Below are 144,179 nucleotides of genomic sequence, written 5' to 3'. Positions count from 1 at the left end.
AGGCAAAAACACCAAATCTGGAACATATTCCACAGTATTTGGAATTCTATCTTAGAACATGTGAATTTCTCAAGATTGGTGACTGTATTAGGTCAGTCTAGACTGTGTTTACAGACCCCCAAATCTCAGAGGCTTTAAGAACAAGAATTTTATTTCTGCTTCACTTAGGTTAGATCAGCCAACCCAGATAATAGTTGCTCCGCTTCATGTAGGTTTTTCTGGGACCCAAGAGAGGTCAGGAGAGGCTTTGCTGTCTAACATGTGGCTTCTAAGGTGGTTATGGTCATTTTCATCCAACCAGTCTAAAGGGGAAAGAGCATGGAGGAGTGTTTCTGGGAGATCTTAAAGCCAGGCTGCCAGGAGGCACATACGCATTACTTTTCTCATTCCTGTGAGAAGACTTAGTCACGGGGTCACGCCTAATCGAAAGGGAGGCTAGGATGTGTCGCTTTGCCATGTGCTTAATAAAAAATGGAGATTAGAGAGCTGGCCTCTCTGCCACAGTGATGTCATTTTCCTACCTTTGCCACCTGAGCGTCTCACAAAGAGCAAGCCCATGTGAAATGTTAGTCACATGAACGCACTGGTGGCAGGAGAGGGAAGAATGCTTGTCTTCCTTCTGGACTTTGTTATATTTGATCTTCAAGATTTCAGACTTTTCAAACTGTGAATAGTGTGTTCTTAGAGAGTTTATATTTTATTTGGGAAGGTGGATATTAGTAAGCAGGAAAAGAATTACAATGTGAGTTTGTGAAAAAGGAACCCAATCTAGGTGAGAGTTTAGGTGGTACATGTGACCAGGAGGGCATGATCAGGGTTGCTGATGCAGAGATAGATTTGGGACCCCTCCAACATACACACATAATCTTTACACTGCACATGTGGAAAAATAGGACTAGCATTTATCTCAATGAGAGGTTCTTGGCTGAGCCATTGGGGTAGATTCTGGGCCTCCTTTTCCCTTTGTATAAGGGAGTGATAGAGAAACAGCTTGTTATTAATCTTTTCATGAGCTGTTTCTTCAACTTTGATATCTTTGATATCTAATCAGTAATTAATAAACTCCATAAATCTCCCTAAATGGAATTCTAGTTGATAGACATCTGGTTAAACGTGTTAACCTAAAAATGACACTATAGAAAGATTGATACTATCAGAATTCTTTGTGTTCTGTTGTTACTGGTGGGGCATATAATTTCTAAAATTACTTATTATAATTAGTTACTTTGGTAGAGCACATAGGATAGACCAAAAGCACATTTGTATCCCAAAGGGACAACCTGCAGGATTCACAAAATTACACAGCTGCCACTCCATGGGATTGTCTTCAAATTCTAGCTCTCTGTGCAATAAATTTTAAGCATGAGTCTCCATCTAATAGTATTAGAAGCCAGCAGGTTATGAGTTGGCCATTAGCTTTTAATTATTTTACTAACAGCAATTTTGTATAGAGTATTCTAAGACTTTTCATATCCTTGACTACTCCATAGTATGGCATCAAGTCACCCAGCCCTCCTTCAGAGCCTTTACTCTATTGATACTAAAAAAGGTAAGAACTACCTCCTAACAGAGAAAGTTGTCCCATTAAATTGCATAGAATAGGATGATTTCTTTTTTCTTCTTTTTAACACTTATGAATAGTATTGGTATTTGTTTTAAAATGACAGTTCTGCTCTCATGCTGTAGCAGAAAGATAGGCCCCCTTTTCCATGAGTACAATACAATCCTAGTGACAGGTTAAAGTAATGACCTTGAGAAACAGGCCCATCAGTACTCTAGAGCAGGGAGAACTGCTTCATTTATAATATGCAAACAGAATGGTGATTTAGGGGCAAACCCATCAAGAGAGATCTTAGTGTACATTGTTCCGAAAAGGGTTAAATTGTTGGCCTTTAACAGGCTAATGATGTGACTCCCCAAGGAGTTTAATCTAGCATTTCCAAGACTTTTTTGACAATGTTGTGGAACAGAAATTTGAAAATCCTCCCACTTTAAAAACTCAAAGTGTTGCCAAAATATAACTCCTCTTTTTAAAGGCAGAGCTAACTGCAAAAGAAAGAATTCACAGGGACCGAAAACCATGAGGTAAATAAACGTGATGTGGTTCTGGGGCTGCCTCAGTGGGTGATGGTTGTGGTGATGGTGGTGGTGATGGTGGTGGTGGTGGAGGTAGAGATCTGTGTCCTAGGTAACCACAGAACACATATTTTACTGGCCACATAGGTATAGATAAAAGGTCTTGACTATAGCAAGGTCAGAAGTTGGAACTGAAATTGCAGAAACTTCCTAGCTACATCCTCAGTGAAACAAAAAAATCTGCTCACTTGCACATGGAAACTACCATAAAGCTTCCTGTCTCAGCCTGGTCTGTGTGTTCAAAACTAGCTTCCCAGAGAAAGCGTGCATAGCCATGGGCCTAACCTTTACGTATCGAAGTTTGAATTTACACTAGTTTCATTGTCTCAACAGGCCCCAAACCAAGAAATTATTTTTTTTACGTTTTTATTTCATTTTTTGAGACAGAGAGAGAGCATGAATGGGGAGGGTCAGAGAGAGAGGGAGATGCAGAATCTGAAACAGGCTCCAGGCTCTGAGCTGTCAGCAGAGAGCTCGATGCGGGGCTCGAACTCACGGACTGCGAGATCATGACCTGAGCCGAAGTCAAACACCCAACCAACTGAGCCACCCAGGTGCCCCCAAACCAAGAAATTATAATAAAAAGGCTAATGGGGGGAGGGGACATACTAGCAGAAGGAACCACAAAACTAAGTGCTCTTGAAAACACCCTCAACCTGGCATTAAGATTTCCATAGATAAAGCCCCACTTAAGATAAACTCGCAATCCAAAATTACAAAGTGCACAAGGAAACCATTAATCAGCAGAATTAGATTTGCCCTAGTCCTTGAAATAATATCAGATAAAAACTTTAAACTTTTAAAAATGATTAAAAACATAGAAGAAGGAAAATAAAACACAAAAGAATAATGTCCTTTTTTCTTCAGAACACCATATTTTAGGTTTGTTTGTGCTGCATATATCATCAGTATTTCAATCCTTTTCACTAGTGTATAGTATCTCATTCTATGTGGTGTTTGCCCATGCAGAGTGTTTCCAGTTTTGGGATGGCCCTTTGAATCTTCTGATTATGAGGCATTCCCAGAACTACTTTATAATAAGCTTTGGTAGAAATACTGGAGTGAATGTTAAAAATATATTCCTCAGGATTTTCCAAGATTTGTTCTTATATCACCAGAAAGCAGTGTGCATCACCCTTGCAGGGAACAGATGCTTGAGAAAATAGATGCTGGTTCAGGTCTTCCTGGGTTGAATCCCAGGTCCACCATTTGCCTGTGGTATGAACTTGAGCAAGTTACCTAGCTTCTCTGTGCCTCATCTTTACAGTGGGGTAGTAAGGGATTTCCACATCTATTAATGAAGTTCTAGACAATTTTAACCAACCCTCCTAATTAAGGCAACTAGAAAACATACTCTAAAATATACATTTATATGTGTATGTTAAAATATTAATATAAATTTTAGACACACACACACAGTGCTTGAAGGCATCAGAGTTTACAAGACAGTGAAGGATTACCAGGCCAGGATCTAGGGGAGATGGAAAGGTCAGGAATGCCATGCTGGTGTGTTCTGAGCTGCTTTTCTGGGGGCATTTGGTGTTTCTAGGAGCAGGGATAGAGAGTGTGCCGTGGGGCTGAGTGTTACTTTTGACAACTTTGTCTGGTTGAGGGAACAGGGATTGGCTGAGGATGGGAGGGCCTATGAAGCTCCTTGTTTGGGTTGGGTCTCTTAAAGAACTCACACTAGGAATAAGGATGAACCAGAATTAGGCCCCACAGCTCAGCTACGATCTGCCCAGCAATGGAAAACAGGATGAGGTGACCCTGAAAGCAAGTGCAAATTCTAGGAAGAATGAATTTGGTAATGATTGAGTTCTTCTTAAGTTAACTGGTGGGTTCTCTTGCCTCTTTTACTTTGCTACAATGTAGGATACCAGGGTCTAAATAAATCCTGAGGCTTATCTAGCCTTGTCTTTGTGGGTCATTGTGTGCAACCCCCCCCCCATAATCTAGCAATCCAAAATAAACATTGATTTCTTTATATTATTTTCATTATCTGCCTCTTTTTGTCCCCAAGGCAAGCCCTTCCCCAAGCCAGCATTACTCCCTCCTTTTATATTTTATATATCCCTGAAAATTTCTCTATGGTATCCCCAAAATATGGTACTAATTGCTGTCTTTCCCCCTTCCATTTTCCTCTTGCCTACTACCTCTCCATTTTTACCCTTTCTGGAGAAAGACCTTTCCTCCACCGATCCTTTCTAATACAGATAACCCATCTTGGCTTACAAGTTTCTTTCACTGCACAATTAGACCACAGAGCTCTAGGAAAGTGGAAAATACCAAAATGACATTGCCAGAAATCTCCTTGATTGGGAGAAGAGGTGGGAGGGAGGTCATGAATGCCCATGCCTATGTGCGTATTAAACTTTCCATCTATTGCCCCTAACTTCTCTAGTTTATTCTGGGCAGATCAAAATCCCTGTCAGATATCTGTGACAGGAGGAACTGTCAGGTTCAGCTGCCTCTGCCAAAATTAATCATTGTCCTTTCCCAAACGTTGGAGGCAGAGAATGGGAAAACTCTCTAATGGCCAACATGTCAGATTTAGTATTTAATCCCTCCCCTCTGCCCCCGAGAATCTCCCCTCCCCTCCTCCAGTTCCCATTCCTCTTATAATGAAAGATTATTCATCTAATAGACACCTTGAGATAGAGGCTGCCACGAGAAGTTCCTCTTCTCCACAACAGAAGCAAATATTGACTATGCCCAGTACTCTAAGTTTGGCCAGGCCAAAAGGCCGAGAGTGATCCCTACTTACATGGACTTACCCATGCTGAGTTCTTTCAAATCTCCTTTCGTCATAGGATACCTACCTGCACTGGAGCAATTTGGTGCCCAATCTGCAAGAAGATCTGTCTCTCATCGTCCCTGATTGGGCTTTGGATCCTATTTATGATCACCTGGGAAAAATTCAATAGGATGGAGTATCCTTGCTATAACTTCTAGTTTCCTAAATCTGCTCAATGCCTCTGGTGCCAGCCCTGTTAGATGATCCTGAAGGTCATTAAAATTCATTCTTTATTCTCCTCAAACTGAGGTCTGCTTCACCAGTAGTGAGAATTTGTGAGGCTCTCTCTTTGGAATTAAAACCCAGCAAACCATGGCTCGCTCACCTAGTTGCTCCAACCAGTAGATTTGCCAAGCTTCATTCCATCCCTCCTGGCAGACAGTCTGCTTTAGGAATTCTTCCAGCCACTTACTTCTTATGGGCACATCCTCTCAAAACCATTCATAACATTAATGGCAGCTGTTTTAGCTTTGACTTCATAAATCACCCCTGGTGTAGGATGTTAGATGCTAGCATCTCTTTTTTGTGTGTGTCTGTGCATCTTTGTATCATTTTGGTGGATGATCAAATCACAACTCATAGCGTTTTATTTGGCCCTTTCTTAGCATGGTATTTCCCATAAACGTCTCCAGTTTCTGGGAGCTATTGTTCTGTTCCAATGGTTCCAAACCCTGCTTGAAGTTGACTTCCACAGCAGTAGCCAGATCCTTCTGGAATGAATCTATTCACCACCAGTGGAGCAGGGCAGCTTTCGACTGCTCCAAGCAGGATTGAAATAGGCCTTCTTTCTCTGTTGACAAAGGAATATAATTTCTTAAGAAGTTAGATAGCCATTGAAGCTGTCTTAAAGCTAATGTCCAGTTCATAATTTCACAAGGGAAGTTTTCTTTTTTAAAGACAATGTCGATTTAATTCATTATATGTGCTTCATAATCTGATTTCCAAGTTGGAGCTATTTTTCCTTCTTCCCCTCCCAATTGGAGTTCTCATTTCGGCAAAGCATGAACCACATTGCTCTGGCTCTCTGGAGTTATTTCGAAAGCCAATCTCCAGTTCCCACTTCTTCATTTCATTGTTCCAAGAGTCTGGCCTTCATACCAAAATGCACCATTGACTCAGGTGATCATTTAAATCAAGGTGCACTTGGATCACAAAATCCAAAGACTTGGAAATTCACTCCCAAAATGTAACCTGTCTACATTTAGTGACTCTAAATGGTTCAGTTTTCTAGCCAACACAACTCAGCCCAGAAGCTGGAAACATGAATAATCCTATCTCTGGAAAAATACTAAGGAGAGTCCAGTTCATTATCCATAATAGCATTTTTAAAAAGCCCATCCCATCTCTTTGTTTTGACTATCCTTTAATTCCCACCCCTCTGCTCATTCTTCATTCTCTGCCCTACAAACTTTTCCCTGGACTCTTTTTATATAAGCTCTCATTTTTTCCCCCTGTTTCCCTTTTCCTTCCATGTCTCCTTTTTTTTTCTTATTTTCACAAATCTCATTTTTTTCTGCTCCAAATCTTTTTATCTTCTATTTTCCTTTGGCCCCTCTCTTCACCTGGGTGCTTTGAATTTGTATAATAAGGTTTAGGGGGAAGGAGGAAGGCAAAGGAAGAAATAGGATATGGCTAAGCTGTTCCTCACTGGGCGGTGGTGGTTATCAAATACTCATAAATTAATATGTTGTCTCTATCACATTACAATGAAATAATAAATTATAGCTGATATAATTTGTTGCCTCTATGGACCATATTCTTACCCACCTCCTCCCCCCACCCTGCTCCCCCTTTTTGCTCTCTGGGTTTGACACTTTGAGTCTTTTTCTAAAACTAGAAATAAAACAATTGTTCTTTCTTTCTTCTGCAACATTTACTTATAGCAATTTTCACATTTGAGTGAAAGATGTTCTAACGAGTTCCCAAGTTAGCAGAATTAATTCAGTTCAGTTCTTTTCATTTGCTCAGGGTAAATTGGGGTGTAGAAAAAGAAAACTCTCACATTTGCTGCTCCAGCACAGGAAGAATTTTGTCTCTACCTCTCTGCTTCTCTCCCTGTTTCTGTCTTAAGCTCCCAGCAAAAAATGTGCAACTGCTAATGTTTGTGTGTTTGTTTTTCTGTATGCAATTTAATTTTATATGTAAAAACCTCTCCAGAGGGCTACATTCTTCACAGCATGACACCACTGTCAACTCAGGGAAACAGGCTCTCCATCAAAGGAAGCATCATTAATTAGTTTTCTTTCAGAAAAATAATGCCAACAGGAAATTAGAATTTATTGTAAAAGTTCGCAAAAAGTTCTCTAGTTTAGGTAAAATTCAACAGACTTCTATTATTGACCTAACTCGGTGAGCACAGAAAGAATGGGGATTTCTCATAAAAACTTCTAAACCACACATCACAGCCTCATATGAAAAAAAGAAAACAATTAGACTGAGCGACTGGATATGTTTCCATTTACAGTAACAGCCATGAAATACTAATGAACCCTTCTCAAATCTGATTCCTGAACCAACTCAGTATTCCCCAATACACACTTAACTAGAAGATTTTGAGATACTTTTCCTATGTGTGTGATAATTTCAAAATCCTCAAAATCATTCTTATAATTTACCGTTAGATTTGAAAACATTAGAAGTTAGTACTTTGAGATTTTCTGTTATAAAGCCTAATTGGAAGTTATTATTTCACAGTTTTCCTGGAAGTTTAATACCTAGTACAGCAGATACTGTCTTTGAAATACGTTTTGTGAGAATTCTGAGTGTAACTCGAGAGGTTTTAATTAAATGGTTGTACCTCCCATGTGTTCTATAGAATTGCTTCATTAAGCAAGTCTCTATTAAATATATCTATATCAGTTTTGTACTGCTGCTGTATGTAACAAATTACTAAAAATTTAGTGGCTTAACATAAGTTTATTGTCTTACAGTTCTGGAAGTCAGAAGTTCAAAATGGGTCTCAAGGGGCTAAAATCAAGGTGTCAGTGGGGATGATTCTTTCTGGAGGCTCCTGGAAAGAAGCCATTTCCCTCACTCTTCCAGCTTCCAGAAGCCACCGGCATTCTTTGTTTCCTGGCCACATCATTCCAATCTCTGCTTTTGTCATCACATCACCACCTTCTTCTCTATTGGCCTTATGACCTCTCTCTTGTAAAAACTCATGATTACATATAGGCCCACACAGATCGTCTAGAATAACCTTCCAATGTTAATGTCCTTAATTTAAACACATCTGTAAAATCCCTTTGCCATGGTAACATATTCACAGGTTTCAGGAACAAGGATGTGAACATCTTGCAGGGGATGAGAGGAGTCATTCAGCCTACCATAGCATCCTATATGGCACACTCCATTCAGGACACTGGAGATGCAACTGTGGAATAGAGAGATGAGCATATGACTTCAAGGAGTTTACATTCTAGTGGGGACACCAATACTAATAAATAGACAAATGGGAAATGACTTAAATTTCAGATTTTCCTAAGTGCTATGAAGAAAATAAAGCAGGATAAGGGGTGGGGTTAAGGAAGGAGGATGCAATTTTAAATAGTGTTCAAGGAAGTCCATTCTGAAAAGGCAACATTTAAATAATTTCTTGAATAAGGAGAAGGAGCCAACTCTAGAAAAATCTAGAAGATAACTGTTTCTTGGAAAATAAGAGCAATCACAAAGGCTCTGGAACTAGAATAAGTATATCTTCAAGTAAAAGTAAACAGAGGGTGAATGGTTGTTGATGAAGCATTCAGTGTGTGTGTGGCGGGAGGCGGCAAATCCTGTAACACATTGAAGGCCACTTGGCAACAAGTATGGATCTTATTCCAAGTGTGATGAAAAGTCATTGCAAGGTTGAAAGCAGAGGAGTGACATGATTTGACTTGTTTTCAAGTTCATCTTCAGGTCATCAGCTCCAGTGAGAGAAAATGGTAGCCTAGACCATAGTGATTGAAACACAAGTATTGATTAGTGATGGGAATTGAGGTATAATTTAATAAGAAGCCACTAGGACTTTGCCACTAGATTGGATGTGGAAGGTGAAAGGGAAAGAGAAGAATTAATAATGTTTCCTAGGTTTTTGGTCTGAGCACCTGAGTGAATGATTCATGAAAGATGGAATTATTGGATTAAGCTAAAATTATGGACTGAATGTTAGTGTCCCCCGCCCCAAACTCATATGCTGAAGCCCTAGCCCCTAGTGTGAATGTATTTGGAGATAGGTCTTGTAAGGAACTTATAAGGTTAGGTTAATTCATAAGGGCTGGGTCCTAATATGATAGAGCCAGTGTCCTTAGAAGAAGAGGAAAATATACCAGAGTGCTCCCACTTTCCTCTCTCTGCCATGTGAGGACACAGTACAGAGTCGGCTATTTGCAGGCCAGGAAAGCTCTCCCTGGAACCAAAGCAGCTAGCACCTTGATCTTGAAATCCCTAGCTTCCACAATTATGAGAAAATAAATTTCTGCTGTTTAGGCCACCAATCTGTGATATTTTTTTATAACACCCCAAGCTAACTAAGACTCCTCCCAATCATTAACAGTGAAGACAATTCCATCTCTTAATCCCAGAGTGCTTCCTACTGGCTTATATGTTAGCAGCAAATCTAAAGATATGAAGTGAATGCCTCTTACATTCATGAACTTGTAGAAAAATTCAGAGACCTTATTTTAGTAATTGCTTATGCTTTAATGTGTTGATCAACTGTTTGCATTATCAGTAAGGCTTCTGGTCAACAGTAGGATATTAGTTGTCAAGTTTTTAGGGAGTCAAATGTTATCCTCAGATTTTCAACTGTGCAGAGGGTTCAGCTCCCCTAACGCCGTTGTTGCTCAATGGTCAACTGTATTGTCATTTTATAAGACTTCTTGAAGTAGATCAATAGTGAAGGAGTGGCTCATTTTAGGAAAGCTGATACCCAAAAATGTATACAGACAAACACCTTAATGGGAGATGCTCATTCAAAATTGCTTACTACTCATTTTCTTGAAGTAGTAATTCATAGTGGTGCATTTGACCAAGGGTCTGATTTCTAAAATTTCAGACCAAGCTCAATATTTCTGAAGAGCGATATTTCATCAACATACAGACATCCCCCACCTTGCTCCCTTCTAGAAGTCCACCTTTTTGGAAGTCTGCTTTAAGCCACTTGGCTTTTACAAAAGACCTACATTAATACCTGTTTTCTCTAACCAAAAGAAATTCGAAGAGGATTGTTGGTTTTACCAAAAAAAAATGTGAAAATGTGAAAAGAGCAAATAGCTTCTAATGTTTGTTTTGCAGCAAGCCCTTACAGAGGCAGAGCACTCTCCAAGCACTGAGTGGCCCCACCAAACTCCTTCCATGGGCCTACACTCAGCATCTCAGCATCAAGCCTTTATAGCTTTGAACCGTGTCTGTGAGCATCTGTGTTTGATTGATTTTGTGCATCCCTCAGCCAAGTATGTCCTAAGGTCTCAGAAAAGCTCAAGAGAAGCTATTTTTTGGTTCTGAAAACAGTAAAAAAATTCTTGCATATAAAATGGTAATTGCTTCTTTGCTTTATGCTATTTTGGCTTTCAAAGTGTTCATAGGAACACTCTACTTTTGGATAGTGGAGGAAACCTGTACCCCTGAAAATGCACCTTCAAACAGTATAGTGGAGTTAAACATGTGTTAGATATTCGGTCTCTCTTTGCCAAAGAAATTTTGTTCAGGGGCAGAAGATGAATTGCCAAAAAGTTGCAATTTTTTAAAAATTTTTTTTAATGTTTATTTATTTTTGAGACAGAGAGGGACAGAGCATGAACAGGGGAGGGGCAGAGAGAGAGGGAGACACAGAATCCGAAACAGGCTCCAAGCTGTCAGCCCAGAGCCCGATGCGGGGCTCGAACTCATGAACTGTGAGATCATGACCTGAGCTGAAGTTGGATGCTTAACCGACCGAGCCACCCAGGTGCCCCCCTTTTTTTTTTAACGTTTATTTATTTTTGAGACAGAAAAGTTGCAATTTGAACTGAATATAACTGCATATGTGATGACTTAGAGGAATTTTTGTTAGATTTTTATGTAAGATAATGGTATTGTGGCTATGACTTTTTAAAAAGAAACTTTATCTTTTAGAGATAGACGAAATGGTATGATGTCTAGAATTTGCTTCAAAATAATCCCACGGCAAGCTGTGGGGAGAGAATGGAAGAGATAAGATTGGCCATGAATTGGCAACTGTGAAAGTTGGGTAGTGGTTAAGTGGAGAAAATGTCATTATACTGTTCTCTTTGCTCTCAAATCTGTTTGAAATTTTCCACAAGAGAAAGTTAAAAGGTGGCCATCCCATTGCTAATGGCAGTCTGGGTAGGGACTCAGGTCTCAGAGTCTCAGCTCAGTGCCCTGTCCTCATTACCAGCCTTTCCCAAACCTGTGGTATCTTTCCTAAAAAATATATACACATGTTAAAAGACAATTTCACCTGGGGGTAAAATGACTGACATAGAGATATAAAAATGAGTATATGTTAAAGATTTTATTTAACTCATAATCAGTGAAAGAACCAGACAGAAAAGGTTGACACATTTCTAGATCAGGAGCAGTAAGACAAATGTGCAAATGGAAGCAATACTGATGTTTCTATAAGACAGGCAGGGAAGTCTGTTGATCGTCTACAGCATGGGACTAAATCTGTTTGTTTCTAGACGAGAGTGATATTGCATTTCCATCAGATGTCTATGACTTACAGAGTCATACAATAGCTCAAAGACAATGAGGGACTAAAATCAGATAACCTGGAAGGTTGTCATCTAAACACTTATAATTTTCACTGAAACACATGTTTGTTCCTATGTGTATTTCTGTCAGGGATTATCTATTAGGGATAAACAGAACCCACTTTGGGAAATGACTTTAGAAGCTGCTGCCTTTCTGTGTGTCAATCACAGAAAATGGGAAAAGACACACACAAGATAGATTGTGTCTCATTAGTTGAACTTGAATTCCAGGTACTGCCCATTTTATATGTATCCAAACATTTTGAAAACTTAGGTATAATCTATGGGCAGGAATTACTTAACATTATCAGATATTGATTTTTGGAGCGGTAGGGAGTGACTCCAGATTGGAAAAAATAATAAAAATACATTTCATTTCTATTGAGAAACATTGGCCAAAAATAAATAACCTGCCGATATGACCGTAATTTTAAATCTGCTGTTTTATATTTCCTGCGCTTTTTGAACTTGAGAAATTGTTTCCTGCACATTGAACATGATGCCATCTCCTTTCTGGAAAATGTTGATTGTCTGTCAATACTGAAATCTCATTAACAGACACTTTCCTGATACTGAGAGCTGAAAAGGCAGAATAATGTGTATGATCCATATCCACATGACTTCTCGGAAATCCCATTAAGATAAAGAGCTGAGAATTATGGAGCTGGCCTGGTTCCCACTGTTGTCTCACTGAACTGTAGGGATGGGTGTGGATAGTAAGAGGAGAAAAAGGTAGACACAGGTCTGCTGAGGACTTGTGAGAAAATACCACAGGCTAATTTATCATCATTGTCTTCAGAAGTGACATAAGTGCTCATTGGGGACAACTTTGAAAGCCACTTCATAGAGAAAATATGAGATGGATTTTTCCAATTGTCATTCTGCTGTAAATTCACCATATTCTTTTCAACAATTCCTACCTCTTTTATTTTTAAAGTTTTTTTAATGTTTTTTGAGGAGAAGGAGAGGCAGAGAGAGAGGGAGTCAGAGAATCCCAAGCAGGCTCCACAGTCAGTGTGGAGCCCCAATGCAGGGCTTGATGTCAAACCCTGGGGTCATGACTTGAGCCAAATCAAGAGTCATACATTTAACCAACTGAGCCACCCAGGTGCCCCAACAATTCTTACCTTTTTTGTGATGTTTCTCTCAAATAAAGAGTAAGAATAGGATTCTTAACTACATATATATTTAACTTTCAAGAGATAGTCCTTCTGTCAGTAAAGCATGGCTCAGGAAAAAGAAAGAGAGAGCTGTAAGGTTTCATTATAATATTATCTCGTTCTAGGTCAGGAAGAAAGTCAGCCATAAAAAAACCCCTGTGATTTGTCTTTTTGCTCAAGGGACTGAACACCTTGGACACCTGAGAAATTGCTTTTACTTACTATGATGAGCTGACTGGTAGATTTCACTCAGGTGCTGCAAAGAAGTTGAAAATGGCCTTTGTTTTCCTGATTATGAGGCTGTTGGCACGAGGTAAGTTTCCAATAACCCAGAGAACCTTGGGAGCATCTGTTATTTATTGTTGAGGAGAGAGCTGAGATAGTAAAGGTCTCCTTCAACAGATTGAAAGAATCTCTGAGCTTGAGAACTGCTAGAAGGGTTCATTAAAAAACAAGAGCCATTACTCAGGACACAATACCATTAGAACTACCCTGCCTCAGTTATCAGGGTTAATGGGGGTGCTGAGGTTCAGGGTTAGAATATATGTCTTTTATCTATCTTCCTGTACAGAACAAAACATTTCTTCTGTTGGGATTTCTAAAAGCTGAGTGCCCTGGCTTGATGGTTGTTTAGATATTTTATCTGTTTCCATCTTAAGAAGAGGCCCTCCAGATTTGTGGCACAAAGCTTTTAAAAAGTAGTTTAAAAGGGCACTAGAGAGGAATCAATAATTCTACTCTTGTGGCATCAGAAGCTACAGTTGGGCACTATGATATTCTCATAGTTTCTGAATTCCCTCATTGATAGTATTTGATTATATTGGAAAATTTCAGTTGATAAGGTCTAAAACAGAATCCTCTAACCCAGATTTTTCTATTAATGTTGAGGGTCAAAATCACAACACACACACACACACACACACACACACACACACACACACACACACGCACACATAATTTTGCCCCTCCTAACAAGTTTGTAGAAAAGAAAATAACAACAACCAACATTTTATTGAGTGTTTCTGGGATTGCTCTCAGTAAAACTAATTGCAATGACTTCTAATATCTCAAGTTCTGTAGATTATGTATTAAGTTACTTTTAGGGGCGCCTGGGTGGCTCAGTTGGTTGAGCATCCGACTTTGGCTCAGGTCATGATCTTGTTGTTCATGAGTTAGAGCCCTGCATTGGGCTCTGTGCTGACAGCTCAGAGCCTGGAGCCTGCTTCAAATTCTGTGTGTCTCTCTCTCTCTGCTCCTCCCCCGCTCATGCTCTGTCTCTCTCTCTCCTTCAAAAATAAAAAAAAATTAAAAAAAATTTTTTAAAGTTACTTTTAATTCTCAGTTAACTATAAATTATAGCTAATCTTGCATGTATATAAGGTAAAGTACAATTTCATATATTTGTATATATACAAAATATTGTGTATATATATAATTTTATATATATATATATATATATAGTATATGTGTGTATATATTTGCATATATAAAAGTTATACATCTTATTTGTACCTTATTGCATCCTTTCCTGGGCATTCTGATGAACTGAGGTCCGGTCAGTAAAGAGCTGTGTTTTGATTCTAACAAAAGATACTCTGTGTATAAAGAACTTAACTAAGATAAAGAGTTATGTTCTCTTGTGTGAAGGAAATCGGGAGGCAGGTGGTTTGGAGTTGGTATGGTGGCTGTGTGGGCCTCAGGACCCAGGCTCCTGGTGTCTTTCCACCCTGCTACCTTTAGCTCTGGTCTTCAACCTTGGGTCACCTCATTGTCTCAAGATGACTGCTGGAGCATTCTAAGCAGAAAGAGGAGAAAAGGCGGGAACGGCAAATAGTGGACCCAGCAGCTGAGTTATCCTCCATAGAGGAGTATTTAAAAGGGAGGGCCATGGGGAATGTGAAAGTCAGTAGGTTTTTCTTTTAACACATAAAGCACATACCAGTTGGGCAGCATAGTGTATTGATATGAAATTTAACCATTGTTTCTGTTTCCTAGGACCTGACCATGTAAATCTTGATAAGAAAGACACAAACACTTGAAAGTTCCCTGTGGCACCTATATTTAACATTTATTTAAAAAATACTTCTTGATGATATACTAATACTGGAATTACACAGTGGAGGATGTTGCTGAACCACTCTACACAAAAATTGTGTAGTACCTCTGGTTTTGCACGACTGACAAAAGGAGGTCTCATTTATTTTGTCCATCCTCCTTCACACTTGGACCCAGTATTTCTAGAGAAATGACCACCACAAAGAAATTGCCTTTCATAAGTAATAATGTTTTCCAATTTTGCCTAGCCTAAGACTTGTAAAACTTTTGATAAAGTTTATAATAATATATTAAAATAATATAATATTAGGCATGCTAGTATAGCACATGATATATATAAAACGTATCAGGTAGCCAATATAATATTATGTTAAGCAAATATATTTACAGTGAAAAGCAAAGATACTATACTATTGTAGCTTATAAAAACAGGTAAATGCAGGACTTCCATTAGAGTTTGAAAAGCAGAGAATTAATTCTCACATAACTTAACCTATGTTGGCCTGAAACCTCACACTGAACTGTTCATTTCCACTGGCCCCAAAGCAGGTAAAAGAAACGCCATTCCTGCCAAGCTATTCCCTCACTGGTAATAATAAGTTAGTTAAACGTTCTTTGTTTCTATGCTATCCTTTGTGGATGGGCGACTACCTTGCCACAAGGGATATTGTGACAGTAGTGAGTTGAATATCATATTGAGTCGAAGTACCAAACATAAAAAAGCTTTTTATAACTCTTTTTAAAAAATGGACCATCATTATTTTTTTTAAAATATCTATTACCCTTACCACTATCAACAAAACCAAGGAGGAAGGATGAAAATTCATTCAGTCTGCTCCTTCCTCCAAGTCCATTTGCTTTTAATAAATTTGCACGGTTCCCACACACATTTCTCATAAAAATATTCTCTTATTTTAGCAATTTCCAAGACATTTTGGCCCCAACAATTTTCCAGTTTTCAAATATACTAACAGGAGTTTTTCATTTGACATGTACATGAATATGTGACTCGGCCTTTGGTGATTGGGAATGATTTATAAGAAGCGTGCTTAATTAATATTCATCTGTAACATCCTAGGAGTCATAGAGTTGAATATGTGCAGCAAGATGGCATGCATCTCTGTCTCCCCCTTTAAGGTGCCTACACATGAGATTATGCCAGGATGCATGTCCAAGAGCAGCAATTGCCTCTCAACATCAGCTTTTAGGTAGAGTTTTCTTTCCTAGCTAGTTTCCAATGATCTCCTTGAAGAAATTACATCTTGTTTTCAATATCCAGGGCTTTTCCTCTTAGAATGAGACTACAGCTTAAGCAAAACTGCACTGATGAAGGTCATTTCAGTTCTGATTCTTAATCTCTAAAATCAAAGAGTGTGAGAAGCACCTGGGTGGTGCAGTTGGTTAAGCCGCCAACTCTTGATCTCAGCTCAGGTCATGATCTCACAGTTTGTGAGATAAAGCCCCACATACAGCTCTGTGCTGATGGTGGGGAATCTGCTTGGGATTCTGTCTCTCCCTCTCTCTGTGTCCCTCCCCCACTTGTCTGCTTTCTCTCTCTCTCTGTCTCTCTCTGTCTTTCAAAAAGTAAAAATAAACATTAAAAAAATTAAAAAATAAAATAAAATCAGAGACCATGACATCTCATTATTAGCCAGTTGGCTCTCCCTCACGGGCCGCACATGCAGCTGTGTTTTAAGAACATTTTAAGAACAGTGCTCTCTGGAGATTGCCGGCTTACCTTTTCTCCACACTGCTTACCGAAAACATAATTTCTAACACATACTATCTATCTTGTTTCATCATTAACCTTGGGAATATCTTTATAGCTACATAGGAAAAATTGTGGCATAAGGTTAGTTTTTGGTTAATCAAAAGAACAAGTTCTAGATTCTAGTGGTTATATACATAGTACGACATATTCTACCTTATAGAATATTATTAAGTGAGTGGGGAAAGATGAGATATTTAGTAAGTGACAGTGAGACTATTGGGTAGTTATTTGAAAAATAAATTCATATATATATGTATGTATATATCAGTGAGATTGGGATGCAGTAAGTGACCAAAAACAACAAAGGTATAATTTGTGACCACATTATGTTCCCAGTATGTGCGGCCTGGGACTCTTCACTACCTTCAGTCCATGAGCCAGGTTGACCAGGCAACCACCGTTAGAACATAGCTGGCTGCTGTGACGAGGAAGAGGTAAGAAGGGTCTTACTGGTGATTCAGTGTTCCAAACCCAGATTGAAAATCATCACTTCCATGAACAATTCATTGACTGGAACCAATTGCATGGCCCAGAACTAGCAGGGCCTCATCCACAATGGAATCAAAACATGCACTATCACCATGTGCCATGAAGGCAGGAACTGGATATATTTGTTAAATCAGATATTTGGCCCACTGTGCCTCCTTCAAGTAAAATGAACTCATTTCCTCCCCATTAAAAAGGAACAGAAAATATCACTTAATAATGGCATTCAGCTCAGAGTCCAGGCTCTCCACCCTGTGATAGGTGGGAGTTCTGACATCAGAGTTGAGGTGTAGGAATCTGCATTGGGTTGGAATGTGGCTTCTCTTTATCTGGAGACTTATGACCTAAAAAAAAAAAAAATGTTTCCTAACTTCTATAGAAGAATTCTTCAATTGTGGACCAACATGATCAAATATTTGAAATGTAAATTCTCAGACCCCACCCCAGACCTGCTAAATCAGAAATGCTAGAGGTGAGCCTAGTTGCTTATGCTTAATCCCCAGGTGATCCTGATAAAAGGTTGCTAAGCACTGTCCTATATGGTGCACAGCTATAAAACAGGAATAGAATAACCACAATAAAGGTGAAAGAATGGGAGACTTCAGTGGGCATTTGTCTATGGCAATTCTGAAGTCCTCTCTTGCTTTTTAATAAAACACATTTTGGTTCTTAAGATTCACAATTAAAACATACATATAATTTCAATTGTTTGGACAATTTTAGAAGTCAAAATGTATATTTATGTCCACCAAATGCAACTGAACATTTTAAACAAAATTATGTGGGTAAAAGTCTTGCATTATGTTCTGATTACAATTTGTAAAAGGGCAGAAACACATGTAGATGTTTTGAAAAGTGTGCTGAGGGTCTTCAGGGATGTGACCTTGTTAGTGAGTACAAAGTAATTATATGTTAACCACGTTTTAAATTGATCATTAGAAAATGATGTGTCTTTTGTTTTGTTTTGAGACAGAGAGAAAGTGCGTGCGCGCAAACACAAGTGGAGAAGGAGCAGAGAAAGAGGGAGAGGAAGACAATCCCAAGCAGGCTGTATGCTGTCAGTGTGGACCCCTACATGGGGGGCTCGAACCAACAAACAGAGAGATCATGACCTGAGCCAAAAGCCAAGAGTGGGACGCTTAACCGACTGAGCCACCCAGGCACCACCATCAGGAAATGATGTTTTAAGTAAGCATTTTATATCCTGACATGTAGTTTAGACTTTCACGTAGATGTTCTACTTTATTTTGTCTCTGTTTTTAGGACATTGGTTGAGGATTGAATGTTGGCATTTAATGTATTATAATTTTCCCCATTTATATAATGAAGTAGGTTTCCAATTTTTATTTTCATGTAGAATTTCTGATTTTCAAGAATGGATACCTAAATAGTTAAAGGGAAGTATTTCTTTACTTTCTTCCCCTGCACTGTTCTGTCTCTCTTTTGACCTCACTTGGAATATGTTGGTTTTAAAATGTGACTACCAGTTCTTAGACACACAATTCATTAAGAGTTGGGGTTTCTGTCTTCTTCCCTTTGATCTGGGTGGACTTGAGACTGCTTTGACCAAAAGACGACTTCTGATGCCGGCTGATAAAAAGCCATGTAGCTTATGCATTGTTTGCTAGAACATTCACTCTTGGAGTGCTAAGCCATTGTCATGTAAGAAGTTCAAGCACCCTAGGCTATCATCATGTTGAGGAAGTTCTAGCAACCTGAAGAAGCTTAATGTAGTAGATGTTCTAGATGACAGTGTCAGCTGATCCTAGCCTTTGAAACATCCCAGCCACAGTGCTAGATATGTGAGTGATTGCCTTTTGATGATTCTAGCCTCTATCCATTCATGTCATACCATCTGAAGCCCCACATCACAGAACAGAGTAAAGCCATCCTTGCTTGCTTTGTCCAAATTCCTTACACTCAGAATACATGAGCATAACAAAATGGATCTTGCTTTATGTCATAATTTGGAATAGTTTGTCATACAGCATTGGCTATTTGGAACAGTATATCTTGGGTATATTAGCCACATGTTTTTATTCTTTTCCCCAAGCTGTCTTGTTCCTTTAAAAGGATTTATTGAGCATCATATTCTTGTTTGGGTCTTGCTTTGAAATGGCTTCACTTACTCAGTTGTGTTAACAAGGAGTGTGAGAACTGTGTCCTAGATTTGATCCTTGCACAAAACCAAATTTGAAATGGCCTTTATCACTCATACATCTTTTAAATTTTATATTTTATTGACAGGGTTTGGGAACCACTAGCCTCTTCAAGCTTTTCAAATCCCAACATCTCTGAGCTCTTTCTTTGAAGAATCTTTTGTGTTTCTCCATTGGAGAACCCGGCCAAGACTTTGTGAGCTGATTTATTTTTCTTGTAATAATTCACCCAATGAAGTCAATAGCAGCCAACTCATGACGCATATTTTGCTTCCCAATTCCTTCCCTTAATGGTACATGTTCATTAAGTACATAGTCTATCTCCAAGTTATTGCAAATGACATGAATAATAATGGTTTTGCCACTGCATGACATGCATTTTTACCTTTTTTTTCCCCTCAACAGTTATCCTTTTTTTTTTTTTTTTTCAATGTTTATTTATTTTTGGGACAGAGAGAGACAGAGCATGAACGGGGGAGGGGCAGAGAGAGAGGGAGACACAGAATCGGAAACAGGCTCCAGGCTCTGAGCCATCAGCCCAGAGCCCGATGCGGGGCTCGAACTCACGGACCGCGAGATCGTGACCTGGCTGAAGTCGGACGCTTAACCGACTGCGCCACCCAGGCGCCCCGACAGTTATCCTATCACATATCCCCTAACCAAATACTTAACATTTTTCCTTTTTTTGTTACTCCTTTTCTAATACTATGTTTTAAGTTTGTCAGAGTGTGTTGGATTCTACTGCAACAATAAAAATTCAAAATTTCAGGGTCTTAAAACAACAGAAGTTCATTCTTGCTCACACTACATAGCCATTTTGGTCTGGCTAGAGGTTATGTTCTATGATACTCACATTTGGAAACTCAGTCTGATGAAACAGCCACTATTTGGAATATTAGTAGTTATTGTGGCAGAGGAAAAAGTAGCCCCAGATGGTCTCAGTTGGCAATTAAATTCTCAGTTGACAAACTATACTTCCACCTGTGATTCCCTGGCCAGAATAGATCTTATGGCCCAACTGTACCACAAGCAATTCAGGACATGCAATCCCAAGATGGGCTTAGGAGACAAAGAGGCCTATTTGCCAAGGAGTAGTAATGACAGCTTCAGTGCACAAAGATCAGTTCCAGATGGAAGAAAATACAGGAAAATGCTTTTATGAACCTTAGAGAGCTTTCTAAATAAGACAAAGGAGCCCACAACTAATGAAAAATTTGATTACATTATAAAATTTAAATTTTTGTGCAATAAAAGATTCATAATTAAAGAAAAAAAACACAGACTCCAGCTTTTTGAAAATACTGTGCATTAGGTTTACTAAAAAGTCTTTCACAAAACACCTACAGATGTGAAAAAAATATTGAAAGCATATTTTACAATGTGTTGCTGAAATGGCAAAAAGGTAACGTATATTCTCAAGATGCCAAATAAGTAAATGAATAAACATATCAAAAAAACACAAAATAAAAAACTTAAAGCTAAGCAAAAGCCCAACAGACTGGTAAATGACACTGAACCTGAGGGTTGTCCAAAGGACATCTGTGAAACCCTGTCCACTGAGAGTCTGCGTGTGTGGGGTGAGGAGACAAAGCCATGGAGATTCCTGTATGAAGAAAGGAACTAAACAGGCCACCCCCTCAGTGAAGATAGTGGTGATGGGCATGAGCATGGGCGACATCCCTTCCTGCAAGGAGAAACCCAGAGGAAAATGATCTGTTTACACATCCTAGACCTGGGAAATTAGGAAAAACAAAACTGAAATTAATAATTCATGACTATCAGTTAGTAGTCAAGTGAGTTGTCACCCACATTCGTACTGAGTGATCTAAAACATGTCAATACAATTATCCTGCTGAAGATAATTTATAGCCATTTTAAATATAACACATATTTCTAAATGCATTAAAATGTTCATAAAATAGTAAGGAATAAACTGACTAAAAATTGGGTGAGAGCAAGAGCCCAGAGAAGAAAGCATAGAGACTTGTCCCCCAAGGGTATGTGTTGATCCCAGTATTGGATCTCTATTTTAAGGGCCTCGTGGACATTGGGAAACAGAGGACAAACCATACCACTTTAAATGTGGATGGGGTAGTGGAGAAATGCAAGTAAACTCTTCACACCCCTCATCTCCATTTTCAGAACACCCGTAGGTGACTACTTACAAAGTCAGCCCTACTGCACAGCATGAAAGAGGGAACCTTTCCAGAAGTTTGTAATGATTGCATACCCTTTCATCCCAGCTTAAAGCCAGGACCTCAAAGGGCAACACATTTAGTGGATGAACCAGAAAAAAAAATCCACCTAGCTCAAGGCAACTTGCCTGTCTAGGACTTGGCTCTAATTAGAACAAGGTGGGAAAAATAAAGACGGATAATAAGAGAAGGAGGAGAAGGAGGAAGAAGAGGAGGAAGAGAAAGAGGAGAGGGAGAATGGGAAGGAGAGGAAGGGGGGAGGGGAGGAGGAGGAGAATGGAGACAATGACAAAGGAAACTAAGTAAAAGGTGACACAGAGAAAGAGAAGAGAGGAAGGGTGTGGAGAGAGAGTAAAGAAGAAAAAGAAAAGGAATGGAGAATATCTAACCACATGCTATCACACAGCTTTGAGGCTGACATTAGCATTTTTCCTGTGTGAAAAAAGTCAAGAGCTTAGTAAAAATGTACCTCTATATGTATACTTACAAAGGATCTGTCTCCAAATTTTATAAAGAAATTCTGTCACTCGGTCACAATAACAAATCTAATATAAAAAATTGCCAAAGACACAAGCAAGCATTTCATAAAGTGGGAAAATAAAAGGTCAATAAATGAGCTCATAAAATATTATCAAACTCATTAGTAAGCAGGAGAATGCAAAGTACCACCACCATGAAATAGTTTTTACCCTTGTGAGAAGTACTCTCTCCAGCTGCCCTGATAGGTTGGCGTCTTGCTGGCATTGGTGCCTAGGACACTGTAAACACAGCCCCTCCTAGTGCCTAGAGAAAGGGGAGAGACTGAGATTCCACCAACCCTACACCTCATTGAAGATGAAAAGCCTCTAAAAGGGATAAAAACAGGAAATAAGGTATTTTCCAAGCAATAGTGTAAATGACACCTTAAGGCAGATGAGAGTGAAGACCAAGGTAAGGATATGGAGTTCTCTACCAGTTCAGGCTCGAACTGTCCTTGAGATGAAGACAGAACAGTTCCCCATGGGTTGGAAAGTATCTAAGTGTTGTGGAGATGGCGAGGCATTATTCTGCTGAACATTTTATTGGGGCATTAGGAAGGGCTGTAAGTGAATTAAGATTTCATTGAGTCTAGTATAGTATAAGAAAAAAAATCTCTATTCTTTGGCCACTGTGAAGGAGAGTGCTCAAATCCAGCAGGTGCCATCAAGCTGCAATTTACAGTTCTGATCCCAGACTGGGGGCTGAGGAGGGAGGTGTCATGTGGGCAAGTGCAGCCTGTAGAAGCTTGAACAAGGCTTGAACTTGTTTGGTCACCTTCCACTCTCAGCATCTCACTTCACAGAGGCCTAGAGAGGAGTGAGTGTCTCCAAAAGAATGTGAGGTATTTAAACAATGCAATTATCACAAATTAAGAAAAGCTTTCTAAGCTCCAACTGCTTCTTTCCCCCAAGAGATTAATTAAGCAACATGAGGACTATATTTTAATTTATTCATGAAGATGGTTCTCCAAAATGAGCTGTTGGCCTGCCATTTTGCAGGATGAGAGTAGATTTTTTTTCAACCCTAAAAAAAAATCTTCCTTTACTCTCCATCTTGCCAAAGTGGTGGTTATCAAACAATATTATTCCTAAGAATCACTTGGAAGGCTTGTTAAGGAACAATAGCTATAGAATTTCTGATTCAGCAGGACTGGAATGGGGCCTGAGAATTTGCATTTCTTTTTTTATGTTTGTGTATTTATTTATTGAGAGACAGGGAGAGAGAGAGTGCAAGCAGGGGAGGGGCAGAGAGAGAGAGAGGGAGAGAGAGAATGCCAAGCAGGCTCCATACTGTCAGCACAGAGCCAAATGTGGGACTCCATCCCACCAACCATGAGATCATGACCTGAGCCAAAACGGAGAGTCGGAAGCTGACTGAGCTGACTGAGCCATGCAGGCACCCTGAGAATTTGCATTTCTAACAAGTTCCCAGGGGGAGGCTAACACTGTTGGTCCTGCTGGTTCAGGGCTACACTTTGAGAAGGACCGGGTCTTCTCTTCCTTAGTTTCACCAGAACTTGGCCTGCTTAAGGTTCACTCTAGAATATTAAGTTGCCTATGCGCCAAAATTACATTAGTTGCAAGGTGCTTACAGTTTTACTCTTTAATTTATTTATTGTTTAATTTACATCCAAGTTAGCATATGGTGCAACAATGATTTCAGGAGTATATTCCTTAATACCCCTTACCCATTTAGACCATCCTCCCTCCCACAACCCCTCCAGCAACCCTCTGTTTGTTCTCTATGTTTTTTTCAATATATGAAGTTTATTGTCAAATTGGTTTCCATACAACACCCAGTGCTCATCCCAAAAGGTGCCTTCCTCAATACCCATCACCACCCTCCCCTCCCTCCCACCCCCCCATCAACCCTCAGTTTGTTCTCAGTTTTTAAGAGTCTCTTATGCTTTGGCTCTCTCTCACTCTAACCTCCTTTTTTTTTTCCTTCCCCTCCCCTGTGGGTTTCTGTTAAGTTTTTCAGGATCCACATAAGAGTGAAAACATATGGTATCTGTCTTTCTCTGTATGGCTTATTTCACTTAGCATAACACCCTCCAGTTCCATCCACGTTGCTACAAAAGGCCATATTTCATTCTTTCTCATTGCCACGTAGTACTCCATTGTGTACATAAACCACAATTTCTTTATCCATTCGTCAGTTGATGGACATTTAGGCTCTTTCCATAATTTGGCTATTGTTGAGAGTGCTGCTATAAACATTGGGGTACAAGTGCCCCTATGCATCAGTACTCCTGTATCCCTAGGGTAAATTCCTAGCAGTGCTATTGCTGGGTCATAGGGTAGGTCTATTTTTAATTTTTTGAGGAACCTCCACACTGTTTTCCAGAGTGGCTGCACCAATTTGCATTCCCACCAACAGTGCAAGAGGGTTCCCGTTTCTCCACATCCTCTCCAGCATCTATAGTCTCCTGATTTGTTCATTTTGGCCACTCTGACTGGTGTGAGGTGATATCTGAGTGTGGTTTTGATTTGTATTTCCCTGATGAGGAGCGACATTGAGCATCTTTTCATGTGCCTGTTGGCCATCCAGATGTCTTCTTTAGAGAAGTGTCTATTCATGTTTTCTGCCTATTTCTTCACTGGATTATTTGTTTTTCGGGTGTGGAGTTTGGTGAGCTCTTTATAGATTCTGGATACTAGCCCTTTGTCCGATATGTCATTTGCAAATATCTTTTCCCATTCCGTTGGTTGCCTTTTAGTTTTGTTGGTTGTTTCCTTTGCTGTGCAGAAGCTTTTTATCTTCATAAGGTGTTCTCTATGTTTAAGAGTGTTTTATGTTTTGTTCCCCTCCCTGTTTTTGTATTATTTTTGCTTCCTTTCCCTTATGTTCATCTGTTTTGTATCTTAAATTCCTCATGTGAGTGAAGTCATATGATATTTGTCTTTCTCTGACTAATTTCGCTTAGCATAGTACCCTCTAGTTCGATCCGCATAGTTGTAAATGGCAAGATGCAATCTTTTTGATTGCTGAGTATACTCCATTGTGTATATATATATATATATATATATATATATATATATATGTATATACACAACATCTTTATCCATTCATCCATCAATGGACATTTGGGCTTTTTCCATCCTTTGGTTATTGTTGATAGTGCTGCTATAAACATCGGGGTGCATGTGCCCTTTCAAAACAGCACACTTGTATCCCTTTGATAAATACCTGGTGGTGTAATTGTTGGGTCATAGGGTAGTTCTATTTTTAATTTTTTGAGGAACCTCCATACTGTTTTCCAGAAGGCTGCACCAATTTGCATTCCCACAAGCAGTGCAAAAGAGATCCTCTTTCTCCACATCCTCACCAACATCTGTTGTTGCCTGAGTTGTTCATTTTAGCCATCCTGGAAGCTGTGAGGTGGTATCTCATTGTTGTTTTGATTTTTATTTCCCTAATGATGAGTGATGTTGAGCATTTTTTCATGTGTTGGTTGTCCATCTGGATGTCTTCTTTGGAGAAGTGTCTATTCATGTCTTTTGCCCATTTCTTCACTAGATTATTTGTTTTTTGGTTGTTGAGTTTGAGAAGTTCTTTATAGATTTTGGATACTAACCCTTTATCTGATATGTCATTTGCAAATATCTTCTCCCATTCCATCGGTTGCCTTTTAGTTTTGTTGATTGTTTCCTTCGCTGTGCAGACGCTTTTTATTTTGATGAGGTCCGAATAGTTTATTTTTGCTTTTGTTTCCCTTGCCTTTGGAGACGTGTTGAGTAGGAAGTTGCTGCGGCCAAGGTCAAAGGGGTATTTGTCTGCTTTCTCCTCGAGGATTTTGATGACTTCCTGTCTTACGTTTAGGTCTTTCATCCATTTTGAGTTTATTTTTGTGTATGGTGTAAGAAATTGGTCCAGATTCATTTTTCTGCATGTTTCTGTCCAGTTTTCCCAGCACCATTTGCTGAAGAGACTGTCTTTATTCCATTGGATATTCTTTCCTGCTTTGTCAAAGATTAGTTGGCTGTACATTTGTGGGTCCATTTCTAATTTCTCTATTCTGTTCCATTGATCTGAGTGTCTGTTTTTGTGCCAGTACCATACTGTCTTGATGATTACAGCTTTGTGAGATGTCTTGAAGTCTGGGAGTGTGATGCCTCCAGCTTTGGTTTTCTTTTTCAAGATTGCTTTGGCTATTCAGGGTCTTTTCTGGTTCCAAACACATTTTAGATTTGTTTGTTCTACTCTGTGAAGAATGCTGGTGTTATTTTTATAGGGATTGCTTTGAATATGTAGATTGCTTTGGGTAGTATTGACATTTTAGCAATGTTTATTCTTCAAATCCAGGAGCATGGAATATTTTTACATTTTTTTGTGTCTTCTTCTATTTCTTTCATAAGTTTTCTATAGATTTCATTGTATAGATTTTTCACCTCTTTGGTTATATTTATTCCTAGGTATTTTATGGGTTTTGGTGCAGTTATAAATGGGATTAATTCCCTGATTTTTCTTTCTGTTGCTTCATTATTGCTGTATAGGAATGCAACCAATGTCTGTGCATTGATTTTGTATCCTGCAACTTTGCTGAATTCATGGATCAGTTCTAGCAGTTTTTTTGTGGAATCTTTTGGGTTTTCTGAGCATCATGTCATCTGCAAAGACTGAAAATTTGACTTCCTCCTGGCTGATTTGGATGCCTTTTATTCCTTTGTGATGTCTGATTGCTGAGGCTAAGACTTCCAATACTATGTTGAATAACAGTGGTGAGAGTTGACATCTCTGTTGTGTTTCTGGCCTTAGGGGGAAAGTTTTTTCCCATTGCGGATGATATTAGCAGTGGGTCTTTCATATGCGGCTTTTAGGATCTTGAGGTATGATCCTTCTATCCCTACTTTCTTGAGGGTTTTTATCAATAAAGGATGCTGTATTTTGCCAAATGTTTTCTCTGCATCTTTTGAGAGGATCACGTGGTTCTTGTCCTTTCTTTTATTGATGTGATGTATCACATTAATTGTTTTGCGGATATTGAATCAGCCCTGCATCCCAGGTATAAATCCCACTTGGTTGTGGTGAATAATTCTTTTAATGTATTGTTGGATCCACTTGGCTAGTACCTTGCTGATGATTTTTGCAACCATGTTCATAAGGGAAATTGGTCTATAGTTCTCCTTTTTAGTGGAGTCTTTGTCTGGTTTTGGAACCAAGGTAATACTGGCTTCATAGAAAGAGTTTGGTAGTTTTCCTTCCATTTCTATTTTTTGGAACAACTTCAAGAAAATAGGTGTTAACTCTTCCTTAAATGTTTGGTAGAATTCCCCTGGAAAGCCATCCAGCCCTCGACTCTTGTTTTTTTGGTAGATTTTTGATTATTAATTCTATTTCCTTACTGGTTATGGGTCTGTTCAAATTTTCTATTTCTTCCTGATTCAGTTTTGGTAGTCTATATGTTTCTAGGAATTTGTCCATTTCTTCCAGATTGCCCATTTTATTGGTATATAATTGCTCATAGTATTCTCATATCATTGTTTGTATTTCTGCTGTGTTGGTTGTGATCTCTCCTCTTTCATTCTTGATTTTATTTATTTGGGTCCTTACCTTTTTCTTTTTGATCAAACTGGCTAGGGGTTTATCAATTTTGTTAATTCTTTCAAAGGACCAGCTCCTGGATTCATTGATGTGTTCTACTGTTTTTTTTGGTTTCGATAGCATTGATTTCTGCTCTAATCTTTATTATTTCCTATCTTCTGCTTGTCTGGGGTTTTATTTGCTGTTCTTTTTCCCACTCTTTGAGACATAAGGTTAGGTTGTGTATCTGAGAACTTTCTTCCTTTTTTAGGAAGGCCTGGATTGCTATATACTTCTCTCTTATGACCGCCTTTGCTGCATCCCACAAATTTTGGGCTGTGGTGTTATCATTTTCATTGGCTTTCATGTACTTTTTAATTTCCTCTTTAATTTCTTGGTTACATTCTTTAGTAGGATGTTCTTTAGTCTCCAAGTATTTGTTATCTTTCCAAATTTTTTCTTGTGGTTGATTTCGAGTTTCATAGCGTTGTGGTCTGAAAATATGCACAGTATGATCATGATCTTTTTGTACTTGCTGAGGGCTGATTTGTGTCCCAGTATGTGATCTATTCTGGAGAACGTTCCATGTGCACTGGAGAAGAATGTGTATTCTGCTGCTTTAGGATGAAATGTTATGAATATATCTGTTAAGTACCTCCAGTCCAGTGTGTCATTCAACACCATTGTTTCCTTGTTGATTTTCTGTTTAGATGATCTGTCCATTGTTGTAAGTGGGGTGTTGAAATCCCCTACTATTATGGTATTATTATCAATGAGTGTCTTTATGTTTGTGGTTAATTAATTTACATATTTGGGTGCTTTCATGTTTAGAGCATAAATGTTTACAATTGTTAGGTCTTCTTGGTGGATAGACCCCTTAATTATGATATAATGCCCTTCTTCATCTCTTGTTACAGTCTTTATTTTAAAATCTAGATTTTCTGATATAAATATGGCTACTCTGGCTTTCTTTTGTGACTATTAACATGATAGATGGTTCTCCATGCCATTATTTTCAATCTGAGGGTGACTTCAGGTCTAAAATGGGTCTCTTGTAAACAGCATATAGAGGCATCTTGTTTTCTTATCCATTCTGTTACCCTGTGTCTTTTTATTGGAGTGTTCAGCTCGTTGATATTTAGAATGGGTACTGAAAGTTATGAATATATTGCCATTATGTCACCTGTAGAATTGGAGTTTCTGGTAGTGTTTTTTGGTTCTTTCTAGTCTTTGATGCTTTTGGATTTTTGGGGTTTTGGGGGTTTTGGGGTTTTTTTTTGTTTTTGCTTTTGTTTTTGTTTTTTCATCTTTTCTCCCCTCAGAGAGTCCCTCTTAAAATTTCTTGCAGGACTCGTTTAGTGGTCACAAAGTCCTTTAATTTTTGTTTGTCTGGGAAACTTTATCTCTCCTTCCATTTTAAATAACAGCTTTGCTGGATAAAGAATTCTGGGCAGCATATTTTTCTGATTCAGCACATTGAATATATCCTGCCATTCCTTTCTGGCCTGCCAAGTTTCTGTGGGTAAGTCTACTTCATACCTGATTTATCTTCCCTTGTAGGTTAAGGACTTCTTTTCCCTTGCTGCATTCATGATTCTTTCCTTGCCTGAGTATTTTGTGATTTTGACTATGATATGCCTTATTAATGGTCAGTTTTAGTTGAATCTAATGGGAATCATTTGTGCTGCCTAGATTTTGATGTCTGTGTGTTTCCCCAGATTAGGAAAGTTTTCTACTACGATTTGGTCACATAAATTTTCTACCATTTTTTCTCTCTCTTCATCTGGGACCCTTATGATTCTGATGTTGTTCCTTTTTAATGAGTCACTGAGTGCTCTAATTTTTATTTAATCTCTTTGCCTTATTCTCCCTCTTCTTTTCTGCTTCATTATTCTCCATAAGTTTGTCCTCTATATTGCTGATTTGCTGCTGTGCCTTATCCATCCTTGCCACTGTGGCATGCATTCGAGATTGCAGCTCAGTTATAGCAATTTTTATTTCATCCTGACTAGCTTTTACTTCTTTCATCTGTGCAGAAAGGGATTTTAATCTATTTTCAATCCCAGCTAGTATTCTTTTTATAGTGATTCTAAATTCAAGTTCAGACATCTGCTTATATCTGTGTTGATTACATCCCTGGCTGTCATTTCCTCCTGTTCTTTCTTTTGAGGTGAATTCTTTCATTTCATCATTTTGGAGGAATAAAAGGAATTAATAAGGTAAAAAAAAATAAAAACAACACAAAGAAATCAAATAAAGGGTACCAGATCCTAGGTGTGTTTTGGTCTGGTTGTTGAAAGAAGCTTGATAGATTAGAGAAAAAAGGGAAAGATAAGAAAGGAAATAAAAGATAAAAGAAAAAAGGGAAAAAAGGAAAATGTTTGAAAATTTGAAAAAATAGAATAAAATGAAATGATGAAAGTAAAATATAATTTTAAAAATTTACAAAAAAGTAAAAAATGTAGTAGAACAAAATTAAGGAAAAATCTTTTTAATAAAAATGGAAGATAATAGATTTTTCACTTTCTGTATTCAAGAATAAGAAAAGAAAAAGAAAAAAAATTGAATAAAAGGACCAGTGAACAGAATGAAGTACGATTGAAATTACATCTGTTTTCCCATAGATGTCAAGCTATGAAGCACTTTATAGTCCATAAACTAAGCAGGTGGAGAGACTTTGTCAGGAGCATTGTAGGCCCAGTTGGGTGGGGTTTAGTGCAATGGTTCCATTCTCCACTAGATGGTGCTGCTTAGCTTACTGGGGTGGATTGCTGGGGCACTTGCAGGCAAGTATGCGCATGCTCCGGAGGGGTGAAAATGGCATTACCCAGCTACCAAGCAGTGTTTCAGGGTTTATGGAAAATCACAGCACACATCTGGTGCCAGGTATCACCCTTGACATCCTTGTTCCAACACCAGCGAATGTGGTTGTTCCCTGGGGTGTGCTGGAACCTATGATTGTGGGGTGGCCACGCAGCCTCTACCAAATGTCCTCCCTGCAGGCGAACTGCCTCTCTCCGTATGGCCCAAGGACCACTTGGACCTCATTCTCTCCTCCTGTGGATTCACCCTTCCCACCAGAGCACCACCAGGTATGAGCTGTGGACTTTCAGACTTTGCACTCCCCCTGTTTATAGAGTCTTAATGGAATTTAAACCTCTACTTTCTCTTTTCTCTCTTTTTTTGTTCAGTCCTTGTAGCTGTTTCCACTTTTCCACTTTCTGCCCATCTGCTTTGGGTTGGGGGGTGCTTTTCCCATACTCTCCCCCACCCCCCACCCTGTCTCTGTTCTCTTTCTGCAAGCAAAAACAGCTCCCTGCCCTCTGCGGCTTCTCTTTCCCCCAGTTCACCTCTCCCCACTACATACCTGCCGAATTCTATGGTTCAGGTTGTGCAGATTGTTGTGTTAATCCTCAAATCAGTTTCCTAGGTGTGCAAGATGGTTTAGTGTTGATCTGGCTGCATTTCAGGGATGAGAGATGCAAAAAAAAAAAAAAAAAAAAAGCAAGGTGCTTACAGTTTTAACAATTATTAAAATTGTAATGAAAATGTATTTTAATCTGCAAAATATGAATTAATTCTTAGCAGAATTAAGATTCCTTAGTCAACTTTCTCAGTAACTTCAGTAACTATAAAATTGAGTTATGTTTTGTAGGACTCTCTTATCATATTAACAGATGTTTACATTCCAATAGCAATTAAAATTTTTTTTAATGTTTATTTTTGAGAGAGAGAGAGACAGAGCATAAGAGGGGAGGGATAGAGAGAGAGAGGGAAACACAGAATCTGAAACAGGCTCCAGGATCTGAGCTGTCAGCAAAGAGTCCAACGCAAGGTTCCAATTTGGGAGTAGCAAGATCATGACCTAGGCCAAAGACAGATGCTTAACCAACTGAGCCACCCAGGCATCCCGTTCCAATAACAATTTTAATGTCATTTTACCTATTGCCACACTGATGCAAAAAGTACTTTGGGAATGAACCTATGTTCAATTCAATGCCCAATCCTGACAGCTTAAAGCTTTTAATTACATTAAGGGGTAGGAAAGTGAGCCCACACGGTGGTTTAGCAACCAACTCATACTGTGGGCAACTGAAGGCTGCAACAGAGAATACACACAAAGGAGGGGTATTTATGGGTATTTATGTACCAGCTCCCTTGAGTCTTTGATTGAAGACTTGGTGGAGGGCTGTCCCTTAGAGCATTGACTCCGTAGCACTGTGGTATGACAAGTGGATAGAAAAGTAGGGTCCAAGTTGAAGAGAACATTCTTGTGCAGAGACAGGCAGTTGGAATGCAGCTGCTGAATGGCTGGTGAGCAGCTTAAATTGGAGACTCCTGGACTGAAACCCAGGTCTGACTGATGTCAAAGCCATTTTTTTTCTAATTCAAATCTTCCCCCAAGTATTCCATGATAGAGTGAAATTTTAGATGGAGACCACAAGGTCTTTGGAATGGCACCTCTCTACATATTCCCCAGAGTGAGACAAGACTCTTTAAAATTAGCTGTAGGGGTGCCTGGTGGCTCAGTTTATTGAGCATCCAGCTTTTGATTTTAGCTCGGTTGTAATCTCAAGGGTGATCTCAACGTTCATGGGATGAAGTCCCCTGTTGGGCTCTGTGCTGACAGTGTGGAGCCTGTTTGGGATTCTCTCTCTCCCTCTCTCTCTCTCTCTGCCCCTCCCCCACTCACACGTGCATACCCTTTCTCTCTCAAAAGAAATAAATAAACATTAAAGAATCAGCTGTCGGGGCGCCTGGGTGGCTCAGTCGGTTAAGCGTCCGACTTCGGCTCAGGTCACGATCTCGCGGTATGTGAGTTCGAGCCCCGCGTCGGGCTCTGTGCTGACTGCTCAGAGCCTGGAGCCTGTTTCAGATTCTGTGTCTCCCTCTCTCTCTGACCCTCCCCCGTTCATGCTCTGTCTCTCTCTGTCTCAAAAAAAAAAATAAACGTTAAAAAAAAAATTAAAAAAAAAAAAAAGAATCAGCTGTTAAATGTGGGCTTACTGTTCCTTGCTAAAGCCAAATTTTTGTAATCAGCTGAAATCGTATTACGTAGAGACCCTATTTTTACAGATCCTCCATTCTATAAGCTCTTTGTCACATGATATGTTCATGGTCCAAATGTGGAAGAAAACTGAGCCGGCAGCCCATTCTAGGTTCCAAGCAAAGTGCAAACATACATATCGTGTGAAAGAAGCAGCCTTAGTTAGAACTGAGCCAAGAGGGGTCATGCAAGTACTTCTCTATATCCTTCAGTTTTTTGTTTTTTTTTTTAATTTTTTTTTCAACGTTTATTCATTTTTGGGACAGAGAGAGACAGAGCATGAATGGGGGAGGGGCAGAGAGAGAGGGAGACACAGAATCGGAAACAGGCTCCAGGCTCTGAGCCGTCAGCCCAGAGCCTGACATATCCTTCAGTTTTGATATAACAGCTAATCCCCTTCTGCTCCTCCCCAGGCCCTCCTCATGGCTTAGATGTGGCTGTTCTTTGGCAGACAGCTGTTACATGAAATTGCAAAATCTAAGCACATATTTGCTCACTTAATGTAAGCAACAGAGAAATAAATCTGAACTTTGGAAAAAGTCTATTAATAATTAACAGATAGTGAAATTATCAAGATATAGAATGCTATGCAGGATAAAAAATCCCAAATCTTGGGTTTGGAATAAACTGTGAAAATGTTTACCCGGTTAGTTTGTATCAGTGATTATGAACAACATGCTAAATCAGTACTTCAGAAGTCTGTATATGACTATTACAGGTCTGGGGCAAATGATCAGGAAACATTGGCTGATAATGTTGCAGCATTTTCCAGGTAAGAAAATTTATTTATTTTTAGATCATGTTTTGCGTAATTACACAAAGACATTCTACCAAAATAAGACCTCAGGTTTTAATGTTGTTGATGTGAAATTATCCATCTAGATAGATGCTTAGTAGAGAAGGAACAATTCTTGGGGCTGTGAGAAATTTTGGGCTATCAAACTGTTTAAAAATATCCCAAGCCTGGGAATCTCAAACCATTGACTGAAAAAGCCAACCCTAATTGTCCTCACATGGAATTATGTGAATAATTAATTTGACTACGTATAAAAATAGTGATGCATTCTAAAGACTCTACTTTCTTTTTCTCTGAGTTGGACAGTGAGGGTCTATGAGCATGGTGTAGGAAGCGGTTAGCACTAGGTTCAAGATAGCCATCTTATCTGGTTGAACCAGATCGGATTGTTGCCTCAAATATTCCCATCCTGCTGGCTTTCCCTTATCATTCATTTTGATTATTGTTGTCTCAACTTTCACTTTAGATTTCAATTTGTCTATATAACATTAATCTTTCAACATTGCTGCTTCATCCATCATCCAAAGTGCTTCACCTACCTCTGTTTCCAAATTAGTTTTCCCTTGCCTTTCATATTTCAAAGCACAAGATGGTAGGTGTCACGGTTTATGTTTTCTGTTTGTAATAAAAACAATAAACAAAATAACTTTAAAGGAGTGTTTTTCTCTCAGCAGTTACAAAACGGTTTATTTGCTGGAGTAGGGGAGGAGAACCCTCCATACACTATACTCTCTCAAACTCATCCATCTTACATTATAGCCTTTAGTAAAGCTGGTGAATATTGTGGGTGTTCATTGATGGTGATAAATTAAAGAAAAAGGGTAGAAAATATCCAGAAGAAAGAATCTGCTTTCCTGCTTGGCTTCTTCTGTCTAGAGCAAAATCTGTCAAAAATCTTTTTTCTATGTGTAAATTAGGAAAAATGAGATGATTCTAACCAAGGTGGTCCCTGGCAAACAGCACCGATGTACTCTCAGGAGTCTGAGAATGGGGTGAAGGATGGGGCCTCCCCCAAACTTCTCTAAGCCTTGACTTTGTCTCAGTTCTTCCCTGGAACCCACATGAGCTCCACCAATGCTGGAAGAGTCACAGAAAGGGAAAATTTGGCTAAGAGTGGAGGGGCTTAAAATTCTGTATGATCTTTTTCAATCATTTAACATTCTGGGCCTCTCCAAACTTTTCTGTTCCTGGAAGATGTCCCTTCCTGGGCCCAATAGCAGCTCCGTTCACCGGGTAATATGGCTTACCTCCTTGTAATCTCCTGAAAACAACACTTTAACCCAAAAAGGTTATTTTAACCAAAGAAATTTCAGGCCCTTGACAGGTGTATGGAGTTGGTGTCTCCTTGCATTTCTTATGTCATAATGCTCAGGTGACCATCTATTTCCTCAAACCCCCTTTAACACCCTTCCGCTCATGCTACTTAATTAATGGACTCATGCTTATTAGGAATCTCTATAGGCTAGGTTCTATACTACATGCTGAGGATAGAGCAATGAGCCAGACAAAGCTCCTGTTCACAGGTGCTTACATTCCAATGGATGCACATTGACCTTTGACTTCCATAATGCTGGTGGGTTGAATTGATGCAAAATGTACCCCGAACAACTGGCCTAGTAGAGGCCTTAAAGAGAGAGCAAAGGGGTGCAGCACATACAGGCACCTCTGCAACCCTAGAAATTCTGGGAGCTTTGTCAGACATAGAAGGCATTGTTGAGTTCCAAGTTGTGGACTGGAAGAGTGCCTCATGTTTGTGTGGGTTTCATGGTACTCCAGTAAGTATTCCCACCCTGTGCATGTACTCAGTAACTTCAGGACAGAGCACAGATAATGAGAAAGAGTTTGCAATGCCATCCTTTCCATGAACCTTGATCTTTCCTTTTTGTTCAGCTTGAAAGGGAAAAAACATGGATTAATCAACTTTCTCTGGAGGTTGGCTGATGCTATTTTATGATCAACCACTTGAAGAGTTTTTATATTGCAACAAACGTTAGCGGCCATTGCTTATCTAACACCTCAATTCCTCTTTTCTTGTGTAACTTTCTGGGTGACCCTTCATTCCTCACCTTGTATCATTGAGCTGATCACATGGAACTAAGAATAGATTTTCTGCCAGAGTTGTGGTGGCTTTGGGTTGACGGGATGAAGGAAATCAATCTGAACTCTCTCATTCTGATTCAAATGAAGACTGCAAAACAACCAAACCTCAGATAACCTGTTGTAACACAGTGTCAGGGCATTTTAAAGACATTTATGAAATGTGTACACTTTCCCTCCCACAAGAACAACAAAAGGTCATTCACAGTGACAGCTGTTATCTCTCTGTGCTCAGCTCTGACAATCACATTTTGGAGTTTTGGGGATATAGCTCACTTATGTGACCTAGCAGTTGCTTGTAAACGTTTCTGGGGTAAGACTTGCGACTCTAATGTTATCATGGCTAAAAACTGATAACCTAAAATAAAATACAAAAAGACACATGAAGTCAAATAGATGGAACCATACTGAAGAACAATGTTACCTATTGTAAACATTTCAAGAACAGTAGGTGTCAGCTTGCAACATTTTGCATTATTGGAATCATCATGACCTGATTGGAGTTAACTTAAACACACACACACACACACACACACACACACACACACACACAGTATGTTGTTTCTCTTACACATTAACTCAGTGTATCCTTCTCAACCATGGTCTGCACTTTGTGGCTTCTGGTGAAGTCATCACTAGTGGAAACTTAATTCTATAATTTGGGTGTCTAGAAGTCCTGATGAAGTTAGAAAATGAAGCTCCTTTCTTTTCTGTTGTGTCACTTATTGACACTGAAAATGGGGTGATTTTCTTTTACATAACAGGTGATAAAGTGATGTCATTATTCCTTTATTGCAGTGCCTCACAGGTTGATAGTGATCCAATTAAATGTTTTAAAGATGTCACAATATTAAGAATGAAGGGTAAAAAATAAGATTACAGGGGCGCCAGGGTGGCTCAGTCGGATAAGCGTCGGACTCTCAATTTCGGCTTGGGTCATGATCTCAATGTTCGAGAGTTTGAGCCCCAAGTTGGGCTCTGCGCTGACTGTGAAGAGCCTGCTTGGGATCCTCTCTCTTTGCCCCTCCCCTGCTCTCCCTCTGTCTCTGTCTCTCTATAAAAAAACTTAAAAATGTTTTAAAAATAAGATTACAAAAATTGTGCTGTTTTGTATACGTATTTACATACATTTTATTTGCTTTAAATAGTTTACAGTAAACAATTAATGTGAAGAAATTGGACTGCAGTATGATCATCTTACAGGACTTATGAAACATTAATTCACTGTGTTCAGTTGATGGGATTCAGTAACAGCACTTGGCTTTACAGCTGGGTGATAAGTGTCTTCCTTCAAATACGGTATCCCATCTTGGGGAGTGTGTATATCACCAGATTTTTTTGTAAATTAAATGTGAGGCTTTTGTTGGATGTGAAGTGTGGGTCAAAAGTTCTGTGAAAAGATCCCCACCTTTACCCCCTACTTCCTTTACTCGGTCATCTTATTTTCCATCCTTCGAAAGAGGTTTATTATTTGATTGGTTCAATTGTTTTGTCCATCTTCATATCCTTTTTCCAAAGTGGAAGTCTCATAAGAGCACAGTCCAGGTTACATTCAGCTACTATTTGATGTAAGACTGTGAAAAAAAAAATCACTTCTATTGGGGGTGGAGTCAGGTGGGACTCGGAAAGCTATTGGAACTACTTGACAAGGTTAGTTGTAATTGTTCTTTGGAAAATATCAAAAAATGGAAAACTTTTTAGATAACATACACTTCCCACTCCATTGATCTTATATAATTTTGCCTGAAACTTGCATTTTGTGCATTGGTTGGTGAGTCTCCGTAATGTCACCGTCAGAACAGAAAATAATGTGTGTGGGAAAGCCAAGAACACAGTTATTAAAGGGACTGCGCCACCATGTGGACAATCATAAATAAAGCTACTGTCTGGAGATAGAAAGGTTGAGCCTTGCCTTCTACATAGGAATTAACATTTAACAATGTCCTTTCTGACATACACACACACACACACACACACACACACACGATGCCCAGCAGCTCTGTGTGTGCTCCTCATAAAAGCTTTCATTGTTTCCTCAGCTCTAAGTAAATATTAATGCCTTCCAAGGCCAACAGCTGCTATTAAAATCGTTTTCTCTCATTCTCATAATACACTTAGAGATGATTGGTAATAAAAACTCTCTTCAAGGCTTCTGCCTTTCCCCCTTCAAAATGGAGATCAAAGAAGCATGCTGTGAGGGTCAGTCCAAAAGAAAAGACTTCCAGCAGCAAAGCATGTGGTGTGACAGAAAATAATGACAATTATGATGTTCAAAGGAATTTCAGAGAAATCACACAGTAAAACTTCTTTATTATGCTTTTCAAGGGCTGGATGTTTTTACTTTATTATGTGGGGAAGGGTTAGATTACAGACCCAAAGCAACATGAAGGCAGAATTTCTTCTTCCACTACAGGAAGTAGGCTCCAGTTAAGACCTTGGAGGTTCAATTTATTTTGGTTACTACATTTCTAAATCACACTTCAGTATATTAACTAAAAATCTTGTTCTCTCTGGAAGCAAAGTAAAATCTAGGTAATAAAAGGTGAGGGCTGGTTAGGTATGTATGTATGTGTTACACACATGTTTGTTTCTTAGTGCTCATTAGAAAGACGGTTGTATTTTCTTCAGTTCTAATGAGTTACTAATGAGAAAAATAATCCTGAACAAATAGGACATATAAATTTCACTGAGAGGAAAGAGAACTTGTTCTCCTGTAAATTTTACTAGTAAAGTTTTTGGTTCTTGGTTTATTGATAGTTTTCATTACAACACAAAAGAATTGCAGGAAATGTCATTTAAGATCGTGTTCAGGAGTCAAAAATTCTTCAAGCCAAAAGTCCAGTGTCTGCCAAATACCCTTTTAGAAGAAAATGCACAATTAAACTAAAAAGAATTATCTTCCCTCATCACCATACTTCAGTGGATACTGACTTCCGTTTAAGAATTTTGAAGAAACCACATTATAATTTTATTTTTTTAAGTTTTTTTAATGTTTATTTAATTTGGAGAGAGAGAGAGAAAGAGAGACAGTGCGAGTGGGGGAGGGGCAGATGGAGAAGGAGACACAGAATCCAAAGCAGGCTCCAGGCTCTGAGCTGTCAGCACAGAGCCTGACCTGGGTCTCAAACTCAACCATGAGATCATGACCTGAGCCGGCATCAGATGCTTAACAGACTGAGGCACCCAGGCACTGCACCACATTAAAATTTTAAAAGTAATTACCTGAAGTTACTGTCTGTTATTTGAAAAGAAAAACAAAAAACAAAAAGGACAAACTGTACATAATATATCTTTTTTTTAATTTTTAATTTTTTTTTGAGAGAGAGCAAGTGCACAAGTTGGGGAGAGAGGCAGCAAGGGAGGGAGAGAGAAAGGGAGAGAGAGAGAGAGAGAGAGAGAGAGAGAGAGAGAGAGTGTGTGTGTGTGTGTGTGTGTGTGTGTGTGTGTGTGTGTGAATCCTAAGCAGGTTCCACTCTCAGTGAGGAGCCTGACTCAGGGCTCAATCCCACAACCTTGGGCTCATGACCTGAGCCAAAATCAAAAGTCAGATCCTCAACCAACTGAGCCACCGGGTATCCCTCTTCTTAAATTATAATCTAATCCATGTTTTTGTATACCATCTTCAAAATGACCTGGAGGAAGTGAAATGAAAGCTATGTTCACACAAAAACATTTACATAAATGTTTACAGCAGCTTTATTTAAAATTGCTTCAAACTGGAAATGTTCCAAACATTTCTTAGCTGGGGAATGGGCAGACTGTGGTACTTCTGTACAGAAGAATTCTGTTCATCAACCAAAAGGAACAAATTATAGATGCACATGGCAACATGGATGAATCTCAAATGCATTGTGCTAAGTGAAAGAAGGCAGACTCAAGAGGCTACATACTTTATGATTCCATTTATATGTTCTTGTGAAGTAAAACTATATGGACAGAAAAAATACCGGTGGTTGTGAGAGGGTTGGTGGGAGACAGAGTTTCACTGCTAAGGGAAATGGGGAAATTTTTAAAGATGGTGAACTGTTCTTGATAGTCTTGGCACTTATACCACTGCATGCATTTGACAAAGCTCCCCAAACTGGACACTCACGTGGGTGAATCCTACATATGTTAACTACACCTCACTAAGAAGGATAGCTTGTGAAATTCATTATTATCTTATTGCTAACATGCTATCTTAACAAGCATTGAAATTGCCCCTTTTCCTTCAATTTTGCTATTTGCTGGGTGGGAAAAATACAAGAATATTTTCTCTTTTTAAACTAAAATGTAATGTCAAAGCCTTGGTTATGATTTTAAAATTCTGAAGCTCTTTTTTAAAAATTCTAGATGGAAGCTGTATCCGCGGATGCTCCGGAATGTTGCTGAAATAGACCTGTCGACTTCTGTTTTGGGACAGAGGGTCAGCATGCCAATATGTGTTGGGGCTACTGCCATGCAGTGCATGGCTCACGTGGATGGGGAGCTTGCAACTGTGCGAGGTAGGAAGAAAGACCTCACTCAAAAGGACAGAAGAGTACTAACATTTAGTGACTCTTTTCTGTGTATGCATCAAGCAAACACTTCCCTATATATGTTTATACTCACAAAAGCTAAGCTCATTGACTCTGCCATTAATATACCTGTTTTTGCACCTTCTGCTCCTCTATTTTCTAGCTGTATGACTCTGGGCAAGATACTTGTGCCTCAGTTTTATCAGCTGCAAGATAGGGATAAAAATAGTACCCACCTCCTCAAGTTACTGTCAGGATTAAATGAGTTTGCACAAACAAAGCACTTAAAACAGTGCCTTGCACACAGTGGTGGTTCAATAGCTTTTAGTTATATTATGTGTATTAATACCCATATTTCAGAAAATGGAGGTCTGAGAAATTGACTTGGCTCACCCATGGTCATACAGCAACATAGTGGCAGAGATGGGATTCAACCTCATGGCTACCTTATTTCAAAGCCCTTCCTGCTTCCCCAAACCATGTGAGTCTCACAGGGAAACAGCAAATGCAGTGACCTGGTTGGTTGCATTTTCTGCCATGGCTTTGGACCATGATTCTGTTTTACGAATGGGTTAGATTCCCAATAGAGCATTTCTAACTGCCTTAGGAGAGAGAGATGAGAAATTCAAATATGATGTAAAGAAATTCCTTCTTAGGGCTAATTTATTAACGTTCAGTCCCCTAGCAACCATGAACATTTGAAAAGGTATGTACAGTGATAAATCTACCCCCCCCCCCATCTTCAAAACCTCCTATAAAACTCCTATCTGACTTCTTTTGATACTAAGCAGGGCAGGAAATTCAGGCCCAAGGAGCGGGAACTAAATACTATTTTAAAGCATTTCAGTTCTAAGTATTACCCATCTTATGGATTTACTTCCCTTCTTGAAATGTCTACCATAGAATTCTGCTAGGGACATCAGCATGACAGAGTGAGATTTTGCTGGACAGACTTAGGTTAGAGTCTAGAATTTTTTTTTTTTTTTTAATTCTAGGACCACACACAGAGAAGTGACTTTAGGACCCAGCCATTTGTCTATGAGAAACTTGAAATATGGGCAGGGAGAAGGAGAAGGGAGGAGGAGAAGAAAACCAGTATCTGTCTATTTATAGTTGGAATAAGAAAGGCCTTTCCTTTCTTATGGCTTTCAAAGGCCATAGACAACAACCATTAAAACAAAAGCCAACAAATCAACACAAAAACCCAGAAACTTCTATGCTGTCAAAGTTCTACAAAAATTGATAAAACAAGTGGCAAACAAAACAAATTGAAATTATGAGGCTGCAAAGCGTTAATGACCTTTCTGTGTGAAAAGCCCCTATACTTGAATAATGAAATAACATCTAACCCCAAATAGATGAAGAGATATAAGTGGAAAAGGACAAATAGGAGATTCATAAATGGACACATAAAAATGGCCAATAAACATATGAAAAGTATTCAATTTCTCCAATTATCAAATGCATATAAATTATAACTATATGTTTTATTTTCTGAATATCAAATTACCATTTTCAGGTTATACAGTGTGATGTGGTTGTTTTCAAATATTGATAAGAAGAGTGTAAGGTGGAATCATATTTCTAGAAAATTGTTTGACAATTGTTTATCAAAATTTTAAAGTATGAATTCCATGTGATGCTGTAAGTCCTCTTCTAGGCATTGCAAGGAAATAATTATGACTTTGAAGAATAACATCTCTGCATGGATTCTCCTGCCTTTGTTATTTTTAATAGGAGAAAAGTTAGAAAAAAGAAAAACCCAAATGTCCCCATATTTGGAGATTGGTTGTAAAACAAAATAGGGTGCATTAAAAATGGAATCAATTTTTTTAGTGATATGAGAGAAAGAGTGTGGTGGTGTGGAAAAATGTTGTGGCATGTTTTTTAAAAAGCAGTTACAAACAATAGTCAGAAAGATAAATATATGATTTCACTCATATGTGGAATTTTAGAAACAAAACAGATGAACAAATATTAAAGAATCCATCCTCAGAGTAGCCCAAAGAATAGTACTATATTAAGCCCATTTTACACCTGGGAAACTGAGGCATGCAGCAGATGAATAACTTGTCCAGAATCACACAACTCATAAATGGTAGAAACAGGATTCAGACCTAGACTGCCTGGCTGAAGAGTCGTGGCTCCTTACCTCCCTGTACTGCTTTTAATTTCCAGAAAATCCCATGAAATGTCATGAGAAGAAGCCCATTTATCTGTCAGTTACAATTCCCTAAAAATAACTGATTTATCACGTTATGCACATGCAAAGCAGCCCCCCCCCCCCCGGGGGAGTGAGATACATGATAAACATTGGGACAGGGTGGAACAGTAAGAACGAAGAGGATGTCGTGACACTGAGGACACAGAGGAACTGGCAATGACATGTTACACACAATGCCCTTGAGAATCTAAGACCCTGGATCAGGTTGTTGTGAGGGCAGTGATATCACAGTTTAGATCTAGATTTGTAGTAGAAATCTCCTGTAAGGATTTTGACATTCCTAAGGTTTTTTTCTATGGTCCAATTACCATCTATGGATTGATGATTTATTTAATATTTAAATTAACCCTGGGGGTGCCTAGGTAGCTCAGTCTGTTAAGTGTCCACCTATGGCTCAGGTCATGATCTCATGGTTGGTAAGTTTGAGCCCAGTGTAGGGCTCTGTGCTGACAGCTCAGAGCCTGGAGCCTGTTTCGGATTCTGTGTCTTCCTCTCTCTCTCTCTCTGCCCCTCCCCTGCTTATGCTCTCTCTTTCTCAGAAATATGCACATAAACTTTAAAAAGTGTAAAAAATTAAAAATAAAAATGTATCCTTAAATTAACCCTGAAAGACAATGGTGATCCCCCCATAATCAAGAATACTCCTTGGTTGGTATGTTTGGGTTGTGAGATGGATAGGTTACTTGGAAGGAAAGAAAGTATATGTACCTGGAGCAGATGCTGTTGGTGTTCAGGTTATATCCCCTTGTTACTTATCATTTCTATAAGAACTTGCAACTTTTTGACTGTATTTTCTCTGGCAACAGGAGCTGATAGATGGGTGGGTTGGGGGTTACCTTCCCATTAACACACCCTTCCTTGACTGCCTTCCCTTCCTTCTTTCACTTTCCTATTCTTCAACTCACCTTGTGATTATTCCCAAATAAAAGACTTGCACTCATATCTTTGCCTCATTGTTGGCTCCTGGAAGAATGCAAATCAAGGTGAGGACCATTCAAATCCCCAGGGAATGATCAGGCTTGAATAATTAGAATGGGCATCCAGAAAGTTCTCAAAGCTGCCACAGTACCACAATCTTGCCTTCTCAATTGGCTCTCTAGACTTCACAGCACCTTGCTTAAAGGGTCTTTTGGGCTTTCTTTTCACCACTGTGGAGCACATCCCCAGTATAACTGGGCCTGAGAATGGAGCTCTATTTTCTTATACAGCTTTGTGGTTGTAGAGTGACCAATGGAGCTACTCTTTCTTCGTTTTCAAAATGGCAGTGAATATAAGGTTACCAAATAAAATGCAGGGAACCAGTTGCATTTGAATTTCAGATAAACAGCAAGTCATTTGTAACTGGGTCATCCTATATGTTTATTTGCTGTATCTGACAACCTTAGTTGAATAAGAGCTCTTACTTCTAGGGGTCCTTTGAAAATTACCTGAGAATAATGCTAGGAAAAGCTTCCCAAAATGGGGTGCACTTTTTATTTGCCCCTCAGAGTCCCAAAAATGTCTTCCACATATTAAAAAACTTACTTTCAGAGAAGTGTACTCCCGGGGTGCCTGGGTGGCTCAGTCAGTTAAGCATCCAACTCCTGATTTGGGCTCAGGTCATGATCTCAGGATTTTTGAGTTTGAGCCCCACGTCGGACTCTGTGCTGACAGCGTGGAGCCTGGTTGGGATTCTGTCTCCCTCTCTCTCTGTGCCTCCCAAGCTTGCCCTCTCTCTCTCAAAATAAATAAAAATAAAAAAAAAAACTTAAATAAAAGTATACTCCATTTACACTTTAGTGGGAATGAAAGTTGCTCTTTTTACTTTGCTAAAGATATTTTTAATTTAAGCTTTATGCAGGGACCTCAAAAATGACTTTAAGGGTCAGATTGGTAACATAAACACCCAGAGAGGGATGAAGTTAGGAAAACAACAATGCAGGCTCGATGGTGGAGACTGTAGCAAACCTGAGATTGCAGGTCCCATAGAGGGGGGCAGCCACATTTTAGTGCTAGCTAACTACTGCCCCAAGGGATTGAGGATGTTGGGCTGCCAAATCTCCAAAAACTTTAAGAGAAGCCAAAACCCTTGATTTTTATGTGTAATCTCTTGGTTTTTAAATGTTGGCAAATAAATCAAAAATTCTCTAAAACACTGTTTGGGGCAGTAATGTGTGGGCCAAAGCAAATACTTTTGCGGGCTACAACTGTCCCCTGGGCTGTCAGTCTGGGACATCTGATTTATGTGGAATTCACCACTAACTAGTTTCACTTCTGTAGCAGGCCATTTTCACTCTCTAGGAGGATTACGTTTCCTCACTGATAAAGTCAGCTGCTTAAGCAAGATCAGCGGTTTGCTTATCATGTCCCAAAGAGGTTGGGATTGTTCCCAAGAGTCTTGGGGAAGTGAGGTGTGTCACCAACCACGGAGCTACTTGTGTTGCATGTTGGGGTTCAAAAAGACAGTTAAAAAAAAGAGTTCTGCTGTGAAGGCAAGAATGCAGACAAAATCTCTACAATGAGAAAACTCAAAAACCCAAACCAGAAAATTCCTAGCAGGAAGATGATTTTACCATTTTTTTTCAGGTTAGAAATGAATGGTTCTGTCCTTCTTTAAGATTTCATGAACTAGAGAAGCCATTCAAGGTAGAGAACTGTCCTTCTGAAATCCCACCCTTATCCTCTATCTCCTTCCTCCTGTGCCAGCCCTGGAGAGTGTAGACGGTGGAGTGAGCATTTATATGTGATTGCTTTTCATTTCTCATAGCTGCATTCTTGGGATAGAGGAAAGCAAGTAGACATATATATTTCCGGCTCTTGCTGAAAACACAAATAGATGTTTAATAAATGCCACAGAAGGGGCGCCTGGGTGGCGCAGTCGGTTGGGCGTCCGACTTCAGCCAGGTCGCGATCTCGCGGTCCGGGAGTTCGAGCCCCGCGTCAGGCTCTGGGCTGATGGCTCAGAGCCTGGAGACTGTTTCCGATTCTGTGTCTCCCTCTCTCTCTGCCCCTCCCCCGTTCATGCTCTGTCTCTCTCTGTCCCAAAAATAAATAAACGTTGAAAAAAAATTTTTTTTTTAAAAAATAAATGCCACAGAAATTAACTGTTGTGAAAAATGATGATAGCCAACATTTATTTGGCAATTCACGTATGCCAGGCAATTTGCATTTATTAACTTATCTATGTCTTACCCATCTTAAAACATGAGTGTAAAACTCTAAAGATCTTCTTTTTTTTAATGCTTATTTATTTATTTTGAGAGAGAGAAAAAGAGCGCGAGCAGGGGAGGGGCAGAGAGACAGGGCAGAACCCAAGTAGGCTCCACACCGTCAGCACAGAGACTGATTTGGGACTCAAACTCACCGACCACAAGATCATGACCAGAGCTGAAATCAAGAGTCAGACGCTTAACTGACTGAGCCATCCAGGAGTCCCAAAACTCTAAGGATCTTTTTCCAATTCCTGTGGTTGTGGAAACTGAGGCCTGCAGAGGTTAAATACCTTGTTCAGGGATATTAATCACTTTCTCAATGCTGTGTATCCTGATCAGTGACTGATATTTCCAAGTATCATTAACTACAGCAAGAAGCCTAAGGCAAACTCTATGTTATAGTCTCAGAATATTAACTGCAATTATGTTTTGCAAATATGTTAATTATGCAAATATTAACTGCATTCTATGTTTTTATAGTTTTATCCCTTTGATTTTGAGAGAATGGACTAAGCCACCGAATATGAAACTTATTAGGAAATATGAGCCTTGAGCAAAACTCAGGAGCATAAATAAAGGGGCTTGAATTTTAAGCAAAAATTAAAACTCCTAAAAATCTTTTAAGATGGAAGGAAACTAACCAAGAAACACTGAGTGGAGAGCAGTTTGTCATGCATTGTGTTATGAATAAGGGATTTATTGCAGTAGATGATTTAGTTAACATTTTAATAATTGACAATTGTTATAATATTTAAGGAGCCATATAAACACCTCTACTCATAAACAGCGCATCCATCTGAAACCCTATTAGATTGGTTTTTGATTTACGTTTTATTCCTCTTAGGAGCTTCAGGGATGATTACAGAATCATTTCTACAAATAGTTAAAGTAGTGAAGGAAATATCAATGATAAATATAAATGCTAGTGTAATATAAAACAGGTAGTCTCATTAGGTGAAATTTCCATCTTGCAAGAGAAGTAAAACATCTCTGACTTCTCACAGAGCAAACTAACAAAATGCTTACTATGCCACAGAGGCTTTTAGGACATTATCATAGAAATCTCTCTGGTTTTATGCACAGTGGCTGTAATGAAATTTTATTTCAGCCTCCATGGAACTACATTAGCTCCTTTGCTTCATTTAAACATGAGAAATCAAGAGGAAGGAGGAGATTGAGTTACTAATTCATCCCTTTGCTTCTGACTGTTATATGTCCACGCGCCACATGAGGGAGTGCCAGGACCTCAAATAGAGAGAAATTAAAACCACCTAAGGCGTTCTAGGAATGCTCAGCATATTAGCAAATTCTTAGTAAAGTGTCAAAAAAAAAAAAAAAAAAAAAAAAGAAAAGAAAAAGAAAAAGAAAGAAAAGAAAAGAAAAAAAGATTTTAAAAGAAATTCCTGCCCCTGGATGCAATTAGAGGCTACCACACAGGATTTGGTAGGCCATAAAACCATTAAACCTAAACACTTTCTTTTTGAGCCTAAAAGGCTAGAACATTCCAAAGTGAAGTTTTGGGACTTGGCTATGACTTGACCACCTATTACGACGCAGGTGGAAGAGATGGCAGAGTAGCACAAAGAGCCATACAGACCCCAAAGAACTGAATTAGGACATAGGTGAGAGCTTTAGCTGTTGAATTTTCTGGATTTTCCGAGATTAAGTGATCGATTTTGACATTGAGTGAAAGACCATTCAGCAAGAAAAATTGTCATTTCCTTTGCTCCAGACCCAAATGATATATTTTTGAAAGCTTTATTGATTTATATATTTATGTGTTGTACTAGGTGACCGAGCAGATATACATTTCAGCATACCTATGAGGAAAATATCCCATTATTCTTAATTTTACCTAAATACAGGAAAGCATGAGATTTCTTTATGAAGCTTTTTTTTTCCCCTGAAGTGAGTGAGTGCCTTTTATGCACCAGATACTGGACTTTACAGCCCCATCATTAATGCTCACAATAGACCTGTGATGTAATTATCATTTATCATTCCCCTCATTTGACAGTGGAGGAGAAGGATGCCCTTGACCAAAGTCTAGGGCTGGCCCATGATCAAGATGGGGCTTGAACAGCAATCTTCCCTCTAGAGTCTCATCCAGTTATTTGTCTTAATCCATTAACAAAACTAAGGAGGAATAAGAAGAAAGGACAGTTCACTAAAACTTTGTCCAAATTATATCATTAAACATTTGGAAAAGAATACCTCTTTGCTTCATTGTAGTAAAAATCAACCAGTTCTCACCTTTATTTTCAACCTATTTCAGCTCAATTTTATGTTTTGGACATTCTTTTCCCACAATCAAAATTCAGTGGACATGCTCATTCCGCACACACAACTCACACACAACACATAAGCATAGACACACACACACATATACATATATAAACATTCACACATATTAAAAGATTATGGACCTTTTATATATATATATATATACATAGGTATACAAAATATATAAAATATATATGTGCATAGATATATCAAAATTTTATATCTAAAAATTTTCCAAGAAATGGTAGATTCGGGATTGAAACCACTTTGCAGTAGGACAAACTTCAATCAAAAACAGCTAGTAAAAAATTAGCCTCTCACTACATTAAAGACCAACATCAAGTGGTATGATTTTTAGTATCTCGCACCAGAATTTAAGCTATCGGGCAGCTTTCTTGAGAGCATGAGATTGCTTCTTCTCAAATTATAAGTGTGCCTGATGACATTAAAGCATGATAATCCAGAAGTCAGAGGCTCATGTGTGTGTTTCAACACCGAGGTTGTTATACTGAGGGAGGTTAATTGAGGTCAAGTTCAGGCTTGATCTGCCTTGAAACCATCATAAAAGGCCTCTCACTATGGTGTGGTCTCCATGTGATCTGCCAGTTATATGCCAGGACCTGACAACTTAATAAAATGACAGAATAATAACCTGGGGATCATTACAGTAAAGTTAATGTTTTAGTCTAATGCAGAGTTCTACCCCAGAGACACAGTGGAAGCAAGAAAGGGAGGGCACAGATGTCATTGGGACTAGTTATTTCTTGAAAATCTTTCGATGCAGACAAAAAGGGCTCTCAAAGTTAGTGACAGTGTGATCACTCAAGGTTAAACTGCTCCGGATTTAGACAATGGACCATCTTGAAAGCACTGGAAAGATGAAATCTGGTTTTCTGGCCTTTCTTGGCAGTGTTGAAATTGCTTAAGTTCCCTAAATCATAAATTAAGATTTGTTTGACCACTTCTAAGTATTTCACACATAATTATAGTGGAAGTTTCAAAACATTATTTTTCTAAGTAATCTCAAATTGTAATTTTAGACGTGCAGACAATAAATAATTTTTACTCCATCTTTAACAACTCTGTAAATGGCAGTTCCTGTGTGAAGAAAGGTGGGCACACCCAGTGGATGTTAGGGTGCACATTTATGCAAACACCTTAGTGTGTCAGACCCTGAGTTTTGAGCCACACAACTGCTTGGTACTTTGTCATTGCATATTTTCCCCATTGCACAATGACTTCCTGTGCAGAGGACAGAATGCGTTTTCTCAACATTTTCAGCACAGCTGTCTTGGTGACTAAGTTTTGCAGGAGCTTTTTAATCAAATGCACCTAAAAATAACTTTAGTCACTTTAATCATGTTATCCTTTTTTCCTTTAAAAACACAATTTTGGACATAACTCACCTTTCCCATAAAAGAGAGCTATTTTCAAAGAAATAACTTGGACCCAAAGTAGCACATTGCTTAACCATTCTGCTCTAATCTGGAAATATGATTGACCCACATGAATTAATGTTTCAAATAATAGACGTTTACTGCCATTGGTAACTAATAGTTTACAATTTCCTCTGTGGTGGTGGTGGTGGTAGCTGTGGATGAACATCATCCTCAAATGTATTATAATTCCCCTCCCTGTCAAGCCTAGCATGATAAGCTTTAGTTTTACTTGGTGATTCAGCATCTTATCTATATGTGTAAGATTGTTGGACAATACATTAAACATTTGGAAGCTATTTTATAATTGGCGAACTATCTCATCTTTCAGTAACTTCCCTCTCTCTTATCTTCTGCAATTTTATTTTTATTTTGTTGTTAATATTTGTTTCTAACCCCAAATCTAGGAAGCTGGGCAAGTCCTAGATAAGCAAGGTTTTAAGATACGTCTGATGATGGGGCACCTGGTGGCTCAGCTGGTTGAGTATCCACTCTTGATTCTGGCTCAGGTCATGATCCCAGGGTCATGGGATGGAGCCCCTAGTTGGACTTCATGCTGAGCATGGAGCCTGCTTAAGATTCTCTCTCTCTCTTGGGACGCCTGGGTGGCGCAGTCGGTTAAGCGTCCGACTTCAGCCAGGTCACGATCTCGCAGTCCGTGAGTTCGAGCCCCGCGTCAGGCTCTGGGCTGATGGCTCGGAGCCTGGAGCCTGTTTCCGATTCTGTGTCCCCCTCTCTCTCTGCCCCTCCCCCGTTCATGCTCTGTCTCTCTCTGTCCCAAAAATAAATAAAAAACATTGAAAAAAAATTAAAAAAAAAAAAGATTCTCTCTCTCTCTCTCTCTCTCTCTCCCTCTCCCTCTCCCTCCCTCCCCCTGCACCTCTCCTCTGCTTGAGTGCTCTCCCTCACGTGCTCTCTCTCTCTCTCTCTCTCTCTCTCTCGGTATATGTGTATATATATATATAGATATATATACATATATGTGTGTATATATATGTATATATATGAGTCTCTTGGCACATTTAACCATTACCATATATATATATATATATGGTATATATGGTATATGGTATATGATATATATGGTATATATATATGGTATATATATATATGGTGTGTGTGTGTATATATATATATACATACATATATATATATATATATATATATATATATATATAGTAATGGTTAAATGTGCAAAGAGGCTGTTAGTATAATGCAATTTATTCCTTGTCTTTAAAACTAGTAAGGGATGAATGTATAAGAAATAAGAAAATGTGGCGGATTTACCTGTGCCCTCCTCAAAGGGACAACAATGCAGAAGACAGACAGATTCATTGGCAAGATGTTTCTGGCAACTGGCAAGCTGGGAGCCAGACACTACCCACCCTACCACCACTGGTCAGTTTGCTGTAAGTCCTAGCTTTACTTATGCCATCAGTTATATCCAACTAACTTGAATGAGTCCTCGAGAAAGAAAATATCCACCTCATTGTTCTAAAAGTATAGTCCACAAAACAAAAGCATTAGCATCACTCAGGAGCTTGTTAGAAATGTTAGATTTCACATCCCACGCCAGAACTACTAAACCAGAATCTGAATTTTATCAACATCATCACATGATTTCTATGTATATCTGAGCTTGAGAAGCACCGGACAGAGCCTAGAATGAAAGTCTTTGGTGGCTCCCAGCCAATGATGTAGTTTAAATCCTCAAAGATGAAACAGTGTTGGATGTAGCATGAATATCATTCCCGCCTGAAGACCCTATAAGATCTTCTGAAAGCCTGTTGATATCAGGGTGACTCGAAACCAAGGAGAGGAATGTGTACAAAGTGGTTTTTGATTAAAGAATTTGGACAGGTAGGCTTAGTGTCCCCTAAAATTTAAGTCCACAGAAGGCTTCCTGTCTTCTCTCCTCTACATCCAGATTTCCTAGATAAGAAATGAACATTTTTATTAAGGCTTGCTTGACGGAAAGCAAAACACTGCCAAGATATACAAGCGCAATTGCATTTCTTAGCCATACAGGGGATTCTGCCAGTTCATGCCACTTTGCAAAGCTACTTACTTGTTCTAGCCCAATTAAATCACTGTACATTGGAGCTTAGGGTTTGTATCAACTCCAGAAGTGGTTGCATTGATATCTAAGATGAGTTGATGTTAATAAACCTCAGTGGTTGATTATAGGTTCCACAGTGTAGGAAATTGAGTTAGATCTACTGAATGGCAGTTTGGGGAGGCAGAACTACATTTGACTAAGGTCAAATCTTATACCAGATTATTGAAGACCCTTGTAGCATATCCCCAGACTAGGGCATGTGATTTGATTCTAATAAGAAATTTGTTGTGGGTGGGTTCTAGGATAACTTTTATTCTGTTAACCAGAACGCACAAATGTTTTTCACTGGCCCATAGCCAGTGTGGGAGGGACGGGATTGTGGGTGATAGTAAACAATGATATTAAATGCATTTATTTCCATATTATTATACTTATGGTTTTATTGCAAATAAAGCAAAGAAAAAAAATATAGTGAGAATTTCTTCCGGTATTGCTGTTGTTGTCTTACTAAGGAAGTGCTGACAGCCTCTCAGATCTACTCTGCAGACTCTCCTCAGAAATCTGTAGACAGATAAGGGATAGAGGTGGGGAGTGGGGAAAGTCATGTTTTTGTTGCATCTCTCTTATTATTTTCTGTTGTCTTGTTCCTGGCTTTTCAAAAGAATGTACACCCTGGGAATGTAGGAATTATCTGCTTTGATATTCTCTTCTTATATCAGCCCTATCATGGAGTTCCTTGGCCTGGAAAAGATTCCTCTCTCCTTTGAGAGCTTTCTTGTTTAAGAGAGTGAGCATTTGACACTCTCTTTGCAAAGAGGAATGGGTGTCTTGATCATCAAAACCAATGCTGGGAAAAGCTGGGTGTAGAGAAGATGATGAGTAATGATAAGAAATCCAGGTCCTTGTCAAAATTCTGAGTTTATAAGGCTACCTAGGACTTCTTTTCCCATGTAGTGTTAGGCATTCTCTCACTTAACTCTTTAAAATTGCATGGCTTCAGAGTTTATACAGAAAATGTTCACAAACCTTGCCTCAGTGTTGACTGTCTAGCAGTGTTATGAAGCAGACAAGATAGCAGCTGTGGTTACAGATATTTTGCAGATGAAGTGTGCCTCATGGATGGCCAGCCTGGGACAGTAGCCCAGGCTTTCTGACTCTCAATCCATTATAGCTTGTTGTTTTTTCAAGAAATACATATTATTACCTAGGTCATTTCCAGGGCTTTATCTTCAATGCTTTATAATTTTTTAAATGTTTATTTTGAGAGAGAGAGAGAGAGAGAGAGAGAGAGAGAGAGAGAGAGACAGAGCATGAGTGGGGAAGAGGCAGAGAGAGAGAGACAGAGACAGAGACAAAGAGACAGAGAGACAGAGGAGACCCAAAACTTGAAGTGGGCTCCAGGTTCCATGTTGTCAGCACAGAGCCTGACATGGGGCTCGAACCCACAAACTGGGGGATCATGACCTGATCCATAGTTGGACACTTAACCCACTGAGCTACTCAAGTGCCCCTATCTTTGATGCTTTAATGTCTACAACCTTACTAATGTCTCTTTTAGTGATATGTGTGTGTGTATCTCATATGCATTTTTAAAATTTTTTTTTAATGTTTATTTATTTTTGAGACAGAGAGAGACAGAGCATGAACGGGGGAGGGTCAGAAAGAGGGAGACACAGAATCTGAAACAGGCACCAGGCTCTGAGCTGTCAGCACAGAGCCCGACACGGGGCTCGAACTCACAGACCGCGAGATCATGACCTGAGCCGAAGTTGGCCGCTTAACAGACTGAGCCACCCAGGCACCCCTCATATGCATTTTTTATAACAATGGCATAATGTATTACTGCTGTCTCTAAATAAAGAAGAGGAAAAAATTAAAATACGAATACATCTAGAGCATTAAAGTTTTAGGTTTTTATTCTTGAAAATATGTCTTAGGGATGATAAAAGAGGGAGTGAGTGAAAGTAAGGAAACAGAGTCGTGGGATGTCATAAGGGATCAGTGTTTACTTGATCGTGTATCCTCCTGGATATTGTATCTCTAGGATATGCCGGCTATAATGAAAGCCAAGATTTTTAGACTTGGATCAACATTAGGGACTTTCATCTTGGGCAAGGGCCAGGCCTTGTCTTTACCACCTCAGATGTGATCTCCATTTTGCTAGGAGTTATGAAAATGCAACATACGCTGGAGTCTTCTGTTGCTACACCGCAAGCTGGACACACAGCTCCATGCAAGTGAACCACTGTCCCTTGTAAAATGAAATCTAACAGTTGCTGCTTTTGAGAGCAGGTCAGAGTTTCATTGCAGAAAATTAATATGGAGTGAAAACGGGCTTCAAAAACATTTATGCACTGGACTAGGATAACTCTAATTAGAATTTTATAACAAAGTCTGACTATGCCAAGTGATTTATAAAATTAAAAAGCTTGTAGTTTTTGTCCCCAAAGAGCAATGTGGGCTAGAAGGGTATTTTCTTTATTTATCAGGCAAAAATGACATTTGAAACATTTAGCAACCAGTACAACAAAAGACTTTAACCAATTAGAAGAGATGCTCAGATGCTGGTTTCTAGTGCTCTAACAGCATTCTGGATGCCCAGCAGCCCTGCCAGGCATTAACATTTGAATTTCTGGGTTGTAGGGGTGGGGGTCCAGGGATTCCTTGAGGAGAGAAGAGAATGATGCCACATTGAAGGGACTCAAGAAGGAGGGTCATTTCCTTCAGAGCCATGGTTATTTGCCAGTTAGAATGGAAGTGTTTCAATATTTTAACAGGCAAAGTTGTGATTGTCTCTCTGAATGGTCCTTGCACAATCCCAGGGTGCTCTATCTCATTCAACATAAAACTGTGTTGAAAACCATAGATGTAATTCATCCATAATTGTCTTTTTTTTTATCACAGTATATGATCACAGGTGAATGGGGATCACAGTGGGCAGTAATATATGTTCCAAGTAGCATGAAGCCTTCTAAGTTTTGCTCCTGTTCTCTCCTGGGAGTAATATATAGTCTCAACTCGTAGTATGTCAGCACAGGCTCTGAAATTCTCTCTGCATCCAGCATTTTCTCCTGAAGTAAAATCACCAAATATTTATTAAATGCCTACAGCTGGAAACATTGGTAACTTAGAAGTTTAAAGGTCCCTGATTCTCAAAATTTCAGCCCCATATGATTTAATCATTGAAAAATAAACATTGAGCACCAATAGCTTCAGGAACCATTAGTATCAAAGCAGTAGACTCAGGAAATAGATGGCATGAACTAGCCTTGCTTTTCTCTGGACATAAGGGGACTACCCACCCAAGGGGACTAGACAAAAGGTTTGTGAAGGTCAACACCTCTTGCAAGTTTGATAGCTTAACGATTTTAATGGTCTTTGTGGAGTGTCTGTAGATATTTCTTATGAATTCAAGATCTTTTTGAGGATTCTTGATCTTTATTGACAGAGGAGCCGCTCACCGACATGATGCCTTTGTATACACTACAAAAAGGTGTCCTATCATTTGATGGTCCTCTTAGCTGAACCCCTTTGTGTAGCTACACTCTGTACTGCAGTATGTGGCAGGCCCTACACCCTGGTTTCCATTTCCATGCCTTCCCAGAGCTGTTGGCATGGTAGCATCCTTCAGGGATATGGCAAACCTACTCCCTTTGGGGATGATGGCTCTGAAGGATTGGGAGAATGCATTTATCTATGCTTGATACCAGAGAGTCTTTTGGGCATCTAAGAATTCTATCTAGAAAGATCATTGCCCTGCAGAAGTAGTCAGACATGCTGGGTCCTCATCCCACTCAGCTCTCCATTTCTGTGCAACCTTAGAGCACATCCTCTTCAGGGCATATTTTCTCTGTGATAAATTGATGGTTAGGGGATTCTGACCCAGTCAGCGTTCCCTGGTGTTCCTTCCAAACAGCAGTAGATGACCTGGAGCTATTTTCCATATTTATAAATCTTAATGAAAATCAGACAATGGTCTAGATGTGCATATGTGTTATTACTTAATAAGATGTGGGTTGTGACAATATTTTGCAAGTCATGAGCCTCTTGAGAGCAATTCTCAAGGCACACTTGGAGGGAACAAATTAGCTGCCCACAGACAAGATAATCTCCAGTTTAGGTCTTCTTTATCTGAACTCTCACCTGAACCACAGGAATGCAGCACCTACCATAGGAAAAGTAACATTTGTCCAGAACAAAATCCATTTTATTACCGTGTGGACTTAGAATTTTACTACCAAATGATAATGCTACTACTTAAATTTCAAAGAGTGGTACAGGGGACTGGCAGCATCAGCACCTTTGGGAACTGGTTGGAAAGGCAAATCCTAAGGCCCCATCTCAGACCTACTGAACTAGAAATTCTGGGGGAATGTTTGCACACTATGTTTTCACAAACACTGAAGGGAGATTTGAAAATGCACGGAAGCATTTTAGCTTCTCAAAGTCGTATCTTAAACAGCACATCACTTGATCTCAACATCACCCAAGGAGTGTCACTTGGACAACTACTTTTACTGCCATTTGATATATGTCAGGCACACAGATAAGTTGAATGACCCAGGGTCATATGATTAGTTTACATATGGTTAGAGACATATTGTCTCTTGCCATGTTTGGTATTTGGCATACAAACATTGTATCAGTTTCTCCTCCACTAAAGATGACCCCAATTCTACTGCCTTTTACCCTTTTTTCGGTGAAAAGCTTATCCCCCATGTTCTTCCCAGTTCTCTAAGACTATTGGTTAGGTGAATCTATCTAATTTATTACTTATTTTTCACTTTCACTGTGCTCGTTTCTTGATATCTTGCTCAAAAGGTTGTGAGGGAGCTGCTATGTACTTGGGATGTCTAGCATACATATTTTATAATATTAAAAAGTACAACATAAACGGGAGAATGCACCCTTAACAAAATGTTTTAAGATAAAAGTTAAAAAGTTAAAAATGAAGAAAAAAATTAAACTCTCCAACCTCTCATTAACAATTAGTTTGTTTAGGTTTATAAACCAATAATCACACTGGTACAAATGTGGAATTATATGTGTCATTTTGTAGACTTTTCAAAAATATATCTTGAAATTCTTTCTGTATCCACAAATAATATTATTCTTTTATAACTGTAATAGAAACAGAATATGTACATAGAAAGAGAGACAAAGGTAGGGGGATTTATTTGTGGACCCTGGCAAGTCTAAAACCTAAAGGGTAAGCTGTCAGGTTGGAGACCTAGAGAAGAGTTCATGTTGCAGTTTGGGTCTGAAGGCAGTCTGCTAACAGAATCCTCAGGGAAAGCCTTCAATTGATTGGATGATCCCTATTCACCTTATGGAGAGTAATCTACCTTACTTAAAATCTACCTATTTGAACGTTAGTCTCCTTAAAACATACCTTCACAGCAACAACCAGATGTATTTGAGCAAATTCTGGAAACCATCACTTAGCCAAGTTGACACACAAAATTAAACACCACAAACATATTGCCTTTAATGGGTGTGTACCTTTCATTTTATATATGTACTGCAGTGTATCCAATCCCCTAAGGTTGGAGATTCAGGTTGTTCTAAATTTTTTCATCCCTACCCATAGTACATCTTTGGCTATTTGACTCATTTTTCTCTTCAAGATCAATTCGGAGTGTAGAAAGGAAAGCATATTTCTAATTATTTAAAGAATTGACTTCTTATTGCCAAATTGCTCTTGTAGATGTTTCCACCACCTTGAGCCACAGCCTGAAGGCTTTGGAGTGAGGAAGAATGCTGGGCTTGCCTTTATCTTCTTTCTTCCTCAGCCTGCAGGTCACTGGGAACCGGGATGATGCTGAGTTCCTGGTCCACTTCCTCAATTGAAGAAGTGGCAGAGGCCAGTCCCGAGGCACTCCGCTGGCTGCAACTGTACATCTACAAGGACCGTGAGGTCACCAAGCAGCTAGTGCAGCGGGCAGAACAAAGGGGCTACAAGGCCATATTTCTGACAGTGGACACTCCTTACCTCGGGAACCGCTTTGACGATGTGCGTAATAGGTTCAAGCTGCCACCTCAACTCAGGTAACCATGGGTCTCTGATCACCTCGGCTCCTGAACTGATCTTCTAATTCTCTTCATTTTTGTCATGTACCAGCTCCAAAGGTTTTTTCCCATGTCTATTAAGATAAAAAGAAAGCTTTTTCCCATGTCTATTAAGACTAAATAGCTAAAAGAATGGAGACAAAAGAAACCACATGTTTGATTCCCTATCTCCTACTCTATTCAGCAATGTTCCTCTTTCATTGTGGTTCATCAATGGGTCAAGATTCATTCATCCATTCACTCACTCACTCATCTAGGCAAAACCAATTTATCTAGTAATATAAAATTAAACTGTGATGGTTTTATCAGGTCATTTAGCCTGTCTGTTAGCAAGGAATTGTCCTTTTCCCTGTAATATTTTAAGACTAGATTTATATTGTGTCAAAGCTAGGAACTCCTGGAGTTTATTGAGAAAGAACCCTCATCTCTTTAACCTGGAGGCCTTTTTTCCCCTTTGTTTTTTTCCTTACCCTAGTTCCTGCCAAAATCTGCTCTTAGGTTTTTCATATCTATATGTGACTGATAGCTTTTAGGGATAAAGCTATCTGAAAAGGAATCAAAATATTCATTTTAATGGAGGACATTTTGATGATGGGATTTCAAGGCATCCATCCATCAGAGTATATGAAAAGATAAAGGATTCCTTCCCAGGATCCTAGACCTCATTTTACAATGGGCCATTGCTTACTCTGTCTGTATATGAAGTGAACACTTCTAGAAGATCCAAATCCAAAAGATTCTTTTTTTTTTTTTTTATTTTTTTTCAACGTTTATTTATTTTTGGGACAGAGAGAGACAGAGCATGAACGGGGGAGGGGCAGAGAGAGAGGGAGACACAGAATCTGAAACAGGCTCCAGGCTCCGAGCCATCAGCCCAGAGCCTGACGCGGGGCTCGAACTCACGGACCGCGAGATCGTGACCTGGCTGAAGTCGGACGCTTAACCGACTGCGTCACCCAGGCGCCCCCAAATCCAAAAGATTCTAAATCAAATCAGCATTCCATATAAGGACAAGAAGATTGTTAAAAGGTAGGAATTCCATATATGGTATAGAGTAACATGTATCTCAACCACCACGTAAGTCCATGTATAGTCTTACCTGAGTGTCACAGAACTATTATGTAGCTCTGCTGTGTCTATATCTATTTGAGTATAAACTACCATGCATAAAATTTTGCCATCATTGAACGATATGTAAATTAACTGTGTGGTGCTATCTCTGTGTTACTTCTAGGCAGATTTAGGATATTGTCTGTGTATGTGGTACCTTCAATAACCCAATGACAGAAAGAGAAAGTACTCTCCTTGACAGAGCTGTCAATAAACCTGTTCCGTGTATCCCAGACACTGGGTTACCCAAACACTCTGTCTTTCTAAGAGAACAGAAACAAAAACAAAAGTCCTGACATATTCCCACTTCTTGCCAAATCCATCAGAAGTAGATGGCTTCAAATTTCCCTAATATGAAATCTGTATTCACCTTACTTCTCTATTTTGATTACCTTATTTATTAGACTTTCTAAAATAATTAGTTTCCCGCTATTCAGGCTTCTGACAGGAAACATTCTACGTTATTTTCCCTTTGGCCATTTGAAAGAGAATTTGGTATTCCTTTTTCTCCTCCCCTCACAACGACTTCTACTGACAACAACAATAATAAATAATACATTAGGGTGTTATACACCCTACTGTATACACTTGTTAATTAATTCTGGCTGATATCGCTTGCTTCTTCGGTGCCAGGGCCACTCTGTCAGGAGCAGGAGGGTTCATTTGCTTTCTCCCCCTTGTCCTTTGCTCCTGGGCTCCTGCCCAGATGACTAGAAGGACCAAGAGACAAAGGCCCTTTTCAGCTGTCCATGTGCTCAGGAGTGGCCACGACTCCCCAGCTTGTCACATCTCCCATCTGAAGATGATCAAATAATGAGCAACACATCCAGGTTACAGGGAACACAGGAAACACCCCACAGCCTGGTGCCCCGGTCCCCTGGAGTGCACACTGGCCTTGTTTGTTCTCCTGGGCTTCGGGGCAGGCCAGCGCTCTCTGGTCCGCTCCTCAGCAGCTCACATTCAGCAGTCGAAGGCAGAGTGCACTAATGGGAGGCCCAGGCTTCCGCCTGAGGCCACATACAACCAAAAAGCTCATCTGTTACAGCCTGATATGAAATCAGGTTTTTTTCCGCAACTGACCTGACTCATAGAAGGTGAAGCCGGGCTTTTCAGAAGTGAGGTTTGGCAGGCGGGGGAGGCAGGAAATCCAGAGAAGAATGAGTCTGTAAAGCAGTGGCTCCTTCCAGCCCTAGCTACTTCCTCTGCTGGGGAGGAGAGGGGGAAGGGTAAACAGGGTGGGGGAGGATCCCGACTCTTGGCATCTGAGACCAGCCAGAGTTCAGGAGTTTGGTAGTCTCTGCTTGGTCTATATGCAAAACACATGTATGTGTGTATTATGAATGGCATGGAGCTTCCTGAAACTGAGGGAGAATAAGGGGAAGTCTCATCTGCTCTTGGAAGAAACAAAGAATGGGGCCAGTTCACTAGATTGATTGCTCAGGCTTTGAGGCAGGGGCCTTTTCCTCTCTCTACCCCCTGGAGATGGTTCATTTACCCTGAGTAAAGATTTGGCTCTTTAGTGCAGCACCAAGGCAGTTGAAAGAAAAGAAAAGAAATTTCCAGCCATTGACTAAGATCAAGGTAAATCATGACACCTATTCTTTTGGTGATTTGATTATAGCCCTATAGCCCTAAAAGGACTTATTAATCACACCAGCCAGAAGATATCACAGGGAAGAAGATCAGATTGCCATTATCTTCCCATGTCTGTCATGATAAAAGTGGCCTGCAGGGCTTCCCAGGAGCAGGACCCCGTTATCTCTTTTCCCTTATCACCTGGCACCCTCACCTCCATTCACTCTTCCCAGCTGTACGGGCTTGCCTACTGTTCTTTCAACATGCCAGGCTTGCTGGTTGGTGCCTTACAGCCTCAGAAATGAGTCCTCTCTCCATCTTATATGTCTTTCCTCAAATCCATGCACAACTAACTTCCTCACTTCTTTTACACTTTGACATCAAGGATGGATCTACATGTCTTTCTAGTGGAAAACCCAAATAAAAACAAACAGTAGAAATCAGAATGGAGATACAGTACGTTTGGGAATCCTGGGTGGGGTTAAGGGGAGAGAAAGATTTGCAAAGGAGAACTTGATACAGGGCCAACAGCCTCTAAATTCTTTGGTTAGGAAAATATTCAAAATGTAACTGTGTTAAACAAAATAATAACCTCCCAAAGACATTCATGTCCTAATCCCTGGAACCTGTGAATATGTTAAGTTACATGGCAAAATGGATTTTGTGCTTATGATTAAGTTAAGGACCTTGAGATGGGAAGATTATCCTAGATTATTCCAGTAGGCTTAATGTAATTAAAAGTGTCCTTAGGGAAGCAGGAGTGTCAAAAGTCAGAGGAGATATGATGATAGAAGCAGAAATTGGAAGGGTATCATCAGAAGTCAGGGCATGTAGGTGTTTACAAGCTGGAAAAGGAAAGGAAAAGATTTTTCTCTAGGGCCTCTGGAAGGAAAACAGCCTTATCAACACCTTGAGTTTAGTCCAGTGAGATACATTTTGGACTTCTGACCTCCATAAATGTAGTATAATAAGTCTGTGTTATTTTAAAATCCTCATCTGTGTCATTTTAAAGGTTTGCAGTCATTTGCTATAGCGGCAACAGGAAACAAATACAATAACAATGCTCTGCTGATTTCCTCTACCAGGTACCTTCTCAGCGAGGCCAAGTCTGATTATGATATCTAAACTTTCAGTTAAACCTCTACCAGCTCACATCCCTCTTATTCTGCTTTACCTTTTTTTTTTTTAATTTTACATAGCTCTTATGTTCTAACATACTCCATAAATTACTTATCGATTATGTTTGTTGTTTGTTTTCTGTCTCCCCTTGCTAGAATGTCAACCCTATGTGGCCAGGTATTTTTGGTTGTCTTACCTACTGGTATCTCCTAAACATCTAAAACATATAGCAGGTGCTCAGTAAGTAATGTTGAATCCATCAATGAAAATGTACTAGATTACATGAGATTTACCCAATGAAACATGACTACTAAGACATTGAACAAGAATTTGAGCTCAAACTTAAAATCCATGCCCTGAACATTTCTTCTAACTGCCCAGAACAATGAGGAAGAAATTAGCAGGGTTATGTTCTCAATATAAATGTTTTCCTAACCAGCATTAAAAGCTAGTGGCCTATGCACAAATTTCTATATGTATTATGAATCTCTCTCCCTTTCATATTGTGTAGATATCATGGGCTCTACTGGTTATTGTTTTATATTTTGTTTCCCACCATGGAGACACAAAGCTTTGTCTTTAATGTCACACCATCAGTACTTACAGTAAATAATATTCTCAGGCATTCAAGGCACAATGAGTTTCTTACAAAGCCAGTTCTTTCCTTTGCTTTTGGGTCATTTAAACAGGGTGGGATTTGGAGAATTAAGTCCCAAGTAATTGTGTTATTACTTTGACGTTGCTCCTCTCCTTCCTTGAGAAATGGAACACTTTGGTTATCAGCAGCCACTTTAAGTGTTTCTTGTGTATATGTCATAATTCAAATAAAAATAGTATTCACGGAGGTTTCCTTCAGAAGCACTGGTAAAACACTCCATCGTGGGTCTCTGTCAAGATATCTGAAAACTTTTTCTTGGCTTCTGGCTTTGAACGTTTTAGAGTAACAACAAGGCTTCATTGTGCACTGAAATTTCTGTAAGGCAACATTCATTCAAGTGTTGATCTGCATTTCACCATCCAAGAATAACAACAGTTATTTATATAATTTTATCCATGTTTCTGTTTTTTCCTATCCATTTCACCCTTCCACCCCGCCTCTGCTGAAACACTGTAGCTTGTTTGGGATGGGGGTGGGGTGCTATGCAGAGTATATATACATACAGATGTTTTTCTTCTTTTCCCCCCTAGTCTTGCTGTGGAACAGACAGACCTAACCTTTTTCTTATTAACAATATTATTTAAAAGTTCGGAATTTAATATCACTTAATACCATTTCTAGGTAATATTCTGGAATAGGTCTTCATAATAAGGGTATGTTTATAGACCAAAAGCTTAGCTTAATTCAAATGAAGATGAGCACAGAATACCAAAGGCTGTGATAAAATGTACAACCCTAAATGCTTTGATAAAAAGAAATGCCTAGCTAGGTATTTCAGCTAAAATCCAAACCAAATCTCAACAAATAGATGGGCACCAGTAAGACTCTCATGAAGTTGAAATTTTCTATTATCCTTAATGGTCAACTGAGTCAATGGTCTATAGGACAAGCTGTTCAATCCTTATTGAGAAAATGTCGCCAATGGCTTGAATAGAGTTAGGTGGGATATGAATGTTCATGTCCTTATGAGAATGTATGCCACTCGAGCCACACAAGGAGCTATTTTAGCTGAAAGTATACTGAAAACATTAAGCCTAGTTTGTATTAAAAGAAGTCTTATGATTCTTTTGAAAAAATTAAAAATAGTGTGCCTATGTACTTTTAGGTTTATATAAAAATTGTTAGAGTCATCGCTCCAAAATCCTTTGTATGTTCAATGGCAGAACTAGCAGAAAGAAAGAAAATGTTATGACTAAGCCAGAGAATAATATACAGCTGTATTTTATCCAAATTGGAGATTGACTAGCAAGGTAATTTATAATGTGCAGAAAAACAAGGTGAATCCAGGTCACTGTCATCATTCAAAGATACCCTTTCGGAGAGATGAAGTTTGCAATTGGATTTGGGTCTGTTGGCAGCTAAGTCACAGGGGGTGATGCCAGTGTATATCCAGATGGTCATCTACCCAGTTAGTGATCAAAGGTACAGGCAGAAAAAACTTTGTCTCTGGTTTAGGGAACTGCCAAACTGTAGTCAGGATATCAGGATATTAAGCCAAGAGAAAAGACTTCAGGTATAGAATGAGCCAGTAGCAGAGTCTTACAAGTATGTCAGAGAAATCCTGGTCTAAATTGGTTCAATAAAATTAGACACAGGGAGAGGCAGCAACTCAGTGAGGTTGTGTGTCAATTTGGGTTCCCCTAGGAGGAGACTGTGAGCCAGTGATTTAAATGCAAATAGTTTCTTTGGAAGATGAAGTGAATACTGAGTGGGGAAGTGGTGTCAAGGAAAGGAGGCAATGAACAAAGGGCCTGTTACCAAGACAACTCCAACTGCAGGCAACTGAAGCTCAATCCTGATTGGAAATTCTGGGATATGTAGAACCTATCTCAGGTTTAGCCTGCTTAGGGGTGAAGGAGCTGGGGTATTTATATGCCAACATTCCTGACACTTCAGATCTCCTGTGTGTGTGGTTACTAGGGCTTCAGGAGCAGGAGAAAGTCACATGTATTAGATTCTCCAGAGAAGCAAAATCAGTAGGACGGACACACACACACACACACACACACACACACACACACATTATGAGGGATCCACTCACATTATTATGGAGTCTGAAAAGTCCCACAATCTGCTGTCTATGAGCTGGAGGCTCACAGACTGGTATACTTCCAGTCCAAACCAGAAGACCTGAGAACCAGGGGAGCCAATGGTGTAAGTCCCAATGTGAATCTAAAGGCCCAAGAATCAGGGGATGATAGTGTAAGTTCTGGTCCAAATCTGAAGGCTTGACAACCAGATGTTTCAATGTCCAAGGGTAGGAGATGATGGATGTTCCAGCTCAAGCACAGAGAACACATTTGTCCTTCTTCCACTTTTTTGTTGTATTCAGGACCTGAACAGATTGGATGATGCCCACCCACATCGATGAGATGAGAGTTATCATCTTTGCTCAGTCTACTGATTTAAGTGCTAATCTCACCCAGAAACATCCACACAGACACACCCAGAAATAACATTTTACCAGCTATCTAGGTATCCTTTAGCCCAATCAAATTGGCACATAAATTAGTGGTTGTACCACAGGCAAAGAAATGAAGATCTTGGTAATTGGAAAGCTCATGCCCTGCCAGGATTGTCTGAAAGATTGGTAAGTTTGAGTCAGTAGGCAGACAGCCTCGGAGGAAACAACTAAATGGAGGAGGAAAAGGCAAGAGCTGAGAACCCACATGCTGGGAAACACTTCCCACCACTCCCTGTGTCCACCATCACCACCAACAACATAATAGGAGGGCAGGAGAAAGAGTCTATAATGTTTGTCACACTTAGTCTGGAATCTTACCTCAAAACATGGGAAATATGCATGCAAGCAACCTATAGATGGTTGAAGAACATCTAATTGATTTGAAAGGCTGACATTTCATTTTTCATTGAATGAGTCTTTGTAAAATTATCTCTAACTCTGGGAAATTCTCATTTTATGTATCTTTATTTCAGAATGAAAAATTTTGAAACCAATGATTTAGCATTTTCTCCAAAGGAAAATTTTGGAGACAACAGTGGACTTGCTACATACGTATCTAAAGCAATAGACCCATCCATCAGCTGGGAGGATATTAAATGGCTGAGGGGGCTGACATCACTGCCAATCGTTGCAAAAGGCATTTTGAGAGGTTTGTGTTTTTCTCATACTGTTCTCATGATTCTTTGTAGATATGATCATGATATTTTTAAGAGAAAATAACCAGGAAAAATTAATGTGGATACCTAAGGAGACATTCCATCTCTCAATTCTCCATATTGATGTTTGTGAGTAAATATTTCCTCATTCTTAGGTAATACACTGAAGACCTTGTCTCTCATGAAGTAAGAAGTTAACCTTTTTTAAAGTGTTGGGTTTCTGTTGCCTTATCTTGGAGCCATCACTAAATCATGGAGCTTGACAAGGTCTAGGCAAAACGTCTTGAGTTCATTGTTTTGGCTAAAAGCTACAACAAGCTGCTTCTAGACCAAGAAGAAACCCAAGGATGATATTATGACAGCCAGACCTCTTTCAAGAGCCTTTTCTATTTTTCTCTGTTCCTTGCAAGTACCAATGACTAGGACTGATTTTTGAGTGTGGTGAATCCCACATGAAGAATGGTTGACTACAACATTAAAATCCTCAAATATCAAGCCATGATTATTAAGAAAACTGACTGCTTCTCCAGTATCCACATGTATTCAAATCCCACAGGGAAGTACCAATGACTTGGATAATTTGGAGTATAAGTATAAATGTATTCTCCCACAGAAATGTTTTCCTGCCTTTGAAAACATTTTTTTTAGTTAATTATATAGAAAACTGCCAAAACCTTATTATTTAAATGTGAATGTTTAAGTAAGTGGCTCTGAGATGAGATATTCTATTAACTTATCTCAGGGTCAACAACAACTTCTTTTTTTTTTTTTTCAACAACTTCTAATCAAAACATTTTCATCAGATTTACTTGAATATGTGAGTCACATGGCCCCTATTTATAAAGCTGTAGACCTGCCCTTGGCTTTATTTAATCTTAAGTGTGCAGAAATAAAGTTAATAAAAGTAAAAGAATGGGTCCAGAAAAGCTTTTAAATAGTGGAAATACATTTGAATCCAGACCTATCTTCATTTGTGCTTTTCAAAGATATTGTTACATTCTTTCCTGTTGATCATTGTACTAGTTCAAAATTTCTGTGGATTCCACTTCAAAGAATACTTCCTAGTGTTATAGACATCTTTAAACAACAGTTTCACTTACTTAACTGGCATAGGTGTTGTCATCCATGATTGTTAGCACTACTTCCTATACCTACATTCAACTGTAGGTACTATAGAATATTAACCCAAAGGTTCTGCCCCATTCATTCATGCATCTATTCAGTTACTCACTCACGAAGGCATTCATTTTGTAAATATGCATCATGATTATTGTGTGCTGAAGTTAAAAATGATAGTAATTTGAGGTATTTGGCCAAGAGGAGAGCCCATTCTTGTAGGAGACAGACATAAAAACAAGAATTTGGGGGCAATAAGATGTTACAAGTGCTGAGATAGAAATCTATGCGGTATTAGGGTGGGGTTTCAAATAGGGCATGGACACTTATAAAAGCAGGTTAGGGAGTTTCATTTTAGGATGACAGATAATGTTTGAGTTTTGCCACAATATCAAAAGACTCAGACTGAAATAATAGCAAAATAAAGCAGTTCTGAGTAACAATTTATAAAACATATTTGAGAACCACTGAGATTCTTAATCAGGGAAGCAACCTCATCAGATTAGTATCTTAGAAAAATCCAGCATTGTTTCATGGACCTGATGGATGGAGGTGGCAAAATTGTGGTGAGGGGGACACTTAAGAAACTTGTTGCCTGGGCAAGAGATGATTGTGGCTGACCTCAGGAAACTGAGAAGGTGGAATTGAATTAGAAAATTAATGTAGTTCCAAGTATTTAATTCATTCTCATCACAAGTGTGGCCCAGGGCAAAGGGCTTAAAACACAAAGAAGAATGAAGTCTTAGTATAGTCCCATATTTGTCTAATAGAGAACATATATAAGAATGAGGTTATTTACATTTTAAACAAGCTTTTCAATATAGGATTCCCAATATATATCATTTTCTCCAACTCTGTCCTCTAGGATATGATGTGTGTCTATTTAATTAGACTTTACTATCATGTGTTATGTTGAAAAATACTCTGGCTTCTAGAACTTCCTTCTGTGGTCATCTTACCTAGGACCACCACCCTCACCGTCACTTCTCTTTTATTCTCATCCATGTGAATCATATCATTTCTTTCCACATATTTCATGATGTTTTACACATAGTAGATAGCCCAAATATTTATTGGCTAAAATCCTCAGTGAAAACTATGAGTCTATATAATTAGAGAGACCTCAAAAAGGAAGAGAAAGAGAGATGGAGCATTTGGCATTTGAAAGGAAATAGCTTATTTACAAATGTACAGTTTACATTGTCTAGTTTCTCTGTGACTATTTGTTTCATTTATTTAACAAACAAGAATTGTCTCCATGACAACAACTGCATCAAGTAGTGCAAAAGCTCAATCTTGATGGGGGCGGGTGAAGGGGGCAGTTCTGGGAAATCCAATTCTGTTTCACAGATCTTCTTCCAGAAGTCACATGGATAGACTGAGCATCACCCATCCTCTTTCGTTTTCTTTTGATGAAAAAGGTATAGATGATGTTTGCGGGAGCATGAATTCACATATGCTGGAAAGATCTCAGTGAAAATTCCCCCCCTTACCACCATTTTAAGAATTGCATCTTAATGAACGCAAATTGAAGTGCAAGATGTAATCTCTTGCTGTGGTTAAACTCTGCCCTTGGAAAACTTCAACACAAACTCTAAACATGTATTTGAGACAGGATTTGGTCTTCACCAAAACTCATGCTAATAAACAAATGGCTTTATGAGCAAAGGCATAATGCTTTTCAGAGTAGTTTTAAAATTAAAAAAAAATTAAACTCTTCTGTGATATTTCCATAGTGGCTTTTTTGTTTCTCAAAACTGTAACTAGCTCTTTTCCTATACACATTTTTTTACAACACTCTCAAAGCTATTCAGAGTTTCTAGATTGTGCTCAAAACTGCTGCCATGCAACTAGGATTCAGTTACTAAATTCCTATGAGATAGCAGAGTCCTGAGTCAAAAACTCCATGGGCTTGAGGGTAAATCTTGAGTACTTAATTAAATATAAAAATAATATATCAAGAAGATAGCAAACAGTGCTATTCCCCATTGACTATTGCATTTGTCAATCAATTAATGTATTAACTGGCAAATTAACATACGTGGAATGCCATAGCAGTAAACGTTAAGGATTAATGAAAATACCAAAAATTCATGAACTTTTTGCAAAGCCAGAACATTTTCACCCTCCTATTAAGGCAACATTGTTTTTCTCTCTGGATTAAAATAAAATGTGAAACTTTGGACAAGGCTTCATAAGCAGTTAATGAAAGGGGTTCATATCTGGTCATAAATTATTCTTACTTTGCTTCTCCAGATACTCAGGATCTTATCTTCTGAGTAAACCATTCTATCATTTCCCCCTACATTCCCAGCACTGCCTAGAAGAACCTGGAAAACCACTTGAAATGATAGGAGATAACAAACTGTTACTTAAGCAGTGCTTACTTCAAATGAAAGGCTCTTTATAATCATAATCCTGACCAGGATGAAAATTTATTGTCATAAACAAAACTCAATCAGACTTGCCAAAGGCATCCAGCAAACGAATTTTCCTCCACTTACTCATCTGAGTTTATACTTCCTGCACCATCAGATGAAATTAATAGTAACAGTTAATATTTATCTGAGTGCTCAACATGTGTCAGGCACTTTCTAAACACTCATTCAACTACTTTAATTCACAAGCCAATCTTATGTGAATTACTATCCCTATTTTATGACTTAGGAACGCTGATGCACAGAGAGGTTAAGAAGCTTGCCACTTATGTAGCAGGCAAGTAGCAGATCCAAATTCAAATTCAGGTGGTCTAACTACTAACCCTAAGAAGTTAATCATTTTTTTTTCATATTGTATAGGATTGGTTTACTGATAATATTCAGTTTCTGAGAACATAGTTTGTAACTACATGTATTTTGATTTTTTTTTTTTTTTACTTTTGATGTTTGGTATGCACACAATTGGATAACCAAAGCAAACCTCCCCAATTCCACATACACTTTACATTGTATTAAGGCCATATTTTTAAAGAACCATTTACCCAAACAGAGTTTAAATGATAATATATTGGGTTTCTGGTTCCAAATAATGGACTGAGTAGATATGTACCCTCTCATCAAACCCATTAAGCCACTGAAAATAAAGTAGAGACATACAAAACTGCATAAGTCTTATGACAGCAGAGGAATGAAAGATAAGGGACACACACAACAGAGAAACTTCAAGAGATTTATGAGAGACACAAAATGTAAGGGAACGTGTTTATAGGAGGAAATGCAAAGAAAACTCCCCCTCATGATAGGCCCAGAGGAAGCCCTGGAGGAGACAGGAGATTCTGTAATGATTGTCTGAGAGGCACCCAGGGTCTAGTCTGCAAGTGTGACAGAGATGGAAGATGAGAAGTGGAGAAGAAAGCCAGGAGATTCATGAGAGTTCTGCTTGTGAAGCTCTTACAGAAGCCAGCCATCCTGTCCTCCCTCATCGCTTGTGCAACAATGGGCCACTTGATGTGGTAGCTCCATCCTTTCTAAAGAAATGGATGAATGGCTGGAACAGCCTATGGGTGGAAAACATTGACAATATGACATGATGCTGTTCTCGGCTCTGACACTTAAGGAGCTCACAGTCCAGTAGCCCCTAGTTAACAGTCAAGTTGCGCTGTGCGTTCACATGACGTGTTCATTGTTATGAGTGGAGATTGGGTGGGCAAGTAAGTTCTCTGATCTTTTCTTATAAGGGCACCAATACCCTCATGAAAGCCCCACTCTCATGAACTCATCTAACTTTAATCACTTTCCAAAAGCACCATCTCTAGATACTATCACGCTGGAGATTAAGGTTTCAACATACAGACTTTGGAGGGATTCCAACATTCAGTCCATGAACCATGAGTTTAACATTTTCATGCACATGTAGTTTTAGAAGAGAAATAATACTAGCATCATTTAGTTAAATGGATATACTTAAAAACTAGCACTCAATAAAACACAGGTTCGAAAATGATGGTTTAGCATACAGTTTAAAAAAGGTCAGAATTACAGATTCTCTTATGAATCTTTTTTCATTATTCTTGGTCAGGTCTGCCCTTGATCTCCATTGCTGGATTTATGAATGTATACAATGTTTGGTATCCGTTTGGTTACATTTCCTAAATATGCTTTTCACTACAATCTTAGGCCAACTATTTCTGAGTGTTAAATTTGAGTATCAGTGTCATTTGCCTGATTCTGTTAGCAAATGTGTTTTTATTGTGAGCATGCTGAAAACAATAGTTTGAAATATAAAATATAAAAAGTGTGCTGGGAATTGATTTGAGAGAATGTTAATCTATTTTAAAACTATATTTTCAGAAGTTGATATATTTTGAAGCATGATTAGAGACATAGCATATAATTTTAATTTTTGTACATTTTCATATACTTCAGTGGGTGAAATACATTTAATTATAGAACAATACAACTTAAGATAATTATTGAAGACATAACTTTGTATTAAAGAATGTTTTTGGAGTATATTTGTTCCTTTCCTGTTACACTTAAGATGCTTTCCACTGATGTACTCTTTTATGCTATGCAAATTGCAAAGGGGTAATTCTGCTAAACACTAAATGGTATTATCTCATTAATAATAATAAAAATGCTTAGTAGGAGTACTTCCTTGTGAGACTAAATAAATTTTAACTGCATATCAATTTGCTATCTACTGAAAATTTTATGCCATCATTAAACTGTTGTCAATGTTAACACTTTGGTCAAGGAAACTATCATTACTATTCTAGACCTAACCCTTGGTGTATTCCTATGCTAAAGATTCTGAGCAAGGTATGAGGTCAGCCTCCCTTTGACTGGGACCTTTCAATTTCTAAACCCATGTCTTCTGTTAAATTGCCTTTTCATATACAATGGCTGTCTTTCTCTTTCTAGGTGATGATGCCAGGGAGGCAGTTAAACATGGTTTGGATGGGATCTTGGTGTCGAATCACGGGGCTCGACAACTTGATGGGGTGCCAGCCACCGTGAGTTTCAGCAAATGCTGAGATTTCCCTTTGGAGTTTTCAGTTCTATCACAGTTTGGGGTATCTCTGTATTTACCTCTACCCTGTGTATTGTGTGTGTGTGAATACTCAAGGTAAAATATGTGTGAATATATGAGATCTTTGATTTTAAGTGTAGTGGCATAGAACTACCTAAATTTGATCATTAATTAGTCCAATACAGTTATTTGTAAACTTTTAAAAGTCATCATTAAAAAATAAGTCATTTGTGGGCAGGGATTATCCTTGTATTCATAGGTACACTGAGAGATAAAATGTAAATTAGAGTATAAGAGAAAGGGTTATGTCTTGAGAGTTAAGAGGAGCTAACAGATCCATTGTAATTATAAAAGACTTGGGTGGAGTTTGAGATCACTGGTATAAGAGGTCAGGAGGAAGGAAAGACTGAAATTTCCTGTGACTGTGGGAGTTGAACAGCTACAGAGAGAGGTTGGGTGGGTGGGGAAAGGAATAGAAATTCTACAGCCCAGGTGAGAGGAGGTCAGCTGCAAATGGGCTACTTTGCTTGAGCTGTGCATGACCTTGGCTGCATATTAAAATCACCTGGGGAACTTCAAAGACTCCTGATGCACAAGCTGCATAATACATCAATTTATCAGAATATCTGGGGACAGGGGGGCATAGACACCAGTATTTTTTAAAGCTACCCACGAGATTCCAGTATGCATCTATGATTTTTTTAATACACTGTACAAACTGTGCCAGGCAAATCGGAATCCAGAATGTAGACATAAAGTAAACCAGGGAGCCTGGGGTGGTTCAGTTGTTAAGCATCTGACTTTGGCTCAGGTCATGATCTCACGGATTCCTGAGTTTGAACCCCACTTCAGAAGAAAACGAACCTTGTTTGGGTGAACGTGGGCCCCGCTTTGGGTGAGCCCCACTTCTCTCTCTCCCTCTATCTCTCTCTGTCCCTCATGGAATTCTCTCTCCCTCTTTCTCTGCCCATTACTCACTTGTGCCCTCTTTCTCAAATAAATAAATAAATAAATAAATAAATAAATAAATAAAGTAAACCAAATTGGCTTGAAAGCTGTGGGACTGAGTTAAAACTGTGAAGGAGAGCAGTTAGCCCCAAGAGGGCCAAAAGCATTTGACCCCTGTTATCAGAATCACTCAGTCATGGTTATTATATGGATGGCTTTAATTAGGATGACCAGTGAATTTACTCAAACAACTGGAAGTACAGCAGGAGAAATAATTTAGTTAAGTAGTAATGGATTACTCTTCACTGAACTATCAGGTAGATTTAGATAAGTCCATAGACTAGTTGTGTGGGTCTTGGGACAGACTAAATGATGACAGGGGAATACTGGATGTCGTCCATGTTTGTACTCCATTTTTCCAAAAGCATCAATGGTAGGAATGAACTCATCTTTGCACACTGTAGGATCACAGAGTCAAGAATCAAATCACAAAACTGGAAGTTTTCAGTCCTTTCTAATTCAGCTTTACTTATAGAGACCAGTCTTCTTAAATGTTGCCTGCAGGGAAAGGGAGGTGGAGAATGAAGACCCCCTCTGGGCAGGCAGGAGAAGCTGGTCACAGCTCAAGGCTCTTTTGCAGATTTATGCCTCTCTTGTGTATGAAGACATAGACTTAGTGTGCAGGCCAAATTAAGTTTGTTTTCTAAAAATAAAATCTAAATCTACTGAAATCAAATCTAACTAGATTTTAAGGGGAAAATATCTAAATGGTGTGGTTTATTTCCCTCTGGCTGAGGGGATATGGAAACTTATCTAAAAGGGCTTTTTGAGCTGTGGTCTCTGAGACTTTAAAAAAAAACAATGACACTCCCCTTCACATGCTGTGTGCAAGAGAGGAGATGCTTGCTTGACTTTTGCCTCATACTTTAGAGCAAATTTAAGGCCCGTGGTGGTGAGAGAAATGTGAGATTAGATTCAGCTTACACTGAAGATGTTTTTCCCTCAGTGTGTAGGTTTTGAGATGAAGAGCAAATAGTTACAAATTAAGTTTAGGCCAATGTCCTTACACTCAAGGTAATAATGTGGCCAACATCACTCTTGAAGAGGGGCACCTGGCTGGCTCAGTTGATAGACAATGTGACTCTTGATCTTGCAGTCATTAATTCAAGCCATACATTGGCTGTAGAGCTCACTCAAAAAAAAAAAAAAAAAAAAAAAAAAGAAAAGAAAAAAAAAGATTGCTCTTCCTCTTGAAGTAATTAGAGATCAAAATGACAGCATCAAATCAATTTTCAAAACCCATTGTACTGGAATATCTCAAACTGGGGTCCAAGAACAATTCTCTGGAGTCTTTGAATTCTAGAAGCATTTTTTTCAATTTTTCATTTTTGTTTTGATGCTAACTGGACCTAAACTACCTTAAGCTTAAAAATATTCTTGGGTCGCCTATGTGGCTCAGTTGCTTGAGAGTCCAACACTTGATTTCAGCTCAGGTCTTGATCTCACAGCTGGGAGATCTAGCCCTGAGTTGGGCTCCGCATACATACATATATATATATATATATATATATATATATATATATATATATATGACACTCTTTTCTTGTGAAAATGTTCATCTACAAAAAATTTTCATAAAATAATATTTGGGTTGTTAAGTCAAGTGTTTCCAAAATTGAGTCCTTGAGCACGTTCTATGAGATCCAAGATATTTTTTTTTTTTTAAAGAGATCCATGTAATTCTATCTTTGAGATACGCTGATGTATCAGTTAGCCTTTGCTGTGTAACAAACCACTTGGAAAGTTACTGGCCAAAATTCAATAGCTGTTCCTTCATGTCACAATTTTGTGAGTTGGAAATTTAGGCTGAGATTGGCTAGGAGGTTTTTCTGGTCTCGGCTGGGCTCACTCATATGCACGTGGTCAGCTGCTGGGTTGACTAGGACAGGCTGGGGTGGGGTGGCCTCAGTAGGGACAGCTCTGCATTGTCTCACATTAGGTAGGTTGGTTCTCACAAGATGGCAGGTTTCCTAGAGGGTAATTGCAGACATGTAAGGCCTCTTCAGACTGAAGCTTAGAATAGGCACATGGTAGCTTCTCTCTATTCTATTCTCTCTACATTCCATCGGTAAAAGTAGGTCACAAGGGTAATTCAGATGCAAGGGATGGGAAAATAGACTCTCCTATCCCCATCACCACCCCCCCCCCCATGATGGGAGGAGTAGAAATGTCACATTGCAAGGAAATGAAGTTAGGGAGGAAAATCATTGCAGAATGCAGGCATTCTTGCTATAGTAAATAGTTAAGCCTATAGGAACCAGTGATTTCCTAAACACGCTTAGTAGAAACCCCACCCAGGGCTTCCTGGTATGATGTATGATGAGTGGAGTGGGGTAAAGGGTCACAGGAATATTTCCAGACAGTAATGTGAACTCTGGCTCTTTTGTTTTTAACTAAATCAGCTCTGATTTTATATGCTTTGTCTGTGTTCAATTGCTTTGGTTTGAGACCTTTAAAGGGTTCCATGCCCCAAATGTCAGCCATCAGGAGTATATTGATGGATGCTGTGGGAAGATAGAAAGGTGAGAGCTCCCTGTGAGTAGAAGTTTTGTGGGACAGGGAACATCCTGGAAAAGTGTGACGTCGGCAAGAATGGGAAAAAGTTTCATTGCGAGTCACAACCCTGTGGGATTCTTTTTGGCTCCCTTAGACCGTCTGCATATTGGTTTGAATAAAGCTGGTCCTCAATAAAGTGTTTAGTAAGCCAGTGAATGGATGGATGAGTTAGCAAGTATATTGGGATTTTACCACATTTTCCCTTAGATTAATCCCACCAGAGGTGAGCCCACAATTAGTTGTCTAAAGAACCACTAAGGAAAGAAAAGCCAAAATGAATGGTCTCTGAGATGTGTAATAAGCTGAAAAAAGGAAACATAACAGTCATAAAATAGTGGATTTGTCTACTGTATTTATTTATTTAATCCCCTCTGATCAGAATTATTCTCTGAAATATATACCCAGCAGAACTGTAGCTACTGAAAGAAAAAAGGGGGAAGACAGAAAAACTCAGCAGTGGATAGAACATCCTTGTCCACAGACACACAAAACACCAATCTGGGTTCCGTTATACAGCCCAGAATTCACATTTTAAGTATCCTTATTAGTTTCCTTTTAGGCCAGGTTGGGCATTGGAAGTAACGTAAACAGACTTGATTTGCGTGACTTTGAAAATGTGTATTGAACCCAAGCTAGCTAATATTTTTCTTTGGTTTTGGTTTCAAATGGGGAAATACACTTAATTATAGCTTGCATCATCTCTTGGAAATTGTAGCATTTATATGTTGATGTAACTTGCCTGACTGTAAAAGGAGGACTAGGTATAGGTAAAGGGGCATATGTAAATGGATCCAAAGCATGTTTGGCAAGGCAGAAAAGCCAAAAGGAAAAGGGGAAAATCACATTACCTGCCAAACACTTAGGGGCTGCATGCCAAAAGTTGCCTTCACTTCCTCCAAATGTGTAGCCGGGTTTGGTCTTCAGCCCTTTACATAAAACTCTATTTAAGTTTAGCCTCTAAAATTTCGGGGGAAACTGGGAAAGACTTTGAGTTATTTCAGTACAATTATGTCTAGGAAAACTGCACTCGAACACATGGTAGCTTCTTCAGCATACATTTTAGATGTGGATTGGGCTTAATTTTATACTTAAATATTTTGGAATAAATGTGGGTTATTTCTACAGATTTTGGCCTACAGGTCACCTTGTGAATTGTTTGCATTCTCAAGTGCAAAGATTTACATAAAAATAGACAACTGTATCAGCTATTAGCTACTAATTATATTGGCTATTAGCCAACTGTATTAGCTATTACCACATAATACTATGAGACAACAGATTCCAGACTCAGCGACTTAAATCTGCAGTCATTTATTCCCATGAAACTTTGTGTCAACTGGAAGGGGGCGGGGGCAGGCTGCTGATCTGGACTTGGTACTGGTTAGGTGGCTGTGCTCCAAATTTCATGTCCAGCTGGGCTTAGCTGGGCTAGCTTTGCTTCCTGAATTCCTGAATATCTATTCTGGGGCCCCAGGAAAGGGAAAGCATTGCCCAGGAGGTTCTCCTCTCATGGCAAGTGGCACATGTGCCAGAGAAAGTTGAAATGTATGAGGTCGTTTAAGGTCTATGTCCAGGAATGGCACTCTGCCACCTCTGCTCACATGTTATTGGCCAAAGTAAGTTGCAAGGCCAAGGCCAATGTCAAGGAGCAGGCAAGTGCACTCTGTTTCCTTTAGAAGGAAACACTGCAAAGTTACCTTGGAAATGGAGTGGTTTCAGAGTGATGTGAAGGATCAGGAACAATATTGCCATCTACCAGACCAACCTCTATGAGTCTCTTGTGTTCTTTGGTGCTGATATAAGTCCATCATCAATTGCCAATCCAGATGAGGACCTTCAAGGTGCATGTGGTCTTGGTCCTTTTAAAGCAAAGAAGGGCACTGGGTGGCTCAGTTGGTTAAGCGTCCGACTTCGGCTCAGGTCATGATCTCACGGTTCATGAGTTCGAGCCCCATGTTGGGCTCTGTGCTGACAGCTCGGAGCCTGGAGCCTGCTTGGGATTCTGTCTCCCTCTCTCTGTGCACCTCCCCCACTTGCACTCTATCTCTCTTTCTCTCTCAAAGATATATAAGCATTAGAAAATAATAATAAAATAAATTAATAAACAAACAAAAAATAAAGCAAGAAAACTATTTTCATGGAGATTTCCCTAATAGATGGCTAGATGCAAAATATATTGGATGAGGAAATCAGAGACTAGGTTTTTCATTAGTAGCCCTGCTTGCATTTTTATGTACCACTGCTTCCACGGACAATTAAGTATTAATTTTAACAATTGTTTTTCAACAGGTAAATAATATACAGAATAATTTACATGAGCAAGATATTTCATTTGTTTTTATACATTTTATAAAGCATAGCTATAAAAGGTCATTACATGTATTAAAATTATGCTTATATTTTATTAAATCATGGTCTTTAAATTTGAAAAAAAATTGAAAAAAGTTCAATTTTGAAATAAAAATAAGCCACTCAACTGAAAATTTAGTTGGTTTTTACTTACTAACATTTGCACCCTACTCTTTCAGGAGGGAAAAATTTTAGTGTTGATTCCAAACCTGCTTAGCTTCTTTAACGCTAAATCCTGTCAGATGGTCAATGGCTGTGGAGACTGAGTTCGGTAACAATTTAACATGCATACCGTCACATTATTGACCACTTCTCCCTACAGATTGATGCCTTGCCAGAAATCGTGGAGGCTGTGGAAGGGAAGGTGGAAGTCTTCCTGGATGGGGGTGTTCGGAAAGGCACCGATGTCCTGAAAGCTCTAGCCCTGGGAGCCAAGGCTGTGTTTGTGGGGAGGCCAATCATTTGGGGCTTGGCGTCCCAGGTAATTGGAGGATGAAGAAATAAATATATAAAACAGAACTACAGTGACATAAATGCATGAATTAAGTCAGACTGACTTACCCCAAAGATCTGTATCTTTTTACTTGCTTAGGGAGAGAAAGGTGTTCAAGACATCCTTGAGATCCTAAAGGAAGAATTCCGATTGGCCATGGCTCTGAGTGGTAAGACTGGCCATTCTCCTTTTCAACTTTCTTTTCTTCTTATGGGCTTTAGGCCAGGCTCCTTGGTGGACAGAAGTAAACTTGAGGGGGAAGAAGATGGACTCATTTGGGCTGTAATTAAATTTGAAGTTGGCTCCATGTTTACATCTCTAGTGCGGAATCCTCTGAACAGAGGAAGTGCTCAGTGTACACAGCCAGCAACAGTCGCTAAGCCTCTATCTTTGACAGTCTCACCAGGGATATGTTGGCGAGTGTGAGTACCTGAAGGGTGAAGCCTACACTATACTCTTCCTTATCTCATAACACGTGAACAAAAAATCTAACTGGCTAGTCAACACCTTCACTGGGATGTCTAAGTGGCATCTCAAACTCTACCCGTCCCAAATGAAACCACAAACTTTTCCTACTGAAACTACTCCACCTGCAGACTCTCCGATCTCAGTTTATGTTAATACCATTGTTTCAAAAACCTTGAGTTATTTTTGACTCCTCATTTCCCTCACACCCTCACATCCACAGGACCTCTATCTGCAAAATGTTGTCAGAATCTAACCTCACTCGCTATTACAACAGTTGCTCTGTGTTTCTTTCTAATCAGTCCCTCTCTCCCCTTGATATTGCAGGTCTGTCTGTCTGTCTGTCCTTGCCTACCTCACCCTCCCACCCTGATCACAGCAGTCAGAGTGATCTCTTTACACATTAATTTAGATCATGCCACTGTTCTGATAAGGACCCTCCAATGGCTCTCGGTTTATTTACTCAGTGTAAATGCCAAAGTCCTTACAATGGTCTACAAGACCTTTATGTAGCTTGACCTCTGTCACCCCTCTGACCTCAACTCCTGCTGTCACCCTTGCTTATTCTGCCCAGGCCACATTTACCTCCTGCTGTTCCCTATGTCAGACATGTTTCAGCCTTAAGGCCTTTGCAGTGATCATTCCATCTTTCCAGATGCTGTTCCCGGGTGTCTACATGGCTAACTGCCTCACGTCCTTCAAGTCATAACTTAGATCACCTTTTCTCAACATCCTGACCACCCTATGTAAAATGGCAGTCCATCCTCCACCCACCTGCTCAGCTTCCAGTTTTCTTTCCCTGTTACTATTTCATTCTTCTCCCACAGCACCTATCACCTTCTATAAACCATCTATCGTTTCATTTACTTTTTAAATTATTTGCATCATATATTATCTTTAGCTCTGTAGAATACAAGAAGCATGAGGCAGGGATCTTTATTGTATTCAGTTCAGCATCCCTGGTGTTTAGAGCAGCTCCTGGCACTTAAATAATATTTGCTGAAGAAATAAGTAAAAAAATAAAAAAAATCACCTTATTACTAGTGGCTGTTTTGAATCTGACTCAGAATGGACCTTGAGATGCAAAGAATGACATTGAGTCCAATGATCAACTTCCAAAGGTAAATGAGAGTTTCCTTTTCTGTGATCCATGTCACCCAGATTGTCCTCATGGATAGAATTCCTGAGATCAATGGTCTACTCCTACTGTGCTGAGCCTGTGTGGACACAGCCTCAGTGAGCAGCATGCCATTCTGTGAATCCTCACTCTGCATTTTAATTTGCTGCAGACATATCCTAAAAGAGAGCTTTCAGCCACTGACTCTCTATTAAATGTGGCAGAAAGAATATACTCTTTGTGTTAATAAAAATATGTGCCAGTCATTTTGTGTTAAGGACTGTTTAGGTAATAAAAATGGTCTCGTGCCACATAAGATTTGGCAAGCCTACCTTGAATCATAAACCTTACATTTGTCAAGTTTTACATTCCTTGGGAAAACGATTACCTGCCTGATTATTATTGCATTCATGTCATATTAAATGTATGCATTATTTTCTCAGGGTGCCAGAACGTGAAAGTCATCGACAAGACATTGGTGAGGAAAAATCCTTTGGCCGTTTCCAAGATCTGACAGTGTACAATATTTTCCCATCTGTATTATTTTTTTTTTTTCCGGCATGTATTACTTGACAAAGAGACACTGTGCAGAGGGTGACCACAGTCTGCAATCCCCACTTCAATACAAAGGGTGTCGTTCTTCTCCAACAAAATAGCAATCCCTTTGAGCTCATTGCTTTTGACTTTTCAATGGGTGTCCTAGGAACCTTTTAGAAAGAAATGGACTTGCATCCTGGAAATATATTAACTGTTAAAAAGAAAACATTGAAAATGTGCTTAGACAACGTCATCCCCTGGCAGGCTAAAGTGCTGAAAAACAAAAGATATCCTTTGGTAAAATTGGAGGTAGCTACCACTGAGGTAAAAAGATAATGATCTCACTGTTTATTAATTTGCATTGTGTTTAGATATCCTTAAGCCGGGTTCTTAAGTTGTAAGCTCAGGTTCAAAAGGTTGGACCATGCCAGGAGAAACAGGAGATTTAGATTCCCAACACGGAGGAGGTAGCCCTTGATAGAATTGGGTCGAGCTGGTGGGAATATGTGACTTTCTGGATACTTTTTAACACCCTGACTTATGCTACTTCTTTGAACGTAGATTTCTGTTCACATCTTTAGTGCCTGCAGGTATCTGAATATTTTATGACATATATATATATATATATATATATCTTCTTAATCAGAAAAAAATAAAGCATTTTTGAAAAGCGTGTATCTGGTCTATTCATAACAAGATGAAATTCAACCATTTAATCTCTGAACCCTAGTAACTGCCCTGTTCCCCCACTAATTCTCTTATACCTTCTAGCTCTTCTTTATTCTTTTGCTTCTTTTCCACTTAGAGTCATAAGCGGGGCCAGTTGCATATTTTATGAGGATTATGCCAGATGAAAATGTGATGCCCTTGCTCAAAAAGCAGGAAAATGTCCTTTCTTTCCTTCCACAGTTTTTCTCTTAACCTGTCGTGGTATCCTTTATTTGCTATTTAATGTCCTGTTTCCTTGGGTATGAGGTTACTTACAGAGCAAGTGTAGACCCTCACAGGTGCCTGAACACTGCTCTGTGATATGCTCTGACTCTCCGATGCCTGTTCCCAGGACTCAGTCAGAGGTGGACAGTGGCACTGTCAATGACAGGTGGGTGAGCCAGCTGCCAAGGACTCATTTAGGGGAGGTGGGCAGATGGCAGGAGATGGGACATTGTGTGATTCTAGGCTCCAAGCCCCTAACACGTTTCGTTGTCCCAATGACTTTTACTTATAAGACACAAACTCAAAGGTAAAAATATTAAGAATTTGAATCCAACAACCACAGAGCATTAAACCCCAGTGTGAGGCCCCCTTCTGAGTGTGGAGGTACTGTGCAGCTGTACTGGCCTTGCGCTCTAGAAGCCCTGGTCATGTGACTTTTAAATTTGTTCCTGAAACCTGGCATTGGCAGATTAGTGGTAAACTTGGTAGCCAAAATAACTTTGAAATTTAATTTTTTGCCATCTCCCTGGTTGTTCAACCCCTGTGAAATAGTAAATGAAACAATGGATAGAATCACTAACTAAAAATACGATTTTTATGTTATGTTTTATCACTTTGTTTTATTATTCTCGAATCTCTCTCCCTCCCTCCCTCTTTTCTCCCTTTAAATGCTGGGCCATTCCCAAATACTGTGATGGAATGTCATAGCTCTTTCTTTCTAAAATTATTGATTTAGTCTGATAAAAAAGAATTGTTTAATCTGATAGAAAGGAATAGTTACCCCTCAATATTTTCTCCAAATGCACAGAAGGAATATCATTGTCATATCATGTAACTGTCTAATGCCTGTACGATTAATGTTACTTAATAGGCATATAATAAGCACCTCTTTGATTCCCACAACTGATTTTGAAATGCCTCTGCTGTCGGCAAAGAATGTCTACTTTGACTACATCATAGTATGTGGCCAAGAGGTGAAAATAAAAAGTTGATAACTTTCCCAGCAAATGGAGATCCACACATGGCATTCTAAGAAAATTTTATGCAACTTATGTGAGACTGGGGATTCCCGGTCTTAATTTTTGAATTTCTGGACACTTTTATGACCTCCTCAGCCATGCTACCTACTTGAATGTAGACTTTCAATTTTCCTACGGAGGTATAATATCACTGAAGCCTTTATGGTATATATTATTTCCATTACCAGGAAGATACAAAGTCATTTTTACTTTCCTTTGAGAGTGTCTCCAGTCCAGGTGTAATAATACTAACACTAAAGCTATCTGATGGCTGAGACAGAAATGGAGCATGTTGGTTGCATGTCTCCTGCTGAGAATTTGTTTCATGAACTTGATAGAAGTTCTCTGAAGAAGCCACATGGCATTTCTGTTCCTGAGTTTTCTGAAATATGTTGGGAAGGGGTCAAAGGGAATGGATAGTTGAATATAGGCCAACCCTGCTTTCCTTGAATGTCACTAATTTAATGTGTATGGTGCTCTAGAGTAGTATTTCTCAAACTGTAGAGTGTACCACAGTCACCCAGAGGACTGATTAAAACAGAATGCTAGGGGGGCGCCTGGGTGGCTTGGTGGGTTAAGCGTCCGACTTCAGCTCAGGTCATGATCTCATGGTCCGTGAGTTCGAGCCCCGCGTCGGGCTCCGTGCTGACAGCTCAGAGCCTGGAGCCTGCTTCGGATTCTGTGTCTCCCTCTCTCGCTGCCCCTCCCCTGTTCATGCTCTGTCTCTCTCTGTCTCAAAAATAAATAAATGTTAAAAAAAAAAAAAAAAACAGAGTGCTAGGCCTCATGCCTATAGATTCTGATGTAGCAGGTCTGGGGAGGGGCTGGAAATCTGCATTTTTAACATGCTTCCAGGTGAGGCTGATATGGCTCTTCTGGGCAGCACACCTTGAGAACCGCCCATCTAGTCGAGAAGGAAGCATCAAATCAGATTTGCCAGGCACATCATGTAATGAGCCAGTTGTTGGATGTGGACCACGCCCCACCTATAAAGGGCAACTTCTCCTTAGCCAATCGATTATTTTTGTTGAATCTTATTCCTTATTGAGGTAGAAAGTGCTTCCAGTGAGGTGTGTAGAGGGTTGAAACCTAAGTGCATAGGTGAATGTATTTTACATATACACCCTTACCACCACCGCTACCACCCAGATCAAGATACTGAATGTTTCCATCATCCCCAAAAGTACCTGCTCTGCTAGAAGTAGACTTATGCTAACTTCCAACACCACAAATTAGTGTGGGCTGTTTTTAAACTTTGCATAAGTGAAACCTTACAGTGTATGCTTTTTGTTTTGGTTTCTTTTGCACCATGTATGTGTAGTACATTTGTGTTGTTGAGTATATCAGCTGTTAGTTCTATTTATTGCCCTGTAGTACATCCAGTGTAGAAACTACCATAATTTGTCTCTCCGTTCTCCTAGGGCTACTTGGTTGGGTTATTTGCAGTTTTTCTGCTGAAAGCCGATTCCAGCTGAATATAAGCACAGTATTATTTTCTGGTTTTTCAAGAAAGGAGCTAGACATCTATGTTGTTACACAAACATTTTAAATGTTGGTGAATATTTAACATTTTGAACATTGAGCAGGTCATGTTAAACATGGTTGTGGCCCATGTCTGGCCCACGAGTCACAGGTTCTCAACGCCTGTAACGTCCTCACAAATGTTTCCCTCATGGCTAAAATGCCTCTTATGCCCCTGTACAGAGTCATGCCTGAGACATGTAGCGCTGATGGGTGCCTGCCAGCAGAATTTCTCAGAATCTCTTTTGTTTAAGCTTACATAGATTCTGCTCCCTGGAAGATTGTGGGTGTGAAATAAACTTCCTTCTCTCCACCAGGCTTGGGGAGCCCAGGTTCACGGTCCTATAGGAATGAATTGAATGTTATTGATGCTTCTTAGCGTGCAGTTTGCAAAGTGCATCTGTGTCATTGCTGTGTTATTCATTCATTTATTTATCTTGCCAAAACATTAGCATTTGTGAAACAGCTTTAGAGGGTTGTGGTGGATTAGTACAGCATGAAAGGAAGTTGTGGCTTGTTCTCGAACAGGGAGAAAAGACTTTTCATTGTAAAATTCATAATCTATTTACTGTCTGATGGACTGTATTACATGTCAGTTGCATAGCAACAAAACAAAGTTTGTCTGTTTAGGAAAATCTGAAGGTTTCTTGTAACATAAAGATAGAGGATGCTTTCTGAACTTACATTTGCTTCAACACGCACTCTGTCACATGCCAATAATAGAACAACATCATGATGAGAGTTTATTTTAGGTAATATAAATGTTAACCCAAATGATGGAAAGCTATTATTATATGTTTATGTGATGGGAAATCTTATCTATTTTAAAAGATGCAATTTCCTGTCTTTATCCAAATCTAACTTGAGCAATAGCTGTCTTCTTTTCTCCCTAATGTGGTTGCCCATAGTTGGTTGGGGGGAATAAGAAATGTTTATTTTTATCCAGTTTATCTTTGTTTCTCCACTGATTTTTTTTTCTGAATATCATTTTAGATAACGAGCATAGGTTCAGCTGAAGATTTTCCAGGATCTTCAACAAATCAAGAATTGTGTTTCCCTGAATAATGTCAAAACAAGGGCTGAATTCAGGCAAACAGTGAATTTGATTTTGTTTGTTCATTTGATTCAGCATCACTGGGGAAGAGATTCTGACTTGGTTTTTCAGCTGTTATTCTCTGGTTAGATCATCCATCTTGAAAGCTGATTTGTTTTCCATTACAGTCAAACTCCTCAGTCTGTTTCTAAGAGTGGGATCTTCTCATTGATCGAGTTGTTTATGGTAATATGCTTCTGGTTATATGCTAGAGCCTCATTACTAACCTCACGAAATGGTCAGGGCCAACCTGCCCAAAAGCACTGGATTAGGATCCTGAAGATCTGAGTGACCTAGCAGAATGAAAGCTGTGAAATGAAGACATAGCATGGTGAACTATGTGAGAACATATCATGGATTATAAACTGGCATTGAAAGTCTTATTAATAATAATTATTAACAGGAGACATAAGGTAACAAATTCTGATATGTATATTGTTTTTATATTATTTATTTTGGAAAATTAACATTTTTTTGGTGAAAAATCTTTAAGGATTTCAAACAATTCAACAGAGTAGAAGTAAGAATCATATATTTTACCATGTAGAGATAATTGTTACTTATGTTAGGTGAGTACTATTTCAGATATTGCTGTACCCATATAATAAATAGCAGTTGGATAGATAGAAACGGCTTCTACAGAATAGGACAACACAATACATTTTACATTTAAGTAAAATATTCAATCTAGTTGTACCTGAATTTAGTAGAAGAGAAAGTGAAATTGAAAGGAATTCTTAAAATTAAGGTAAATGCTTCTTTCAAAAAATAAATGCAGCATAAAAGTGCCTGTTCATCATATTTTTTAAATTATGAAAAACTTAACAGGTTGGAGTAATTTTTTGTTCTGGCATACACATGTTTCATTTGTAGACAGTATCAGTCAACTTGTTGCTATAAAAAATGAAGAAATTATCCTCTTATACCTACTATCCTCTTTTTCTCTCCCTTGTCTCTCAACTTTCTTAATATATTATTAGTCTTATACCATCAAAATAGAAAACATCTTCCTATGTAACAATAATTTCCAAAATTGTTGAATTGAGTACAGGTGCAGCTGGAAAAAAAATAACATATTTATCAATAGGTTACCAGTTTCACAGCTGGTAGTGCCCAGGAAGAAAAGGCATTGAATGAACGGCAGCCAGACTCATGCTGCAGGGTGAATGAAACTCCTTTGGCATGAAGCCTGTGGAGAGGGTATTCAGGAGCCTGGAAAACAACATTTAACTTTCTTTTAATGTATCAGTTTTCATTGAAATGGGTTTAATACTTACTACAATATTCAGAGCTTCCACATTCCCTGGTTCTTGACTTTGATTCACGTGTTCTTGGCTTCCTGCATTTTTTTTGGAAATTGTATTTTCAAAAATAGCTATATTCCTTGAGTTTGTGTGTGCTTAAAACTCTGCTGCATGCTTTTACATTTGAATGACAGATGAATATATTTTGGGATCACACTTGCTTTTTGTAGACATTTTGGATTGCCACCTAGCATTGAATCTGATGTAGAGAAATGGACATGGGCTGGCTTTCTTCCCCTTGCTGTTTACTGTGTCCTCCTCCCAAAACAAAACAAAACAGAACAGAACAGAGCCTGGTGTCTGAAAAACTATTTCCTTATCTATGAATTTTAATAGTTTCAAGTGAGGTAATGTGACATATCACATGACTCAGTTTAAAAAGAGAACTATGCCAGGACACCTGAGTGCCTCAGTCAGTTGAACATCTGACTCTTCATTTTGGCTCAGGTGATGATCCCAGGGTTGTGGAATCAAGCTTTGCATCAGGCTCCACACTGCTTAGTGTGGAGCCTGCTTAGGATTCTCTCTCTTCCTCTCCCTCTGCTCCTCTCCCATTCTCTCTCTCTCTCTCTCTCTCTCTCTCTCTGTCTTTAAAACAAAACAAAACAAAATAGAACTATGCCTAGAATGCTGTTTTATTTTTAATTTAAATGTGAAAAAGCCAACTCAACCAATATCAACTATTAACATATTTTTACAGCACAGCCCTCTATTTTTATGTTAGCTTGACCAATAATGGTATAACAATAGTAGTATCAGTGGTTATTACAAATTTTTGGACATTTGTTCCATTAAAACAAAGGTATTTAAAGATTCTTATTATCCAGTCCAGGGCTACTCCATGAATGTTCAATGAGGATGAAAAAGTTTTATATATGTGTTGTCTAATATAATAGCCATTAGCTACATATGGCTGGCTATTGGGCACTTGAAATATACCCAATATTAAATGCTTCAACTTTCTTTAATTTTGATTAATTTAAATTTAAGTATTCACATGTGGCCTATTGGTTCCATACTGGATTGAATACATCTAGACATTCAGAACAACCTGAAGCATCAAAGAAACTTTATCTAATAGACTCAGGACCAAACTTGCTACCTTGTTACCCTGGGCAAGTGATATAAGGACTTTTCAATGCAGCTTTCCCAATTAAATAATAAACTGTTAAAGTAGCTCTTACCTATATGGCAGGGGCATCAATTGTAATAATAAATGCAATATTGTTTTAAATTATTTTAAAGGAAAATACTCTTTTGATCTGAAGCAGCTTTGTGTTTTGTTTTCCTTATTAATCTTTCAGTTGTGGTTTATGGGAAGATCCTAAGAATTTTGCTTTAAAGTCTTGAATTTATGGCCCAACCCAGCCACTAGCGAGCATATCTTGAGAAAATAATCTTGAATGTTAATTTTCATACTGTAGGTGGAATAGTAATATTACTAGTCAATAAGATGTAATAATGAATAGTGACTCCCTTTTAAACTGTAAGGAATGATATATATATATATATATATATATATATATATATATATATGTAAGCTATTATAAAAATAACAGTAATAAGAATATATGCCTTGTAGTGTAATGACTGATGTCTTGGAAATCTGAAAGGAATGAGCAAAGTTTGTTAGACATAGTGAAGTATGTCCTGTAGAGTAGACAAAATCCAGTATCCTAAATAGCCAACTGGCATTAATAAGGAGTCTTTCTCTAAGCAAATTTGGCATCTTCTTGATCCAGGAGCACAAATTTCTTTGCCATATGAACAAGTAGCATTGCCAAAGTCAAGAACACACTTTGGTTCTGATTTTCCTTTATTGTTGTTGATACCAGATTATCTGGTTTTAATATTAATGAGCAAACCTCTCAGATTTTTGGAAAATTTCTGAATAATAGTAGACAATAGGTTTAACATATTCAAGAATATGGTTTTGGTTTCAATATTAATTAACATTATAGCAATGCTTCTTATTTTAAACATTAATAAGCAATGACTTAAATTTTTGAGAATTTCTAAATAACAATAATTTAATATGTGTTATAATGTGAACATTCCTGTTTTAAGTAGTGATTTTTTATTTTTCTATTTTTTATTTATTATTTTTTTAATGTTTATTTATTTTGAGAGAGACAGCACAAGCGACGGAGGCACAGAGAGAGGGAGACACAGAATCCGAAGCAGCCTCCAGGCTGAGCTGTCGGCACAGAGCCCGATTCAGGGCTCAAACCCATGGACTTTGAGATCATGACCTGAGCTGAAGTCAGATGCTGAACCAACTGAGCCACCCAGGTGCCCTAAAGAGTAATTTTTTAAATGCACTAAAAAAGCAGTCAGGAAGAAACTCTTTTTTTTTTTTTTTTTCAACGTTTATTTATTTTTGGGACAGAGAGAGACAGAGCATGAACGGGGGAGGAGCAGAGAGAGAGGGAGACACAGAATCGGAAACAGGCTCCAGGCTCTGAGCCATCAGCCCAGAGCCTGACGCGGGGCTCGAACTCCCGGACCGCGAGATCGTGACCTGGCTGAAGTCGGACGCTTAACCGACTGCGCCACCCAGGCGCCCCAGGAAGAAACTCTTTTAAGATATTCTTCAATAGTCTAACTGAGTAAGGTTAACATTCACTATTTCCAGCACTCCAACCACACACACACACATGTACACACACACACACACACACACACAAAGGCAACAACCTTATAAACCAAGAAAATATTAGAAGATTCAGGCATTAGTAAACTGTTAATCTGCAAAAGAGAAGAAAAGTTTTAATTTATGTGATTATTAAATATCTGTGATTATGGCAAGGCAGTGTACATGAAAACCAGAATCCATAACTTTGAAAATGCAATCATTGGATCAACTGGTGGTTTTGTCTGCACAACTGCATAAACAATTTGCCTACCTTCCACTAAATTGACCAGATGCTTTGTTGTCATGTAAACACAATCTAAATGAAATCCACAGATTCCCCCCCGCCCCAAACCTTATTTTAGCTAAATGTTTCTTGGCTAATCTTATTCCAGGTCTGTTAACAACTTATCCAGCATGATTTGATTGGCTTTCACTTCTTTTGCCACCTCTTGTCCATCCTTTATTGATGCAAGTGTAAGTAAATAAACATAGAAAGAAAGGTCTTTGGAAAGCCTGACACTCCTTGTTGGCTCTTTCACAGGAAGGGCATGGTTAAAAGGGCATGGGAGGTTCATGCCCAAACTGCCTCTACATTTGAGATTCCTACTCTAAGGAGCTTCTCTCTGCCTCTAAATATCCTCTCTGTTAGCACCCCTACTTACAAAATACTTCAAAGACTTCAGGTAAGTAAAAACGTAGCAACACATATTTTTTAAAGTTAATTAATAATGATATATGATGAATTAATTAAGATGATGTAGTCTCTAGTAATTTTCATAAATGTTCACATTCTTGTTGCTTATCCAAACCTTCCTGATGATGAAGGTTCACAAGGTCCTGGGATATTTTTTATCTTGCCCAATAGAGGGGAATGAGAGATGATAGAGCTGCAACAACAAGAGAAGACTCGCATCATGCAAGAATCAAATTCTCCATATCAATTTCAATTTATGTTATGGGCTGCTGACACTTCTGAGTTTTTTTAACTCTCATTCAGAAATAAAGCATACATCATGTTTTCTCAGTGGTCCAATCCAGTATAAGAGACAACATTGTTTCTAGTATAGACTCATTTACATTTTTGCTTCCACCAAACTAAGAATTAAGAATGAAACTTAGAAATATGGGACGCTGTTAGAAAATGCTCATAATCATACCTTGTCTGCTATTGAAGCAGTTCAGTAAAATGAATAATTATGCTTGTTACTGGCTATCACATGATAACATATCAGTTACCAAAACAATATGTTATTAAAAAACTTTTAACTAGCTTTATGTGAAAGGTGTGAAGCATTAGGAGAGTGGAATTTTGTGGACATAACCTTTAATTTCCTAGAGGACCCTAGATGCCATCAGATATTTCTCTGAACATTGAGGTCATGCCATGATGAATACTGGAGTAAGGGATGCCATCCAGATCTCTGGGCTTGTGACAGAGACCTCCTTCTGTTATGGCACACTGCTTTCTGCACTGCTCTTTGGTGGTTTGAATATTCATCTCAGAGAGGTCAGAGTTCTATTATCACTAACTGTAATACTTATTAACCCTTTAGTATGACAGAAATGCAGTGTCAAGAACAATAGACAGTATCTCTCAAATGTGTTCTTTCTACTCACGTAGCATTGCTTCCAGATCTTGCCACACTGAGTGCATTCAGGGGAAAGCAAACAATATGGAAAAGATGTCTGGACATCAAGTCATGCTTATGGAAGGTACCACAGTCTTGGGGTTGACATGATAATCTTTACTTTCTTACATGCTATTAAGTAAATACATGGGTAAACTTATGCCACGTTGTCCTAAGTACAAAACAAACACCAATAACGAAAAATCATGAGGAAATAGTGCTAGAAGCTAGATTTTCATGTCCATGAGAGCAGAGAATCTCTCTGTCTTGTTTTTGGTAGAATATTATCAGCACACTATCTGGAATTGTATTCGATAAATGTGTGTTAAATTAATCGTTGAAAATTTGTTGGGGATATTATAGAGATTTTTTTTTAGAACCAAACTCTGACAGAACCAATATCTGACATCAGATATAGCAAATACTTAGTGAAATTTTATTTAGAAATTTAAAATTGAAGTATGTAATGGAAAATTCTAAGAATACTGATTTTACATGTAATTTATGATCATGAATAGCTATTTTGAAGTTGTGTTTGATTTTCAAAATAGAAATTAAACAGGAGATATTATACAATTAAGAAGTATAATTTTCTCAAGGATATATTTCATAATTTCAAATTTTTTATCACATTTTATAATAAATAACTACCAAACTGAGTTTGATAAATTGTTGAAATGTCGCAAAGTCATAGAACTTTAGAGTTGCTTGGAATATGTCAGATCATGTGGCCAAATATTAGATGTATTTAGTAGGCAAGCCCTATGATCCACTCTGAATAATGACTCTATAGCCAAATAAGTTAGGTGATGTAGGTGTGCCATATCTCAATCATGCAATAGTTGGACCCTAAAACAGGGTGAGTAATTAATATTTATTTAGTCCTTCTGAGAAAATGAATTTTTGTTTAATCATCCTAAAAATGTCCCATTGAGATTTTATAACTCATGACACTTTATTGGAAAAAACAAAACACAACTTGAATTAGGTCAAGCAAAAGGAGGGGTTTTTAAAATCTCACTAAATCATAGGAAGTGTTAAACACCAAGCCACAGGAAAAACATGAGTACAGTTCAGCCTTGAAAAACTTGGGTCCAGGAATTTGAAAGCAACAAGGACTCATCTTGCTTTTTTTTTTTTTTTTTTTTTTTTTTTTTTGGTTCTCTCAGAATGTTGGCTTTATTGCTTTCTCACTGCAGATAGGCAACTTCCAGATGATGGGTCATATGGCTACCTGTTGCTCACTAGATTCACATCTCTTGGCTCTGCTACCTAGAATTCATGCTCTTGTTCCAGCTCCAATTCAAGATTATCTGAGAGCAGAATGCTAATTGGGTCACTTGTGCATTCCTTGACCAAACAAACATGGTTAGAGAAAAGGTCCAGTAGGAACATAAAGCCACACTGAACCTCAAATGCTGCAATACAGAGAAGAGGGAAGAAAAGAAGTGCTGCTGTTTCCAGAGTAAGGAAGTTTAATTGGGAACAAAACAATAAGTGTTCCTTTTAGAAACAAATGCTTTCGTAGTATAAGTTTATCCCATGCAATATTTGTTACATACTTATCTCAAAAGATTATTTGTTTTTTTTATCTGATATTCGATTTCAACTTGGCACTTTGTTTCTTTGTGTGTGTGTGTGTGTGTGTGTGTGTGCGCGCGCATGCACTAAATTTGTGCACATCTTTACAAATTAACAATGTTTTATGGTCATATTTCAATTAAAAAATAGAAACAGGAAACATGAGTTATTTGACCTTAATCTTATGACATCTGAAGGGTACACAATCAAGTGGCAACTGGGAAATTTGATGCAGGCCAGAGATTGCCTCGAATCCCACTGTGAGCAGTGTGTTACTTTGTTTGCTTGACCATGCATCAATGATCCAGAACCATACTGTCAGTTTAAGACCACAGAATGTTTGATGGAAATTTAACATGTTATTTCAGAGCTAGTGTGTCCAGTCTTGCAAATTTAACTTCTTGATTGCTTTATTGTTGAAGTTCATAAATTAATCATATAAACTTAAAGTTGAGTCTTGTGGTTTAATAAGACACATCTGCCTATTAATGTATCTCAAGTCTTATGTTAAAGACGTCTAGTTACTTTTGTGAAACCAGGTATTTTCCATAAACACTTTGTGTATGTCTATAATTAATATAATAAATGGGGCACTTGGGTGGCTCAGCAGATTAAACGTTGAACTCTTGATCTCGGCTCAGGTCATGATCTCATGGTTTGTGAAATGAATCCCTATGTCAGGCTCTAAGCTGAGAGCATGAAGTCTGCTTGGGATTCCATCTCTTCCTCTCTCTCTGCCCCTCCCACTCTAGTGTGCTCTCTAAATAAATAAATAAATAAATAAATAAATAAACATTTTGAAAAATATATAATAAAGAACTAAAATTCTGTGGAATGCAGTGTAAGAAAAGCTAAAAATCCAGCCGTTTCATTTTTAGTGTAGAAAATTGACCCAGAAGGATTACAACTCATCCAAAGTCAGTCAACTAACAGTAGCCCAGAGCTAGAGATAACTGATAAAGTTAAAAAAAATTTTTTTAATGTTTATTTATTTTTGAGAGAGAGAGAGAGCAAGTGGAAGAGGGGCAGAGAGAGAGAGGGAGACACAGAATCTGAAGCAGACTCCAGGCTGTGAGCTGTCAGCACAGAGCCCAATGCGGGGCTGGAACTCACAAACTGTGAGATCGTGACCTGAGCCGAAGTCAGACGCTCAAACAGCTGAGCCACCCAGGCACCCCATTGATAAAGTTCTAATAACAAAATAAATCAAAGTGTAATGGCAAGAAATTTAAGAACTTGTTTAATGCAAATCTCTGCCAGAATACTCCTCATCAGTTGAAATAATATTTGTAGACTTCAGGTAATTGTTACTTCAAAAAAGTAATAAACTTTGAAGTGGCACACTTTTATTTTCCACATCACAATGCTGAAGGAAGTGCATGAAGCAAGAGAGATAACAGTGATTCTTCAAGATCACCAAATAGTAAAAGGAATTCACCACAGAAGAGATAGAAGTCAGCTGGCATCATGGAGCACAAACCAATGTGTTGAAGTTGTCATTCTATTAAGGTGTCCTTTTCTAACATCTGTGGACACTGACCCCATGAAAGTAGTCCAAGGGCCATTTATATGCTGTTAATTATCTTGATCCTGCTATCAGGAGCTAAGCATACTTCAGTACAGAGAACCAACAGTTGGCTGTCTAGTATACACCAAGTAGTCTGTCAGAAGAAAGGAAAATAATCTGATCTTCCCTTTTTCTTTTTTTCCCTAAGTTGATTTATTTATTTTGAGAGAGAGATGAGAGAGAGAGAGAGAGAGAGAGAGAGAGAGAGAGAGAGAGAATGAGCAGGGGAGGGGCAGTAGGAAAAGGAGAGAGAGAATCCCACGCTGTCAGCATAGAGCCTGATGCAGGACTTGATCTCATGAACTGCAAGATTATGATCTGACCTGAAATCAAGAGTCAGATACTCAACCAACTGAGCCACCCAGGTGCCCCTAATCTTCTGTTTTGTTTTTTTTTTTAGATAGTACTGGCCCTACATGCAGGAAGAGCACATAGTTGTTTATGTGATATGCCTTAGAAATCATTAAAATCATCAAGGGGAAGACAGAAAGAGGATGACATCTCCCAAAGCAACTTCAGGGGGATGCAGGATGAGTAAATATAGCCGCCAAATAAAGTGGCATTAAATCTCCTAATAGGAAAGCAACTCCTTATCCAGAGAACAGAAGTGAAGACTGAGGATAAGTAGAGAGAATCAGAAGACTCTATGCTTCACAGGGTGATCATATGCTTCAGTTTGTCCACAACAGTCCCAATTTTATACTCATTCTCCCAGTGTAAATACTCCATTCACTCCCAGAGCCTTCCAGTTTGGATTATAAATTACATGGGCCCATGGAAGGAACAATATAAACTATATTATGATATACCTCAACTGATCTGAGGTTCTCTCGTACTGTTGAAAATCCTAGCTGTGTACCTGAACAGATGATGTATTGATGGGAAAAATGCAGTGTTTCTGGAGAATCCAGAGGGATGAAAGAAAGGCTAGAACCCATGGAAGTCATTTTTAATAGGTAAAAGGTCCTTTAAGAATGAAGAAAAATAAATAAACAAAAACCTTTGCTTGCTTGTGACCAAAATCAAAACACGGAATCACTTGTACACAAGATTTTATAGGCCACTATCGAATCGGGTTATATTCTGCCCTGATGACATAAGAAGAATGAGTATCTAGTTGGAATCCTTTTTGACACTGTAATTTGATGTGCTTTGAAAAAAGAGTTTCATAGAGAAAGATAAACATCTAATTCTCCTCTCTGCTACTTCAAGGTCAGAATCCTCAATATGGGGAATGGATGAGAGGGAGAGGCTTTCATCTATCATTCCTGTCTACCATCTAGTTTTTCCTGCAGAAGTTCATTGCCTTTGATTCCCTCCAACAGCTCCTCATCAAGTCTTACTCTGGTAAGGGCTGGAGCCAGGGAGAATACAGTTGCGCATTTGCCTCTGGCTCCTGTTCTGGCCCTGGCAAGGCTAGACTCCAGGATGAAGGCAGAAATAGGAATCCAGCCATAAGTATCTGTTCCAGTCAGATTCTCGCCAGACTGGGATCTGGTCCTTATTCGAACACCTGAGATCCTGCTCTTCAGCTCTATGGTGTGGTGGTTTAGACAATTATTTCCACTGTCAGGTGTGGGTAAGATGGCTGAATACAGAAAAATACAGAACCGTGATTATAGAAGATTTTGGTCTGCAATTGTTATTTAAAATTCAGAAATAGAGAACATTCCCAAGAAGATTCTTCCAAGTACGGCACTTGGAGTAACACTTGTTAAAAATGATCCTCGTGTTCTAGAATAACTCAGCTAATGCATATATGTAGGTAACATTCCTATAGAGACAAGGGCAGACCAAATGTTGGGTATTGAATACAATACACTGATGAGCAAAGTAAAAAAAAAAGAATATTGTACATTGACATGTATATCTATAAAAACATGTTTTATTTATATTTATTAACCACTGGGGGATGATTCATCGATGGACTATTTGCTGCCATAGTCCCTTGTATCCATTTACAACTCACCTTCAACTTAGGTTTTATTTGAGTGAGAGAATCCAGAAGATTAAACAACAACAACAACAGATTCTGAAGTGTGAAGTGCTGATTGGTGGGAAATCTGGATTACAGGAAGACCAGCTCCATTCCAGGCTCTGTGACAGGCACAATTTTCACGTTTTTATGTCTCAACGTCAAGGACCTATTTAAAATTTTCATTCACAAGTATTTTCCAGCATCTCTCTCCAACACCTGCCCAGGTTGGCTAACAAAGCAGCAGAAACAGATCAAAGCTATGGTTATTTTCCCTGTTCTTCACACAATACATGTCTCAGGTATCTGTCTGGTATTTAATATAAAAAGGAAACCTGCCACCATCATAACTGTTGATATATATGCTACCAGTATGTTGAGCTACTAACACGTTTGCCTGTTATGTCAAGGCACCCGAAAGTTTCAAGCTTGGCAAAGTAATGTTTTTCTTTTTCTTCTTCTATAATCCTAGGGTAAACGTTAAGCAGACAGCATTTCTGCTTTGAGCATTAAAGAAGAAAAAAAAAAGACTGAATTTGAAAAGCCTACTAGTACACTTTGGGGATTTTGGAAAGTGTCGTTTGGCTGGGAGCTGAGTGGAGAAGCTGCCATTTGGTAGATGGGATAGGAGGGAAGCCGCATGGCCTCATTCATAACTTCACAGCTACTGCAAATATCAGCTGATGAATATTTATGTTATCCCTGGCTGAGACCCGAAAGACAAACAGGGGAAAAAAAAACGAAAGTTAGGAAAAGGTCGTCTGAACTCTGTGGGATTTTTTACCAACACTTTCCATGCGCGAGCGGTAGCCCTGAATGAAGTCATTCTGTCCAGGGGCCCTGCACAGGAAAACAGAGTCTGTTCATTAGTGCCCCGCACTTTGTTTGAACCTTGTACATTCATAGGGTCCTGAAAGGGAAACCCTTTTCCTTAAATCAAACATGCAGGATATACAGCTACCTTATTATTAGGTATTCTTTTTTTTTCTCATAAATTGTTGCAAATCGCTCCTCATCATATGGCAACTCTGATGGATCAAAGAGAGAGCAAATCAGTGAAGGGGAGCCTTTAAATATATAGTTCAATATATATATATTTATATATATATTATATATCTCAATATATATTATATATTTATATATATATATATTTATATTTTTATATTTTTATATATTTATATTTTTATTATATATTTATATTTATTATATATTTATTTTGTATTTTTATTATATATATTTTTTATTATTTTTATTTTTATTATATATTTATATTTATTATATATTTATATTTATATATAATATCTCTATTATCAGTTTCTGTTCAGGAGAGGAATCTTGAAAATTTGGCTAAAAGGAAATTTGGCTGCCTTGAGGATTTCAATGACAGACAAATCCTGTGATTTTCTTTTTTCTTTTCTTTTTTCTTTTCTTTTCTTTTCTTCTATTCTTTTCTATTTTTTTTTTTACTTTCTTGTCTTTTCTTTTCCCTTCTTCTTCTTCTTCTTCTTCTTCATCATCATCTAAATTCAAGTTAGTTAATGTACAGTTTAGTCTTGGCTTCAGGAGTAGAACCCAGTGATTTATCTCTTACATATGACACCCAGTGCTCATCCCAAAAGTGCCCTCCTTAATGCCCATCACCCATTTAACCCATCCCCCAACCCACCTCCCCTCCAGCAACCCTCAATACAGAGAACATCCGGTGATTTTCTAACACTCACAGAAAGGCAGGTTTCTTCAGAAGGGATACCCAGAAGTGTTTCACTGAGATGAGGAGGAGATGTAAGTGATTTATAAAGCAAGTGCTTCCAGGAGACATGGGGATGTGAGAGAGGGGGAATAAGACATAAAGGGAAAGATACCTGGATCCTGCAAGCAACTCTAGAACCTAATTATGCCTGAACATTTGTACCAACGTTAGGCAAGGGACCTGGGCTTTCAAACTCCTCCACTAGTCAGATATTGGCTAAGGACTGCCCACTAGTGGTATGGGGGCTGTACTTGGTGACCAACGATCTCAGTTTGCCTGAGACTTTCTTGCCTTTGGCAATGAAATTTCCACATCTTGAGAAATGGTCTCAAGCAAACTGGGTGGGTTGGTCCCACTTGAAGGATATAAATTCCCAGGCATTTCTGGCTCTCTGAACAGCGAAGTTGCTCTAGAAGTCCAAGGTCAGCCTTCTGAAGAAAGTCACAAGTTCATGCCACAGGAAGCAAGGCCCACAGCAGCTTGTGGATTGGCATACAGACAGGGAACATGGAACTCAAGGGCCTCTGGGTGGAGCTCAGCCGTGTCCCCTATAACTGTCACTTCCTATAACCAGTTCTCAAAGCAACAACTACGTATTGATAGTGATTATTTTAGATGGGAGATTGAAGGCAGGAACTTCAGGTAAGGTATTCAGTTCATCCTCCACATAAAGTTCTTTGTTGTGTGAGACATAAGAGCTATGGCATGTAGGTTCAACCCTATGGAAGACTCACAAGCAGATTCATTGAAGAGAGTATTAACGCTTGAAGGAATTAGGTACCAACCCACAAGTTAGAAATTCACGGAGTGCACTTGAACAAAATACCTATAGATATTATAGGGGGAGGGTATATAAGCAGCTGTGCCCAGCAGTGACTTCCTTTCAACATGCTGCTTCCCATGATGCTGTGGTGTCTAACTCTGAAGGTATATCACATATATGTGGTGAAGACAGGAGTTGAATATTCTCTAGCACTGCCCAAGATTGATGGAATCCTATATCTCTTCTGATTTAACCTTTAAGAGTTAACAATAACTGCCCAAAGTAAATACTGAAAAATCTGCAAACTGTACCATTTTCTTGCATTCTTTCCTTAGGTTGTAAGCATAAAAATGAGAGTATTTTTTTCTTGTGTTCCTCCTGGTTTATAAAAATAAAAGAGTGAGTGAGAAGGTCAGTTTACTAACTAGAGTAGGTATATTTGGTAAGTGGCGTGAGTGTTTTTGACTTCGTGAGTTGGCAGTAACAACTGCTTCACGTTTCACACTTGGTTCTTGTGTTATTTTTCTCAGCTTTTCAAAACCCTTGTGGAGCAGACCCACCCAGAGGATTTATTATAGGAGTGTTTCCTTCTTCCTGAAGCAATCCATTATCCACATAAAAGGATGTCTCAGACAACCTACTTTGTGTCACTGTTTAGGAGGCACAGGGAATCTGAGAAATGGTTGCCAGATAAATAGGTATAAAACTACCTGGCAGAGGGGCAGCTGGGTGGCTCGGTCAACTGAATGAATGACTCTTGATTTCAGCTCAGATCATGATCTCAGGGCCATGGGATTGAGCCCCGCATTGAGCCCCTTGTCAGGCTCTGCACTGAGTGTGGAGTCTGCTTAAGATCTTCTCTCTCTCTCTCCCTCTGCCCCTCTTCCCCACTCATGTGAGCTCCTTCTCTGTCTCTTAAAAACAAAAGAATTATCTGGCAGAATATTATAGGGGCATGCAAAAAAAAAATGGGCATCCAACATTGCTCTGTTCTTTGAGAAAACAATTGAGGGTTTGGCTTCTTGGTAATTCTCAAAACTTTTCTAAATATCAGCCAGGTTACTGGTTACTGTTTGGTCATGAGTTTAAACTATCAGGGCACTTCTTCAAAAATTGTACCTTAGCCTATTGCCAACTTAACACCACAATTAAACATCAAAATGGTCTTTGCATAAAGAGGGGAGAAATGAGATCTGATTAAAGGAGAAGGGGACATAACAATAGCAACAACAAAATGTTATACATGAAAAAAATAGGGGTGTGCTATTTCTGAATGATTTAGTGTGAATATTTTGAAAGGGCAAAGACTGATGGCTGAGGATGGACAAATTCACTAAAATTGAGAACCATAAAACTATGACTAAGCTTTTGAAGCAATAGAGAAGTGAATTTATAGCATGTTAAAGGAATAATATTTATTGAAACTCTATCCTAAAAATGGTACAGATAAAAAAAAAAAGGCTGGATTTGTGACATTTTAGCCATCATTTCATTATAGGTCTTGAGATTTGAGGGAGAGCTTACCTAAGCATTTAAGTCATTGGTTAAGTAATTTTATGTGTATCTTCAGACCTTATATGACTGGTGAGAGCAGTTACCCAACTGCATAACCCAAATGAGGATTCTGGATCATAGTACAATATGGGAACTAGGTAAAGATTTGTTGAATGAATGAATGGATTTTTCTATGAACAATTAACTTTTTATGCCAACAAATAGTAAGATTAAATGTGCAAAACACATCTGTTGCTGGAAATTCATGAAAAGTAAAAATTAGTGTCAATTTCTAAAATAACATTGATCAGAAATCAGTCTGATCACACTGTACCTCCAAGTGCATACCGTCTCAGAGCTAGGAAAGGTATGGAGACTGTTCAGCGCACTTTGCTTTTCACTCAACTGACAACATTCTATGAGAGGTTAGTTGTCTAGCATAAGTCAGTCTTATGCCAAAATATTTTCCCCAATTAAAAACAAATTAATTATATTATTTGGGGATAGAATTTTCTCCAAGTTACTTTTGCTCCCTCTGTTCCCACTTAGTGTCAATGGATTACTTCAATTAGATACCTACAGATCAGTTAAACAGAGATTTGAATATTTTTTTTTTACTGAGTCTTCATATTTTATAAATTTTTTTCCCACATGGGAAAGCTTTAATTACATGACTATATAAAGCTACACAACTTCTAAGTTTTTAGGGTTTGCTCATATTTTCTTCTTTTACTCCCCATGTACCCCTATCACCCTGGTCAGTAGGCATCAAATGACTTACTGCCCATGCCCTCGTAATTTTTTTCCTTACAAACCCTACCCCTGCCCCCTGGTTTGGAGCCTCCTTTGAAGAATTTGCCTTTCCTCTGTATTCCTGGAGGCACCAATCACAACTCAGATCCTACTATGCATAATTTCCAACTTTATTATCTGTATCCTCCCTAAAATGTCCCTTTGTCTTTCTGTTCACAACTATTTCCTTAAGTTTGTTTTTAGCAACATAGCATATGTAACAGACATGCAAGAAATAGTTGTTAAATGAATTAATTGTAGCTAGCCCAAGAATCATATTAGTGGACAAAGGATCTAAAGAGAAGTAGTGACCAAACCACTGATGAAATGAATGTTATTTTGGCAAAATAGTCTTCAGTGCTGTGAGAGTTTTCAGATTTTTTCTTTTCCCCTCCCCCTTTCATTGACCTTTACTCCTGGCATCATAAATTCAATACAGTAACTGTTCTGTCATAGGTGGTAAGCTTTGAATTCTTCCGTTTGCAGCTAAGAAGTCACTTGGGTAGTAGCAACAAATGTATGGCTCCAGGAAGACAGATAAAAGTGTAATTTGGAGCTTGAAAAGAAAGGCATTGCATTCAGAGCTGTGTATTCATTTTTTTGTATAATGTAAGCTACCAGAAAGACTTTCTGAAGGCATTTCACACAGATAGATATTCAGGCTCAAAATGTACTCAAGGATTCCATTAAATGACAATACAATCCACTCTCTATAATGAATTTTGATCATTAAAATGTGGATGATGTAACTGTTCACATTATACCAAAAACTGACCAATTCAGATACTATTATTTTTAAATGTAGGATATCTTAGGAGCCAGGATTAGTTTTTATTTAACAATTGCTTTCTTTTACAAATAAATTGATTTGCTTAAACAAATAATGTGCGAGGGTAGAAAATACTTTTAATACAATCCTTTTTCATCATAAGTTGTATATTGAATTACAGGTTAATTACTTTTTTTTTTAAGTTTGTTTATTTATTTTGAGAGGGAGTGGAGGGGCAGAGAGAGAGAGGAAAAGAGAAAATCCCAAGCAAGCTCCACACTGTCAGCACAGATCCTGATGTGGGGCTTGATTCTACAAGCAGTGAGATTATGACCTAAGCAGAAATCAAGAGTCTAATGCTTGGGGCGCCTGGGTGGCTCAGTCAGTTAAGTGTCCAACTTCTGCTTAGGTCACAATCTCACGGCTGCTGGCTTCAGGTCAATCATTGGGTCTGTGCTGACAGCCCTGAGCTTGGAGCTTGTTTTGGATTCTCTCTTTTCTCTTTCTCTCTCTCTCAAAAATAAAAATAAACATTAAAATTGTTTTTTAAAAAAGATTCTGATGCTTAACCAATAGCCACCCAGGTGTCCCTATAGGTTAATTACTTTTTATATTTTTTATCAAGTTATAATTTACATAAAATCTATTCTTTCAATTCTACATTCCAAGAGCTTTGGCACATGCATACAGTCTTAGAATCACAACCTCAGTTAAGATATAAAACAGTTTACTCATCCCCCAAATCTTCCATATGTCCCCTTGCAGTCACCTTTTCCTCCCACCCCAGCAACTAATGACACATTTTCTGTCCCAAAAGTTTGTCCTTTTACAAGATGTCTTAGTTGAGATCATACAGTATATAGCTTTTTCAGATCATCTTCTTTCACTCACTTCTTTTAGTGGACATAAGTTTCAACTCCTTTGGATAAATACCAAAGAACATGATGATTGTATCATGTGAGAAGAAAATATGCTTAGTTTTTTAAGACACTGTCAAATTATCCTCTAGAGTGGCTGTACCATTTTGCTTCACTACCATCAGTGAATGAGAGTTCCTTTTGCTTCACTTCCATGCCAGCATTTGGTGTTGTCAGTGTTCCAAAATTTGGCATTCTAATAGGTGTGTTGTAGTATCTCTCATTGTTGTTATCTCTGATAACATATGGTGTGGACAATCTTTCCTTTCTTTTTATTTTTTGGACCATATTTTCATATGCCTTTTGTCATATATATGTCTTCTTTGGTGGGGTGTCTGTAAAGGTCTTTGGCACACTTTTAATCTTCTTCTTCTTTCCTCCTCCTCCTCCTCCTTCCCCTTCTTCTCTTTCTCCTTCTCCTTCTTCCCCTTATTCCCTTCTTCTTCTCCTTCTCTTCCTCCTCCTCCTCCTCCTTCTCCTCCTCTTTCTTCTTCTTCTTCTTCTTCTTCTTCTTCTTCTTCTTCTTCTTCTGTTTATCTTCTTACTGTTGAACTCTAAGAGTTCTTTGAATATTTTGGATAATAGTCCTTTATCAGATGTATCATCTGAAAATATTTTTCCCATTCTGTGACTTGTCTTCTCATTCTGTGGATATTGTCTTTTGCAGAGCAGATGTTTTTAATTTTACTGAAGTTCAGCTTATTAATTACTTCTTTCGTGGATTGTGTCTTTGGTATTTTTCTAAGAAACCATCACCATTCCGAAAGTCATATAGATTTTCTGCTCTATTATATTTTTAAGAATTTTATAATTCTTTTTATATTTAGGTCTGTGATTCATTATGAGTTAATTTTTGTGAATGGTGTAAGATCTGTATCTATATTCACTTTTTTAAAATGTGGAAGTCCAGATATTCTAGAACAATTTGTTGAAGAGACTATCTTTGCTCCACTGTATTACCTTTACTCATTTGTCAAAGATCAGTTGCCTAGAGGCAACTGGGTGGCTCAGTGGTTGAGCATATAACTTTGGTTCAGATCATGATCTCAAGGTTCATGACTTCAAGCCTTGCATCAGGCTCCACACTAACAATGCAGAACCTATTTGGGATTCTCTCTCCTCTCGCTCTGCCACTCATGCTTTCTCTCCCTCTCTCTCAAAATAAATAAACTTAAAAAGATCAGTTGCCTAAATTTATGTGAGTCTATTTCTAGGTTCTCCATTGATCTATTTGTTCATTCTTTCACCAAAACCACATCATCTTGATTATGGTTATTTAACAGTAAGACCTGATGTCTGGTAGTGTTAGTCCTCCAACTTTGCTTTTCTCCCTCAGTATCGCGTTGGATATTTTGTGTCTTTTGCCTCTCCATATAAACTTTAGAATCAATTTGCCAATATCCACGAAATTAATTTGCTTGTATTTTGATTGAGATTTCATTGAATCTATAGATAGAATTTTAAAGAACTGACATCTTGACAATGTTGAGTTTTCCTATCCATGGACATGGACTATGTCCCTATTTATTCAGTTCTTTGATTTTGTTCACCAGAATTTTATAACTTTCCTCATCTAGACTTGTATATATTTAGTAGATTTCTATCAAAGCACTTCAGTTTTAAGGTGCTAATGTGAGTGATATTCCATTTTTACTTTGAAATTTCATTTCTTTATTGCTGGTTTGTAGGAAAGCAATTGACTTTTATATATTAACCTTGTATCCTACAATCTTGATAAAATTGCTAAATAGTTCCAGAAAAATATTTTTTATTCTTTTAGATTTTCTACATATGCAATAATGTCATCTGTTAACAATAACAGTTTTGTTTATTCCTTCCCAATCAGTATACCTTATATTTCCTTTTCTCATCTTATTGCATTAGCTAAAACTTCCAGCATGATGTTAAAAATTAGTGAGTAGTGAAAAGTAGTGATGTTGAATCATCCTTGACTTGTTCCTATCTCTGTGAGAAAGCTTCTAGTTTCTCAACATTAAGTATGATGTTAGTTGTAGGTTTTTGTGAATATTCTTTATCACGTTGAGGAAGTTTTCCCTCTATTCCTAGTTTCCTGAGAGTTTTTATCATGAAAGAATGTTGGATTTTGTCAAGTTTTTTTTCCGTATCTATTGATATGATGGTGTGATTTCATTTATTTATTTATTTATTTATTTATTTATTTATTTATTTATTTTTCTAATCAGTTGATGCGATGGATGGATTACAATCATGGTAATATTTTCAAATATTTTTGGTCTTGGTTCACTTGTGTAATTCTTTTTATACATTGTTGTATTTTATTTGATAATATGTTGTTAAGTAATTTTATTTCTATATTTATGAAAGATATGGGTCTGTGGTTTTCTTGTAATGTTTTTATCTAGTTTTGGTATTAGGGTCTCATAAAATGAGTTAGGAAGTATTCCCTCTGCCTTTCTTCTATGAAAGAGATTGTAGAGAGTTGGTGTAATTTCATCCTTAATTGTAGAATTCACCAGTGAACATTTATGGACCTGATGCTTTCTGTTTTAGAAAAATTTTGATTATTGATTTAATTTCTTTAATAGATATAACCTATTGGTATTGTCTATTTCTCCTTGTGTGGGTTTTGATAAAATTGTGTCTTTCAAGAAATTGGTCATTTTCATCTAGATTATCAAATTTGTGTTCATAGAGTTGTTCATAATATGTTTTTATTACCCTTTTAATGTCCATAAGATCTATATGCACCTTCCATTTCATTTCTGGTTTCCCTTGATTTCTCTTGCTGAGTAGCGTGCTGTCATAGTTTGTTTACTCACTTACCTACTGAGTAATATTAATGTATGTTCCATGTTTTGCTGATTATAAATAAGGCACTATAAATATTTGTACATAGTTTTTTTAAACATAAATTTTTATTTCACTTTGATAAATACCTAGGTGTAGAATTGCTGTTCCATATGGCAAGTACATATTTAGTTGTATAAAGAAATTGCCAAACTATTGTCCAAAATGGCTGTGCAATTTTTTATTCTCACTAGCGATATAAGAGATTTCCTATCACTTTGCACCCTTTGGTATTTTCACTTATTTTTAAATTTTAGACATTTTAATAGGTGTGTAGTGGTATCTCACTGTGGTTTTCATTTTTCTTTTTTTTTTCAATGTATGAAATTTATTGTCAAAATGGTTTCCATACAACACCCAGTGCTCATCCCAAAAGGTGCCCTCCTCAATACCCATTCATTTTTGTTTTGAATACTGATGTTAAGCATTTTGTCTACTCAAGTATTGTGATCAGTTTTAAGTTCAGTTGTTTGCTTTCTAATTACTGTGTTCAAATTGTATTTATTCTAGGTACAGGCTCTTATCAGATATGTGACTTGCAAATATTTTGTCTCAGTCTATGATTTGTCTTTTCAATCTCTTAACAGTTTCTGTCAAAGAATAGACATTTTTTTTTGGTAGTGTCCATTTTATATTTTTTTCCCTTAGTGATTGTGTTTGTGGTTTCATATCTAAGATTTCTCTGCCCAATCCAAGGTCACAAAAATTCTCTCCTATGTTTCTTTTCTGGAAATTTTACAGTTGTAAGGTTCTTTTTCAGATTTGTGGTCCATTTATTTAGTTAAATTTTATACAAGGTACAAAATGTGTGTTGAGTTTGCATATATTTTGTGTAATTGTTCCAGCACAATTTATTGAAAAGACTATCACTTTTCTATTGAATTGCTTTTGCACCTTTATAGCAAATAATAGACTGAATGCATGAGTCTATTTCTGGTTTCTTTATTATGTTCCTTTGATCTATATGTCTATTCATTCTCTAATACCACAGCAGGCTAATTATTTTTTAAACCTTGAAAATGTGAAAGTGACTTTTTTTTTTTTAAATAAGTAGATGCCTTGAGAGTCTTTTGCATCCTTGGTGAATTCAACTAAAAATTCTGAGCTCAGATTCTTTATTAATGGAATGAGGAATTGGATTAGTGGAAAACTAAATCTAAATCTTCCCCCCCACTTTCATTTCTTTTTCTTTTCTTTTTTCCCTTCCCCTCCAACCTTCTCCTTCCTTCTCACCCTCTTCCTCGCCCCTGTCTCTTTTCTCCTTCTCTCTCCCCTACATTCCTTCACCATGTGGACAGTAGATGGTGCTGTGCTGCAACACATCTATTTGCCGGGGTCTTAAAATTTTTAAAGATCCTATTATGTCATCTGTTAAGTCCACGCCTTATGCTTACACTTTGAGAAATGATTGTTAAATCGTTAATGGAACAATGATGTTCACACCTCTGCCCCTTAAAGAAGCAAAACCCCAGGCATTGGATCAGGTCACCTACATGAGGTATACTGCTTCATTGGAAAAGTTGTCAAGAGATAAAAACTTTTGATTAAGAAGGACATTTTTTAAAAAGCAGTGGTGGGTAGTGGCCCTGAAAACCCACAGTGTGGCTCAGGCTTGTGTGACATTAGAGATGGTATTTGTTTATCCAAGAGCAAAAATATGGATGGCTGCTAAGAACATAGGATAGGAAGACCCTTTGCTCAAAATAAAATCCCAAGGTTAATTTGTCTGTGAATCACTGAGCCAGCTGGCTGTCCTGGCCCAGCTATGACTTTTGTGGTGACAGCTGTTTCTACCAAGATTCGATGGGTGGGAGGGAGGGCCAACCTGGTGGTTGCAAGATGGGATGGAAGTGGGAGATGGATTGAAAGAATGGACTATGGTTTCTTTAAAAAGGAAACCCATGGGTCTCAGATATTCTCAATTGAACTCCTATTTCCTTTAGCTGTACATCATGCTTTCACTTCCTGGACGAGAAGAGGTGGGTGTGCATGGTCAGTTGTTACTTCATGTCCCCTTAAGTTATGATTTAATGGTGGGTGTTTAATTTTCCCAAAGTTTAGCAAACTGTGAAGGTTTCTGAAAGGGCACTCTATTTGCTTCCAAATAACTCAGCCTTTACTCTTTTGGCCCCAACACCCCAAGGGGCTATGGACTCTTGTATGTTTCCTATAGCCTGGTTTTCCAAAAGCAAAATAAAAGGCCCTTCTTGGGCTTGATGGCATCGTCCTGGGGTTTCTGTGTATAAACAGTAATAAGGTCCACTTTATGGTGCTTTATGGTTTCACAAAGCAACTTTACAAACATGTGTAATTATCCCTTTCCTTAGAAAATGGAGGTTCACATTAGGGCATTGGAGGTCCAAGCCAGAGAAGGCCAGTGAGAAAGGCATGCAGAAGTTGCTGATGGCCTCTAACCTTACTTAGAGCTCCACTTGGGTGTTGCAGTTTTGCAAATCCAAAACTGAGCTTCTGATCCAGTCCACTCACTTTCCTGTCTTCTCTATCTCAGTAAATGGCAATGTCATCCTTCCAGTTCTTAGCATCCAAACTTTGGAGTTGTCCTTGACTCCCCTCCTTTTTACTCTATACCTGATCTACAAGAAAAACCTGTTGGCTCTACCTTAAATATATATTCAGAATTTGGGGCACTGAGTGGCTCAGTCAGTTGAACGTCAGACTCTTGATTTCAGCTCAGGTCATGATCCTAGGGTCGTGGGATCAAGTCCCTTCTCTCTCTCTCCTTCTGCTTCTCTCTCTCTCCCTCTATCTCTATCTCTATCTCTATCTCTATCTATCTATATCATCTATATCGATATATTCATATTCTGACCACTTCTCACCACCTCAATACACCCTGGTCTGACCCATCATTGCCTCTTGCTTGAATCAGAACAAAGTTTTCTAACAGATTTCCCTGTTTCAACCTTTGTCCCCATTTCAATCTGATCTCAATATAGTCACTTGTCACTATATATGCACAATATAGCCATTGTCACTCCTTTGCCCAGAACCTTCCGATGGCTCTCCATTGTACACTGAAGAAGGGCAAACACCTTACAAAAACCCTGTGTGATGTAGTACCTCGTAACTTTGGGATCTGGTTTTGTGTCACTAATCCTCTCACTCATAGTCTCCTACTGTTTCTCAAACTTGCCAAAAATGCTCCTGCCTTGGGATCTCTTTACTTTCTCTTTCTCCTTGCCCAGATACCATCCTCACTCTCATTTCCTTCACATCTTCATTCAATGTCACCTTCTTATTGTGGCCTTCCCTGGCAGTTCCGTTTAAAATTATACTCCTCTCTAACCACTTCCTATTCCTTTCCTGGTTTAATTTCTCCCTTTAGCACTTAATCTGTACTAAAACAAATTTTTTTAAATATTTATTTATTTTTGAGAGAGAAAGATTGTGAATTGGGAAAGTACAGGGAGAGAGGGAGACACAGAATCTGAAGCAGGCTCCAGGCTCTGAGCTGTCAACACAGAGCCCATTGCTGGGCTCAAACTCACCACCCATGGTATCACGACCTGAGCCAAAGTTGGACACTCAACTGACTGAGCCACCCAGATACCCACTTAATCTGTGCTTATTAATTCTGCTCACCATCACCCTCTATCTCCTAGAGTATAAACTCGAGGTCAGGGATTCTTGTCCATTTTATTCCCTATGTATACCCAAAGCCTAGAATAGTGCTTGACGCATAGGAGGCGCTCAATAACTATGACTGACTGATTGACTGACATTCCCCAACACACTTCCATGGTATGAGGCCTTGGCAGAATCAGCAAAAAAGAACTACAGCTAGATTTCCTGGCTTGAAGAACTGGAGCATGGAATTAAATGCCCTGCAATCATTTTATGAATAATCCAGTTTTGTGTTCCTACTCCTGGAGATTCAGATCCATATATATTTTTTAAATGTTTACTTGTTTTTGAGAGAAGGAGAGAGGGGTGGAGGGGCAGAGAAAGAGAGGAAGACAGAGGATCCACAGCAGGCTCTGTGCTGACAGCAGAGAGCCTGATGCGGGGCTTGAACTCACAAACCATGAGATCATGACCTGAGCCTACATCATACACTTAACCGACTGACCCACCCAGGAGCCCCTGAGAATCCATATTTTTATGTGTTCCCCAAGTGATTTTAACTTGTAAACAGATATGGAGACCCACGGGCCTCGAGAACAGTTTGCCATTAATTCAGCAAATATTTATTGAACATACTCTGTATCCTGGAAATTATACCAAGGAATGACCTCAGCCCAATGCCTGGTAAGAGAAACAGATATATAAAGTTATACTTGTAATGTGGTATAATTAATGCTTTCCTGAGGCATCTACTGTTTGCAGGGGTTGCAGAAGACAAAAGAAGAACAGACCTGGAGTGATTAGGGAAGAATTCCCAGAGAAAGTGACTCCTGGTAAAGAGGGATGACAATGTATGTGAAGGACAGAGCACACTGTGGACAGTGAGGACAGTCTTGGCCTCTGACTTCAGGGGTTCCTAATACCTATTTAGAAGAACTCAGAGTCCACAGTTTTTCTTATACCCACTAAAGAGGGAAAAGTTAGTCAATCTTCCATTTTTCCAAGAGGTACCTACATTTCTTTTCAAGGTCTTCCCTTCTAGGTGTCTAGAGTTTTAATTGTCCATGAGATCATAACAATGTATTTCTTTCTTGTTTATCTAGTTTCCTTTTTAAAAGGTATGTAGTAAAGTCTTTCTTTTTAAAAAAAATTTAACGTTTAATTTTGAGAGGCAGAGAGTGAGTGGGGGAGGGGCAGAGAGCAAGGGAGACACAGAATCCAAAGCAGGCTCCAGGCTCTGAGCTGTCAGCACAGAGCCCAAGGCAGGGCTCAAACCCATAAACCACGGGATAATGACCTGAGCTGAAGTCGGATGCTTAACCGACTGAGCCACCCAGGCGCCTCAGTAAAGTCTTTCTTAATATGGAGTAACTAATGATTTTGATACACTTCTCTGGGATGTTTGTATTTCAACAAAAAGAGGCAGCTTTTAATAATAAAATGACAACCAGACAGACATTAATGAGAAGCCAGCAGGGAGATGTTCTTTTAGGACTGAACCTCCAACTTTCCTCAAGTCACATTATATAAGGAAGACCTTAGGGTTGGTGCTAGAATTGGTTTCTGGTGGTTCTATGCCAATTTATCTCATCTTGATATTGGGAGTGATAATGAGTTCTATCTTTTCCAAACTTTGATATATGCTTGGGACCAATGCTTTTATTTTGTACTGCAATTACCTAAATTTGTAATATCTTATTTGTACAGAGTACTCTGTTTTTCCTCTTTAGATTTGTTAAGGTAAATAATTCTGGTGCTGTAGGAAAAACCCCCAGATTGCAGTACCTGAACACAATAAAGTTTTATTTTTCACCCATATCATAGTCCAGAAGAGTTGGGGTAGACTGGTTGTTTACACAGTCATTCGTCTACCCAAGTTTTTTCATGATGGACCTCTGCAAAGTCAAATCATGGCTTCAAAAATTGCCCTGACACCTTCTAGCCAGCAGATAAGTAGAAAAGAGAGTGAGATAGGTGCTCAGATTTAAGATGCCTTAAATCAAGTGTTGGAGCACATTTTCTGTAAAGAGATAGATAATACATATTTTAGGCTCTGCTGACCACATACTGCCTCTTACAACTACTCAATTCTGCTGTTACAGGGTGAAAGCAACCATAGACCACCTGTAAATGAATAGAGGTTGCTATGTACAAGAACAAAAACAAAAACAAAAACAAAACAAAACCCTTTATTTACAAAGACTTGGTGAGCCAAATCTGGCCTATGGGCTATAGTTTGCTGATCCCTGCATTAAACCAAAAGAAATATCTTCAGTTCATATTTCATTGGCAAGAACCCATCACATGTCCTGACCTGATGGAGGGTGTCAGGGGGATGTAGTTTGTTTGTGTGCTTAAGAAGAGGAAACTATTTGGTTAGCATCTAGCTAGTCTCTAAAATGTCACATATCAGGGCTAGAAGGTTCACTGATTTTTTTGAAACATGAACATGCTATGATCCAGTCTACTCTTGGTCAATGTCAAGAATACTCCTCTAAAAAACATCATCTCACATGTTTTCTAAGTGGGGATAGCTTGAGATGGTTCTGAGAGTTTCACATGGGAATCTTTCCTTCTAGGCAATATATATGCTCCCCACTAGAATGAAGTAAACCCCCTGCCCATTGGTAATAAGTGGTCATTATTGGATGCCAAGGATAAGGTTAAAGATAAGGACAGCTCTGTGTTAACTCAACTTTCAATATCAACTTGGAGCTGAAGATCTTCTGTCAATTGTCCCTCCACCCCACCCCACCCCTGCCCTTCTTTCCTTCCAAAGTCCCCAAAGACAGTGAAAATCTTGTCCTGCAAGTGCATATTCAAAGACCTAATTATACCAGCAGCAGTTCTGTTAGTGGTAAAGTATTTATTTCTTTGTCTCTCCAAAGGCCTCCCCTTTAATCTACAGTGGAATAAAAAACAAAGTGTTCCTTCATCCGTTCTGTGAATTAAGAAGAGCAAACAGGGGCGCCTGGGTGGCTCAGTCGGTTAAGCTTCCGACTTTGGCTCAGGTCATGGTCTCACGGTTTGTGGGTTCGAGCCCCACGTCGGGCTCTGTGCTGACTGCTCGGAGCCTGGAGCCTGCTTCGGATTCTGTGTCTCCCTCTCTCTGCCCCTCCCCCGTTCGTGCTCTGTCTCTCTCTCTCTCAAAGATAAATAAACATTTAAAAAAAAAAAAAAAGAAGAGCAAACATTTGGCTAAAAATAAATTTAGTGATGGCTTCCTATATAGGAACTACAAATAATCTCACAATCCCAGTCCTTAAACCCTCATACTCTATATTTATATGATAGATTTAGTGCACTAATGGCTCCAAATTCTCTCCTCTCCTTGCATCTGGCTAACCTTGTGACTTGTTTTGGCCAACGGAAGTGGAGACCTGTAATGCTCCACTTTTTCTCAAAACTCTACTACTTTTATCTGCAAAAGTCTGGGCTAGCCAGGTAGAGGATGGGAGATAACATGAAGCATAGAACAGTTGTCCTAACGGAGGCCTTCCCAGGAAAGCCAGCCTACCAGTGCCTCCAGATTCATAAAAGAGCAACGTCCTGCCAAAGAGTACTTGCCAAAAGTAATAAAGCCAGAGATTGATTGAGCAGGACTCAAAGTTATGTCTTCAGATTTCTACCACACCTTGCAAAAATAGAGGCAAGTCCTGTGATCTCAGAATTTCCTGTACATATCTTCTGTATGGCCCTTATCACATTGAAATACAGTCATCTCTAGACCTGAAGGCCATATTATTAGTTGGTGAACTTGTGCACATTACTTAACACCATGGTCTTAGTTCCCTACCCCCCCCCCCAAATGCTGCTAATGGCATCACTCAGTTATCCAGAAAAATCACCTCTAATTTACCTTATGTGAGGTTCCCTACCTCTAATAATTTGCAAAAGCCCATTCATTTTACATCAATAATATCTCACATTAATCCCATTGGTATCAGCCAATTTAAGTTTCCGTGACCTCTCCGACGTCTAGTGCACTAACCTAAATGTTGATCTGTTTCCTGGGGACTTCTCAAATCCATTCTGCATCTGAATTCTGTAAGGCTCTTTCTAAAACTCAGGTCAGTCAAGCACTGTCTGGCTTAAGACCCTCTTTTTCTGCACTGCCTCTCCATGTACAGATGCCTGAAAATGACCGCAGACACTTCCATGACTTGCCCTTTAGGGAGACCCCACATCCACATCTGCCTGCGATAGTCCCTCTAAGCCTCTTGTCCTAGCGCTCAGTCCAATTTGGCATTTGTACCACCCTTCAGACTGAACCAGCTTGGATGGTATACTACATGATCACTCTCTCTACTTTTTGTTTGTTTGTTTACTGGCCTTTATCATTGTTTGCAAGGACTGAGCTATTTCTCTGAAGAACTAAAGCATAACATTCTCCCCAATGCCTGAGCTTCTCTCTTTGTAAGATTTAAGTGAAAATGAAGTGTGTGTTTTCACACAGGAAGAGGGGCATGAGCAGTGTTACCTAGTATGCAGGAAACAATTTTAAACGTTTGCCCCTCTGAAGGAGACAAGGGGCATAACTTAATTCTTGTGTAAACTTTGTGATCATCCTGATATTTGCCACTTTGACTCCACATTGCTCCTATTGTTGTTAGATGTAAGGAAGAGCCTTGTGATTCTTGGCCAGAGGGAGGGTGTTGATATGCTCACTTCTTTTTGGGTTGAAAAAGAAGGCAAATTGATAGGTGTGGTGGGAGAGGATGATTGGTCCCAGGTCCCTCTTGGGTGGCAGGCTCTGCAAATTCACCTGAGAGATTTGTATTAGCAGGAGTTTTCCACACCTGGAGAGACAAATCTTCTGGAAAATCTGTTGTAAGCCACAGAGCATGAAGAGCACCCAAGGAGAAGAGTTCCAGAGACCTGGGTTGTTAGAACGCTGAGTATCTCTTCCCAAGTGTGCCTGTTGATATCCATGTGCTTGTAGTATTATTAACCCCTGCTAACTTCCTGAATTTCTTCCTCAATATTATGGATTAAGGAAGGCTAATCACAGTTTATCATTACACAAGATAAAAAGGCATTCTCAGTTCCAAATAACTGAGTTGTATCCATCCTGGAGTAGCATATATCTATCTCAACCATGGGGTAAAGAAACGCTAGGCAAAGGTATGACAGTCCCCAAGGACAGACTACCTCTGCAGAGGAGGTGGGCGTCCCCACCTGTAGATAAGCTGGAGACATTTAAAAATTATTACTCCCAGACATATATGAAAAATGACCCGGAGGAGTCAGAATCATATCTGGTATTGGAGTTCACCTGGATTAGAAAATTAAGCTTGAACGTAAGAAAACTGAAACTAAGTTGCTTGGTCATTATCTGGTAAGAAATCCCTGCTTTTCCCTACTCCTGCCATCTTTTCTTTTCCTATTTACTTATTTACTAAATGAAAGGGAAAGGACTCAAGACAATCAGAAAACAGATATATGGGAAAGGAGATTTACCAAAGGAACAGATGTTTTTCTAATTTTGTAAAAGTAAAAAGTTGAAACTTGACTTTCAAAGGTAGAGATATACATCGATTACCGCCCTGTATGGGTTATGGGCACTTGGGGATTTCTTGTCCATTTAATATTTTTGAAGTTTAATATCTCAACAGTGAAAGGAAACAGAAGCAGCTAATTCTGAACCTAAGAGTTCTTTCCTGACCTCTTGGTACCTAGGCACAATAGGGTGAGTTCAGGATTGAGTAAAGTCTTAACTCCCTGTTTCCTGTCTTTTGTTAATTTTAATCTGACACTTAAACATGCTTCATTGTGGACTTTTGTGTAGGAATGCCTTTGATGTATTTTTTCCACTCCCAAGAAATTCTAGCTAAGACAGAAAAATAGAATAAAGTTATAACCATACATAATATGTATCTTAAGAAGTGATGCGTGTTGTTTTTTTTTTTTTAACTTGAGAGCCAGACTATGATATTGCAATGCCCCTCTGCCCTTCTCTTAGAGGGACTCTGAACTTCAGTCTTAGGAAGAGAAGGTACACCCAGTTCTTTAAAGTGTACACATCTCCATGAGAAACCCACACTGCACAGGCAATGATGTGGCTCCTGGGCCACATGCTGTCTTTGGGGATGGAGGCTAAAACTGGAGTACTTGCATTTGGAAAAGTGAGAGCTGTCGTGGTTCCAGGGAATGGTGTGGGAAGCCCTACTAAATGCACATATCTGACTGGATAGGTATGTTTGGGGGTGAGGTGGGGGAAGGGCTCCCTGAGTGGCCCAGTGACATGCTTTATTGGCTTAGTAAATGCTTCCCTTGAGGTAGCTGACCCAGTTACCTGGTCAATCATTTCAGTGGATCATCAGTTGACTATGACTAATGGGTCATTAGATTTGGAATCTTTTGCTTAATGTGGTCTGCTCAGCTGCCTTTATGGGGAAAAGCTCCTATTTCCACTTGAATGAGTGGGACCATGTCTGGGAGGGGGGGATGATACATATGTCTTAGTTAGGGAGAATGATGGAAAAGCAAATAACAGGCAAGAGTGAGTAATAGTGATTAAAAGAGTTAAGCAACACTGTTAACATTGTGCCCTTATGACCACATGTTTAATAGAGTGTGATACATACTTGTGATGCAGAAACATATAAAGTCAGGATTACTGTATGGAAAATATATTGGCTACAATATATCAGTTACATTTTAAGACACGTAAGTACATATGTGTCCATATTACATGTGTATTCATACTAGGCAACTATCTGCTTTAAAGGGCTCTATTGTATTATTCTGTTGGTGTTTTATTTAGTGGTATTATTTTAACAGATATATTCATTTCACTTTCAAATTGCCTTACAACTATTATGTTGAGTTGTTTAATAGAAAACATTCTCTATATTCTATCAACACACAGTCAGCCTATGCTATTTGGTAGTTTATGCACATATTAAATGAAAATATTTGTTATAGTGTTAAAGCATGAAGGGCATTCATCGCTTTACTGAAGATATATTGTTTGAGCAAATTTCACTAGTTGCAATGCTCACCAGCTGGTAAAAAGGGGGGGTGATGGTTGGAGATTGAATGGTAGGCTCTCCATCCCACCTAGAAGGAACAGCATATGGAAGGTTCTCAAGTGCAAAAAAGCTAGTGTAAAAAAGCAAAGCATATTTATGGGAACAAGTTCTGATAAGAGAACAGGGTACTCGGGTGTGAGGGTTGGGACTGGAAGATGAAGCCCCTGACGTGGGTAAGGCAGAATGAACTGATAAATCACATTATGCTAATGGAGGTAAGGACTAATGACTCTTCAGCAGAAAAGAGCTAATAATTTCAGTATTTCAGATCACACTTTGAAATAGTGTAAGGTAGTATCAGAAAAATAAGTTAAGATGTTGTTACAATAGATGAGAGAGGCAAGGACCCAGACTCCACTCCCTCCCCCCAAACATTCTAACATTTTGATCAGCCACATTATGTTTGTTTTGTTGGTAGGTTGGTTGGTTGTTTTTAGATAAGGGGGCTTCCCCTGCTTTTCTGCATCTTTTCATTGCTCCCAATCCTTTCCCTTTCTTCACCTTCATTCCTTCACTCATGTATCCCTCCTTCTGCATTTTCCTTCCTCCCTCTTTCTTTATGACCCTGTTTCCCTGCAGTTTAGCACTCTAGGAAACACCTGCTGCGTGTCTAACATACTGTGATCCCTCATGTAGAGTCAGAGTGATTCTGGGAGGTGCTCTGATTTTCAAGACATTTCTGGACAAACACTGACACATTCCTAGTCTTCTATTCTTATTTTAAAATCAGTTGTTGAAGCACCATGACATCATCCTAAGCAAGGTAAAATACAACTGCTGTTTTCTGCTTTATAATTATTACATGCCATTCCGTTTTTCCTGATCCCTCTCAGGACTGGAAACCCTTTGCTTCCATTGACAAGGCGTTTACAGGTCACCTCCCAGGATGGGTTATTTCCACAGATGGCTAATTTGGTCCATTTGTCTTGACTTGTGCTAATTTCCTCTCTAGGGGGTGAGATTTTTCTGACAATATTAATTTTTTTTATAAGTAATAGTAGTGAGGAAAGATAGAGGAAGGGGCTAGAAGGGTATTCTTATGTAACTTCCAACACTCTAAATTTATCACAGTGCCCTCAGAACTCCCAACTCGTTCAGGAAGTGATTTTATCCAAGGGTTTGGATAAATTTAATCTGATTAAGACAATTTACATTAAAGTGTATAATTATTAATAACCAACCCATCTAAGCTTGCTGCTCTTTTGTTTTTTTTTTTAATATTTATTTATTTATTTAGAATGAAAGAATGGGGAGGGGAGCGGCAGAGAGAGAGAGGGAGAGAGAGAATCCCAAGCAGTCTCCAGACTGTCAGCCTAGAGCCAATGCAGGGCTCGATCTCACAGACCACGAGATCATGACCTGAGCTGAAATCAAGAGTCAGGCGCCCAACCAACTGAGCCACCCAGGTGCCCCTTGCTGTAGTTTTCAAAGTAGGAGATTATTAAGCAGAAAGAATCTCAAATTGAATAAATTCTGGGTATTAAGTAGAAGAAGAGAACTTAAAGCAGATTAAGAATAATATGTTTGATCAATTAATAACACTGCAGCATGAACATAAAATCATTATTCACCCTATGACAAGTTGGATCAATTAATAACACTGCAGCATGAACATAAAATCATTATTCACCCTATGACAAGTTGGGAATAATTCAGAGCTGATCTAAAACAATGACCTCATGATTCTGTTGCAGTGCAATGGTTGGCCATCTCATACCTATTGATGGAGTAGGGATAAAGGTGAGCTGAGAAAACTTAGAAGGCTTTTATCATATTAACCTCTTTCAAATGTGACAATAACAAAAAGAAAAATGAAACCAACTGTAAAAAGTATAATATCCAAGTAATACAAGTTCGTGGTGTAAAACTGAACTTCCCAAATCCACCTAAAGCAATTTATGACAACACAACATTTAATTGTACAGTGTGTTGTAATGTGATGATGGAAGTGCTCCTCTGTACCTTCAGGACCTACATCCCATTCATTTCTCAGCAGTAATTAGTGTTAATTTCTCATGTATCTTTCCAAAACTGTTCTTAGTACACTGCATTAGTTAAGGTTCTTTTGGTTTCAGGCCACAAAAATAAACTCCAGCTGACTTAAGCCACAAAGAAGAATTTACTGGAAGGTTGCTGGGGTATTTTGCGGAATTGAAGCAGGCTTAAATCCCTAAGTCTTTGGAAATGGTAGGTTAAGGGAAAGTTAGGAGACATCCCAGCACCATAAGTCAGACGATTGCTGTTGATGTGACTTGGCTACGAAGTTTCCCAGCCTCTGGTATTTCTGTTTTAAATTTCAAATATGATTGGCAAAGCTGGATTGGGCCAGTGAGCTTCAGTGTAGCTAGATGTGTGGGGGTAGAGGGGTTAGTAGATGAGGCAAATGTCATAGTGTAGGAAGCTGGGGAAATTTTCTGGACAGGTTAAATGGTAGCTTGCAGGAGAGCAACCCCATGAAATAATTATTGCATGTAAGTATGTTTACATTTATCCACATACAAAACACATCTGCAGTGTATATATTTGATTCTAAGACAAGTATCTTTCACATTTTAATTATCTATGAAATCAGGGATGAATTTTATAATTGATGCTATCTTAGCATTAGTGGAAAGTTTTATATACACCATTTTGTATTTCTCTGTGGCATATAAAATAGTGAAATCTCTCCCATTTGGCATTCCAGTAACTTCTTTACGGTGGAAAAAATACTGTTTGTTCTGGAGCCAGGTGTCACTTATAGGCATATTAGAATTGCATACCTGGCATTATTTTTAGGAACCCTACACTTAAAACTGGTGCCTGAAATTACCTTCATAGAAAATTCTCTTCACCATTGCAATTAAATTAAACTTTATGTAAACACTATAGAGCTTATTTTAGGAGCTAAGTACAAAGCTAGGTACTGTGGGTTAGAATAAAATGTGACTCCATTTTGCTCCCAAGGTAATTACAAATTGACAACTTGATTTTGAACTTCTAGCCTTCAGAACTATGAGAGAATAAATTTCTGTTCTTCTAAGGAACCACGTTTATGGTAATTTGTTATAGAAGCCTTAGGAAACTAATATACCCTGGGAGAGGTTATACAGTGTTTTAAAAGTATAAAGCGTAATGATGTATATCAGATCTTTCTTGAGGTCTGATTTTGGGGAAGAAGGAGCATTATGAGTCTGAAGCTGTGGATTTTTAGCAATTTAATTCACCAGGTACAGCCTGAGTTTCTGTTAAATCTATATAGCTGGTGGGAAATCCCCTTCTGGCTAACAGGGCATTAAGAGGAAATGTATTTACCTGCTTACCTGAAATAACCAAAAAATCAGACCAAATATACAAAAACAAAACAAAGGAATCAGACCAAATATACAAAAGAAAAAAAAAAGAAAAAAATTTTTTAGGACATTAGTCCTCAGGTAAAGCAGGACGGTGATACCTGAGAGAGAAACAAGTGTGGGGCATATGCTTTTCTCTGGAGGAGAAAGGGGCATACGCTTGAGAATCATGCACCTTGGTGCATAGAGCTCTAGCACATTAATTGTCATCAAATGCTGTATGATCTGCTTAGATGTAGTTCTTCACAGTAATTCCTCAAAGTTTAGCACTTCCATCTGGGCAAACTTTTGGTGTGTACTACATATTTCTTCATGTCATTTCTACTGAAGAGAATTCGTACGACCGTAATGGTAAGAACCATTCTTCTATGCATATTCTGTCTCTGTCAGCCCCTGCAGGCTGAAGAGAACTCTTAGCACCTTCAGTTCTGCCAGCCAAGAAGGGTCTGACCAGTCCTTCTGACATTTGTGACGGGGGCCGGTAGATGAACAGGACTGAAAGCTGAAAGGAGGAGGGAAAGGATTAACAAAGGCAATCAATGATCATAATAACAGGATGAAGGGGTACAATGGGAAGTAGGAGTAAACATCTGGATGACAGGAGGTTTAGAGGGTAATGTGGTCTTGCTATTTTGAAGAAAGTTCCTTAAGAGTGGCTTCCATGCTGAAGTCAGTGGATGAGAGCAGAAAATTTATTTTTCTTCAAGTTTATTACTAAAGACTCTCTGTCCTCTCTGCAAGGAGTTAAAAAATGTAAATAAAGAATTTAGGGGGAACATCTCTTTACTTGCTAGAAGTCATGCTAGAAGTCATGCTAACCAATGCATGACTGGCTTACCAAAGCCAATTACATAATTCTACCTTAAAAATAAGTGATTTAGGTCACTTTGAGAGTTATTGTTTCATGAACTGTGTTCATTTGACTTTTCGGAGCCTGAACTCAGGGAGGTACAGTATATCATAGGACTTTAGAAAACATTTAGATCTCACTGTTTAATTAGGACTGTATTATAATTCTGATGTAATGGGACTTCAGAAAACATTTAATCCTGCTTCAGGTGGCCATGAGAATTATCATAAGAATTTGGAGTCTCAGGGGATTCTCATCTATCTCTTTTTTCTGTAGGTACATTTCATCAGATTGGTCTTTCCTCAACTCTTTGAGTTAATTGATTTTCCCTCCAGTGTCTTCCATGTCCTACCAGCCTTTCTTAGTAAGTTCTTTGTTCCACGATTGGTTGTTTCTACTGCTTTATATTCCTACACCAAAGATGTTAGATAAAGTCTGTAATGCTCAAGTACTGATCCATGAGAATTTTGGTTTGGTTGAGTTACTCTACCATGGATCCGTGTGCAAGAAGCTTGGCATTCAAATGTTCAGAATGGGCACACAGAGAAAGACTGACGGACACATCTTGTCTGAACCAACTGGAAGGGGAATAATGAACTTACTCGAGCTTGGTGGTTATGAGTGTGCCTTCTTCTCCTCTATGCAAACTTGGTCCTGAAAGTCATTTTCAACTAGGTATGGAGACTATTTTCTAAGACCTCTTACACATACAGGTGGGGCAGTATTAACACATTATTTATATTAATAATTCAATGTTATCTCTCATAACTAATATGCTGCAAATATTGAACTGGGGAGCAGCTGTGTGCCTGCTCATATCTGAAATAAACAAAGAGCTAGTGTCTGTGGAAAGAAAGAGCTCAATTCATAACAAAATTGCATATATTTCTAATATAGGAAATATAGCTGCTTTGCAAAGTTCTCTCTAGGACAGTGGGAGATGTTATTTTACACACTCAGCATTCACTAGTTTTAACTTTCCAAACAGAACCTATTTCAAATATTTTAGAGATTTTTTTTTGTTCTGTTTTATTTTTACTTTCCTTAAATTGGATGGCCAAAGACTGCCTTCTGGAGGTCAAGCACTTGATGGACAGCTGAGCTCTGGTTTGAGCAATCAGAAGGCATCAGGCAATGGTGTAGACAGGAAGAAACAGAGGAACATCGGGTAGAAAACAGGCCAGGGGCTCTGGGCCTGGGAGTCTTGCCACATGTCAGAAGTGGAGTTCGAGGAGGCTGAAGATGAGGTGGATGAGAGCCAGAGAAAGACAAATGATGGTGGCAGGTTGTGAAGGAGACAGAGGGAGTTAGGAGAGGGGCATATGAAACATTGGAACCGTTTGGCGTGAGACAGACTTCTTCTGTTGGGGTCTGCATGCAGAAAACCTGCCAAGGCCCAGTGCTAAGCATAAGTAACCAGGTTGACTGAAGGAAAAACTATGAAGGAGGTAAGGGTTGTTTCCAACATTCTGCCATTACTTTTCAACACCCTGTAGCTCTTTTGGCAGACTGTCTCCATCCAGGTGTTCAGGCCCCCACCCTCCCTTCTCCTGAACTATAGCGTACAGGGTCACCCACATTGTAGTAATCATTGGACAACCTTCTTATTCCAAACTTTTCTTCCCAGATTTTCTGCTTCCCCTGAATCTGGTTCCCTCCTTGCTCATGCCCTTGATCCCTGCTGGAGCTAATTTGACAACTGATTGGATCCAGGGTGTCAATGGCTGATGTCGTCTCAGTGTTTCTTCCCTCCCTGGTTACATTTGGACTTCTAACACAGGAAAGAGGGAATTTGATGGAGTTGGGCAGGAATATTGCCTTTTCTTAATTACTTCAGATAACTTACTGCTTTACCCACGAGTAAGGGTCAACCGTGAGAGTGTGAACTTAATTGTTAGAGCAGCTGTGTTTTAGGAGAAATGCAGGGAAGGATGGAAATTACTAGGGGAAGGAGTCAGTCAGAAGCTTGATGGAGACAGAAAACCTGTGGGATCTGAGCAGGGGCTAGATCAGAGTGTCTATTGGCCAGTTTTGGGAGATAAGCACAAAATATTGGAAGGCCCTGGTGTGTGGCTGAGGTAATACCATAAAGTCGTCTTCTTCTTCTTCTTCTTCTTCTTCTTCTTCTTCTTCCCTCCTCCCCCTCCTCCTCCCCCCTCCTCCTCCTCCTTCTCCTTCTTCTTCTTCTCCTCCTCCTCCTCCTCCTCCTCCCCCTCCTTCTTCTTCTTCTTTCTTAAACCATGGCTTGAACTAATGGCTTTCTCCAGGAGGGTTTCTCCATTCTCCCACTCTGTGTGTGTAGCCCAGCCTTCTGTTCTGATGATGTTCATTGGTTCTGTTACTGGGTCTGGGGATGGAAAAGGTTGCTTAGGTGTCAGCCAAGACACTCCTTCTGTTTGGGGGAGATGGAGCTGCCAGCCCGACTATCCGCTTCCTGCCAGCTTAAGGAGCTTATGACTCAGATTCAAGCAAAACACTGAGCTGAAGCAAAAAGAGAGGGAGGGAACCACAGCTCAGATGAAGGCTCCAGTGCCAAACTGCATCACAGACATTCAACTCAGGGGAACCCATAACACCAGAAGGCTGTGTGATTTTCTGTTCATGCTCTGCTTTGAAAACACACACATGTGTGCATGGACACACACGTTTCCTTTCTCTTACACTCAGACACCTTTCTCTCCAAGCTGGAGTTCTGAGGCTGTTGTACCCTCCTGTAGAAAAAGCTACTCTTGGAATCTGGAATGATTGGTAAGCCTCTCTAGGGTTCTGTGATAGCAGAAAAGTCCTCACTCGATGTTACAATTCAGCTGGAGTGTCTATTTATCCCTTCTTGCCATGTGTCACCTAGTTTCCATTCCTCATGCAAGGGGGTGTTGGAGGAAGGCTATAGACATTTCTTGGGAATAACACTGAAACCCAGACGCATGTGTTTCAAGTTCTCTGTAGTTCCGTTAGCTTCCTGGATACTGCTCTCATGGCTGAGTTGCTGCCAGTGTTGACTTGCTGGTCATTTTGGAAGGCAAATTCCACCCCTGAGGGAAGGTACTGGATGAATTAGAGACCTCCATTCTTCCTTTTCTTTTCCCCTTCCATTACTCATAGAAAGGCCCACATCCCTCCCTTTCCCCTTTCAGTTGTCTCTCTGTGAGTAAACATTAGTCATTTCCTTCTAAGTGTCTTACCTCCAGGTACCAAAGAGAAACATGTAGCCTCTTTGAAGTCAGAAGTATTGAACTGTATACTTCTGTGGTAAATATAGTCTACAGTGTGGTTTCTTCATGTATGATTGTGTATCTATGCATAATCTTCCTAATATTCAAAATGATCTGTCACTACCTTTCAAGAAACCCTAAAAACTCTCATAGTCAATTATTCAGGACCAGATGCCTTAATACTCTTTGTAAATCTTCCTGATCTAGATCTGGCTTAAGTTTCTAGTTTCATCTCACCTGGCATCACTACTCCTCTTTAAATTGGCTGGACTGGTCTACTTAATCCCCCAACCCAATTTAATCACTCCTATCTTTGAAATTCCCTCTTCTAAAATCTTCCTAATCCCAACCATTCTTAAAACTCAGACCTATCTCAGCTCATTATGTTTATTGGGTGAGAAGAAGAAGGAGAAGAAGGATGTGGACAGAGGGAAAGAATAAATGTATTGACATTTCAGGGGAGAGAAGCTCTGTTGTGATGTGTGATGCTCCTTGGAAAAGTCTGTCTTTAGCCTAAGGAATGCATTATAGACACCCCCTGCTCCCTTCAACATTTTGAAAAGCTCAGAAATTAGATTTATCAGTGTATCAAGAGCCATCAATCCCAGTCAGAAAAACATTACCATCATTCTGGAGTGGGACAAAATTTTTCCTGCCTAGCAGTGACAGATACATGGGAAGTCAAATTGGAATCAGGAGGTAGTTTAGTGGGTGGAATTAGTTGGAAGGTCTAAATGCTGATTACAATTTAGCATAGTAGTTTTGTGTCTTCTATTCTTGAGAACCTCTCTTAAAGAGTGTTTATAGATGTGAATGGTCCTAGAGATGGGTTCTCAAGGTTGTATCTCTGAATTTGTAAGGCAGACAAATGCTGTTCCCATCAGACACGTTTCTTTTTGAAACATGTGAGCACCATGCATTTGGTTACTATCCAGGCTTAGATGGGGGGCTGTTCTGCCTCTTTAAGAAGACTCGGCATATCTCTGCTTTGATCATTACCTGTGGGCCTCACTGTTTAATTATATTCCCAGTTATAGGAAGGACCACCATCCACTTGCCCCATAGCCGATTCTCAGTGAGGCTCTAAAACTAATCAGTTTTATGTAGCACTTGTCCTCTCACAGCCTCTCAGTGAATATTTGCTGCCTAAGTATTTGCCACTTTTGTAAGCTATTGTATATTCCTTTGTCGGGGATGGGCAGCCCCGAGCTTAATTAGTGAGCCAAAGTTATGGCTGAAATTTTCCAAAAAGCTTCAACATTTAAGTAAATTTTCTTTTTCACCTTGAAAATAGAATTAGACTAATAATTTATATTTTTTATGAAAATCACTTCAGAGTTATCTAGATAAACCATTTCTTATTTTAATAGATAAAATAACTAAGAGATTGTCTTATTCAAATTCAAATAATTGGCCAGTGATGAAACAGGACAGGAATCCACATCTTCCAGACTAGGCAAATGGAAATCACTCCATTAAACCGTAGTTTAATTATGGAGTCTAATTGAGAACATAGTTACTTGATCTTTATATTTCAGTATGGTCTCCCAGGAGCCAATGGAACAAAAGCCACCAGAGTTAGGCAATTTCATTATTGCTGCCAAACATTTATGTCCAACGTTCTTTATGTTCATTATAAAAGTTAGTAATGAAATAAACATTACTATGGTTACCATGGTGTTAGACAAAAATTTCAACATATGCTGCTTGGAGGGATTGATCCAGCTACTTCAGATGTGATTTCCAAGGTAAAGATTGTGGTAAGGGTGACTCCTATGAAGGAGTCAGCTATTACAAATATTGGGCTTCCAAGTTGCAATGTCTTTTCATACATTTATTTATTCTGACCTTGGCGGAGTTTGGAAATATTGTATGATTAGACTGGTTGATATCAGAGAGACAAAGAACAGTGTTTTTTTTTTTTCCTTCCAGAATGATGCAGTGTGCACAATCCTACTTTTATAGAAATTTTGGGGTACATTTTCCTTTTGTACCCAAATGTGAGTCAATCAAAGAAATATTAATTGGAAAAAAGTTGGAATAATACTAACAACAGAGTTTCGAGAAGAATACAGTTTGTTACACACTGAGTGATATTTGGTTGGTGTCTTTCATAAAGTTAAAAGAGTTTTGTGATGAAGGTAGAATTTCTTAAAGTTTCACTTGAAGTAGCTGGATTATAAGGACACATTCTATGTAGTTTGAATTGTTTTCAATATTTTATTCTTTCTTCTTTTAATGTTTATTTATTTATTTTTGAGAGAGAGAGAGCACGAGCAGGGAGGGGGCAGAGGGAGAGAAAGAGAATCTCAAGCAGGTTCCATGCTATCAGCACAGAGCCCGATGTGGGGCTCAATCCTGTGGACCATGAGAGATCATGACTGAACCTGAAATCAAGAGCCAGAAACTCAACCGAGTGAGCCACCCAGGTGCCCCTATTCTTTCTTTTTATGGTGGACTTTTTCTCTATCAAAGAAAAAGAAAGCCATGATCTTATTCATTGTCTTGTTATTAACCCAGGGAAGTAAATTTTCAAAGTATGTTAGTAGTTTTTGTCTTGAACTGGCATTATTTCATAGAAGGTGAAAGTCTTTTCATCGGCTTTGTCATTGAAGATAACACATTGGAATGGCCAAGGGTTCATAATGTCAATGTGTGCTTCAAAGAAATAGTAGAACAATGAGGATAATTTCTGTAAGTGATTAAAGATGATTAGACTACATATAGGTTGTTTTTTCCTCCCAAAGTTGAGATGTTTCAAGTGAGCGTGTTTTTTTTCTTGTGTCCTGAAGACCTGAATAATAGATTGACTAAGAGGATAAAGAAGCTCAGCTCAGTGCACTCCCGACTAACATGTAACCACAATACCACCGGGCATGAATCATATTGGCATTATAAGTATTACGTCCTGTGTATTTTATAACAATTCTAAGAGAACATGTATTTGCGCAATATTTAGTCTGGGTGGTAAGTAGATTTAATTATATTTTGTAGGACTTTTTTTTCCTTCTCAAAGAGTAAGAGAAAGGAGTTTGGGTTGGTATGGGTAATTGCAGCAGTGACTATAGTAATGCTCATTAGAAACAGAATAGATTTTATTATGATACAAATTTGTTTCCTATCAGTCTTTCTTTCATGGAAATCTTGTAACCTTGTAATTTAAAGACATTCAGAGGTCTATGTTCTATAATAAAAGCAGATGAAATTCAAGGTATAAGAATAATGGAATTCTCTGAATATTATAGACTATGTCAGTAAAAAAAAGAAGGGCAGAAGACTGTCAGTCCTGCAGACAAGCAGGAGATCAAAGGGGAGAGATGAAAGTTCCTTTTAGTCATTTTAAAAAATTTTCTGGAATATCTAGATCCTTGAGACTCAAAGTGTGGCCAACATCTGCATCTTCTAGGAACTGGTTAGAAATGAAGAATCTCAGTTTCCACAGTAGATTCACAGCTGCATTTTATTTTTTTATTTTTTATTTTTTAATTTTTTTTTTTTCAACGTTTATTTACTTTTGGGACAGAGAGAGACAGAGCATGAACGGGGGAGGGGCAGAGAGAGAGGGAGACACAGAATCGGAAACAGGCTCCAGGCTCTGAGCCATCAGCCCAGAGCCTGACGCGGGGCTCAAACTCACGGACCGCGAGATCGTGACCTGGCTGAAGTCGGACGCTTAACCGACTGCGCCACCCAGGCGCCCCCACAGCTGCATTTTAACAAGATCCCCAAGTAATTCATATGCATGCGGAATTTCGAGAATTGCTGATATATAGAGCTTTTCTCCTTGTAAATGTCTACAGAGGAAAACATATGGAGTTTGTCTGTTTGATGATGTGCAAAAGTGAGACATCTCTCGCCTTACTATAGGAGGAGAGACAGAGGGTCTAAAAGCGTCGGGGTAGAACGCTAGCACCAGACCAGACAGCGAAAATAGGAGTCCTTCTCTACCTTTGGGGTGGCTGTTGTTCCATAAGTCACATCCTGAAGGGTTAGATGTGACTCCACACTACTGTGCTGAAGTTATTTATTTACTTATTTTCTCAAGAAGCTGAGTGACGGTTGTGTTCACTGGAAGTTGTTTTCTCAGGTTAGATTTGACCATGTTGTTTCTGGAAAATATTAATTTTTTCTTTTGATAAGGTGTGCTTGCATCTTAGGTAGTTAGTGAGGAAGTTAACTGCAGCACTCCATAGTCACGAACCTAAAGTGGATCCGGGGCACCTGGGAGGCTCAGTTGGTTAAGCACCTGACTCTTGGTTTCGGCTCAGGTCATGATCTCACAGTTCCTGAATTCCAGCCCTGCTTTGGGCTCTGAGCTGCCAGTGCAGAGCTTGCATGGGATTCTCTCTCTCTGACCTTCCCCACCTTTCTCTCTCTCTCTCTCTCTCTCTCTCTCTCTCTCTCTCTCTCCCTCTCTTAAAATAAATACATAAACTTAAAAAAAAATAAAGCAGATTCACACATTCTACTTTCTCCCTTGGTCTTGGAAACAGAGCAAATTTCTACTCTTTAGGGATCTATAAGGGCCAGCGTCTGGGGTTTAATGGAGTTAAGTAGGCCCCGAAAGATACTAAGAAATTCTCCAACTTCTGTGGGAAATAATGAATTTACTCAGGGAGTGGGTTGAGAAACAAGGACCTGGAGTTTAAAAATAAGGGTTGATTTTTGGTGTTGAGTTGTCAAAATTCTTTTCATAGTTTGACTTTAACCCCTTACTGGATAGCTATACATGTGGTGAGCATAGCATGATGCATAGAGAAGTTGAAACTCTATATGGTATACACCTGAAAGTAATGTAACATTGCCAACTAAACTCAAAAACAAACAAACAAGAAAAAGGAGTATTGAAACAAAATAAATAAAAATAAGGGTTGTAAGAATGGGATGGAGAAATTAAGGAAGAAAGATAGTCATGAGAGAGAACATTCAGAAGAGGTTGTCTCTGTGGTTCTCAACTTTTTGCTGCACATTAGAACCAACTGGGAAGATTTTAAAATTTCTACTTCTTTGGCTGCACCTAGATCAGTAACATTAGAATCTCTGGTGGGACCTAAGTATCAATTGCCTTGTTTTGTCTTTTTTTTTTTAAGATCTCACTCATTCCATTTTGTGACTAAGATTAAGAACCACTGAAGGTCTAAGTCTGTAAAGTTTCCTCCCTTTATGTGGTAAATATGTTCTATGTGGGAAGGTTAGTAGGCAGGAATTGTTCCAACTTTTTGATCATTTGAGGAAAGCTAAGGCTGAATGAGACATGAGGCTTCCTTTGGGGACCACTAGGCAGAATATTCCCAGGCACCAGAGACAGTGTGATTAACTTCCTCTTGGTAATGTTTTCTGCTTGCTCTTCTCAACCCCTGTAATCTAGCAAGAAATGGTGCTGGCTGAGTATGGTAGCCAGCCTCTAAGATGGTTCCTAATAGTCATGCTCTAATGAACTCCTTTTCCACATTGAATCACTCAGGGCTGACCTGCATAATCAATAGAATATGATTGAAGCAATGATCTGTGATACACAAGGCTAGGCCATAGAAAGTATTACAACTTTTGCTTCAGTATCTTGGATCTCTAGCTTTACCAGAAGCCAGCTGCCATGCTGTGAAGCCACTAACAAAGTCTCATGGAGATGAATCAGCTTGCCAGCTATTTGAGCGGGTCACCTTAGGAGTGATTATCCAAGTCAACTAAGTCTTCAGATAACTTCAGCCCCAGGTGATATTTGACAGCAACTTCACTGGAGACTCTGACCCAGTTTAGGTGCTCCCAGAATTCTATTCTACAGAATCCATGAGAGAGAATTAGTGATTACTGCTTCTTTTAGGCTACTACATTTTGGAATGATTTGTTATATATTTGGAATGATTTGTTTGCTCATCCAAACTCTGGTTACTCAGAGTTTGGGCATATTTATAGAAGACTTTGAGAGCATGGCGACAGAGCTGAATATTTTAGCAACAAGTTGCATACCATTCTGTCTTAAATTATACTAACTACTTTGAAAGGCAGATACTGAAATTTGCGGCAAACTAGTGATATCATTAAAATCTTAGCTTTTCATTAGGTCTTTTTTTTTTTCAAATGTTTATTTATTTTTGAAAGAGACAGAGAAATGGAGCGTGAGTAGAGGAGGGGTAGAGGGAGAGGGAGACACAGAATCTGCAGCAGGCTTCAGGCTCCCAGCTGTCAGCATGGAGCCTGACGTGGGGCTCGAACTCACGGACCGCGAGATCATGACCTGAGCCGAAGTCAGATGCCCAACCCACTGAGCCACCAGGCGCCCCAGCTTTTCATTAGGTCTTAACATGTAGCTAGACAGTATTTGATATACAGATTAGCACTGTCCAATATAACTTTATGAAGTTGTGGAAATGTTCTATATCTGCATTGTACAGTGTGGTAGCCACTAGCTACAGTTGCCTATTGAACACTTGAAACTTGGCTGGTGTAACTGAGCTGAATTTCTAATGTATTTAATTTTGAATTGTTGCTAAAATGTTGACAGAATAGTTTATATAATTTCTGGGAAGAATATGGAGATGACAAAAATATTCTGTGTTGGTTTGTAAGTTGTGAATTGAGAATAAGTGGAAAACCCAGTTATGGATACAGTTTACCTATGGTATATCAGTTAAAATGCTTTTTCCCCCCTTTTAACCCCTAAATACATGTCTCTTGGAGTGAGTGCTGACAAAGAAGCAGGTCATAAAGGATACCTGTTGTATCCAAGATGTAATTGATTTCAGGCTCTCTAATGATAAAGGGGGCTATATTGGAATTTGAGAGGTATTTTGGGATGTTTTCAAACACAGTTGTCTGCATGGTAAACTGCTGAGTTGTTTTCCATAAAGGTACTGGTCCTGCCAGCTGCCATCTTACTCCGTTTGCTCCATGTTGTTGGACGGCTCCATACTACACTATTTATAGTGTCTATTATCTGGGAATGTTGTTGTTCATTTGCGATGACGGGATGATGATGGGTATGATGATGATAATGACTATTAAATATCCATTTCTATGGGGCACCTGAGGGGCTAAGTTGGTTAAGTGTCTGACTCTTGATCTCACCTTAGATCTTGATCTCTGGGTCATGAGTTCAAGCCCTGTGTTGGACTCTGTGCTGGGCATGAAGCCTACTTAAAAAATAAATATCAATTACTGGTTAGGAGGAAACTAACTTATTATGTTTACCTAGTCTCTTGTACTTTTTTTTTATTTAATCAGAGAAAACACTCAAAATCAGGGGACCAGAAATAAATAAATAGAAATTCCTAGCACCTTTTTTTTTTGCCCTCTGCCTTATCCAAAATTTCCAAACATGTTTTATGTGAAAAATTGTGGGTAGGCTAAATTGTGCAACCTGAATTTTATTTAAAAATACACATGAACTAGTCCCATTTTATGATCATTTAGTCATAGTTTAATAGAAAAATGGTAACTTCTTATTATAGTAATCAGTGATAGATGGCATGTTCTTTAATCAACTAAGGATATTTTTTGTCATATAGGTGCCTATGAATGATATCTTTTAATTTATCTGCTTTCTTATTTTGGGTATTTGTTTATACCAATTTCCACACTTTTTTTTGCTTGTTTATTATTACAAAAATAAAATGATTTTGTTTTTGGAAATGTAAATCAGGCACATAATTAAAAGAAGGAAAAAAATCACCCCAAATCTGACCACCTATACACTCTATATTTATATACACACATCTTTATAAAAATGAGTTCATATCATGCATACTGCTTTGAAATTATTTTTTATTTTACCATAAAACACTACTAAATATCATATTTTTATGCTGTTGGATGTCCTATAGTTATTTTACAGAACACTGAAATGAATAATTATTTATAATTATAAATTATTTATAATTTTTATAGAATGTTTGATATACATTTGTGTATATTTGCATTCTACTTCTAATCCACGAATTCCAGAAGCATGTCTACTACAAATCATGAGGTAAAGTGAGGAAAACAATAGATGTCAAAGTCAGATACACACAGATGTTCCATTTAAATCTCTGTCAACCTGCTGCTATGTCTGGGGAAAGTCAGTCTTTTCCAGAGCGCTGAGGAGAGTACATGATTTTGTTTGGGAAAGTGGGGAAAACACTTGAAACATGAAGTCACTGAAACATTTGTTATTTCATGGTCTTGAAGTCAATCTGAATGACTGCTCCAGTTGCAAAGATGCAAAGATGCATTTTTCAATGTTGTGGGGATGGAAGGGTTAAATTCTTCATCCTACCTTTGCCTGTCTTACTTCCCCAACTTCCCTCCTGGTGTTTCATGAGGTTTCCTCCAAAACAAACTGATTGCATTACAATACTGTTTCTGGGGGAAATCAAAACACCTACTTTTGAAAGGACATTTGGCATAGGAGTAAGATCAAATTTGGTGTTTCTCAGAAATACATTGACGAGTAACAGAAAACTCAAGTCCTATTTCCTATCAATCTTCACTAAGGAAAAGGTTTTTCTAACTGAGAGGAATAGATTTATAATTGTAATATTGAGTAACTGAGTGAATTTGAGACCTAAGGACTTGATTATTTCTTAGTTCTTCACTTAGTATCTTTCATGCAGTGGGTGTATTATGCTTGGGGCACTATTTTAGGCGCTGTGGATACAATACTGAGGAAAGGCAGACATGGTCTTAAGCATTTATGGGCAAGGGGTAGACAGAGAACTGTATGTAAAGTGAACAATAAATGAATGGGATAACTTCATAATGTTCTATGGAGAAAAGGAAACCAAAGGATGTCATAGTTCATGTATTTTTCATTCATTCATTAATCAGTTTATTCATTTAATAAATATTAGTTGCTAGTGTAAGATAGCTACACTCTAATTTTTAAGAAATATATAGGAACAAAATTGCTGGTAGAAGTCTGAACTAGGAACATTATATCTTGGTCTTAAAAATGGTAGTAAACTTATAAAGTTATTATGGAAATCATTGCCTTTTCGTTTTTAGCTTAATACAATATTCTAGAATGCATCACCATGTCTGTAGTTTATCTCCCAAAGGAAATACTATATAGATAATCTCTAGTAGCTAGGATACATTCACTAAAGATAAATCATGCTAAGTTCACACAATTTCTCATTTTGTTAGGATCTCTAGAAAACAGAAAATTCCATTGATAAAATACATTTTAATTATTTCAGTTACATCACTACATGTGACAATGCCTTTTGCAAGAACATCATGATTAAGAAGTACTTTGAATGACAAAGTTATTGATATTTAGTGCCTTGTGCCTGCTATGTATTGGCAAATAGTTTTCTAATGGAATCTGACTAGGCTATACTCTTAGTCCTGTTGGCTCTGTCTTTATACAGATAATTCTGACAGAATTTAGATGTGGAGATGCATAGGTGGGATGCATAGCTGAAACTATAAGTGATACACCCAAGCATAAAAGTGATGTCAACTGACAGAGACACACTGGTCCAAAACCAATGAAATGAAACTAAGCAGAAACCAATTTCAAGTTCTGTTTAGGTTCAGAAAGTCAGCTGCATGAGAGTGAGCTGGCTTGGCTACAGTACAGATGGCAAAGTTGTGGGACTTCATTTGATGACAACCATAAAATAAGCCAAGAGTGTGATGTGGCTGTTAGAAAAATAGGCTAGCAGGATCATCAGTTGCATTCATGAAATATTGGGTCTAGCACAACAGAGACAATAAAAAATAATATTTCACCAAATTCTGTTCAAGTGCGATGACTTATAGAATAAAGTGTCAAACTTCTTGCGTTATATTTTAAGACAGTTGGAGTATGTTCAAAGGAAGGTACACAGAATTCAGAAAATCATATCTTTTGAGGCAAGTCTGAAAGAATGGGGCATTGTTTTCCCACAGGAGAAAAGACCAAGAAGATATTTGCAGAATGTTTTTGTCTACGTGGCAAACTTCCCTGTTGGAGAAACAAACATTTGTTTTATGCCGACCTAGAAGGTTAATCTAGAATAATAGTTTGAAGTTAGAGGGATGACAATTTTGGTCTGATATGAGAAACAGACTAGAGTTATCCTAAACATGGCTAACAGGTGAAGGGTATCCCCTTTACTAGAGTCATGTAAGCCCAAAGTTTCATCCCAGAGTGGAGATTTTGGATCAGGTGGCATACCAATTATCTATCATCACATTAACAAATTACCCCAAAACACAAAGGCAGAACAACAATTCTATTTTCTTCATCCTTTAGTGGGTCAGGAACTCAGAAGGGCTTGCTTGGCTGGGCAATTCTCACTTGGGGTTTCTCATACAGTTGCATTAATACCAATTGCAACCATATGAAGTTATGTACCAATTGCAACCTTAGGAAGGCTTTACTAGTTGGATGTCCAAGGTGGCTTATTCACCTGGCTGACAGGTTTTGCTGGTAATTGGTTGGGAGCTCAGTTGGGGCTGCCTACTAGAGGGTGTATTTGTAGCTTCTTTACGTCTTTATGTGTTTTAGACTTCACAGCATGGTTGCATCATAATAGTTGGGCCTCTTACATGGTGATATAAATCCCACGTGCTGTAGTATTCAAGGTAGAAGTTGTATTGTCGTAGAAGTCAGGAAACATTACTTTCCCTACATTAGAGTATTTGCAAGGGAGTGAGAATCCTATGTAGATGCATGGAAGGGAGATACAAATCCCATTTTTGATGGAAAAAATATACAAAATTTGTGGATATTTAAAAACACCACAGGTGAGTTCTTAAGTAACCTTCAATTTGAAGCCTTTGATTTTATGAAACTTATTGCTGTACAGTAAGATTTTAAGAGAAATAGGGGATTTTGGTATCTTCTTACAGAAATTTGGTGTCGAAAGCTGGGCTGTCTTGAAATTATTCATTGGTATTATCAAAGAAAGAATTTTTAGTTTGATTTCATACACACACACAGATAGATATTATGATATTATATGATATATATGATATATATGACATATATGATATTATAATAGATATTATGAGAAACACACAATTAAAATTATAAATTCACCCAAATAATTTATTGGATATTATAAATATAAATATGAAAATAAAAATCTAAAACAATGTGATAAAACAGGAGAGTTTGGCTAACTTAGTCCATTAGAGAGATCATGGTAAGACAGGCATGCCATTAACAAGCTTACAGAATTTGAGGCTTCTACACTTGTCTTGCTGGGTTGAAACAGCTATGAAAATAAAAATTTGAATTTAAACACTGTGTTTGGTGACAGATAAACTTAGAGTATTGTGCCATATAGGCAGATAGAGTTATTTTCATCAGGATGGAGGGGCCCTTACAGAATCTCAGTTCAAATAATCACTGAAGACACTCTCTCTCTCTCTCTCTCTCTCTCTCTCTCTCTCTCTGTGCATGTGTGTGTGTGTGTGTGTGTGTGTGTGTGTGTGTATGCTGGTTCCTATCAATTATCTTCTTGATATCTCCTCAGATCCTGTACCAGGGGCTAACTATTGCTTTCATTTGCCCACAGAAATTTGCTATGCCTTTGGATTCTCCTGATGTCTAAGTCAGAACATACCCTTACTCTATTTCTGCCACAATAACTAGATTTTTATCATTCTGTCTACTTTCTAATGGTATCTGACCCCTGCCGTGAACCTGACTTTGTCTTGGTGTCCTTATTAAACATTGACAAATCTACCCATGTCCATCACATTGCTGAGATCCACCTATTCCCCTTCTGAGATTTTAGCAAAGGGATTTGCTTCTCATAATTTTTGGAGTTTTGTTTCTTTTCATTCGAGGAACAACATCTATGCTTTCACGGAATAGCCTCTAAACAACTATAAATATTGATAGAGCTAATCATAATATTTTATTGAAGTTTCTCCTGATTTTTTTCTATTCTTATATGAAAAAAAATAGTAATAGAAATTGAAAACTTGCCTTTCCTAACCTTAATTTCCTTGGCTCAAACTTTCATTATCTTTTTTTCACATTGATTAATGTCTGTTTGTTTGTTTTTGGAAATATTTGCAAAAGCTTTAGCTGTTGCTTTACTGTCATAAAATTAAGTAAAGATCTACTTTGTACTGCACAAAGAGGATTCAGACAGTATTTTCAAAAAAGATGTCATTTGAAAAATGTTCAGTCTTGATCTCAAGGTCGTGAGTTCAAGCCCTGTTTTGGGCTCCATGCTGGGCATGAAGCCTACTTAAAAAAATATTCTGCTACTCTGTCTAGCAAATACTCTGTATTTTTTACTTTAATTTTATTTCAAATCTAATTTTCATTCACCAGACCAAAATAGGAGACCTCTGTGTGAAAAGAACCACCCATTAAAAAACAGAAACAAAACCAAATTCTTTTTCATCGCAAGATACCAGCTCAAACAGAAGCCTCTTGATATCCAAAATGCTGTGAAGAGTCATGAAAGCCAAAATAGCAGACCTCACAGGCCCTATGGATGGGAATTCATAAATAGTAATTTGGATAAATAAAATGCTGGGTTCCAAGGATGGTAATGAGACTCTTGCCTTATTCTTTAACTTTTTTTCCTTTAAAGAATAAAAACAAACTCATTTACAACAAAGGTACAAAACAATCCCTGCAAGAAGTGCAAATCTACTCCTTCACCAACACACTTCCCAGGGGAGTGTTCCCATCCCAGGCTGATTTTAAACATTTTCAAGTCTTTCATGTATGGCCCAGTTTGAGGTAACCCAATTGTGTCAGATGTATCAGCCCATCCAGGTATAAGCTCACCATTCAGACCAACATTTGGCCAATGTCTGTAAAGTCTGGTCAAATAGATTATTTATTTTTTTGGAAGCTGAAGCAGAGATGAAATATGGTTTGAGATCTTGTGCCAAATTTTTCCTTGAAAAATCGGAGAACTTTCTCCTGTAAAATGTCCAGCAATGGAGTAAGAAAGTAAAATAAGGCAGCCTGTTCTTCAGGGATATATGTACTATTATTATGGTGTCAGTGATACATATGCTGTATTATTCTTGATCCATTACTGGCAGTTATGACCATTCTACCACCCTAGCCAAAAGAATGTCAAAAAGGTGGATGCAGAACAGGTTCTCATGAAGTCATTATTGCTCAAGAAGTGGGGGTGCTTGACTGGACTCAAGAATTGCTACCTGAAGGCTATTTGGTTACTTTGGACAGGGGAACAGTTTGCCATTCCATTGCCCCAGGGCAGCCCAGAACCCAGAACCCAAATGATGGGGTGGTTCATGGTAAGAGGTAATCGAAAAAATGGGAACAACTGTGGAACCTTCTCTAACTAGAAACAGTATGTGAGCATGTGATAATGTAAATACAATTTCGGGAGTGTTCAGATGAATTGAAACAACAAAAACATAACTTACATACTTTACAAGAGATGAACAGAGAGTCTACTCATGTTCACCAATGGAAACAGAGAAGATCTTTATTTTTGAACAGTGGCAAATAAGGTCATGGCCAATTAAAAAAAAAAGTTCTGAAAAAGGATGTATTTTCTTTGCAAAAATTAGCATATGGATAAAACACATATAATAAGAAAGAAAAGAACAATAAAAGTAAAAAAAAACCATGAGTGTAGATGAAGTAAGAATTGATTTTTTATATATATGGAAGTTTTTACCCACATACTCTAAATATAGAGTACTTAGAAACATGTAGATGTCACGTTGTACCATAGTTTATGCATACTCTTCAGACATATTTTTCATGTCACATTTTTATGAACACATAATTTCCATTGGTTATATGGTGTTCCATGATAAGGATGAGAAGAACCTACTGTTGAATACTTAGGGCTTTCTATCATTAAAAATTTTTAATGAACACTACTGTAGTAAATAAGCTTGTAGATTAAGTTTTATGTAACTACATGATTTTTTTCTTAAGGAAAATTCCTCCGAGTGTAAAACCTTCAGTGACTCTCTACCACTAATAGGATAAAGATAGGTTTTCTTACTCTGGCTCATATTTTCCTCACCCTCTCAGCTCCAACCACACTGGGCATGTGATTAGTGTGCTCTTGAAGTATTCCAGCTTTCTGGCATCTTTGTACCTGGCAAGAGTGCACTCCCTGGGCCCCTCTGTGGTTGGTTGAGGCCATGTGACTAGTTATGACCTTTTAGCCTTTTCTTCTTCCCATGGTGATTGGTAACTAACATTCCAGATAGTGGCTTTTTTATTAGACTGTGTTCCCTGGTGAGATGAACAAGGAGCAGAGATGACTGGAGCAAAATCAATTCACATTGAGTGAGAAATAATTCTTTGTTGGTTAAAATCACTGAGGCTTTGGGGTTATTTGTTACTGTCGCATAGCAGAGCCTATGCTGACTGATATACTGGCCTTTATATTCTGCATTCCCTTTCCTTCTTTATGTTATTTGTACATATGATTACATTTTCCAGGTGCTTCTTTTCTTTACCTAGTAAGCGTTTACTTACTCAATGCTTTATAGATAGGTGAATCTTAGGAAATTTTGTTAGAATTCTGGGACTGCTCAGTTTACCCTTCAAGGCACCTCTAACTCCATATAAATCTTTTTCAGTGTTTGCCACAATTGCAATTTTACCTTGTTTACTTTTTTGAAGTTTTTTTCTTAATGTGTATTTATTTTTGAGAGTGAAAGAGCAAGAGATACAGAGACCAAGTAGGGGAGGGTCAGAGACAGAGGGAGACACAGAATCTGAAGCAGGCTTCAGGCTCTGAGCTGTCAGCACAGAGCCCAACGTAAGGCTCGAATTCAAGGCATCATGACCTGAGCTGAAGTTGGACACTTAATCAACTGAGGCACCCAGGAGCTCCTGTTTACTTTTTTAGTATGCCTGATTTTTGGTAATGTCTATCTTGTCTTATTGATCATAACCACTGTGAGAGGTAGATATTTTCAGTGTGCTGGGCATATAATAGATACTTGGTAAAATATTTGTTTAATGAATGAATGAAATGCTGAGATACATTCCTAAAATTTATCATTGTCAGGCCAAATTGATCTGCAGATTTTATACCACACTACACAAAAGTGAACGTTCTCTGTTATGCGTAGCTTCCGAATTTTAGAGGCAATAAGATCTCATTGCTCATTGTTTTAATTTTAATTTCTTCTCTAAGGATAAAATACTTCCATTAACTCCTAGCCATTTATATTTCTGGTCACCTATTCATATTCTCTGTTCAGTGTGAGTTGGGTTTCTATCACTTATAATTGAAAGGGTACTGAATAATGCAAATAATGAGTAAATTCAGCTTTGTTCTACTACACAGACATTGAATGCTCTCTTTTACTCTGGATCTCTGAGCTGCTCTCCTTTCTCCAAAACGTTCTAGAAGTGCCAAGTTCACTGAACCTGAGGATATTAAAGTTCTTCAGAAGCTAGTAATAAGGTAATATTTTAGATTCCTACTCCACTAATTTTCCTTCCATAGAGTGTCCTTGGGAATCTGTCAAGGAGATTCATATGACCAACAGACCAGTGTTTGGACATTCTAGAATTTATGGCTATGAAACAATTACCAGGTCACCTAATTTTTTAGAATTCTGACACAACATATCTTATCTAGCTATGGATCTCACATGTGAAACTTTAAATTAAACTCAGTCATGTATACACACCCAAACCCATAGCCAAGTCCTTGCTACAATACTGATGGCATGGTATTCCCAAAATTAATTTTAACCTAATTGTTTTCTTTTCTCTGGACGCAAAATGTGAGTAAAAATTCATTCAAAACGAACAAATTTCTCCATGCTCAGTAGTTCTCACTTCTTGGCAAATTGCACCCTTCCCTTCTATAAGGGTGCTCTCTATATAATTTACCAAAAGATGAGTTTCTTATTAAACTTTTACATCTTCAGCCTTGTAATGTAAATCCTATTCTTCTGGATTTGTAGCAAAAGTTAATTTCCTATGGATTCTATTTCCTAGTGAAAACGTGAATTGTTTTTCCTTTGGTCACAAAACATATACATATGCCTCCCTAATTTGATCCTAACATCTGCCTGAAAATCCCAGTGGAACAAGGTTTGCAATGCTGACCTTCACTGTAGTCTTGCTCGCCAGAAAAAAGGAAACTTTTTCTTTTGTATGTCTTTTATTTGACATTTGTGATCTTTTTCCTCTAGAATTTAGTTTTGTTCAGTTGATTGCTCTGTTTCAGTGAAGTAAAGTGCATTTCCAGATTTATACTGCACAGTCTGTTATAGCGATATGTTGAAGGAATTATTAATAAATATCTCCTGTTTATTGTGCATTGTTTCAGAAAGCAGATACCTGTGGAGAGGAATGACACCAGTGCCCATCAGATTCATTTAGTGGTCTTGGTGTATGAGTGAATTTGCTGCCATGTCACAATTGCCATATCCCTTGCTTCATGTTGGGCTAGTCCACAATATATTACTGTTCTTTGTACCACACACATGTGCCACAGATGGTCACTTTCAATTTCAGAGCTCAAATGTAATAAATTCAGCACATTAATATTTGGCTAAGATTAAGTGCTGGGAGGCTACCACGGAAAACCCATCAGTCAAGTTCATCTCTAACCAGGAAGTTGTGATTCCATTGCTACAAAATAAACCTTTGTTATGCCTTCTTCTTGGCCTCACCACCGTTTCTCTTTCTTTGTGAGTAAGATGTAAATCTAATCCACACGCTAACATTTGCTTACAAGCTGTGCAAAAGAACTCAAGATTTTGAATTTTGGTTAAAACAGACCTTTGGGGAGAAATTCTATTACCTGGTATACATTAGGGCAGGTCCTGGGTTTCTTTTTGCCCTCTGTTTGGACTCTGCATTTGTTTTACTTATTTTATTTTATTTTTTATTGAGTTCAGTGGAAGGCAATCAACTCATCATCAGCAATTCTAGTAGAATCACTGTGTTGATGGCATAGTGTGAGAGGCTTGGTGAGAAATCTGATTTCTGTCCTCAGGCCAAGTATAAAGACATCTTCAGGTGGAAAGGTGATAAGAAATACCAGATAAAGTTGGACAAAACTCCCATAGAGACTCCCATCCATCCTTTCCTTGCAATCTATTTTTTCTTCGTTTCTCTCCATTTACAACTTATATTCCAAAGGTTAGAATTTCATAACATCCTTGCCATCCTTACCTACTTATTCTCCTTTTATCCGTAATTACCTGGTACTACACTAATCCTTATTGAGCCCATGTAATTTACCTTCTCTGTGCTTGCACTTGGACAGATAAACACTGCACTCATGTTTTATTTCATGAGTTGCACATTCCTGGTGATGAGTCTCACTAATTCTTCCATATGCTCAGCCATGTTGTTACAGTTCATAGTCAGCTCACTCTTACTCTGCATGATGACTGTTTCACACCGTCCTCACTCTTCTCCATTGTCCAACCAATCCTCCCCTTCCTTCTCAGAAGACGTCACCTCCTGTTTAGGTGCTATCTTTCCTCCCAGAGTTTGTATCCTGTCTTTCCCAGCCATCTAGTTAACTTCAGCTATTTAACCCTTTTCCCCATGAGTATTTAGTCACTCACTCTTACTTGGATCCTTTCCATTGTCCTTCAAACAGACATGTTGGTCCTGTCCTATTCCATTGATCTATTTGTTTATTTTTGCACTGATACCACATTATTTTAGTTTCAGTATCTTTATAGGGAAGTCTTTAAAGAAGTCTTTGGGACAGGTGGGGGTTGTGGGCAAGTTCCCTAGCATGATTCTTCTTCAAGATTTTCTTGGATTTTTTGAATTTTCTTATCAATTTTAGAATAAGCATGCCAAGCCATGTATATATATATATACATATATACATGTATATACATATATATATATATATACACACACACACCCACATGCCACATTCACATACATGAATACACTATCTGTCAGGATTTTGATTGTAATTGCTTTGAATCCATAGATCAGCTTGGAGATGATTGGTACCTTTACAATATTGAATCTTCCAAACCATGAGCATAATATTAATTCCATTATTATGTAGATCTTCTTTAAAGTCTATGAATGAACATTTTTTATCGTTTTTCCTTTAGAAATTTTGCATTTCTTTTTTCTTTTTTATTATCTTTGAGAAAAAGAGAGCTAGCATACCAGTGCTTGAGCGGGGGAAGGACAGAGAGAAGAGGACAAGCATAGAGAGAGGGAACAGGATCCAAAGCAGGATAAGGGAGTCCAAAGCAGGCTTAGAGAATGCAAATCAGGCTCTGTGCTGTCAGTACCGGGCTCGAACACGTGAGCCGAAGTCACACACTCAACCAACTGAGCCACCCAAGCACCCCTAGAAATTTCGCATATCTTATGTTAGATTTATGTTTTAGGGGCGCCCGCGTGGCTCAGTGGGTTAAGTGTCCAACTCTTGATTTTGGCTCAAGTCAGGATCTCATGGTTCCCGAGTTCAAGGCCTGTTTCATGCCTGCTGGGATTCTCTCTCTCTCTCTCTCTCCCCCTCTCTCTCTGCCCCTTCCCTTCCCCCCAAAATAAATAAATAAATAAATAAGTAAAAGTTAAAAAAAGATTTATGTTTTAGTATCTTTAATTGAAAGCAGTATCTTTTAACTTCTTTTCCAGTTTGTTGCTTGTAAACAGAATATAATTTGACTTTGTATATTAATTCGCATCCAGCAATATTCCTAAGTTCTCTCACTTATTTGAACAGTACGTTGGTAGAGTTTTTGGATTTTCTACGTATAATCATATTATCTGTTAATAATAACACTTCTTATATTGTTTTTTTATATCTTTGTTTCTTTTTACTTTTCTTTCTTCCTTTCTTTCTTCCTTCCCTTCTTTCTTGAATGTGGGAAAAGGAACTAGTAATTTTGAGAACGGGAGAAGGAGCCTAGCAATTTTGTATTCATATATTTTTTCACTTATAAAGGGCCTTCAAAACTGAATAAATTTAAGAATACAAAAACTCTTGTTACCTCTGAATTTAATGATTATTATGGATGAATAACCACAGTTTTGATGTTTTCATTTTTTGATGACTAGGGAAATAATAATAGCTATAGATGAAACAAACACTACAAAATGTCAACAACTGATGATTTTCTTGGTGGGCATTAGGGCTATTGTACTATTTTTTCCTCTTATTTATGTTTGACATTTTCACAATAAAACTTAAAAATACATAAATCAATTAGTTGTTCTATTAAAAGACAAAGATTGACAGATTGGAAAAAAAAATCCATGTGATATGTATGAAAGATTCACCTAAAGGAAATATGTGTAAAGGTTGAAATAAAAGGATAGGGAAAAAGATTAATCATGGAAATACAAAAGAAAATGATAATAGTTATAGAAGTATCGCATTTAATAGACTTCAGTATGAAGAGGGCCAACTCAGAAGAAGGTTAAATAATTCTAAATGTATAAGGCAGAATTAATTTTAAAGATTATTTAATCTTTTCCTTTAGGTACCATTTTGAGAGGAAGGAATTGGTGTATTAGATAGTTATCAAGGTAGTATTTGGAGTCTACTGTTTCATTTTACATCATTATTATTAGCATCATATGCTTAGGAATTTTTACATCTTCAAGTGTTTGTGTTGCAGACAGGGTTATTTTTGATGGTCAAATTAGCTTAAATTTGACCAATATGAACCTCTTTAAATGTTTGATCCTTTTACATATAATGACGTGTGTTGCTTGGGTGTTCAAATCAGTTTTCACTTTTTCTCCTTGGTATTTTTCCAGCTTAGAATTGTTTTGTTCCCCCTTCTTTTGTGACTACATTTTAATTGATTTTTTTTTCTAGGAATCTCAGCAAATCTGAGTTCTATTGTGGGTTACTCATATACGCACAGTTACTCAGTGCCCAAGTAACTGACCTCAACTACTTGGACTCTAGCTGCCCAGAGGTCAAACTGACATAGCATGGCCCAAGGTTTCAGGCATACAAAAAACACTCTTATCCAGCAGGATATTCTAAAGGTTCAGAGATTATCTCCCAGGATCCAGTCAAGAGCTGGTCTTGAAGACTGGCCTTTCTTTGGAATGTGTGGATTTGAGCAGCCCAGTCCTGCTGAGTTAACCCTTTCTTGCACACAGGCTGTGAAAAATAAATAAAAGTTTAGCAAGTTATTTTCACAGGAGTATTAACCCACAATTGGTCATTAATCTACTTCTAAAATTCACCCCTCTCTAAACTATGCCTATAAAGGAAAATGTTACTTCTCAGCTTCCCTTATTAAGAATCTCCTCCTCTAGGATGTATCTTCTCTTTTGCCTGCTTGTCTCACACATGTTAGAAAAATGATTGTTAACAGCCTGTGGATACAAATATTAAAATTATTATTATCAATAATAAAAACCAATGTTAGTGTTCTTGACCTCATCAATTCAGGATCTGCCTCCACCCCACACCCACACCAATTTCTATCAGAATCTGTTTCTGCTGAGTCTAGGAGCAGAAATGCCTTTGAATTGTTGGAGGGGGCTATGCCCCGGGGAGATATGAATGAGTCCAAGTTATCTTTAGTTCCACACAGACATGGGGAGAATGTTTGCTCTATAGTTTACATCACATGTAATCCAACTGAGCACCAAAGCATCTTTACTTGGTGCCCTAATCTCTCACAGTCCTTGGTGCAACACGGCTCTCTTATTCTGCCCACAACACATCTCCACAAGGTTCAGATTAACATCCATGGAGCAGAGTCAGCACAGCCATCCCAGCAACCTCTCCTCCCTACAGATTTTTTCACCTCATGCAGCTGCTGGCTGGCAGCTCTTCCTTTTTCTGATCATCTGATATGTGGGCAGAGGTAACAGTTGACATTGGAAGGTTGGTCCCAGCGATATCAAACTAGTGTCAATTTCTGAAAATTCTTGGGAATCTCATTCTCCTCTTGCACAATAGAGAAATTGGCCAAGCATGGCTGGTGCACTTTGAAGCAGAGGTTCCCAGACTTAATGCTTAAAAAAAAATCAGTTAATGTAAATTTTGGAAGAATCTAATAGAATTTCCATATATTTTTTACTTTTCCAAGGAAGAATATTACAAAGTACAGCTATCATCTGCTATTCCTTCATTTATTCCTGCTTGTTGAATACAAGTATCTGTACAAAAGAGTAGGCAGAGCATACTCCAGGAATAAACAAATATATTTAAATGAAATAAATTCAAAATCTTTAAAAATTTATTTCGTCTCAGAGTGCTGAAAAATCTGCTGTGGCCCAGCCCTGTGTGGAAACCAGCACATGACTGCCTTCTTATAAATTGTTTTGGTCACTCTTATCTTCCAAGGGCCTAACTCAAAGCCTGGCCCATAGTAGGTATTCAATTATTGGACAAAATAAATGGATGAATGCCTCAAAAAATTAAAAATAGATCTACCCTATGACCCAGCAGTTGCACTTCTAGGTATTTACCCAAAGGATACAGGAGTGTTATCTTGAAGGGGCACATGTACCCCAATGTTTAGAGCAGCACTACCAACAATAGCCGAAGTATGGAAAGAGCTCAAATGTCCATCGACTGATGAATGGATAAAGAAGATGTGGTATAAATATACAATAGAGTATTACTTGATGGTCAAAAAAAATGAAATCTTGACATTTGCAATAACGTGGATGGAACTAGAGTATATTATACTAAGTGATATTAGAGAAAGACAAATATATGATTTCACTCATGTGGAATTTAAGAAACACAACAGGTGAACATAGGGGAAGAGAAAGAAAAATAAGATAAAAACAGAGAGGAAGGGAAACTATGAGACTCTTAAATACAGAGGACAAACTGGGGGTTGCTTGAGAGGAAGTGGGGGGGGGTGGCCTAAATAGGTAATGGGCATTAAGGAGGGCACTTGTTGGGATAAGCACTGGGTGTTACATGTAAGTGAGGAGTCACTGGGTTCTATTCCTGAAACCAATATTACACTGTATGTTAACTAACTTGAATTCAAATAAATAAGTTTAAAATAAACAAATGGGTGAATGAAGCAATGAATGGGTAAAAGGCTAAGCAATGGATTACTGCTATTTTACCCATTATTTTTATTTTAATTTATTATAAAAAATTAATTCAATGTACTTAATATACAGTATTATATTAATTTCAAGTGTACAATATAGCAATTCAGTAATTCTATCCATTACTCAGTGCTCATCCTGATAAGTGTACTCTTAATCCCCTTCACATATTTTACCCATTCCCCCACCCACTTCCCCTCTGGTAACCCTCTGTTTGTTCTCTGTAGTTAAGAGT

General features: G+C 38.5%; 1 protein-coding gene and 1 long non-coding RNA gene across 2 annotated transcripts; both read left to right on the top strand.

Moving 5' to 3' along the window:
- Nucleotides 1–12,773: 12,773 nt before the first annotated feature.
- LOC115510337 lies at nt 12,774–18,153 on the top strand. Its single transcript, XR_003967682.1, has 3 exons — nt 12,774–13,137; nt 16,987–17,084; nt 18,114–18,153. It is a non-coding gene; the product is annotated as an uncharacterized LOC115510337 (long non-coding RNA).
- Nucleotides 18,154–33,155: 15,002 nt separating this feature from the next.
- Nucleotides 33,156–80,086, top strand: HAO1 (hydroxyacid oxidase 1). The gene is made up of 8 exons (XM_030310078.1): nt 33,156–33,351; nt 39,805–39,956; nt 56,954–57,209; nt 64,630–64,805; nt 70,791–70,882; nt 77,135–77,293; nt 77,405–77,474; nt 79,331–80,086. Exons 1-8 carry the CDS (start codon nt 33,215–33,217, stop codon nt 79,399–79,401), a joined length of 1,113 nt encoding a protein of 370 aa, XP_030165938.1. The 5' UTR covers nt 33,156–33,214; the 3' UTR covers nt 79,402–80,086.
- Nucleotides 80,087–144,179: the final 64,093 nt, after the last annotated feature.

This window comes from Lynx canadensis, chromosome A3 (genome assembly GCF_007474595.2).
Source record: "Lynx canadensis isolate LIC74 chromosome A3, mLynCan4.pri.v2, whole genome shotgun sequence".
In the NCBI taxonomy this organism is placed as follows: Eukaryota; Metazoa; Chordata; class Mammalia; order Carnivora; family Felidae; genus Lynx; species Lynx canadensis.
The sequence above is the reverse complement of the archived record's forward strand: the minus strand, read 5'-3'. Positions and strand labels throughout refer to the sequence as shown.

What these genes read in the sequence shown, in the direction of transcription:
- HAO1 (XM_030310078.1), top strand. Translation starts at nt 33,215, where the DNA reads ATGTTTACCCGGTTAGTTTGTATCAGTGATTATGAACAACATGCTAAA. An exon ending in AATGTTGCAGCATTTTCCAG is followed by an intron (nt 33,352 to 39,804) that starts GTAAGAAAATTT and finishes TAAAAATTCTAG; the next exon opens with ATGGAAGCTGTATCCGCGGA. An exon ending in ATTGGCCATGGCTCTGAGTG is followed by an intron (nt 77,475 to 79,330) that starts GTAAGACTGGCC and finishes TTATTTTCTCAG; the next exon opens with GGTGCCAGAACGTGAAAGTC.